Source organism: Halichoeres trimaculatus, unplaced genomic scaffold (assembly GCF_033239565.1).
Source record: "Halichoeres trimaculatus isolate MK-OKI-2021-1 unplaced genomic scaffold, fHalTri1.1 fHalTri1_scaffold_14, whole genome shotgun sequence".
In the NCBI taxonomy this organism is placed as follows: domain Eukaryota; kingdom Metazoa; phylum Chordata; class Actinopteri; order Labriformes; family Labridae; genus Halichoeres; species Halichoeres trimaculatus.
Genome location: NW_027437192.1, coordinates 21,144,294 through 21,288,472, shown reverse-complemented (window position 1 = coordinate 21,288,472; position 144,179 = coordinate 21,144,294). Strand labels below are relative to the sequence as shown.

The window sequence follows — 144,179 nt, the reverse complement described above, 5'->3', positions numbered from 1 at the left end:
TCATTCAGACATGATTCAAATGGAAACGAATTGACTGAATGCTATTAATGATAAACTTTTAGCATTAAACCAACTCTTGGCTTTACTCCTTTAGCTGCCACTAATGCTGCAGCTCCTTTTCCTGGGGTCCACATATAGGTATACAGTATAAACACCATACCAGTTCTACATAAAAAACAACAGGCAACAAAGTTTAAAATATAGAAAAAGTCCCTTCAAGGTTGCGTACCAACCTCTTGTCTACATTTAGGTATCCTTGGTTATCAAGTGGTTTGTATAAAACAACATTTCCCCATAGAACTACAAATTCATTGGATGCCAGCATTAAACCTATCTTTGGGGTTTTATATCCAAAGGTAATGTCACTGTAGGTCTAGAATTTGCTCTTTGCTATCAAACCAAACTGATTGAAGAACTTGATGGGTTGACTGAACTCTAGCATTGGGAAACAGCTTGCCTACATTAAGCAACAAACATTATGAATTACAAGCTGCCTGTTAGCATGTGCATTCAGCACATGACAGTTTTAGAGTGTTTGCTGGGAGTTGATAGAATACGCACAATTTTCTGACTGTTACAGCTAAACCATCCCACAGCTTGAGATTTATCAAGCAACACTATTAAGCAGTTGGTCAGTTGTTAAGTGTGGCATTAACTACAGCACAATGGTGTGCACAGAGGGAGGCGAAGGGGGAAGTTGCCCTGCCTTGTGACCCAGATGTTGAAAAATGAGCGCTAAAGTGTCCTATTGAGAGCCAGAATGTGCATCAAAGTGCAGTCTCGGAAGCCAAAATGCGTGCTAAAGGGCCAGCTTCTGGGCCAAAACGTGCACTGAAGTGCCCCACTGGCTGGCGAAACACACTAAACTGCTCCCTTACCTGGTTAAAATGCCTCTCTTGGGAGCTTAAAAGTGCTAAAGCACACTCTTGGGAGTCTTAAATGTGTTATAAGGTAAACTCAGAAAAATGCGAAGCTTAGAGCCCTTTTCAGTGGCGTGAACGCGTTGGATGTGCCTTTTCTTTTTGCCCCTGCCCTTTAAAAAGTCTGTGCATGCCACTGACCGCCCCTTAGAAAAACATGATGCTACCAATTCATTTGGCCAAAATGTACCCCTAGCTTAAAATTTATTCTGTATTATGTTATTGAACAACTTTTAAGGAAATGAATGCCACTGTTAAACATTCTCTTGCATATCAGTAGCATTTATCATTTTTCAAGCTAATTCTAAGGGGCTGTGGGGAGTTTGAAAGTGATCTTGAAAAAGTTTCCCATCTAGATATACGCCTAATTGTAATCCACACTTTAAAATGAGATTATCAGCGCCAATATAATGCTACTTCTAAGTTTTCCAATGGAAATGAGCAGGACTGGATCGATTTATGGCGCATCTAGGTCTCTATGACAACACCACGCTGGCTGACCAAGTTAAGCAGTGAGAAGAGACATCTGTTTTTTTTTTCTCTGTGAAAAGCGATTTCTGTGATTAATTTTGAAGTGATGGTGGACACTGGTCCCTGTGACACTGGTGAAAAAGGACAGAGGAGCAGAAGAAAGATAAATAAGAGAGTGATACAGCCCAAGATAAAGGCTCAAAAGGTTCAACTGTTTGTGATAATGTTCATTCCAACCCACAGTCAGTAGTTATTCTGCAGTGGTCTTTTCAAACTTGAGAGTCTATCAACAAAATGAAGAGTGAGGTTATGTTAGCTCTGATTGGTAGATGAATGACAGGACATAACCAGGATTTACTGATGTTACACATCACAGCACTGTGCCGTCAGTAGTGCTACATATGGACGGATACTAAACCACTGTACGAACTGACAGTTTGCTTGTTGTCACGTTAGCCTACAGATACGTCGTAGCATTGGGCTGCTAGTAGCGCTACATTTAGCTGGCTACTGACGTACGGAACAAACTCAGAAAGTGTATGTTGTCACGCTTCAAACAACAGCGCTATGTATCTACAATAATAAATACCTTACCTCGTGGAGGTAAAAAAGTCTTGAAAAAAGAAAATTTGTTCCAAAACAAACACACGCCTGGTCAAAAGCCACAGCTATACAGTGTGCGTAAGACTCTGAGCCAGAAGGTGGCAAGGCAGCCCAATTAAACAGATCCTCCTCATAGCATGTTTAACTGTTAGCTAGGATTGCACGGTATAAGTCAGAAAGCCAACAGGTAGGCTACTTTTATTTTTTAAGTATTCTGTCTTATTATCAAGACCCATTATCAAAGAGCTGTAGAAATGAATGACATATGTAAGATGTTAGGAAAACAGCTAGCCTACCTGAAAGTTCAACTAGTTCAGGTTAACTACAATGCTAGCTAGCTAGGAATTTATTCTGCCTGATGCTATCAGGCCCTGATGTTAGCTAATGGTAGATAAATACTACTGTTAGGTAACATCTTTCCACCAATTTACTTTACAGTCAGTAATAGTAACAGGTACAAACTAGCTAGCTACCTTTCATATATGTTTTCAAAGATAATGGCTCCCACATAAGCCGTCAGTTATGCTGAGTTTCTTTGAATATGTACCTGATGTCAATGTGGATTTCTTAATGTAGCACACCATGAAGTTTCTTTACAGTACAGTACAGTGACATGTCAGTGTACCTATGTTTAGCAGTGTTTAAGTAACCTAATGCTGAGTGTTACACCAAAGCAAAATGGTCATTGTTAGATATGTTGTATTGTACAATCTCATACAAGGGAACATAAAATTTTGGAGGACAAATCACACCCACAATTCTCATCGATCTTATTTACCACAGTCAACAAAAAACCCACTGCTCCACTGTGTGGCCAGCTGTAAAACAATAGCACATGTTTCAAAAGAGAGTTCAGTGACAGACAATCTCATAAAGAGGGACATAACATTCTCTCCTTCCCTCTTTTACTGTCTTTTCCTTTCATCACTCTCCCTCCAAGTCATCCAAAACACACACGCACGCACACACATATGCCTGGTAAGGCTGAGTGGGAGGCCTTGGCCCAGCCACAGTCAACTGGTCCCAGTCCCAACAAGGAAACAATTAATCATGTGTGAGCGGCTGTCTGAGTGTCTGCTCTCTGGACAACAACAACACTCAGCCATTTATCTCGCCTCAAGGCAGGACAGACGGCCAGCACACCACGCAGGCATGCACTTTGTCATCCTCTCTCTTTCTCTCTCACACACACAAATACACACACTCACAGATGTGGAAGGAGTGCAAAAATGAACACTCCCAAATTCTCTAAGATCTGCATGACAGTTTGCACTCACTCAAGGTGTAAATACACATGCGTGGAAAACACATTAATGCAAACACACGGACACTTTAAACTGCAGATGTGAACAAATTTGGCAATGCACATTCCCACACACACACACACACACACACACACACACACACACACACACACACACACACACACACACACACACACACACACACACACACACACACAGGTGCTTGCTGTTTTGTCATTCTAATCAGATAGATGTCAGCACTTCCTAATGGTCATGCTGACAAATACAGGAGCTACAAGTTGCTGCCTCACTTCAGATTTCCTACATCAAAGACGGGCTGAAACAACTCAACTTTCTTTCATAAGTCATTTGAGAGTGATGTTTGTTACTTTGGCTGCCTTTGATATTTCAAACTCTGTTTGCTGCTCATTACGTACAAACAGAAAAAAGGGACTGGCATATTTTTCTTGCACTCTTCTGAGATGATGGAGCAAAGTTGAGTTGACAGTCATTTCATTTCAGGAAATGTAGTCCTCTCTAATTTAACTCTTGGTCTTCTGACATGGCAGAGTAGGTTAGGAGTGAGGTAAAACAGGCGAGACTTAGTGGAATGAAAAAGGAAATTCGTCGTTGATTCCTTGTTGCTGCATCTGCCTCAGACAGGGGGTGGTTTGTGAGTGTTGGTGTGTGCTCACGTGTGGTTGAGTGTGTACTCACATAACCTGTTGGTTTCATAAAGTACCTATGTACGCTGGTGAATTGGTGTAGTCGCACGCGCATCTGTGTGTTTGTTAGTGCACGTCTACTTGGTAAAAGAAGAAAAAAAACCCTAAACCTCAAGTGGTGCAAACAAAGAGGCCGGTGTGTGTTTCAGGATGGGGCATCTGGATGGCATCAGGGGAGCCTGGCAGATTGGTGGTGACACAGGTTACTCCTAAAGGTCCCTGGTGAGAAACACATTGGTGTAGTCTGCAAAATCAGTTTTGAAGCCCAGCTGCATAAAAGGAGTCATGAGTGAATCTGCATTCAATTTTTATTTTTATAGCGCCAGCACTCTTATATTACACCACCTAGCTCTGGTTGGAGATTGATTGCACTGAGATTGGTCTACCTGTGCAGGTAGAACAAAAGACTTCAATACAAGACAATTTAAGATATGTTTGCCATCATACATACAAACGATCATTACTGTGATTTGTTCAACAAAAAGCAGTCATCAGTGCTATTCATGAAATTATTTTCAGCGGCAGATTACGCCATGTGCATTGAATTGAAAGAATCATATTTTATGCACCAATATGATACCAAACAAGCATATTATCTCAATGTGATGGTAAACATTTTGTCGCTGGGAATTTATGCAGACACAAATTTTAATTGACAGGATTTTGACCTCATATCAATCGCAAAAGTATACGTCCTGGAGTTATCTTTGGCCTTGACCACACATAGCCGGGTATTTTAAAAAATGAATATCCCCACCTCATACATTTTTAAACATACTTTTATCCATATGCACAGGGCAAATCTGCCGGTGAAGCGAGGTGAAGCCCCGTTTTTCAGCTGTGATGTTTGAGAACCAAAAAGTTTGTCCACATGAAACCACGACACCAGAGTTTTCCAAAATCTTCACTTTGGCCGGGGTTTTCAGAAATCATTGTTTTCAGTGGCGTAGATCTGCGGTTTTGAGTGGACGACAGGCCTAGACGTGTAAAAATATTTGTCAAATACCCAACTACTTGTGGACATGGCCTTAGATAGCATGAAAATTATAAAAAGAAGGAAAAAGCCTGACTCAAACAAAACCACCTAAGGCCTCATATGAAGTCTTGCTATTAACACATTGAATCTCGAGTCTTTGATAATTTTTTTTAAATAGATGGAAAATGTTTTATGAAGTGATTTTTCCTTCTTTTTTTTAAACAAATCCATCCAATTTTTCAGTCAACAATCCAAGATAACTATCCTTCAGTTGTTTGCTGTTTAGTTTGACGTTTGATCCCTTCGCCTTTCTCCCATGAAAGATTTCTGTCTTTGAGTGACCACAAAAGCCTGGGTGAGGGTGTCCTCTTTAGATCCAAACTCTCTTCTGTGCTCTTAAATAATACACTTTGCAGACAACATGATCAATTGAGTCATTTTTGAGCTATTTTTGCTTCTCTACAATATTTGTCCAAAAATGCAAGCCTCATAAAAACGATTTGTTATGCCAACGGCTATGCTGTCATCAGGCTTTCATTGGTTTTCTTATTGTTCAGATGACGTAAACCATGACCAGAGTGACAGCTTGAGGGATGAATCCACGTGTATAAAATAAATCCTTCTAAAACACATAATCATGTTGCATTCTTTAACCCTTTTTGCTAGCTTGAACTTTAATTAAGTAATTTAGACAAATGTGACCATCACTCTTCTTCTCTCTGTCCAGGTGGCAGCTTGACAGGAAGGGGAACAGGAAAAGACTTAAAGATTTGCCGCTGCTCCCATTCTCCTTCAAAGACAAATGCTTCTCTGATCATTTCCCACAATTCTCCTTGCACGGAGGCCTCTGTGATAAGTGGTTATGAGAAAGTGCAGGAATCTGACAGATAACTGCCTCAACCAGGGAAAAAGAAGGAAAAAAAGAGGTAAGCCTCCTCTTTTTTTGTCCCCACCACGTTCTCTCGCCTTCTTTCCCTCCAGCCTGGTCGCTCTGCGTTTGCGGGAAGCATCTGGGTTCATTTATCCCCAAAACCAGGCAGGCTGCAGGACCTCTGTGCCCTCTCAGGTTGCAGGGTCTGAGCGTGCTTCGGTGTGGGTCCTTGTTGTGGAAGAGAGGCTCGAGCCCGCCTGCTAGCCTGTCTGGACCATCTCAAAGTTCCCATCCACCTCTTTCAATGCTTTGCTTGGCCCCCCGGCCCAGCCCAGATGCCCTGAAGCATGGTTAGTGTTGTGCTTCATCTGAGCTGAAAGATGTTAAACAGATTCATCCAGAAGCTACAGTGAAGACAGGCCGCCTTGAGGTATAGAGGAGTTTCACAGCACCTGGAAAAGAGGGACAGGTTTGCAGCGGATGCTCAGCCGGTGCTTCACATAAATGAGTGTGGATAGAAGAGGGGTAAAAATGTCTTCCAGATACCCATAGTTTACTTACATGAATACAACTTTTGCAAATTATACACTACTCCTAACACCAAACACATTTATCTTAAAAGGAATCACAAAACAATTTCATTCCATATCTCAGCTTTCCACCTTCCCAACATTCATGTGAGAGCTTTTCACACATTTTGTTTTTTCAAAAGATGGTAAATAATGTGAAATGATTCAAGTCACGGTTTACGTGTTACTCATTCCTCATCCAAATCAGACAGAAGTTAAGTCCCACAGACATATGCTTTTTTTTTTCTTTTAACCTATATACTTTTTCATCAGTACAGATGATAATCAAGAGCCCTTATTTCACAAGGATCTCTGCTACAGTAAAATATGCATGTGCTGTCAGTCACCCCGTTAGGTTTTGATAATGTTAACTCACATCCCTCACATATTTATGGATGCACACGTCAACATTTGCATAATGAGACAAGCGGATGTACACTGCATCCGCAATGTGTGCGCAGGAAATGCGCTACCATGTCTCAGGGCTGCAGGTGGAAATGACTGAGAGGTCCATTCAGCTTAACTGTTTGGTGTAATCCGCAGTTTGCTCTGTGCCAAACGTCAGTCCAGGTTATCAGGCTGCACGGCTGAATGGAAGCAGAGTAAGTCTGTCTGGTTACTTAAAGTCATTGAGAAGTTATTCCAACACCCAGTTATTATGGTGTAAACAAAGGCCGGCCTGTCACACGCTATTACAGATATGGTGTTTACAAGAATGCCACTTTAATGCACTGCATGTTTTGTATGATGATTAAGGATAGTGTTTGACAACCGGCTGATTGGAGGAATGGAAGTAGATTATAGGAGGCAGTTTTTTGTTGTTGTTTGTTCAATGGACTTCAGAGACCATGCAAACAGAGTGAATCTCATTATTCTGTTAGGGGGCTCCCTATATGAGTGATAAAGAAAGGACCTCACAGTTTCTGTATATTGGCAGATATGTTTTCAATAAGGAAAAGGAGACAAAAAAGCAGCATGAAATATGGAAAGAGCATTTGATTTGATTTGATTTGATTTATTAAGGATCCCCATTAGCTGGTGCCGTAGCAACCAGCTAGTCTTCTTGGGGTCCACATGAAAATAAACATACAATGATTATACAGTTTTAGATGCAAAATGAATACAAATCACATCATACAATGTGCAACGAATAAAACACATACATTTGAAAAAACAATAACAGCATTAAAGATGACGGAAACATACAGTAAATTACAGTGTTAAGTAAACCTTAAGAGTTCTTTTAAAAGATGATTTGCTAAGAATACAGAGGGTTTGGGGCAGGTTATTCCACAAAGTCAGTGATCTAAAATGAAAGATCTCATTAATGCATTGTTTTTGTTTTTTGTGTGGTAGTAGTAGTAAGCAGTTCTTATTTTAAGATTTGATTCTTTTTGAACTATTTACAAAGGCTTCTTTGTGGTTTCAAGACATTTTTGAGTTAGATAAAATTCCAACTTTGGCAAAAGCAAAGTTTTCATTTGTTAATACTCAATATGTTTTCAGCTTTGAATTTTTTTTTAATTCTGTGAAAAAGGGCAAATATTTTGGTTCTTACCTCAAACATACTTAATTATAGGGATCAGTGAAGTGGTTAAAATTGTGTAAGAATATAGCCAGGTTTGTTCACGTAATTGGAAATCTAGTGTTAGAATTTGCTCACATGGTAAATATATATCAAACCAACTCCCTAATTAATCTAATCCCAATCTATCCATCCATTGATATGAGCAATAAGGTCATAAGAAAGCACACTTAACTTGCTGCTGGAAGGTGACTCTTCATCATGAAATTCATGAAAACAGCTTAGCAACTATATGTTATTGCAAACTTATCATTGGCACTAATTCCAAAGCTTACATCATTTATATATATCAAGATAATGGCAGAGTGCCGCTCCACCTGCTCACCCTGCTGCTATTCTAATTCACACCTTTCCACATTTTCCCCCTCATTACCCAATTTCCAACTAAATTCTTTAAAATATGGACACAAAATACTTAAGATGATTTTACAGCTTAATGAATTATTTGTGTAAATAGTTTTTAATATTTATCTCTGATTTCACAGCTAGCAGAGCTTCAACAGTAACGCATTCTCACTGCCCACTTGTGGGATAAGCAAACCTAAAGTGAACGTTAAATGTTAGTCAGTCCCATACAAGGAGCAGATTTAAACACAAATGATTTAAACATCTCAACTTTTAACGCTGTTGTTATTATCACTGCCTCTAAAGTTACTTTGAAGTACTCAGCAGCTCAGAGATGCTACACCAGAAACCAAACTTGACCTGTGTCTTCATATTATTTGACAGACAGATTGAGAATGCTAACAGAAACCAGTGTTTTATCAGGCAGACGAATGTGACAGGGTTTTCCAGCAGCTTGATCAGAAATGAGGGGTGTTTGTACCTGGAGTTACTTTAGTTGTTGAGAGTTGATCACAGCTGTTATGTGGCGGCAAGTATTTAACACAGCAGCTTTACGGGTAAAACAGCTAAGAAATAAGATGTTATGATTCCTTACAAGGATTAGCTGGTTTCTAAAAATGCATTGGACAGTGCTTTATTGTGAAATGTCCAAAAGTTAAGGTTTTAAGATTACACTGGGCTGGGACTATAGAGGATTGTTACATAATACTTCAGGCATATGAAAGATTTATTAGATTTGACTCTAACTGAACTCCAGACTTTATTTGTCAATTGGTTTGTATGTTAAAATGAACTGCTTCCTTATAAACATGCCCATGGGGTTGCTACTGTAATTTATGAAATAGGACATTCAGAACAACTGTCTCAGTCAGATCCACGCTCGTTCAAGCCAAGAAAACCCTGTTTTGGCAGCAAGTGAACAATGTAGTCCCCGGTTATTTCTCAATTTTAACTCTTTTTGGCTTTTTGTCTACAAACCACTCATTTAAAAAATGACACTAGGAATAGTGAAAGTGACTGAAAAATGGTTTTCTTGAGTTGTGAAAAACAGGACAAAGCCAGTGCCAGACAAGCAGCGTCTTTTTTCAGGTCAAAAATGTCTTACAAATTTGAATCTCATTACCATGTCATGAATACATCTTTGGGAATCCATTAGGCATTTCCTGCCTAAAATTACAATAAGAATTCAGATTCAAGCAAAAAAGAAAAGAAAGAGTCGGGGAAGAGAATAAAGCCTCAGCTAGAACATTACTGTACAGCTATTTTAGCTCTTTCAGTCCACTTAGGACGACCCAGAGAAAAAGAGAAAAGGATGTGAGTGACTGACAGATGATAGCAATAAAAGTAAGAACAAACTGGCCATTTTACTGCGGTAGGGCCATTTGAGAAGGGATTATTAACTTGTCAGCATTTCAAACTAAGACACAACTTTTCCTCCTACAAAACACATCCCCATGTCTCTGTTACTTTTATTAGAAAGTCTTTAAACCTTTGACCCCTGAGGGCCTCAGTTATTGGCTGTTAATAGCGACATGCTGGTCAGTGGGGCGACCCTAAGTGCCCTATTAATCATTTGTTTAGAGCTCAGGCTGGCGTGGAGCTGTGTTAAGTGTGGGTTAAAAATAGTAGGGAGCAGATTGAGACAGCCGTCCGCCACTCATCGCTCAAGCTGTCAGGACGCGTGGGCCCTTGGGGACATGGGTAGGAGACCCCTCAAGCCACTGAGGTTCAAAGGTTGGAAGGTTTATCATTATTACCCTCTTATTCTGGGGTGATTGAAGTCATTCTTGTTGGTTTCCTAAAATAGAGCTTAAAAAGGTGTCATAAAAAAAGAAAAATCACTTCACTGAAGGTAAAATTTAAAGACTTTTCTCTCATAAACAGTCAAGAGTTTCGTGTCAAAAGCTGCTAGATGCTGTAGTTTACATGTCTCAAGCAAATTTTGCAGCTCATGAATAATACACGAGTAAAGCGAATGCTGCTGAATGCTTTCTACACCAAAATGCCACAAGTAAGTGAGTTGTTTGCTGGCAGATTGACAGTGATGGGAAATAAAATGTCATAGGATCAAATCATTAATCTTGTCAAATATTGTCATATGACAGGGGAAAATACAGGTGTGGAGATTGCATCGGCTGATAAAACATTACTTACAGCCATTTTTCCAATAAGTGATGGACTCGCTGCTGTCAATATTTGGAGGGGATGTGAGGTATGCCCTAGCGAAGGCCATTTTGCGAGGAGCAGAGAGCCTGCTGGGAAAAATACAGTGGTTCATGCTGGGTCTCCGGGAAGCTGAAAAGCCACCAGCAAAAAGCTATGAATTATTTTGAGCGCAAAATACATTTTCTTTGAAGACTGTCGGGCCATTAGAGCCCTTTTGCTCCCTTTTAAATTGTTTTTATGCTGTGAGTAATGTTAACCTTTGCTTTTGTAGTCATGAAATTCTCTCCGCACCTTTTTCCCTCCTGGCACAAAGCACAGATGGGCTGGAAAAAGCTGGAAATAAAGTATAGGAACCATTTACTGTGAGGAAAGAATAGCTCTAAGGAAGGAACTCAAGCTTTTATTCTGACAGTACAGATGGTGTGCATAAGAATAAAACCTCTGTGGGATAACCAGGTCCACTAATAAAGTTTGGACAGAATTTTGCAGCAAAACTATTAATAAAATGATATTATTACTGTATAGTTTAAGCTTTATTTTTCATGTAATAGTTGGAAACTTTTGTTCATGCTGTCATGGAGTCTATCCACATGGATGCTATATTGTTTCAAAACACTTTTATAGTAAAAGTATATAATGCCTGTAAAATGCAATTAAGCTGATGGTTTGATTCCACTTAAGTCTTTTTTCTTCTTTTGGTGATAAAAATATTTTAATGAGAAGAAATTACAAATTAAAAAAGGGCAATGAAAAAAAATGGTTGAAGTTTCTTCATTTTTTAAAAGAGCATATAATTCCTTGAACTTTGGTTGTGGTGACAAAAAAAAAGTTTTTGCAACATTCTTTCGAGGCTTGCTTGGTGCAATGTTCCTACTGGGACATGGTTCCTGAAAGCAATCTCACTGGCAGGTAACACACAAGCTTGCTTGATTTTCCCACACTTTCCCATGAATGATGAGATACTTTCTGCCTCTGGTTTTGTCTTTTAAACAATATTTTTGTCGCGTAAACAAATGGACATTGGAGGTATGAACTAAGTTGAGCATCATTTTCCATTAACAGGATTTTTTTTTTAAATTCTTATGATCAACCCAAGTTCAAAACGGTGTGACACTACTTTTTTGGTGGTTTGCAAATCCCTTAAACTCTGTAATTAACTGAAAAATTGTGCACTGACAACACAAAAAATGTTAAAGCGTATAAACCACAGTGTTTTGTAAAATGTTATTTTGTATTTAAGATTTGATAACAGGAACACCCTTGGGAAAAAGGAGGAGAAGCGACAAAACAGAAAAAACAACAACTTTTTCATGCTTGCACAGAGAAATCTTACAAGAAATCTGCTAAGAATCTTGAGATTTCATCATCTGTAACAAAAAGTAGTTTTGAAAAATTAAGACATTCCTGCTTTCTTTCGATGGGTCTGGAAAGCAGTTATAGATTGACATGAGTTGTGCCCCTCGGGGATCACATCATGAACACAGTCAAGACTCTGTAGTGGATGTCACTGCACATGCAAGAAACCTTAAAAGTTTGTGAACAAAAGTAGACACAAAATTGTGTGTAAATTGACTCAGCCTAAGTTTAAATATAAAAAAAAGCGCTTCATCGAATAACCTACACAGGCAAACACGAACCTATTGTTGACTTCAATGACTCTACTGACCGGTTGACATCTCGTTCCATATCACCGCGTGCACGTCGACTTTTCCCAACCGCTCGAGCGCGTGGTTATGCTTTCCGTTGAGACGTCATTCCACAGGAGGAAGTGGACGAGATTTGTCACAAATCATACCTGAGCTATCTCAGCATGGCTGCTAAGGTAAGCTAACAAGTGTAAAGTGAAAAGTGTGTGCTCTTACCTGCCAGCTGCAACCTGTCAGTGATGTATTCGGTCTCCGTTGGGTCAGTCCGCCTCCTCCTCTGTCCCGTTAGCTTCCCTCGGATTGTAGAAATATTCTTTGGTACTTTTGCTTTATTGCTTTGTAGTCGTAGTTTAGAGATATCAGCCACATGACACTTTGCTTATTTTTGTGTTGAGAAGCGTCTTTGTTATGTGTTCTTTATTTATCACACCTGCTCTGGCCTAATCTCTAGATATGATGCATAGGCTAATAAAACATTTCAAGCTAACACGAGACATATTTCCGGCTCCAGTCTTAAGCCGGTCACAACAAGCCTACTTAAAAATCTGTAACTTGACCGTTACTGCTATTTGAGTGTCCTGAATCTAATTATGTGTCAACACGGAGAAATTACCTGAAACTTTATTTGATTTGAGGTTGTGTTATATTGTCCTTTTCTCTTTGCCTGTGCTTCAGCTGACCAACTGTTATCTTCAGTACCTTGTTAATGATATGACTAATTTGTTATTGTATTAAGGTCCATTAGGCTCATATATGTTGTGATATTGTCTGTTATCATGCTTTTTCTTCTTAAGCGTTAAATAAAACTTTAACTTTTAGAGTTATCAACTTTTCTGCAGCATTTCTCAACTGATGTACGCTGCAAAGCGGTTCATTGGGTTCACATTGTGGGTATGAAAGCTTTATTCACAAAATGCTGCTTAATGTCTTGCAGGTATTCTTCCCAGGAGGCTGATCCCACTGAGTTTGAAAAGGTAGGAACTCGCCTATGTATTTTTTCATTTCTCTTTTGTGTGTGCCTTTTTATTTAAAAGAAAAGCCCCTCTGTTGTTATTCGATATATGTGCTACCTTTTCTTATCAAATTCCAAAGCTCAGCGTGCATCCTTGTTTCTATATCTGTTTTTCACTTTACAGTACTCTATTGTCAAGAAGAATGAAGAGTGCTTCATGTTGCCACAGGACTTTGTGAGTTGTTACTTTCCATAATCTCTCTCACACATACACACACCACATACACACGCAGCTAGCATAAGGCAACAAGCTTCTGACTGAAGTGCTGGATCAGACCAAAAGTGGTTCAGTGTTTTGAAGTATGACTTTTGAAATTGATGTTTCACATGACTGAAGAAGCTGAAAGGCTTTGAATTCTAGACAAGATGGGAGCTTATTGTCGTTATAATCCCCAAATATGATTCTTGATAAGAGGTATAACTATCTTTATCTTAAGCTTACCATATATTAGGCAAAATCTACTTACTTTAGTGTCCACGGGGATGCCAACAGGACACAGTGGCAAACCGGGCTTAAGCATGCTTTAACGTGCCTAGGCACTCCGGTTCGTTTGGCCAGTGTGACCTTGAGTGTGTCATATTTGAGCACTTCTCTGCCTTGACCATAGACTACAAAACATGGACGCAGTCTCCCCGATGTCACCCGTCTGTTTCTGAAATGGAAAATGAACTAAATCGGTTACCGTGGCCATGTTGGAAGTGGCAAGGCCTTCGCATACAGCTATAGGGCGCCTGTCAGTCACGGGGCGAGCTCGTGATCTTAATATCCTCTGAACTGCTGAGTTAGAAAAAAATTCACCCCCGAACAGTGTGTGCTGATGGTAGAATTAGCAATTCAAACAGGGGACGTTTTTAAACCAGGCTGTAAATATGTTCATTTTCTGCTTTGAAGATTTCTTTTTTTTTTGCTTGGTGTATGTGTGACTTCCAGCCTCAAGCGGACACTCGAGAAACAGCAGATTTTAGCACTTCTGCATTGTCTCATATTCTTAGACCAGAGGCTGCTGCTTGGCTTTGACATAGTTTAGAGAGGTGGGCTTCAGAGCGTTTCACTTCATGTACGGGCATTAGCACGCAGACATGAGGCATTATATATGATGTTTGATCGCTGCGACCTCTCCTCTCAACAATCATTCTACATAACAGTGGGATTTTAGAGGGTTGTGTCAGGCCAAAACAACTTGACATAAGCCAAAAGTCTCTAGAGTTGTAGCAGCATTCTGTGTGTTTGACTCTGATGAGATCAAGCTTCATGTTGACGTTATGGGCCATGCGTACACCTCAAGTCTGTGTGTCTGTGTGACCACACCCTTAAGGGTGGCGCAGTCACACAAGCCATTCAAACCATGCTGTACTCAAGCCCAATTGGCAGTCACCTAAACGCATCCTTGTGAACATTAGGTAGTGGAAGTGTAGGCAGTTTTCCATGCTGTACATAAACACATCCTGCAAGTTAATATTTAGAAACAAATATGTTAAATTGAAAAAAGTTTAGATTTTATCAGTAAACAAATTAACATTCATTACCACATAAAGATACCCTAAAGTACCGTAAACTGGTACCATTGAGTATTGATACTGATTGCTAGGTACCGGGCACAGTACTGTATCGTTTCAGATGTGAAAAGTACCCATCCCTAACTACATGTATGGTTATATTTGTGCAGGATTCTCAAACTCCTCAGCTCCTGGACCCAGAATAGTGGCACTGAAGACTAGCAACCCACCACCATTCCAAAACCAAACAAGATAAAAAAAGACCCCAAGATACTTAGTTCAGCTGATCTGTTGTTAATTATACTACCTATGTACACATATCATGTGGATTTGTTAGTTGATCTGCTGCTACTGATGCAGTCATCTGGGTTAGCCACTTTGGGCATGTTGTGGCAACAAACTATTTTCTGTTTGCATGTTTTCTTCAGCAGTCTTTCCAGCTGTGACCTAAGATCTGGAAGTAAACATAGTGTGCTACACCTTACAATATCTGAAGTGTTTATTTCTGCCCTTCTGACACATGGAATAGGTGGATTTAGACGAGAAAATAATTAAATAATAATAAATCTTTCCTTCAGTCTTCAAATCTTAATCCTTATTCATATCATATTTTGATGTGGGCCCAGATTTATGAAACTGCAGCATTAAAACTTTTACTGTAGAGGGTTAACTAACCACCATTGTATGAGGAGGGACATGTCAGTCACTGATTAGTGAAATGAACAGCTACAAATGTGTCTCATAAGGATTGACATCATTGCTGTTTGAAAATGTTTCTGGCTGAAGTTGCTTATCTGGCTGTAAAATTGCTGTGCTTCAAATTAGTCTCCTCTCATTAATATCACGCCAACTGCAAAGAAGTAAGCTGAAGAAAGACTCTTATTAAAGCCATCAGTACATTATTATGTATCCCTTTGATCCTGAGAGACTACCTTTCTAGTATTATTTTGCATTTTGTAAACAAACCTCTGACTGAATCCTTTGGTGGAAAAAAAACATGGAGGGATTTTCATATTTGAATTTCACTGCAGACATCAAACCACCAAAGGTCTCTTTCAGGTGTTTCCTTCTTTGTAGATATACCCCCAATTTCACACTTACTCCTCCCCCCATTCCCATCACCCCTGTTTTTTACATTAATATGTATGTATTTAATGATACATAATGATGGGTAATAAAATGTTAGGGTAAGTCAAAAAAGGAAAAAAAAACATATTGCCATGGTAACCACCTGGGCTTCTACAAAGAGCAAAGTGCACATGGCTGTGTAGTTTCATGTTATTACGTCTGCTTTAAGGTGCATGCGTGTCTGTGAGTGAGTGTGTGTGCGTGTGTGTGTGTGTGTGTGTGTGTGTGTAGAATGGTGAGATGGAGTACTAGGGGTTTTGGAATTGGAAAAGAGAGAGAAAAATCGCCTGCACACACACACACGCGCACACACACACACGCACATAGAAAAACACACACATGCACTGTAATTGCCCATGCTATTCAGGAGCACTCGGTTGCATTGTGCGGCTTTGGAGCAGGATAAATGGTGGCCGTGGCATCAGGGTAAATCTATTAGGAACCCATGGCCCAGGCTTTGTATCTAAACCTCATTTTGGCTCTGTGGAGGGGAATGGAAATGATACAGGGGCTAAAACTGGGGGGAAAACTCTGTCCAGACCTTAGTTTGGATGTTATTCATTTTTTTTTTTTACAGTTGACATCAGAACGGCCTTACGATGCGCATACTTTGTGATGCGTTATTTTCCTCCTGAACCTTTATACAGAAATGATTTGATGAGACAAAGACTCCAGATGATTATTCTGCAGACCTGCGTCTGCTGAACACAAAACAAATGAATGCTGAAAAATAGAGACGTGTCACCGCCAGCGCTGGCTTGAACATGAATGCATTGTTTTTCAAGCGTGTATCAGTGCGAACCTTATGAAAAGAACATCAAGCAAGGGAAAACAAACCACTTTAGAGGCTGTTTTTTTTTCAACCAGCCTCAACAATCTCATGCAAATCTGTTAGAGAACAATAAGTTTCACTGGGTATATGAGTGTAGTGTATTTGAAGCTTATGTGAATGCTGCTGTTTTTGCCAGGTAGGACTCCATTTCAACAAGATGAGACAGGGGTAATAGATTTAGCAGGGGGTCGGATGGCAGGCGGCGTGCTCGCTTACTTTTTCTGTCAGAGTGTATCTGTGTGAGAGAAATTTTACTTCGATGCCAGGATGTGTGCAAGTGAAAGTGATGTGTGTGTGTGTGTGTGTGTGTGTGTGTGTGTTTGTGGGGATGTAAACAGTGAAAATGCATTTGTCTGCCTCCCCCTCTGCGACTGTGTAAATCAGGGGATATAGTGACAGTCGTAACAATCTGTTATGTGGAAATCACTTTCTGCCTCTTATTCTGGCCGCTCTCAGTGAGACAGAGAGGCAGATGGATGGATAAAAAGAGAGAGGAAGAAAGAGAGACTTTGGAGGGTGGAGATGTCTCAATTTCCAGGATTCAAATGTTTTGTGTATGTTTGCACTGACATGCAGAACTACCAGACAGTTTGAAGAGGCTTCTCTTTCCTTTAACTTCTTTACGTCCTTTTCACTTTCTTTACATCTCTCTGCTCTAATCATCACTTTCTTTACTCCTTGCCTCTCTCATGAACCATAATGCACTCTGGGCTCCCTCCATGTGGCTCTTTACAACTCCCCACTACATTTCTGTCTCCCTAGTCCTTCTTCCCTCTGATATTTTTGTAGAAGCACCTTTTCAAGTGTGAAAAAATCCCACTTCCCCCTTAGCCTCTTAAGAAAAAGGAGAAAAAAAACTTTGTTAAGGGAGCGTGCTGGGAAAATAGCAGTCTGCCAGCTGCTGTGGGCATTCTGGACTTGGACTGGTGGGTGTCCACTCTGAGAAACCGAACAGATACTGGCAGCTAGCACTCACCTGGGTGTGTGTGTGTGCCTGTGTGTGCGCAAGCATGCTGTAAGTGGGTGGAAGGCTGTCAGTAACAATGCCAAGATGCCAAGGACAGGGGATTATTGAAGCCCCTCTAGGCCCCTTTCTCCCACTACTATCAATGAAGAAGAGCTGTCTCTCTATCAGCCCAGGCCTAACCTAAACCGTGTATTTATGTTACCTGTAAACAATGTTTCAAAGCCTGGTTTTTGGTTCAGGGAGTGTATTTAGACGCCCGCTGAGAGTAGACGGATATAAAAGCTGGGTGACAGAGATAAGATGAGAAAACAAACAAAGGCATAAATGTAGGCCTGTCACGATAACAAATTTTGCTAGACAATATTTTTCCAAAATATTATTGCCGATAAACGATATTGTTGTCAATATTATTTTGATTTCTTTTCAGTTTTTCATTGATGTAATTATGATAAATGGGATAATGAAGTGAGTACACCATATCAAAAGCAAGAAACTTTAATTTCTTAAGAGTATATAACTGTAATTAAAAGGTCAGGATCTTTTAAATAAAATAAATTAAACAAAAATATAATAAATTTAACAAACAAGAAAGAGAAAAAAAATACCATGAAAATGAAATGGACTCTTTTTTAGAAAAAAATACGTGTCAATGAAAATAAGTAATACTAATCAAAAACAATAAAACATAGACCCTGTCTCTAAAGAAAAAACAAAACTCAAAAAAAAACAAAACAACAATAAAAACTATAGCCTAAATAAAAGGGAGTTTATACAGTTCCTGAATTGTTTGTAACATGTACTTTTTCCCAGTCAATCCGTACTGTCTGTCAAACATTTTTAACATATCTGGCCTTCAACCGTATTGAAGGGCTGCATTTCTTTGGCAATGTAGCTGTCTTTGAGCGCCCACCATTTGGCGCTTTTATTTCTATTTACTTTGCAGACCAAAAGCCTCAGTAAGAGCGGATTGTCAAAGAACAAGGCTCCGCTGCACCTCCCCTTCTTCTTCTTCTTCTTCTTCTTCTTCGCCACTATTTTCAAACAAATGCGACATATCAGCTCGTTGGTGTTCATGAGCTCACACTTTTTTCATTCTGATAAAAAACAAAATATTCCCACACTGGGACTGTGGCAGGCGGCTTAAGAACCGTATCTTTGGTGCCATCACTCATATTAGCGTGTGTTTCCTCCTTACCCCTCAGGACGCTCGCTTCAGCTCTCTCCGTGTGTACTTGCGAGCAGCCCCGTCTTCACCCCAAAGATTGCATTTTTGACAGATGCTCACTCCGCTATAAATCCGCTAAATCCGCTATAGAAACAAACATGCATGCACGTGTCAGTTTATCGAGACTGGCAAACTTACCGAGGACGTTTTTATTTATCGTTCGGTTAATCGATTTACTGATTATCGTGACAGGCTGACATAAATATATATACATATAAATATATAAATATGTATATATGGTGGAGTTTTAACGCCAGACAGACGTATCACAGACGGTTTAAATTGTTTTGTATTGGCATCCTAGCAAAAACATCTTTCAGCTGTCATCTGTGGAAGCACACGCCAGAATCAAGTCTTTGTTTATGTCCTCTGTGTTACATCTCTCGTCTGATACATGTCACGGATATGTCTGTGCCTGTTTAAAGATTTAACAGAATCATGCAGAGTGAAGTAAGCACATGGTAAACTGAAGAGAGGCCATGCAACAGACACACATTAGCCCCGTCTCCAGAGTTCATCCCAGGCAGTGTACATGTAGCGGGCAGCCCTGGACACGTGCCATAACAGTTGATGGTTGGGAGATGCTGTCGGCTGATTTGATTATTGAGTCTACATCGCAAAAAATGGCTTCCCCCTCTTCCCAGGGTAATCATTTCGCAGCCGTCATGGCGCTGCTAATCAACCATCATAAGCTTCATCCCTGGCTATGGAGCTGTACGCGAAGACAGAGAATGTTTCTTCAGTGTGTGTGTGTGTGTGTGCGTGTTATGGAGATGCCCCCTGGATCTTGTCTGGATTCTAAACCGTCGTCCAATCCCTTCGTCATCAACAGCCCTCTCAGTTACACTAATATGCTGATTATCCATGTCTGGGGAAACACAGGCCGGACGGGCAGCGTGCATGTAAATTGATGCGTGTGAAAAAGAAGAAATCAGACTTTTTCCTTCAGCTCTCTGTGGGAACACTTGCACTATCTCCCTCTTAGTCTTTGCACTGCAGCTTGTACCCGCATAAACTCCTTCATTTACTTCTCTGAGGTATAATTTCACAGTGTACTGTACATCTGTCACAAAAGAACGATCATTATCGGAGAGTTTGATAATATTCCTGCAGCGCTAGTAGCAATAGTATTGGCTTTGTTTTTCACAGCGGATCTATGGTAGCAGCAGTGTGCTTTTGTGCCGCCTTCCAGCTCCTCCCAATCAGCAGGGCCATGCTTTTAAGAGCTAACTCCTTGGTTAATAAAACAATTTGTCTCTCCTTTGAAACAATGACAGCTCATTTGATGTGCTGCTGAGAAGAACTGTATGCTCACTTTTATTCCTTCTCAATATTTCTCTTACTTCCTCTTTTACACCCAGCAAACACTCACGTCTTTTCTTCAGTGGAAGTGTATTTCTGCAAAGGTAAAGGTATGTATTTCTGAGGTTCTTTCTCTACCAAAACCAAGTATCAATCTTTTCCGCGGAAGGATGAAGGAAAGAGGATTTTTGCCGACTCTATTCAAGAGACTTCAAAGCCAGTAATCCAAACATATGCTCTCACCTTTATCAGATATCTCCAGCATGCAACAAATTGAAGATTTCATTTCTTTTCTGCAATTTTGATAACCAGTAGTTTTGAAATGCAGCCTATCCGTCCACTTAGTTCGAGTCAGCTCTTTAGCTTTCTTTCTGCTCTTTTACATATAGAAAAGCACATAGGCACCCACGTGCAAACCTGACAGACCAAACAAACACCTCTAAATTTCAGCAGTGCCGTAATTAATTACAGAAAACAAGAAAATGCAATCATTGCACCCCTCCTCCCTCGTTCACCATACTCTTCCTTTGGAAATTGAAATAGGTTTAATAGATGGATGCTCAGGGACGTCTCATTAGCACTGACCCCTCCCGTAATTATCAGAGCCATTTGTGTAATTCATAATGGACCTGTGGCAACACTGAACCAGAGACTGAATAAAGGCTATAGACTGCGTGGTCCAGTTCTACACTGAAGAGCTCTCCCAGGGGGGTCTCTCAGCGGGCTCATACAATGGTGATGTTTATGTTTATGATGCATTTGAATGCCTCCATAAAATGTTTGGACAATAACATACTCGTAAAAACAGAAAGTGGTTTAACGACACAACTAATCTGCTTTGTATGCGTTCAACTCATAGCTTGTGTTTCACTCAGTTCCCATCATTTTAAGTCTTTCCCACCTTGGCATCTGCTCACCTTAAATGGCATATTGTGTTACGGTTATATTGAATAAAATTGTGTTTCCTCAATTGACTTCCAACTCCCTGCTCGCCTGTCTACTTGTTTAAAATGGCACACTTGAATATAAAACTTCATATTTGATTTTTTTTTCTGCTGGTGTAAAAACTGGCCCTCCTTAAACCAGCTGCCAGCTCAGACTGGGAACACACACTGAGCTTTTTAAAAATGTTTTATTTTCTCACTGTCACACTCGATGAGTTTATGACATTACATATGGAATAACAGACTCCTGGATAAAAGGCTGCTTGAGTTACGCCTTGTGCAGATTGATAGGTTGTCTGAGTGTGCCAGTTTGCCACTGTGCTGCGGTTCTTACAACAGACTTCGTAGTTTAATACAGTGTTAAAAGAGCTTGTTTTTAATAATTTATTATTTCATTTTCATTGAGGTGACTTTATTATGTATTATATGACTAAGTGAAATGAAAGACTGTGTTTCACATGTGTTGAAACATGAACACCACATTCATAAATCGACTGAACTGACAGCCCTAAACAGTTTGTTCATCAAACCTCTTTCTTTCTTTCTTCTTTCTCCTCTCAGGTTGATCTCCTTTCAGAAGTTTGTGGTGTTCCAGCATGTTTTGTGACCACCTACCCTCCTGCTCTTCACAACAGAGTGACCACCTATGGTGAGTAAGCCGTTCTGATTAGGGATGCACGATATCATCGGCACAATATCGGTATAGGCTGATAAAAGCTTAAAAACACGTTTATCGGTATCGGCAGATATGAAAATTTCTGCCGATATGCACAGCCGATAAGGTGCTATTCTGTTAGGATTATTATTATTTTCCATCTGAAAAATAAGCTCCTTAAATAAAATGTGGCACTTCATTTATTTGCACTGCAGAGCTCTGTGTCTGTCACCAGGTTGTTACAGTAGCTCTAAAATAATCAAATGCAACTTGGTTATGTTTAAAAATGCATCGTACATTTAAAGTTCATGTGATCTAAAGAAATTATTTTTCTGTATTTCAATACTGAATGTCTTGAGTTTGAAAAAATAATACATTTCTTATTTATGGTAAAATCAAATGTTTTTTTGTCTTGTTTTATGTGTGTTTCTTAAACAAATAAGACCGTCACAATAAGAGTAACATATAAATTCCAGTACAGGATAGACTTAGCTGTCTTTACAGTGAAAAAAACAAACAAACTTGTGATTATCGGTATCAGTATTGGCCAAAAGGGGTTTCGATATATCAGCATATCGGATATCGGCAAAAATCCAATATCGTGCATCCCTAGTTCTGATCTACATGGTTAGAGAAAGAAGTACAGTAGCCAGGTTAGCACACGTGTGCTCTGCTTCTTGCTGAACCATTAGCATACATCCAAAGGGTAGGCGCTGTAAAGTGCTTTACAGGAAACCTGGAATTATGTAGCTGTTGCAGAAAAGTACATACCTCAGAATACCACAGTCGCTCTGTTACTTAAAGTCATTTCACACTTACTTTTAAATGTTTATATACGTTTTCTTGACTCCTCTTTCATGCAGTTTTATCCTTTTGTATTTATTTGTAGGCCAGTTTCTTAAATTCATTTTATCCTTAGGAAAAACTAATTGCACCTACATTATGTACTTCTTATCTTATGTGTAGGTTTTATACATTAATTACCCTGATGTTATGATGCAACTTATCATAAAAGATCAAGCCCTAGCTCTGCTTTTTTCTCTACATCTGACATTTAAGAAGACCTGTTCAGCTGGTCCTTACAGGGAGCACACTCCTCTTAAATGCACCACTAAAGAAGTTTCCATACAAACTCCTCTTTTATTTATGTGACGCTCTGACCTCCGCTCACAAACAAAAATACTGCACAAAGACGATAAGGTTAGATTTGGAGGTGGAGAGCGCTGGTGGCGACTAAAAGATGGAGATGAAGATGTTACAGGGGGGTGGGTAGTTCTGTGTGTATGTATGTGTGTGCGTTTGAACATGATTGGCAGCTTTACCCTGATGCCTGGAAGCTCCGAGGTGAAAAGGGAAGACATTTGGACTCGTTGCTTATTTCACATTTGCCTAATTGATTTAAACAAGTCTAATGCCAGCCTTCTGTAGGTGTGCGAGGCGTTAGCACATTAGGCTTGATTTGAAATGCAGCGCACACATCCCGCTCGCAAACAGGGAAGAGTAAGTGAATTTCATTTTAATTGTTGCTGTCGACAGGGTGCAAGATCATTGCGGCTGATTATATATGCACATATGTAAATTTTCATATTTAAAAGGATCAATTAGAGTGACGTTGTCTTGGTGGCAATTAAAAGGTCTGCTGTTTTTCTGCTTCTCCCAAAGGTTAATGAATCACCCAATGCCTGCGAGTTATGAGACTCGCGTACAAGTGGAAAATTGCATGAAAAACATAACTCACATCATGCCATGCACAAACACTGACGGCGGTGTCTGCCACTTGCAACGGGTAAATGTTTCACCAAAAGCAAATAACTTGTGACTCAGATTATAGACTTGTCAAAGTAGCTTTATTGTGATGCATTACAGAATTCTCAGTTTTCTCCCCAGCTCCCTTTTTCTCTTCACCGGTCATTAGATTAAAGACCAGCGCTCAAAATAAAGAGCTTGCTTCTTTATTACCTTTTAAAAACATTAATAGCTGCAGCTCACATTGCATTAAAGGCCCGTTTGTTTTCACATGCAGTAAACTTCATGCACTCTGATTTCTTTTTAATTCATCTTTCTATAAATCCATTTTTTATTTGATAATAACCTGAGTAGTTTCTGTCGAGCACAGGCAGCGCAGTGCTCTGAGTTTTTAGCACTTAAAAAATAAATGCCTAATTTGTTGGAATGTCGAGTTCATAAAAATTGCAGCATAAAATGTCGCTGTGCGTCAGCCAAAAAGACACAAAAAAGAGAAAGAAGTAAAGAGGACTGAGTGTTGACAGGTCTATAAAAGCTGATAATATAAACGGCAGGCACTGCGGCGGCCTCTCCTTTAAAGAGTTAAAGGCTGTATATTTATTGCCTCATTAAAGTGTAGAAAAACAATGCACAAGCTGTCTTCCCTCAAAAGGTAATGCTGAAGTAAACATCACCTTTCTCTCCCTCCCTTTCTGTCTTTATAAAAAAAATTGCTTTTTTCCTCCTTTCCTTTCTGCACTCGTTCAGCGCGGCTTGTTTGGTAATAAGAAACAGGTCGCTCTATTGGTTTGTTTTTGTTTCTTTAGTAAGGCTGTAATTTAGGACTCATGTTCAGTGTCTCTCCACTCCACTGGCTGCAGAGGCTTAGAGGGTTCAGGCAGGGGAACGCCACTGAGAAGAAAAGGCTTTTCCCTCTGAATACAGAGCCTGCACAGCTCAAACACACTCTGCCATGTGTCATTCAAGACTGATTTAGTTTTGAGGAACTTAAGTCTCAATCAGAGCAGAATTGTGTTCTGCAGATTGACGTTGACATTTTGTCACAAACAGTCACAGACATTTTCTTTTCTACCCCAAATTTAAATAATTACTAATGCTAACCACAAGATAGAGAACACATGCTGTTTGTTAAGACCTGACTCACAGGACTTTGTGCCAACAGACTTTATATCTTTATTAAAAGACGGAAGAACTATTTGATAATTACTTGTTGAGAATAAGGGGTGAACCAAAACCACAATATGGAGAGGATTTTAATGGTGGTGATGGTTTTTTATTGTCGTAGTGTGAATGTAGACTCATTAGCTTTGAGTTTAAGTAATGTGTAAACTTTAAAATCATGACAGACTGATCATTACAAATGATTTAAAGACTACTATGTCACTTTAGCTGCATTTCTCACAGAGGTTTAAGTTGTTTATGAAATATGTGTCAGCTGTTGAATTGAGGTAAGGTATAACTTACAGTGGATGTTCAAATTTGGGTAAACAAGACTTTGGAAAGAAAGAAGTGTCCTGAGGAAGCGACAACTGGTCTAAAAATCTGAGGCAATGAGGAAGTGCTAAAATCTGCAGTTTGAGGAGTGTCCACTAGAGGCTGTCTCCAGAAGTACCAGAAACCACATACACACCAGTCTTAAAAAAAGCCATTTTCACAACCAGAATAAGCATTTTTACATCCTGGTTCAAATAATGTCTTCAGTCTGAATAACTAATTTTTCTGACGGCACATGCTGAAGGAGGGTGGATTATTTCTAACTCTGCAGTTCACCAGACATAAAAGAATGTGAGTTTTTTTCCAGCCAGAGGCCGATTGACAGGGGGGGCATCCTATAGCTGGTGGTGAGGAGGCTCAAAGCCCATTTCCAGTATGGCCCCTGCCTGGGCTTTGCTTAAAAACTCTGTTTCAGAAACAGCCGGGTGAGACTAGGTCCATTTATAACAGTCCATGGTCCTGAGACAGAAACTAGATTTTTTTTTTTTTTTTACCACTGAGTCAACAAGCAGGGGGAATGATAGGGGCTCGATTACAATTGTTGAGGTCCTTATTCAATTACCAACCGATTTTCAATTATCAACGATTTTTCGATTGTTGATGAGTATTACTTTGACTTTTGACTTTGTTTCTTGACAGTAAAGCCCTTTGAGATGAATCATCTTGTTTATAATGGTGTCCCATTCAAAGATACATAATACATATTAATTTTCCATTTGACAGTAACCCAAATTGTTGCACCATAAAACCCTGTCAGTTTCTGAATTAAGTCTCTTTTACTGAGAAACAACTTGAAGCACTTTCTCTGTAGTGTACCTGTTTCTTCAGAATTTTTTTTTTTTTCTGTACTTACTGATTATGAGTTTGATTTGACCTGTAGAACAAAAATGCAGCTGAACTGGCTTTGTTCCCGGATGTGTAATGCCGAGCACCTTAAAAACAGCTGAGCTGAAATAGCAAAACTTACAACCAGCTTAATTTGCTCATACACTGTAGAACACAGAAATAACCTAAACGCAACTCTGACGAGACAGTAAAAGACTAACAATTTAAATATCAGACTCTAGCACGTAGGGCTGGCCTGATATGCTATTCTCACGATTCAATTCTATAATGATTTAAATTGCAATTCTTCGATATTTAATTATATTATTTTAATTTTTCAATTTTAAGTTTGCTTTTTTAACACCAGACCATTTGAAAAGTTAAATGATGATGATAATGTCTACAGACCATATCAGGACCCATATTTTCCCATGAATACACATCACGTGACTGAGGGAGAAACATTTCACCCTCTGCAGGAGAAAAGTGGAAACTTTTTTCCAATTCAGTTAATAAACAAAGACTGCAATGAAGAAAAAAAAGCTTTTTTGACAAAGAATCCCGAATTTGATATTGTCATACAAAAACCCTGATATATTGATTTTTCGATTCTTTCTTCCTCCCCCAATAACACGACTGTCTCATGTCTTGTCAGTGAAATGTCTTTTCTGCCTCAAACTGGATCACAACTTCACCTGGCTTGAATCATTAAAACTAGAGTGGGTGGGGGCTGCTTTAAAATATGTAGTCTTTTGTGCTACACTGTAAATGTATGAAAACTGCTTTATAAAAGTTTGACTTGATTTTGATTCAATGTTTTTTTAACCAATCAGAATCAAGTATATCAGGTGCAACTTTTCATGTCACTGGTGTGCTTCCTTTTTTTTACATTTTTGTTGCTCATCTATACTTCTACTCCAATTATTTATTAGAGGAAAACTTTTCATCACTTTTCATTACTTTCACCGTAGGTTGAAGTCATCAAGCAGATTGAAATCCTTGTAAGAATAGAGGTTAGACCTCTTAACTCAGAGCAATAGAATGTAAAATAGAAAGCAAGTGTTTCAGGCAAGTTCACTTAAAAGGAGGAGTCTAATATGTTGTGTAATAGAAGGTGCCATGCTGACAAGGCTTGAACAGGAATGCTGTTTGCATTCAGAGATTTAGGGGAAAAAACACAGAATTTGACTTGAGCAGGTCTGAGTGTGAACACTGTGGGTCTGTCTGGGGAATTACGTGCTGTGACAACGTGTCTTAAAACTAAACTTTGTCACATGTTTCAATATTCTCTATACTTAAGCTTCTGTTAGATTTTAGTTCCTTTACTTTTAGCTACAAGCTAATTTAGAACAATTGTAGGCCCTGAGCAGGAGACAGTGACACTTCTGATAAAAACTTTTCTGTCCAATATAAAAGACAGTAACACATTGCATTGCCTAACCTCTATTCTCAAGTATTTTCACAGTGACACTAGTGACACAGCCACAAGCTAAAAGTATAAGATACAAATAACTACACAATAATGCAAAATTACTAAACAAAAAGAAAAAGTCTTACATGAATAAACTTGTCTTTTAACAACTTGAAACCAATACATTTTTTATCACGTTATAAAACTCCTGTGCATTTCGAAGTGAAGACTTAAAGCAGTCAAACATTTCACCGCCACATTTTCATATTGAGTTGTTGTATCTTGTTATTAAGCTGTCTGGAGGAACTTGTCATCATTCTGTCACAATTCAATGCAGCTTGTATTCCTTGTCTGTGTTACAGAGGATGTGAAGCAGGTCTTCAGCCAGACCACTATCCACCAACACATCCCTGTGAGTTCAGCTTCACGTTGGCAAGTGGAGCAACAAAAAGATCAGCTCCAGGAAGTTCACCCGGGTGTCTTTTGGTGAGTTGAGTTTGCTCACCTGCTCTCATTGCATCTTTCCCCCCTCATTCTTTTTGTTTATGTTTTTAATCTCCACCTTTCCACCTCTCTCCCATCGTTCAGTGACTGTGATAATCAGTAAATCTTGATCAATCCATAAATGTGCTCACACACTGGGCTGTCACATGTTGTGTACAAGCTACTCATAAAAACCCATCTTGTAACTTTAAAGGCAGATAACTTTGCCCAGGCAGATATGTGTGCTTGCAGAAATGCTCCTTTTTCTCTCAAACACATCCCACCATATTGAGCAGATTAGACATTAATGAAACACTGAGCTTTATATTCTGTATTTCTGCATTTGCTCTCCATTAGCAGCTAGCATTTCTTTGCTTCACCTAGTTCGACGCAGGTAGAGACGCAGTTCCACTGCCATAAATAGTATAGCTGGAATATTCCCGGTGTATTTGTGGTGTGTGAGCCATTTTCCAATATGATGTCTAGACTGAGCCCAGGCCTGAGCAGAGAGAGGTGGTGGTGTGAGGAGTGGAGGGGGAGAGAAAGGCGGACTGCGCTGTGCCAAGTTTGCATCCACACTCACCATGTATCTGAATGAGCTTTTTATATTACACTTAACTTAGACCAGATGGCCTACACACAGTGGGCAGCAGCGCATGGAGATTGGGACATTGTTATAAGTATGATCTTCCTTGTGTGTGTGTTTAAACACACGGTAGGATGAGTCTGTGTGTTTCTGTTTTGCCTCATCTGCTTTATCACACGTGTGAACCGAGGCGTGCACACTTTGTGCATCTGTGTTCATGCCTGCGTTTTTGTATCCGTGTGTTACTGTGTGAGAGTGTGTGGCGCTGTGGCGAGTGGACGCTGCACTTTTGCATTGACAGCGTGCCCAGTTCTCTCCCAGTCCGTCACTCAGTGGTTTCCAGCTCCTCACAGCAGCCGGCCAGCAGCCAGACGCACTCATTGCTCAATATGAAACTCACATTTCCTGCCCATGCTTGCTGTTTTTGATCATTTCTCGTAGCTTTTCATTCATGCCTAATAAATGACAGAAACAGGAGAACGTAGCGTTATTGCAGGATGCCTCTCTGCGTAGGTAAGAGTAAGGGATGTTCAACAGAGAGTCTATTCAGAGTGTTCTACATGCATGTCTGCATTTCATCTCTTATCACTTGCCTCACGTCCACTTATACTGATACAAAAATATGATAAATATTTTATCTGAACTCTTTTAATGCCTTTTTGGTTGTCACATTAAAGCAGAAATTAAAGTACCTAAGTACAAGTAAAATCCAGGTACTGGCAGCTGCTGCAATAAGAAATGACAGCGCAATTAGCAGAGATGCAACATTTCCTATACCAGCAATTACTGCACACTTTCTGGTTGCACTACTAACTAATGCTATTGTGAATTATCAACACAAAGCATTCGTAAATGTGCATCAGAAAAAAAACTCCACTTCAGAGCTATAAAAGTTTTTTCACGGAGTTGTGAAAACCACCTCACACTCTCACACACCATATCCTAAATATTTTTCAGTTGTTTTTATAATTCCCTCCCTCCCTGCTCCCTGCTCCCTCCGAGGAATGTTCCCATCCTTTATTTCCTCCTCTTCCTGCCGTACATGCATGTGTTTATTGTGTTTTTCTTTCTGCCATTGTAACCACGCCGCTGCCAGATGCTCACAAGATGGGATTATCGGGGAAAACGTTTGCACCGCATATTTCTCACAAGGGCTCTCTCTGGCCAATTACTGTCTTGATGGAAGCCAGAGATTCTCACCAATTACATGCATTTTTTCCCCGTCTCACGCGTGGACGCCGGCCAAGGCTCAGCTCGCACTGTCAGCGTGGTGTTGTCTCTGGCAGAGGCATTACTGATGTCCAGAGAAGTGGCACATAAATAATAAATCCTGGTGAGTTAAGGGGCTTGAATTACTGGGAGGAGACACTGCATTTACCAGTTTTTTTCAGAAGCATCCAAAAAAGGAATATTTGGCATTTCTGAGATTTTGAAAGTCGCAACTCGATGTTTGACTCTCCAAAAATCAAAGACAACCCTAGAAATCTCAGCGGAGAAGGCTGATATTTATTCCTCAAGTTTTGAGGAGATTGAGGGAAAGAATCACAACCTTTGAAAACAAACAGAGGTGGCTTGTCATGTTTTTTTTAATCTCTTCCAAGGGCATTTGCAGCGACAGCAAATGCCTCAGCACACCCTTTTTGGCTGCCCTAATGTCTCTTACTTTCCTCACTCCTCTCCAAAATAAAAACCATGCCCCTTTATTGCTCTTACAGTTGCAGTGAGTAAAGATTTTAAGAAGCTGAGACATTAAAGAGCTCCATCCACTGGACACTTTTGTTTTGTTGCTTTTTTCTGTTGGTCTTCGTGGCTGTTAAGATGGTCAGCTTGTCCAGAGAAACAGGATCTAATTTTTTTTTCTGCATTAACAGATGGACACAAACACGCACACGGATAAATCTAATCCTTCTGTTTTGCATATGCACAAACTCTTGCTTGCAAAATGCCATCTCTCCAGCTCACTCCCAGTTTATTTCACACCCAAGTGTTTTGACCTACTCGAAACCGACCAGAGAAGTGAGTCACGACACGCAGGATGCTGACACCAAAATATCTCACCTTATTTACTTTGAGTGTTTACGTGAGTCAATCTCTCCTAGTTTCCTTTCCTTTCCTTTCACTTGTACACTCCGCGGAGCCCCTGCTGTGCTCATAGGTGATACTGACACACGACTGCTACATTCCCTGTTTTTGCAAATCTGGCTCTTTTGTTGCAATGTCTATTCTTACTCCCCTCTGGTCTCCACTCAGCTTTGTGTAAATGTCACTCTTCCCCAGTCGTTTCTCTCGGGTGCCGCAAATTTAGAGTTCGATCAGTTATGCTGTCAGTGAAATATCACTCAAATTCAGCACAACAATAAGTCATAGCCTCATAGGGTTTTGTGTTGTGGTAATACCACTTTTTTGAGTTCCATTTATAACAATAACATCTGAAGCAATCAATTGAATAATGCGTGCATGTTCAAGATTTAATCAGCACATTTTGTGCAGCTTGAAAAAGAATGTCCAATCTTCTTGGACAAAATAATAACAGTTTACTTTGAACAAACTTATTTACTTGTTGCTCTAAAACTTCAAGTCAGTGTGTGCTGTGAGAAAAATATTTATTTCCCCAACATGCCTCTGCATTAGGAGTGTGATGTTGACACATCTCTGTTTGTTTCAATGGAGTCCAGCATTGGGACAATTATGGGATTTAGTTTTTAAAACCTTCATTTGGTTTTTACGTTAAAGTACACTGTAAAATGAAGAAACCTTTAAGGGTTATAATCAACTGCAACTACACTGCAAAACTAAGAAATTCTTTGGTTTATTGCTACTAAAGAAATCCCACAAACCTAATGTAGGCCACGGTCAGGCAAGAGGGTCCTGATCAATTATTTATGTCAGGATGACGCAAGTAAAAACAAAAACTGAATATCCAGTTATGAGTGAGATCTGGTGAATCTGGGAATTAACTGAAGTTTCTTGAGTTGATTTAATTAAAAACCACAACAGTTACATCTTGCTTATGTCATAGGCAGATTACTGCTTACAAGTAATGAAGGTTTTAAATTTTTGATCATGATTTCTAAAACTAAGATGCAAATTAACTGGTCTTATTAAGTCAATGTCCTTTGAATGATGTTTAGAGTTTTTTTATTTAGATAATCCAGGTTAGATTTCTACAGAGTAAAGTTATTTTAATGAGCATTAAAGCTGCTCGTTATTTACATTATTTGAAACCAATAACTTGGATCGCAATTGTCAGTTCAAGATATCAAATGTACTTTACAATTTTACTTTTTGCAGCTTATATTATCCAGATTTATTCTCCCTTATTTATTCGCTGAGGTTTTTTCTTACTTAATATGATGGAACCAAAATAAATCCAGAGTCACCATCCAGAATCTCAAGTTAGTTCACTTATTATTATAATTATTTTTTAGGACATATTGATTAATTGAATTCAACTGATAAAACCTTCTGAACACTTCATTTGCTGACAGTTCACACTCGATATGCATGAAGAAATTGCAATATAAAATCCTAAAAAGAGAAAAATGTCTTGGATATCTGCTAGATAAATGTGTTTTAGACTGGAAACTTGGAAACTCATTCATATACTTCACTCAGCAAGATTTTTTTTTTGACCAAAAGGCCGAGAAACCCTGCTGGAGGGTCAACAGCCAAACCAACTCACTTTTCACAAGCTGCACTCGCACTGATTGTTTCTGGGTTATTTTTGATCTAATATTTGCATCCTCCGCTCGAACCAAGTGTCTTCACGTTTGGTAGAGGAAGCCTCAAGGCTGCGGTTCGTTCACAGCGTCTCTGCAGACTTGTGGTTGCAGGTACTGATAATGGCCGCTAATTTCAAAGGCCTTGTGGGAACTGTCCCCACCGCAGCCTGCTGTTGTCCCTGCGGACCCATGTGTGTGTATGTGTGCGCAGGAAGAGACAAAGTGAGCAGTTGGGTGATTATCCATCTTGCCTGTGTGTTCATATGTGTGTGTATGTGTTTGTATGGTTCCCCCTCAAGTGGGTTTAATGGGGATATGGGGAGGGTGTGAAAAGCCCAAGCGACGCCTCGCAGTAGGCAAGCAGCCGAACGCTGGCTCCCCTGAAACTTAGAGGAGGGACCCTGCACCTCAGGGCCCTTCAAAGCGAGCCCTGTGTTTTATGCATATGTGTTAATATGAGCCAGTTTATGTGGATTTGTTTTTATGAAGGCAGCTTAAAGAGGTGTACGACCTACATATGTGTACAATAATATGCATTTACTGTATGATCTAACACCTAAAGCCTCTCTCTTCTCTTTACTTTCTCCCACAGGAGACGAAGCTGGAACATGTGCGGCAGGCTTTCATCCAGCAGGACCAAACCACACTGGCTCCATCTGAGCCGTGGACTTTAGGGACATTATGGTGGCTGTCCGGCTGCACGTGCTCTTTGTGGAGGAATGCTCTGTGGTGGTGGGATTTTTCAGTGGCTCTGTGTATTTTATTTGTTTTCTGATCAAAAAACACAAGCACACCTGGGAGATATGAGAGAGTATGTTTTTAAACCTCAGTGTTTTAGCTGTGATTTATTTCAGTGGTGAAGTTAAATGTATTTGAGTAATTTATTTGAGTTTTTTAGAATACCAAATGACAGTATTTAATATGACAGGTACATTGGAGTTCCAGCAGGATTTTACCCGAGAGGCTTGTGCTTATTAGCTTTGTGGCCGCGTTTGCTACATATTCAGCCAGCTAAAAGGCTAGCAACCAAACATTATTCTTTCTGCCATAAGAAAGTCAAAGGCAACACTATTTATTTCCATTTCTTCTCTTCCCTGGGTTTTCTTTTTTCTCCCACACCCCCACAACCAAACACCGTGGCTTTCTCCTTCCCTCCAGCTGTCCATCTCTCTTTACTCTTTCTGTCACCTCTCATCCCTCCTCTCCCTCTCTTCTTCCCTTCCCTTCGTTTTTCCCCTCCCTCTCTCTCAGCCACCCCTCTTCCCTCCCTCCCTCCTCCCCCCGTGTCTCTGTCTCTCTCCCAACGTGTCATTAAGTCTAACCTCTCTGGCAGTGTCAAAGCCGAGCAGGCCAGCTGAATGGGGGGAGATAGAGACAGAGATAGATGGAGACTGGAGCTTTACAGTCCATCATTTCTCTCCTTGTTTGTGTGTGAGCAGCTGTGCGCGTGTGCTCTATTTGTTTTGAACTCTGAGATGTTTGTCTTTTTGTGTGTGTCTTGTCTTTTTTTTTTTTTTATGTGTGTCAGTGTTTTTGTTGAGCGTGTGTGTGTGTCCATGCCTTGCCCCATTTCATAAACACCCTGTAGACTCTGTCATTTTCTCCGCTGTGTTTACCTCACCGACCAGACATCTTGGTGTGCTGTTAGTAAACTCTCACACATACACACATGCACACACACACACCTATGAAAAACCCCATAAACACCACAGACACATTAAAGGAGGTATTATGTCCGAACACATACAGCGAAACAACAACCTTTAATTCCCTCAGCATACGAACTTAATGACCAGCGCCACTCTTTTCACTCAGATACTCGCCTCGTTTTGCTTTCTGTGGGAGACTCTGTATCTGATGTGTTGGGAACGTCTATGCCTATAGGCTCATGGATATAAACAGACACAGAAGTGTCTCTCTTTTAGGGCAGTTTCACCAAAGCAAGAGCCTCCAGCTCTGTAGCAAACAGAGTGAGCTACATCCAGCCTTAGCTCGGTGTGTCTGTAAAGCAAACAGTGCCATCTAGTGAAAGGCAGCTTTAGGTTTTTACGGCTTTAACCCTCAAGTGAAAAACTGCAAAGCCTCCAGGCTCATCTGATATTCTGCCCTAAGCTAGAACAGGCAAACACACACACGTCATGCTCTCTCACACACGTTTCTTTTGCTGCTTCTTTAAGAGTGTGAGGGCATGATAGAAGTGTGCAGTCTGGAATGTCTTCAGCGTCCTATTTTTAATCTGTTACCTCTTTTTTTCTATTTTCTGTTCTTTTACCGCTTCCTCCACCTCATAAAGAAAGTTAATTAAAGTCCCAGAGAGTGTTGGTTATGTGATGGAAAAAAGTGGTGGTTGTAACAGGTTTATTTCTCCCTGTGGAGCGACAGGAAAGAGGAACGTTGATAATTAACCAGCAGTGCTTATCTCGACTTTTCTTTAAGTTTGATTTCTGAGCTTAGGCATAATCTCAGTTTCAATCTGCATCTCTGAAACTTTTATCCTGTGATTGTGTATGAGGTTATATTACCATATATCAACAGATGTGTTTCCATCTTTACCCAGGTTGTGGTTGGTGGCAAACATCACGGGTCAGCCTCTTGTATACTTGATCAGCTTTAACTCCCCTCTACAAGCTTCATGAAGCTGATGAGGAAGATCCACCGGTGAGATGTGAAAGTCGCTAAAGGTAACACAAACTTTAACAACACTGAAAAGATACATGAGTATAAATGCAGCCATATGCAGGTATGCTCCCTTTATTTTTGATGCAAAAGGATACACACACTAACAAAACAAATCTATGCATTCACCCAAGAGTTACATACATAAACATGAGAGATACATAAACTGGCACAGCCCTGATCATCATCTATTTACATCTGAGTGTTGAAGGGACGATGGAAACTGGCTTTTGTTTGTTTTTCTTCCTTCCCAGTGGCATTTAAATGGGCACGCTGGATCAGATCAAGGACACGTACTGCAAACCCACAATCCCTGATGGAGCCAGATTTGTCCATTAGACATTCTGGCTCTCATCTGGGGTTAGCTTTTATGTCTCGGGATGTTTTGTAATAACGAAAATGAGATTTCACAGTCTTGAGAAAAAATTGTCAAAACTGAGAAGAGCTTAATTCTTTAAAGCTGCAGCATGCACAGTATCAACACGCTGACACTGCTGATCCTCAGCACATTGGAGAGTTAATAACCTTTCCTGATTTCTTTTCCATCTTCAAAATAACTGTAGCTTATGGATTTTATCATCCAAGGTGATGAAACTCAGGTGGGTTTATCTGTTGACCCAAAACCTTTTTCTTTTTCAGATATTTTCTCCCTGTCTCCAAAAGCTCTTTAAATCATCGTCCATCTCCGTTGCTTACTCTTCAGCCGTCTCTCATTCCTTTCCTCGGCAGAGCAGGAGGTCTCATTAACTTTCCCTAACTCCCTTCTCCTGCTCACGTTGTCTAAAAGAACCATTACGACCTCTCTCCACACTGCCCAGGGCCACTGCTGTAGCCTCATGATGCTATCTGAAGCCTTATCAGGGGTGTGGACCGTAGCCGACCCAGACCAAGTGCCCATTCGCTCCCCAGGCTGTTCCCAGCATGGCTACACCGAGGCTGGGCTTGGCTTGGCCGATGGTGGCGTGTAGCCAGCCAGACCTCCACGGCCACCACCTACCCACCCACCAACCAACTCTCCACTCCCTGAGCCATTAAAACCTCCTCTGGGACTGCAAGAGCTCGGCTCTGTGTACTACTGGCTGGCCAACAAACACATACCACGCACACCCACATGTATCGAGTATGTGTGCGTTCTGTAACACACGATTTCAAACATTTCTCACATACGCACAAGCATTCAGAAACATTAACACAGCCAAGCATGCGCACATGCGTAATAATCCTGATTGATTCCGTATGTGCAACAAGGCCACTGTTTTGCCTTGGGGACGCCATTACAGTGCTTAACGCCTACACAAAAGAGAACACACAGGCGTGTGTGAGCATGTGTGGTGGTACGTGTGCAGGAGCCCGATACAGAACACAGCTTTTATTGAGACAGCAGTAGACACCACAAGGCGAATCATGAGTGTGCATGTTTGAAAACAGGTATAAATCAGAGGGAGTTGATGCAGCTTTAAAAAAAAAATATTACAAATGCTTTTTTCTTATATCACACCAAACTGAATATTGTCGAGCTTCGTTCATGAAGGGTCATGAATTCAGGTTTCTGCCAGTAGGATTTCTTGACCTTTCTGCCATGTCAAGGTGTTTCTTTTCTTCTTTTTTTTGTCAGCTGTATTTTTTTTGCCATGTTGGCGGTTTTGCCTGAGGACTTGGCAGTGTTAGCTGGCTGGTTCCTCGCTTTGGCTCAAACTGAACCATCTCAGTAAGTTCAGTTTAGTTTGAGGTAATGTTTTTTTACCTGCAGGTAAATTTGTGAATGAGCCAGCCTCTGTCCACCTACACAATGAACAGTGCAGACCAAAGAATGACTCTTGAAAATAGCAAGATAAAACAGGAAACAGAACAGGAAAAGAAAAAGAGGACAAAATTATATTGTAATAGAGTTGCAAAGGGGCAGAATATTTCCAGAAACTTTCCAGAAAGTAAAGCTGGGGAAATTTGGAAATATTCTGATTGTTTTATCAAAAATACATACCTTTATGTAGTCCTCAGGTAGTACTTTAATGAACTTGCTGTGGGCCTCATCTACAGTGCATGATAAAGTGTGGCCTCATTAGCCCTGTAGTCAGCAAAGTGCTGTAGTGTGGTCAGAAATAGCTAAGATATTCAAGTAAACTTGAATTAAATGTGGTTGTTTTTGCCAAAATTATACAACAATATACTACCCAACCTATCCTTAAGTTCCTCATTATGATATTCCGGTTTACTCCCAAAAATTTCTGTTTATTCCCGTAACTGACTTTCAGACTTTGAAAATTCACAGTATTTTGAAACCTTATATTGTACATAAAGGAAGTAAAAACCGTCCAACTATAAACCTGCTTTCTTCTGCTTATCCAGGAGTGGTTGTAGTTGTAGCAGGCTCAACAAGCTGGATGGATGTCTTTCCCATGAGCTATGTAAACCTGTATCCCTCCTTCAGGGATTTTGAGTAGTTCCCTTTGCCATCTCATTCTTTTGGACACTACCCAGATCTCATGACCAAAGCTGCAGGATGCAATGAAAAGGACAAATTGGTGAAGCTTCTGGCTCAGATCCCAAATCTTTACAGTGACACCAGTACAACACCCATATAATGCTGCGTTAACTCGTTTGTCACTCTCAGGGATCCATTTTTTAGGGCTTTTTGGGGTCCCAGCCCAAAGACGCCAACAGATGAAACATCTTCCACAGTAGCAGGGATGAGATTTTGAGGCCTCCATCCTTGAGACCCTCACGCTCCTGGCTGGGTTTTTAGATTCTTGTTTCTGAACATAAAAAACTAAGTGAGTTACCAGATACATCCTGGCATGGACGAGTACAACTAAGGAGATAAAAAGAAGAAAGAATGAGAATCTGATATCAATTCAAATGAGATGAATGAAAACAGTGCAAATAAGATCAAATATCTGCTAATAGTCAATAAATGGTAAAAGACTTGTTTTTTTTTATAACATCAGAGTTACTGCTGACCAGATGGAAGAAGCTGACAGCAGGTGTCTTTTACAGTGGAACCAGCCAACTTCTGTAACTTTCTGGATTACATCAAATCTAAGTTAAGCTGTGACTCGTAGGTCAGCCTACAGGACCGGATTCAGACCATTATTGTACTTCACAGACAGGCTGACACCGAACAGAGAGACATAATTGATTCAGTAAAAGCATGATGAAAAGCTGTCACCATGGTTTTATTGATGTGGACAGTTTTCTCAGGCAGAACAGGAGCTGGTGTCTGTTATTTTGTCCTCTGAGAAAGAATAAACCTGACTCTGTTGATCCCCTGACCTTTTATCTTTTGTCATAATTGGAAAAAAAAATGCAATTACTTGCAAACCTTAACATACCCATTGTTGCCCAGTTCAATTTGGCTGTCGTTTGCACGATGCTAATATGAGGCAAAAATAGTTTAACATGCTATAACATGACAACAGAAAATAGTTTGCATTTGAATATTCTTTATTTTTGAAGCACTGTTTGCAGATTCATTGTTTTGCCCTGCTTTCACCATTTATTCTTTCTATCCACTTGAATGCGTTTTATAATTGTTTTCATAAGTGCTGTATAAATAGCTATTACTCTTATAATACTTAAAGCAAGCCTACTTTAGGCTCTCATTAACAACAGAGCGCTAATTGCCTTAACAAAAGATGACAAGAAGAGTTTAATTTTTAATATCTGATAATCGTTCGTTTGAATGCTCTTACTTTAAGCTGTCAAGTGTCACTACTGTAACATCAGCAGCTCTTTCCAAATAGATTATCACATCCTCATTTTGACAGTCTCTGGCGTGATAAGAGGAGTATGGTTCACTCGTAGACAACAGATTTACTTTTGATGAGCTGTGTGAGGACAGGCCAGTCATGTTGGGCTCTGCATGTGCCGATGTAGGTGAGACCAACTCAGGGAAGCAGGTGATTATTTAATGTGTGTAGAGGTCACTCAAGTGTGTGTACAGGAAGACAAGTCATCTGCATTTTGAGTGTGTGTGTGAGAGAGAGCCAGAGAGAGCATGCCTCAGTGGTAAGCTGAGCCTCAGCGGGGTGAATGGCTCCAGTGTAGGACGACTTTGTCACAACCCCAGCCTGCTGCTCTTTGAATAAAGCAGGTCAAACAATGCTGACTCCTCCGCTGTAAGCCAGCCTACAGTCAACCTGTTCTTTATTCCTCCGACAATAGGCCTGGTCTTAAGTTACAGTATACTGAGGCTGACTCTAAAGAGCTCCTGAACCCACAGCTCTACATGAACATATTTCCCATTCTGTTTTCTTACAGTGAATTCAACATGCTTTGACACTTCTTACTTCTTACAACAGAGTCACAGAAGGTAACCAGCATGAGTGACAGACCTTTAGGGAAAAACCACCATAAAAAAGCTTAGCTTTGAAAAAACAGCTGCGTCCTACGGCGTCCTGGTTAATTTAATGTTCACATTCCTTTAAGCATGTATTACTCCATTACCAATTCCTACAAAGGAACATAATACATAAATGTTCCATATTTCCACCATCTTTTTTGTGTAAAGATTAAAAATCCCTGCTGAAAATCTTTTTAGTATGACATAAAATGACTGATGTATTATTTAAAAGATCTGTGACAATAAGTACACTAAGAAATGACCACGCAGAATAACACACTTCATAAGCAGAATATATTACTCTAAATGTTCTTGATTATTGTAAAAGTACAGTGTAGTTTACTGGGGGGGGGATAAAAAAATTAAAAAGAGCTGTAGGTCAGAGCTGTCAACATGGGCAAACTGCTCTTGTTTGTGACATCAGAAGTTTCCTTTATGCGTTTTATTCAGCTCAATACTCCATAGATTCAAACATTTTGGTATAATGGTCATGTGTAATGTGCCTCACATTAAACATGTATCATGCTAAGTTAAGAATTCAGCAGTCGATCTGCAGGAAGGTATTAAATCCTTAAAGGGGACATATCATGCTGATCCGTGATATAATACTTACATATAAAATAATAAAGTTGAAAACAAAACCTTTCACCCCCTGAATTTTCAAAATATGAGATATTGTATTTTTTCTGATATCCTAGAACGAGATTTGATGCCTCTGAAAATAGGTCATTGACATTTGGCTTTGAGATTTCGACCGACGTGACGACACGAGGATCCTTTCTTTTTATTGGAGTAATCTGATAAAGCAGCTCCTCCTCTGTGAAGTCAGTTAGTCACACAACCGCCACCGAGGGATACACCCACCAAGAGCCCAGTATAAATAAAGCTCCCTACTAGCTCTGGCTAACTTAACCGAGTGCTAACATAGTGACGAACTGACAGTAGAGGCGATCTTTAGACAACACTTTCAGCATGATGGATAAAACAGACAGAGAAAAGTGAAGGAGCAGGATGGAGCCCTGTTATAGAAATAGTTTATTGGTGAAGTCTGCCTATATTTCCACGTATAAACTACACATGTTACAGTACTGGTTTGACTCATCACACTGGAGCGTTCTGTAGTGATCTATGTTGAGGTGGATTTTCTTCCTCCTGAGCTGCAGAACCGTCCTGGTCTGACTCGGGTCCAATACAAAAGGACGTATCCTACACTCTGCCATTTTATTAGTGCTATCAATGCCTTACGGTGAAGTTTTGGCAAACAGCAAACTTGCTCAGTCTGCTCCATCCAGTATGGTGATTTTGTAAATACTGCCATGTTGCAAAAACCGCCCCCTGGCTCTACCCCCTCCGCCCCTCTGATAGAACTGACCAATCAGAGCACAAAGGGCTGTGACGTTGCGAGGTTACTGGAGGTCATTCTCGAAACAGAGCGTTTCAACGAGATCTTCAGAATGGCCTAAAATGAGGATATTGAGAACACTATTGTGGGGAAATGAAGGAACTAAATGACTTGTACTGAGGGCAGAAATGCTTTACAGGCATCCTAGTCTGGCATAGTGAAAAGGAGAAACAAGCATGATATGTCCCCTTTAATGATGGGGTGTAGTTTGCGACACAGTGTCAGGTCTTGATGCAGCTGAGATGACCTCTGTATCCCACTGATGCTGATTGATTTATATTTTACACATAACAATGATCATATCAAATGCACTTTGTAGTAATATATATATATATGTGTTTTATTTATACCTATAGCATGTGCTTTATTCAAATTTACTTTTTTGTCCCCACTCAATTTAGCATCTGCAAGAATCCAGAAACACACACAAACATTTATATATTGATATGTAATTGTAAATTAATACAGGTGGTAATGGGGTTAAGTAAAATTTGAGGTGATATTTAGGACAGGTTGATTTTTGCTTGGAATCACAGCTGTCCTTGTAGAGACACTCTAAAATCTCTGTCTGCCTCCTCTGCAGTGGGTCTAACATATTCCCAATGGGTTTTGGGATCCACCACGGCTGCTCCTCCTCACTCATAACTTTGACTGACGGGGTAAAGAGGCACAGCCAAGAGCACGTTTAGTTTTGTCACATCATGATTGCGTTGCTCTTAACTGATGATGTAGACATCTTGGCTGTACCTTGGACTGCATTGGCTCAGTTTGCAGCCAGCTCTGCTGCTGTTGTGATAATTGTTAGCATGTCCTCATTGGTTCCCCCGTGACTTAACAGTGCAGCTGATCTAGGTACAACATTTCTATCTGTGGCTTTGAGTGTTGGTTTGTAGAAAGGCTTGAGCTTTTATTCATAGCATTTGTGTACCAGTAGTAATGCACTTTGAACAGGCATATAAAAGCTAAAACATGCTAACATGTCAGTGTTAGAGGGAGACATTAATCTAATTGTAGTCCACAACAGCCCTTTAACACTTTCATATTGATCCTGCAACTGTGCAACATACGTGTCATTTCACATACAGGAGCACAGGAGCTGAACAGCCAGAGGTAGCTCCACATGCACCCACACGCAGACATGGTCCAGCCCGCTGTATCAGCCCACGCTGATCCCGTATCACCTCTTTATCACCTCTGTCACCGCTTCTGATGCCAGTGCAGTGATGGGGACGACCACAACGCCTTCTGTGACATTCACATTGAAAGGTGAATCATTACAGGAGTGTAATTTTACATACCACCTTTAATTGACAGTACGTAAAGGGCTTCTGATGATGTACTTTACCATGGAGGTCACCAGACCTTGAGCACGCTGTAGGAATTAACTTATAAAGGTGAAGAGAGCAAGGTTTGTGCTGCTGGAACATGTGCAACTTGGTTTACGTGGTCCATAACCTAGGCATGGAAATGGCTTTGAAGTGGATTTTTTTGTCCTTAATGGAAATGTCTTGGCTTAAGACTTCAGAAGTTACATTTTTATGTTTGTTGGAATCAAAACCATCAGAATAATGTTGCTCTTCTGTATACATTTGTTTATTAAGGCGACTCAGAGATTTGGCCCACCATTGACATCCTCCTCCAGCTGGCCGACCTATTCAAGCCCACTGGGTAGGAGCCACAAATTACCAAGCATTAAAAAAAACATACTAGCTAAAATGTGATACCTCCATTCCAATATGCAAAACTCACTTCTTTTTTATTTCAGCTGCTCTATGACCTCTGAGGAAATAATCATTAGTAATGTGGATGTGATGGTCTGTCAGGTTGAGGTATCAATCATCCATTCCACAGTGAGCAGGAAAACTGTAATCCTAGTTGTAATGCAGAAATTGCGTCTCACAACTGAATTCATACCTAGCCCATGTAATGTTTTCCTCTTCTTGCGCACCTTCAGCCCCGAGGTTCGTATCTGCGAGAGACGAGCTCTTTCTTTCTTCTCAGACTCCTCTGCCAAGGATTAAAGGAATGAGACAAGACCGAATCAGTGCCAGAAAACCCTCCTTCTGTCCAAAACAAGTCCAAATTCACATCTCTTATGAAACAAAACAGGCAGTTCCAGTCCCTGTGATCCGCGGCGTACAACAACTGTATTCGTCTCACATTCCCTCACTTCCTTTGCGTCTGCCTCCCGGCCCAACCAGCACGATCATAATTTCTAACCCCGGCCTGAGACACCACCTGATTATTATTTCTGGGCAATGGGATACTTTAATAGCTCTCTCTGCTCCCCTTGATTGGAGATGCAGGAGATAATAGCCCCAATATTCAGATGAGAGACATTGGAGGTGGTGTGTAACGGGGGGGTTGGTGCTCCCCTGTTCCCTCAGCCTGGGAAATTTGGTACCATCGTAGAGATGCAATGGAAAGAGAAAGGCGGTAGATTTACAGTCCAAAGGTTAAACATCTTTATTATACTTGGATGGAGGGATAAGGCAGAGGGAGTTCTTTTAGACTGGTTGTCTTACTCAGTTATACCAAAACATGTCTGGATTTTTGAGCACCACAATATTTTCACATGGAACGAAGGCAGAGTGTCGGTAAACACTGAGTAACTTCAGACGGACGGAGCTGCTTCCAGAGGCTGACGAAACATTATAATCCTTTGAGAGTTTTTGAACAGCTACTAGAAACCTCCCTTTCTCTCTGTCTCTCTCTGTCTCTCTCTGTCCGTCAGGCATGTTGGTTCAGCGGACGTTGAGACGATCACTCCTCTGGAACTCGGCCAAAGTCCAGAGACAGGTAGAGAATATGAAAACTTGTTGATATGTTTGGTTTCCTCCTCCGATCTGACATCTCTTTTTTCACCTCCATACATTCTCCCAGGCAAGATGTCATCATGTAGGTGACAAAGATTTATAACGAAAGATACTGATACCTCCTGTTCTCAGGTAATTAATCTGCCAAACCAAAGCATCGGATGATTTTGGATTTTGGCGTGAGTTAAACAGAGAAGTCATTGAGACATTTACACTAAAGTCTGCCAGAGGTCTCTAGCTCTGCACATTTTCAAAAGTTCATACTCAGGTTCAGACCAAATAGTGTCCAAGTAGCTTCCCAAACACAGGCTTAAATTTAAAGAGAGGTTCTCAAGAGAAAACACCACCAGACCTCTCCCTGACTTGTGGTTGACAGCGTAAGAAAAAATTCACACAAAGCTTACAAATCCAAGGTAATAAAGAGGAGCAGAGCCATCCTCAAAAGACCTGACGAAGCTCAAACATGCTTCAAGTTTCAAGTCATGTATGTGTGGAGATTTTGCAGCAGCTAACGAGAGCAATTTGTTTTCATGAGAGCGGAAGACGGAGGTATGGACAGCAGAAAAGATGAGCCGAGGGCTGTTTTCCTTCCCAGCTCTTTGGTCAGAGTTGTGTTGCCTGGTGGGTTCCAGCGCTACAGTAAAAGCTTGGCCAGGCCGTGCTGCAGCAGGCGGGGGCCAAAGGGGAGAAAGCAAAGGGGCCCAGCACTACACAGACGCCAGTCCCACCACAATGAGCCACTTTAGGCCCTTGTGGTTTGGCCTCGGGGGCTGGCCGCCAGCTCGCTGGAGCTCTCTCTCATCTCCTGCTACTTCTCTCTGTTTCTTTTTTTCCCTTCCTCTCTCTTTCTCAGTACCCCTCTCTCTCTGTCTCTCTTCCTCCCTTAAAGTTGTCTCTTTCTGTCTCTTTTACATATTTCTTTATGTGTTGAGTTGCTTCTTTCTTCCTCCAGCATCTTGATGGTATTTGTTTCTAAGTTTCAGCAGTCCTCAGACTGAAGAGACTGGTAGTAGAGAGGAAGGTTGTGTTTAAAGGAGACATTAGGGCAGTCAGAAACCCGTGGGGATGATGTAGAAGGGATTAGAGCTCACTCTGACAGGTGGATTTATTCTAGAGACCCCCATCCCCCTCACACACACTGCTTACTTACACCACTCCACCCCCAACTCCCCAGAGTCCAAAGGCTGGGGCTGGGCAGACCAGGTAAGGTAACGGGTACCTCAGGTGGACAGGGAGTGGGGCTTATATTTCTTTGTGGTTAACACGAGCTACTACGATCTTCAGCTTTCTACTCTGTGTGGTGATGATCACATGAGTTTACTCTGAATCTATTAGGTTACACCTTTATTAAAAAAAACTCCATAGATTCCTCATTGGGAGAATAAAATATAAATAAAACCTGCCAAAGTAGCTTATGACTGATGAATATATTTCTGATGTTTGTTGGCACATCTGAAGTGAAATTTGATGCTCTCTTATTTCTAAATTACTTTGAAGAGGCTGAAAATGTCTGTAATTGATTGAAGATATTAAGCAATTCTAACCAGTATCTTAAGTTGGACAAAGAAGGAAACAATCTTGACATTTGAATTTATTATTCAAAGAAATCCTGCATTTTTACACCAATGTGGTCAGGAATCATGACTGAAGCCTGGTTTATACTCTAGCGTGAGATTTATGCTGTAACCAGCGTACCTACGCACAGACCAGTGCATGAAGATGACATGCACCTCTTCACAAATGCAACCAACCACCTGTTGAGTTGACACAGACTGCAAGCCCTGTTGTAGGTCCACTGAGAGGTGTCGTGTTTCCCATCGTTACATTTTTGAAATCGTATCATCTCTGTCCTTGCGTGTAATAGTTGCTGTGTGATAAATAGTGACATCTATAAGCTACAATGTAACATTATATGCTCAAAATTTCTGTGAAAAAGTTAACAGAACCGTAGTGGGAACGCAAGAAGGCGATTTATTCATCATATAGACCACACTGCCCTCCTGAGTTTTGCTAGTGTATTGCGGACACTGATGCAGACGTATGCCGTCTCTGTGACGGCGTCAGCCCCTACGGCATAGCTACACCGTGGAGTTGACACACAACTATAAATCAGGCTTAAGAGCTAAGAGAGAGACGGCTTGTAAGTGTTACTTCCATAAGTCTGTTGTGATTTGCTCACTTTGAAGCAGCACTCTTCTGGCTTTTGTGAAGCGGTTGCTAACTGGCATCAGTCTGATCAGCAGCACCGCCATGCTTCCCTCGTAGACAGTTGAAACTCAGAGAACTTACATGGTATCATTACTCTGTGTGGTAAAAGTTGAGTGTTGCTTTTGACTCGTAAGCTGAGCTTACTGGGAGCTCTTTAGAGGGGAATGTGTCAGAAGCACACCTGCGCTGCACTTTCCATCACAATAGCAGCAGGAAGAAGCTGTGACGACACAGCACCATGGTTGTCCTGATCTGTTTCTCAGGCCTGGTGTCTTCATTGTTATTATCTCACAGTGTAAGCAGCTGTTGAGTAGCTCCAGCTCCGGCTCCATCCTGGACCAGGAGGCACTCGGCCTACAGGTTCACCCTTGGCTTAGTGGCAGGGGGTTACAGTCACACCCCATTGGTTCCCTGCATACTTTCACCCCACCGCCCATCCACCCCACCCGGCTGCTTTCGAGCCTACCTGGCCCCCGCCCTCTGCTGTCTTCATAAGAAAAGGGCAGGAGAGGGAGAACAATGGCCTCTCTATTGCTCTTTACGTTGCTTACAGGAACAACAATTGCTCCTCTCTTACTTTTTCTTGCTCAATCTCTCCCTCTCTACCTCTTCCTGATCTTCAGTCTCTCTCTATCCTGCCTCTCACCCTTCTCGTGCCATGGGAAAACCCTCCTGTGTGGATTCTTTTGTACCTGTGTGACTGATCAGAAGGAGGATGAGGGGTGGGGGGTAACGGGTGGTGCCCAGGTCTTGTGTTTGGCTTCAGACTCCCCGCTGTTTTCCTTCGCCTCCTCCTCCCCCTTTCTTCCTTCATTCCTCCCTTTTTCTCCTCCTCCTATCCCACGGGAGACAGCTTAATAAGGAGGTGTGGGTCTGCCATCCCTTCTTCTCTGTCTGTCTCTCTCTAATTAAGACTGTCGCCTTGGGTCGGTTCTTTTTGTTTGTGTCCGTCTGACAGGCTGAAGAATCTGTAACTCAAAACACCTCAAAGTCCATCTTAACATTCGCCCTGACAAACCTACTTCCCCGTCCTCCTTCAGCTTTTCCTCCTCTTCCTGTCATAGGGTCACATTAGAACAACTGAATAATGGTTGTGATTTTGTTAAACTGCCCAAGTGAATATGTGTAACAAATAAACAGGTAAACAAAAAAAAAGAATATTAAAAGCAGTAGAAAGGTTTTTGTAATAAACATTGGCTTTGTAACATGAGATCAACATCTGAATAAAAGTTTTCTTACTTTCTGTAGCTCCTGATGGATCTGGTGAAGACACACTTGGAGAAGCAGTAGCTCTCATATTGGTGAGCTGTTGAACATATCCAGCTTTGACGGCTTCAAGAAGGTGGTGTGCCGCATAAACCTCTTCTTAGGTAAGTGTGTACGAACACAAATATAACCTCTTCTGTATTAAATTTGTGTAACACGTCTGAAAATGCTTGGTAATTCATAAAAAGGGATGCAAAGTTTATTTCAAATCCTGCAATTATACATATCATGCAGCTTATGTCATTTTCAGGTCTTTTTTAGGTCTTAAAAAATGACTTAAACAACAGAGTTGTGACAGTTATGGTGGTTTCCATGGTTACATTTGAAAGCAGAGCACCAATGGACTGTAATAGAAATGAGCGCAGCCACCATGACATCACCAATTAGTTTTCTATACTTGCCACAATGCTGCAGGTTTTCAGGAAGGGGCCATATAAAGAGGAGAGGTCTTTGCTGAAGAGGAGTGATGTGATGACTTCATGAAGTATGTAAAAGTCGACCCTGTGATGTCACCCATTGATTTATGAAGAGATGTTTTGAGCAAGGGTCAACCTCAGATCTGGGAATATGAAGCACATAAGGACGTGCTAAAAACTGAAGTTCTGCTTGCTGCAGAAACACCAGAAACCACACACACACACCAAGCCATAAAAAAGCTGACACAGCAAAAATAAACATATTTACAGCTCGGTTGAGAAAAGAACTCCTGGGTTGAATGGCTCATTTCTCCATGGTCACACTGAATGGAGGATAATTTTTTTATAATTAGTTATTTATGAAGAAATCAAATTTGCAAAATTTGCCTATATAAGGGCATGGCTGACCCCCCTTGACTGACAGGTGGGCACACAGTAACTGTTTGCAAAGTGGCTAAAGGCCGGCCTGTTAGCTTCATACAAACTCAAAATGAAGCTTGGTTGACTTCAGCATCTTCAGTATTGCATCCCCGACCTTAGGGTTCAATCTCTGTTTCAGAAACGGATGGGTGATGTTAGGGCTGGACCAAGTCACGATTGATTGGACCTTCTTCCTCAATTTAATTTGTTGCATGATTATCCCACTCTCAACTCAGTTTGTTCTGTAAATATTTGTTTAATTTTAAAACAAGTGACTAAATTGTTCATGCAGAGCTGAACTATCCAGGGTTATTTGTTGAAGCAATGGGATTGAAAACACTCATCAGCTAGTATGGAAATGAATTGTGGGAAAAAAATCAAGTTTTCCTAAAAATAGGAAAAACAATTAAACTTGTATTTCTTGCAAGCAAAATGAATAATTTTAATGTCAATGCAGAAAATTACTTTCACTTTATGTAAAGAGATTATGACTTTTAATACTTCATTACTTTTTGGTGGACATCATTCTTATTGTAGCCGAAGTGTGTCCAAACAGCTGACACAGAATTCAGATAGCTATCATCACATTAACTATGATAGCAGTTTGTGTTATGCTCAGTCTGACCAACACTGATCCCAACATTGGCATCAATATATCAATATTTTAGATTGATTGTCACACCACTTCTGATAACAATATATATATATATATATATATATATATATATATATATATATATATATATATATATATATATATATATATATATATATATATATATATATATATATATATATATATATATATATATATATGAATGGATCGAAGAGCCGTACACTGGAAGGTAAAGAGCCACATGCGGCTTGTGAGCCACAGGTTGGCCACCCCTGGTCGTTTTGGTCAGACACTCTAACACCTCTGCCTTGAGTGATTTTTGGGAGGAACGTTCGCAGCGATCATATGTTGTGGTGTCCGCGTGCTTGTGCTGGTGCTCGTGCATGAAGTGAGCTGTGCTAAAGCCCACCTCTACAGTGTGTGCCAAAGCAGAGAAGTGAATCGTGCACAAGCACGGCGCACTTGCAGTCTGGCCAAACAAGCTTGACTTTAGGGTTGAGGGTTGCTTAAGCATGGTACAGTTTGCCAGTGTGACCGCGTCCTATGCTCTTAGTAAATGTACTGAGTGTGGTGCACTGGTTCAAAGTGCTATGTGGCTACTTCTTCTTTTTCTTCTGGTTTTCCTGCAGCCTTCACGCTTTGCGACACCTGTCTGCCTGTAATGTAATGACACAACTAGTAGTGTATTTTAGGGTGATAGTGTATGAGTAGAGAGAGAATTACACAAGGTGAAAAATCCAAATAATCAACACAGCAGTTTTGTGTCGCTTAGTAGCTCTAAATGTTGATTTTGATTATTTTTCGATTTATCACCCAGGTGACGTCATAGAGGCTATGTCTATAAATGAAGAAGTAAATGGTTTTAAAGCCTAATAATGCACCATGTTGAATGATGAGATGGGCTTCTACCTCACCTCTCGGTCAACACAGTCATGTCTCTAACTCTGTAAATGTACGTACGACTCCTTTACCTTTTGTATTACCTTATTGGATTCATTAGATACCCCAAATCATTGCTTAAATCAGTCTGTACACATGAGTAATATTGCTGTAAAATTTGGCAGTTTTATATGGGACTCAACAAGGACTCCTTGGCTCTTGCAGCCAGCCTCAAGTGGATGCTTAAGGAACTGCATTTTTTTGTTTTGCACCTCTTGTTAGCAGAACAAGTGACTTGCTCTCAGCGACTCCACAGGAAATTTCCTAAGCTGCTACACCAAGAATATAAAGAATACACCTGAGGCCAGTTTATTAGCAGGTGAATACCAGAGTTCACATCTGCTAGTTCCCACAGAGTTAAATTGTTATTCTGGTGGCTGTCTGGGGTTTTTGGTCAGACAAAAGAAGCTGAGACAGCAGGAGGAATTTAGAAACTGTTGATCAACACACTGTGTCACTGCAAAACTATCTGCTATTATCACTGCAGGGAAAGACTACAACAATCCTGACTCTTATGCAGTGGAATGATGAACACATCATACCTGCTAAACTTTAAAGGAAGAATATAAAAAAAGAGCTGCGATGAAAGAGAAGAAAAGAGACAGGAGTTGTGTGGATGATAAAAGAGACGTTAGAGGAGACAAGAGGAGAAGAAAAGTGTAGGGTGGACGGAGGGTGGTGTGCCTTCACCTCTCTGTTGACCTGTCTTCTTTGAAGTGATTACTGGCTGGCCGGGGACTTTCAGAGCAGGACAATGAACGTCACACGCAAGGCCACATACCTTTAAGCCTGTGTCACGATGTGCTGATGCTGCACGTCTAAACTTACACACTCACACACATATGCACGCACACAGACTGCGAGCAGACGCACAAGTATGTAGGCGTGCACACATGGACAGGCAGGCGACTTCGTGGGCAGACAGGTACGCACATACCAGGGCAAAACTAATGACTACCTGCCCTGTCTTCAGAAGCAGGGGTTAGGGTGTCTGTGTCGGCATTGTTGGGGTCAGATTGAAGAAGAATTGAAAAAAGGTCCCCTGGAACTGTGGCAAAGCTTTTTTTTAAAACCCCATGATTTTGATTGACAGCAGTGGGCTCCCAAGAGGAAACTTGAATGCTTGAATTTCTGTGGGAAACACAAAGGACGTCAAGAGTGAAATGGCTTCACAGAGGCAGAGACAGACAGCTCTGGCTCCAGGTAGCTGGCCAGACAGGTCTCCCTCCAGCCCCACTGTAGTTATGTAATATAAGTTGAAAGTGCTTCACTTTGAGCTTTTTGAGAAATCTGCTGAGAGAAACGTGGGACTGACTTCATAATACTGACACAGAGATTCTTAAAATTCTGATCATAAACTTCAAAAATAGAAACAGCATCTTTCTTTGTTAAGGAGTGACATTTCTGAAATACTTACGGTGTGTTTCTCTGTAGTTTCAGGAGTATTTTTGGTGCTTTGGAAGATTTTTTTTCAGCTTTGCTTTTGTTATGAGGTCCAGGCAGGCGCTTTCACCAACCTCTAAATTGAGTATATGATTATGTATGTGTGTTAGTGTGTATAACAAGGCCACACACACACTCAAACTCACAGTACATTATTAACTGTGTTTGTTAGTCTGAGGAGAAGTGTGTGTGTATATGTGTGTGTATGCGTGTGTGTGTGTTCTTCTTGCATTGGTTCTGGGTAGGGGGCCAAGTTTCATTGTGCTCTGTTGTGATTATTTTGTTTATTTTTATCCTGCTCTGGGCTGTAATTGAGGTCTGTGTAAACTTTTGGTCGGTTTGTTTTATACTCTGCCCTTTTTTCCTATTCTGGGAAGCAGTTTCCTTCCCTCTATCCTCTCTTTTACCCCGTCTTCCTCTCTCTTGTTGCTACTCTGATGTCCCCACACTCCACATCAATAGACTTCATTAGAGCCTGGGGGATCCTGCAGGGACGGACGCATGCAGTGGGAAGCCGCACATCATGTGGAGTGTGTGGAAGTGGTGCATGTATATGTATGTATGTTTCAGTGTGTGTGTGTGTGTGTGTGAGTGAGTGGGTAGGGGTACCACAGCACTCTTTTTTTCTAATCATCTCATCGTTTTCTAATGATAGGTCTTGTACCACAGCTACTGGGTGTGGCGTCTGAGACGACCATAAAGCTCACAGTAAGTCACTGCATTAGAGAGTGCACAGACACATACACGCACATTTACACAGACAGGAGATCTTAAAATGCTTCACAACTCTTGGATGGAGTTTTATATGAAGTAATACTACACACATAACTCAAAATTGGATGCACACACTGACCTACTTAAAAGTAATATTATTACATTGCTGTGTAAAATACTTGATACTGATTGGTCAGTACTAAAATGAATGTTGCAAGGGATGTAGCTCCAGTCGGAGACTCTGGAGGACTAAGTGTGATTAAATCTCATCTCCTTAAAGAATGATGTGTGACTTTAGCTTGTTAACAGTGGGGAAACCACGAGGGGATATAAAAATGCAAAAAAATGACAAAAAAGGTTAAAGACACAAAACTGTGCATTAAAGGTACCATGAGGAGGATCTGTTTTAATTGGACTGCCTCGCCACCTTCTGGCCTGGAGTCTCATGCACACTGTTGTAAAGATGTGACTTTTAACCAGGCGTGTGTTTGTTTTGGAACAAATTTTCTTTGTTCAAGTCAACTTTTTACTGGATGCAATGCTCTGAGGTAAGATATTAATCAGTACAGTTACACAGCGGTGTTGTTTCAAACATGACAACAAGCAAGCGTAAGTTTGTACCCTACATCAGTGGCTGGCTATATGTAGCGCTACTAGCAGCTGGTGCTACGACGTATCCATAGGCTAATGTGACAACAAGCAAACTGTCAGTTTGTACAGTAGTTGTGTTAGCCTTTAGCTCAGGCTGTATCATTCTCCCGTTAGCTTTTTCCTGCTCTTCTGTTCTTTTTCTGTCTGACAGTTAGGCTCCTGTGTCCACCATCACTACAAAATTAATCACAGAAATTGTTTTCGGCAGAAAAAAACACAGATCTCTCTGCTCACTCCTAAACTTCGTCAGCCAGCGTGGTGTTGTCATAGACTAAGACATGCAGTGAATCAATCCGGTCCTGGTCCTGGTTGACCTGATCAGGAAGCTAAGAAGTAGCTTTTTAAAATAAACTGTAACCTCTGATATTAGCTCTGATAATATCCTTTTAAAGTGAGGATTACGATCAGGCATATATCTAGAAGGGCGACTTTTTTAAAATCACTTTGAAACCCCTCACAGCCCCTTTAAACACATTTTATGGAATATTTTATAGTACAGTGAGGCAGAATACTTCAGCCAGATGCTGCAGCGATTCCTTGTTGTTTTTAGCTCATAGTAATTACTTTTTGTCCAAAAGGGACAAATTTGCTCACAAAAGCAGAAAACAATCAAAGACTGCCGATAGCTTAACAAAAACTGTCTGGTGTTGTTTCTTGCATTAAGAAATCATTCTTAATTTTCTGGAAATTGACAAGCAAATTTTTCTAACACTTTCTAAACCTAAGACTCTTTCTTACCTACCTGAAAAAAAAACAGGCTTTGTTTTTTGTCTTTGTGGAACTCAGTCAATTTTTTACTGGTCTTGTTAGATCAATATGATTTATATTGAGTCTGATAGGATGTTTTTACAACACTTGTTTAGATTTCAGTTTTTGCCTTGAAATGCTGGAAACAAACATAGCACTGTCCTAGTGGCAGCTCAAATCCTGGTTAGTGGGTTTGTGAGTCTGTAGTCAAGTGGTAAAAACTAATCTCATAAAGTTTTAAAAGACCTTAAAAAGTTTAACAAGTTCAAGCCGAAACTTTGTGTGAGTTAATAGTGAGGATAGACCTCTTTGCCAGAGATTATTTTATTGTTATATAATTTGATCCAGTAAAATAATGATGGGGTTATTGTATTGTAGTTTTTTCATCTGTATTGGCAGATCAGCAAGCAAGCACAGCTAAAAGGGGGAGGAGGAACCCAGTAGGAAGGAGAATCTTTGTTGATGTTGAGGCAATGTATTTTTTGTATTAACAAATCGATATGGAGCCAGATCAGTGTCAAAATCACAAACGCAAAATTTATGTGTCTACAAATGCATCCATAAATGCATAAACTGATCCACAAACATGTGAGATGTAAAATATTTATAAAATGATAATATAGCAATGTAATGTATAATTTTTAGACACACATCTTTCAAGTATTCTGTTAAACATTATTTTATAGTATGTATAAATGAATGGAATTTACACAGCTGTGATTGGCTGAAAAGGAGGGAGACATCTGATTGGCTGCAGACTTTCCCTGATGAAAAAATTGCATTTGTGGATTGAAGCACATCAGGGGAGTCCCTAAAACATCCACACACAAATGCAGCAAGGTTTAGAAATGACAAATGATTTATTTTTACATTTGGAGCTCAGAACGTAACCAACACCATTTTAGATTTTAGTATTACTGACATGCACTGACTTGCATGTATGCTAAGGGCCAGAAAAGAGTGAAGGAGGAATCAGTCAAAAGCAGAAGTGCAGACAGAATTATTTGAAAAAAACGTGACTTATCGTTAACTTATCATAACTTATAATTTTTTTCCATAAAGTCCAAACATGAAGCGCTCTTCACATTGCATGCTCTAGTGATGCTTTACAGCACACTGACAGTGTATACAGTCCTCTTTGTACAGCACACATCTTTTAACTATGTTTACCTGTGATGTGAGAGCCGCCTCTGACAGTCAAACACACACACACACCGAGCTGTTTGGAGGCCAGGATTCGATGTTTGTTGATGGAACGTGTAAAGATCACACATGAAAGAGCAAATGTGCATACTGTACATGCTCTCAGGAGTGTGTGCATGTGATTGACAGGACAGTATACAGGTGTACACAGACATAAACACACACACAGAACCACACACACATTTATGAGGAGGACAGGAAGATTGACAGCAGCTGCTACCTGAATCCCCCTCCATTCCCCCAGACCAGTCTGCTACCTGCTCCCCTCCCACCAGGGGTTTTGATCACTGAGCTGTCACAGTTGACCCCCAGTACACACACACACACACACACACACACACACACACACACTGAGTCCACCAGGGCCAGCAGCTTCAGCAAATGAAAGAGGGTCTTTCACTTGCCCTTCTTTTGATGCTGATCACTAAAGCAAAGTATTTCAGGATACACAAGTCATTATGGGTTTAGCTCCACTCAGGCACATTCAATTGACCTTATTAGTTCTGGGAATATGTTGAAGAAATGTTTCAGCTTGGTACATTTACTGCGTAAATTTAGCTTTCTATTTTAGACAGCGATTTGTTTTGTAACAGAGTCAAAAAATATCAAAAGAAGAAAAAAAATAAGCCCGGAAAGCAAAATTTACTGGGGACATTTTCTGCACTGTTCTGGGTGTAAAATGTAGTGTTTGTCTGTTTTGTGTGGCCCATATGGATTCAGGAGCTGAACTATAACTGATGCAAAGAGAGAGGCAGAGGGAGGAGGGGATAAATGTAGAAGAGAGGAGTGTGGACGGATGGATTTTTCCTCTTTTCCTCCATGAGCCGTCGTGACAGCTCCTTTCATCCTGGCTGAGGCCCTGGTGTTAGTGCTGGCACCGCACTCTGCCTGCCACTTTATCTTACACTCACACATAGTCTCACACACATACACACACATTCACACACAGTCGAACCCTCCTGAACCCTGTTCTAGTGAGGCTCCAGCCACAGCACATGAAATCTGTTTATATCATTTGGTAGCTGTGAAAGTGTCGGTTTGGACCACAGTGTCAGCCTCACTCTATAAAACAAAAGACAGAAACAGAGAAAGATACAGAGAACGGCGAGTAGAAGTGTCAAATGTTCACTTTTCAGTCCTCAACTTTTATCAAAAATATTATTCATCTTCCCTTTGGTGTTTTTATTCACTCATTATTTTGTTATCTGTCCTCATCCTTTACACTGTGTCCCTCTCCCTCCTCTTCCCACCTCCTGACCCGTGGCTCAGCACCATTAAGCTCCAGCACGGGTTGCCAGTTTCTAATGATTATTTGGTAAGAATGGCATGCTCCATTGGCTGAACTGGCTGGATGCTTATCTGGCTGGTACAGGCCTGCATTTGTGAACTTGAGTTAAACAAAAACCCTCTCAGGGTCACTGCAGAGAGGAGAAACAGGGTGGGACTCAGGGGCAAATTACAGTCAGATGCTTTATTTACACATGCACTGGGGTCTGATCAGTTTCCCGAAAATTTTCAGGGTGAGCTGAACCTGTGGACTTAAATGGGTGAATTTTCCGCTCTGACTTTCAGTACCAGCACCCGTAAAACTGCTGTAGAAAGTCGGGGGCTAGGCTGATACTGCTGTATCATGCAACTCTTGTGCCCCCAGTGCAGTTTTTAGGCTCGTAATGACACTGCTCCAAACTTTTTCTGCCTGCCAGCAAATCCTTTCCCTCACTTGATTTGTAGCCAAGCTGTAAAATTTATATAAAGACAAAAAACTGTTAAGCTCTTCTTCACCTGCCAGTTTGGACATGGCGTAAACATTACCTTGTCAGGCTTTGATGATCTTGAAAAAATATTTATATTTTTTTATTTTCAGATTTTTTGATATACTTGGCAATATGATAAATAAAGCAGCTCTCTAAACTACATGTATGCAGGGATGGGAAAACACTGTCTTGTCAACAGACATGCTTACATAATTGTTTACATGGGTGTCCATGAGTGTAGCAGTGTCATGTTCGTATTTAAATTTCACAGTCACACTGCACACTTGCTCTGCACTTAAAATGTCCCGATACAGATTTTTTGACTGACGATCCAATCCAATTTTTTCCATGATATGTTTTGTCAATATTTATCCGATACCTTTCTCTGATAAATCCTGTACTCTGTTCGTTGATTCTGTTGTGAATTGCGAATCATATCTGTTATATTAAAGTGAGTCCTGTTGGCACCTTGAGGAACACTCACTTTGCAAATGTTGCAGGATGCTGTTTTACTATCATTGCTTTGGCTAGGCGCCGCCCTGATGGCTATGGCTGCCTTTTGCAGCAGCTCTCTCTTCTTTGTACGTTTCTTGTAATTTTTTTTGTCTCTTTTTTGTAATCTTTGTATTTGGAGTGGATCATTACTTTGTATGGCTCATTTGTTGGTCATGGACACCAAACTTTTTGTGGCTTCAGCAATATTTTTTCTACTTTTCTCCTGTGTTTGTCTGGAGATCCTACATGTAACCATGGCTGCATTGTTTACATGTGAAATCAGCTGTTAGCAGCCTGTAGCATGTCAATGCTAACTGGTGTACACAAGCATAGTAATTAATATTCTCCAAAGTGTATTTCGGAATAATGTGGTTTTTGTACATTTTTTGTAGCCTTTCCAATTAACCTCATGTTTTCACTCCTTAAGGGAAGAAATTCTATAAACTGACTCCCCTGACAGACAGACAATGAAGTTTGATATTTGTTTGTATCTTTGTAGCTTCAGAATACTCTGTATTAGTAGAGAGAGAATTACAAGAAGGGAAAAATCTAAATAATCAACACAGCATTTTTAAGTGGGTTAGAAGCTGTAAACATTGGTTTTGACTATTTTTTGATTAATCAGCCAGCTCTAATGTATCGTGTCTCTTGAGACCCCTACACACCCCCATCCGATAGGGATATCATGCTTTGAAGAACGTGTGAATGAGCAACTTGGAAATTTTGTAAAATGTGTTTTCAGGCGAGCTTTTGGTCAAAATCTCTTAATTTTTGTTCATGCTCAGTGTTGAGGTAGCATGAATTACATGGTTGCTTTGAGTCTTTCTTTTTTAATCAGAGCTGAAGTGAGTTATAAAAACATTACCTGAAGGATCCAGCACACAAAGCTGAGTCTAAATGATTTTGATTCGTGAATAACAGCTGATGTTTTTAGTGAGTGCTAATCTCTTGTTGAGGAGCTGGTGTGTGTGTGTTTTTGTTCAGGGAGGTTCCTCAAACTTTCCTAAGCTCTTTCAGCAGCACACACACACACACACACACACACACACACACACACACACACACACACACACACACACACACACACACACACACACACACACACACACACACACACACACACACACTCATACACACTCATACACACTCACGCAGGCATAGCCAGGAGCTGCACTGCATGCATAAGGTGCTGACGTCCTGGGTTTCTAAGGATCACCTTGCCTTGTAATTACCTGGGAATCATGAGAGAGCCGCCGACGCTGTCACTCCATAATCACAACCCTCCACCCCTCTGCCTCCACCTCGACCTTCCCAAGCTCCTCTTGTTTTGACGACTCCTTTGTCTGCCGCTGTCTCACTGTCCTTCTCTCTCATTTGCTCATTCCTTTTATTCATCTCATTCTCACTATCTGTGTTTCATGAGCAAAGTTTTGGGAGTTATTTTCCACAACAAAGCGGCCCTGTGGGACGGGGGATCTCTGCCTCGTCCTTTCTTTCATCTCATGTTGTCACATCTAATTGTCAGCTCGTCTCTCTGAACAATGTTGTTGTTTACTCCTTTTGGGTAAACAACATCTCCATCTCCTCCATCTCCAGTCTCATTAGTATCCAATTGAGGCGGTGAAACGCTGCTAGGGGACTGGAGCCAATAGCCTCTTAATGTTCCTGCTATTAGCCAGCATGTAATCAACTGGGTTATTTCCATAAAACAAGTCATAAAGAGTTGAGCTGTGAGGTGTAGCAGCTTCTGAGCAGCAGCCCTCCTGCTATTCACTGCTTTTCCTTGAGTCTGTGTGATTTCAAGAGCGTCTGCACACACACCTTGAATGAGACTATTGTAATCTCTGTCTCTCCCTCCTCCTTAAGTTGAATTTTGGGATATTAAGTTAAAAAAAAGACTTGTTTCAGATCCCAGTTGATGCTTTCCGGTAAAGCAAGAGAGGACAAGCACAATCCATCATTCATAAGAAAGCCAGCGAAGGAGGGGGAGACAAGGAGGGAAACAACAACAAACAGACCAGGCCTATTTAAGACAGACTCAGAGCCATGGCAACCAATTGCTATCTAATTGCGACGTGCGTGTAGCTACAGTTACCATTGGCAACTGTAGGAAAGACGAGACAATACTGGAGAAGATGGGAGAGAGGAGGTCAGAGAACGACTGAGACAATACTGGAAAAAGGAGCTCAGAGGAAACTCAGGAACTTCAAATGGTGTAAACATTCTCAGGATGAAACACAGCGTTGGAAACACCGTCATGTTCCCTGGCTGGACACAGTTAACCATTTTTCTTGCCACACTCTCACCACGGTAGCGAGCTCTTAAACTTAAAAGAGCCCTGCCGACCTGAAAGGCACAGAAACCCGTCTGAACTCGCCGCGGCGTCTCTGCCCTCCCCTCACAAGTACAGGTTTGGAGATCGGTGTGAAGTGAAGTGAGAGGTTAGAGAGGAACAGAGAGCCAGAGTCCCCGCAGGCTCTGTGTGATGAAGACAAACAGCTGACAGACTCGGCTGCATCAGCTGGATTCCCGCTACTCTCCCCATCTCTCCTCCTCTCTTTCGTGTTTGTTTTGCAGCTGGTTGCTGAGGCAGTAACGGCGATGAGTTGCATCACTTTCTGCAAGTGTATACAATCAGGATAATCATGAAACATTTGATTTTGATTGTATTTTCACTTTTTTTTGTTTGTGTCTGCACTCTGTCTTCAGAAGGGCTTAGAAACAAACTCAGAATATCATGTAACGTCTGATGAAACGGTTTTATTTCCAGAGATTTTAACGTCAGGTATGTTAGCTGAGAAGGGCCAACGGCTGCAACGGCTAAAACGACATGCAAAACGATAAACGCCAATCTTATTCAAAAAAGCTGCACATTTAACAGTAAATGCAAACATCCAAAAGAAAATGCAACTGCTAAAACATGCTGTAAAGGAAACAAATGCTCTGCAAGTGAGGAAAACAGCTGCATTAACATCAAACTGGCAGCAAGCACCCAAACAAAACTTGAGTCAAAAACAAATGTAACCAGAAAACAAGTGCAAACTCTGAAATGCTGCAAGTTTAGCCTTAAACAGAAGTACCAGGCCTGTGGGGTCGCTCTGAGGATCAGCTCACAAGAGAGACAGACAGAGAAAGAGGTGCCACCTTAGCAACTTTGTTGCTTTATGTAAGGACTTTTCAGACCCATCTAGAGACTTAGAAAACAATCAGCAACAAATCTTTTCTGGAGTTTGGAGACACATGCTCGCCTGTCAGTCGCCTGCTCTGGCTGCAGGTGCGAGCAAGGAGGACTTGCTGTTCATTTGATGTTAATGCAGTGGTATTTCTTCTTGCAATGGGTTTGTTTCCTTTGCAGCTTGTTACTTCCGTTGCATTTTCTTTGGGTGATTGGGTTTCCTTTTGATTGTGCAGTGTTTCAGAGTATTATTGGCGTTGAACATTATGCATGTCGTTTCATCCGTTGCAGCGCGTTTGGCCCTTGTCGGCCACCGTACAAAGGGGCTTGTATAGATCAACCCATTACACTAAAACCATAAGCTGCAGCATTTCCAAAACAGATTGATCTATGAAGGAGCAGCTCAGGTTTTTCAGCAGCAAAAGGAGAAATGTCCATGGACCACTAGAGAATGATCAAAAGTAGGTGATAGAAAATGAACAATATGAGCAAAAATTTAGCGAAATGCTGCATCTTCAAGAACATGGGCTAATGTTATCATGTTGATTTATGTTCCTTTTTCCTTTCTTATGCTTAGATGTTTTATTTTAAAAAGAAGGATTGTAATGTCATGATTGACAGCTCTGTGGACAAACGTGGGTTTTCCAGCTTCCCAGCATTTTTCATGTTTTGTTGAGTCAGCATTCTTTGCCCCTCATCATCTGACAACAAGAGCTGATACATGCATCTGGGAAATGGGTGCTGTAGCCAGCAGTTACAAAAATAACTTAATAATAATGATAAAAATAATAATACATTTGATTTATGCGTCACTCAAGGTCGCCTTACAAACCCTGCAGAAGCTTTAGGTAAAAACAAAATCAGCTCCATAAAAACAACAGACAGCAGAAGTGAGGATGATGTGCTCAAACAGAAAAGGCAAATCAAAACAAATGAGTTTTAAGTTGTGATTTGAAGGTGAAGAGCAGAAGTGTCACAGATGATTTGCAGGAGAAAGTTCCAGAGATGAAGGGAAGCACGGCTACATGCTCGGGACCCCATGTGAAGAGCATGGAGGAGGAAGATCAGAGAGTCCTGGAGGGTGTGAAGGAGGTCAGAAAGGTACGGAGAGGAGAGGTTATGAAGAGCCTTGAAGGTGGCAAGAAGAATTTTGTAACTAATGTGGTGTTTGATGGATAACCAGTGCATTTGTTGAAGAACAGGGGCGATGTGATTTGTAGAGGGGTTTCTGGGGATGATCTGGGCTGCTGGCTCCAGGCTCTTTACTTTGGGGCAGGGACGGTGGAGGTGTCAGATGTTAATGAGAGATATTTGGGAGACTTGGCCAGAGTAGATTTGGAGCTAACAAGAAGAACTTCAGTGTTATTGCAACTGAGTTTAAGAAAGTTATGAGTGAACCAGGATTTAACTTCAGTGAGGCAGTCAGAGAGTGATGAAGGGGGAAGGAGGGAGTTGGACTTTGAGGATGGGTAAAGCTGGTTGTCATCTGAGTAACAATGAAAGTGAACTTCCAGTCAGTAGTTCGTTTTTTGTGTTGCATTGACATCTGCAACATGAACACTGTTATTTCTTGTTCTATAGCATCTCAAAGGACAGTGCAGAGTCTCAGCTCAACATTGGACACACATGTGCTTCACTCCAGCTTTTACAAGCAGCAAAAATAAATATGATGAAATGAAACGCTTACTGAAATGATTTACTCTTCAAAAGTTGCCAAAACTTTTGAACTACCTGATCTTGAACGGTTTGGTAGCCGCACTTACATGAGGATATCTGTGCGTCAAGATACGTCGTTGTCAGATTACCACTGATCTGCTTGGATTTTGATATGACAGATTGTGTTCTTCCTGTTTTTGCTCTCAACACAAGCAGCTTTTCCTGCTTTTACCAAAACCTACAGCAACATGATTTGTTTATATTGCTCAGTAAAAACCACACTAGGAATAGAAACCAGGAAACTTCCCATGCTGCCCCTGAAAATTTCTGTTTTCACTTGTTCAAACATGTCCCAAGTTTCTCTTGAAGGATGTGCAGGGCAGGCGATGAGTTTCAGGAGGCAAGAAGGAGACTAAGGGCCAACCCCAATTCTACCCCTCAGTCCTTTTTTTCTCACACGTCTAGTGAAGTAGTGTCCCAATTCTTTGTAAAATGAAGGGTAAGGGCCAGAACTAAGATAAACCAGGGCTTAGTTTGAAACCAAGGGATATGACAAACTTCCTGTGATTTCAATATTTTTTTTACTAGATATCCAACCTTATTAGCCATGTTTCATAAGACGAAGGGGGAGGGGAAAGAGTGACAATAAGGATCAACTCCAACACTTGATGACAGTTTTTGCATTCACATTAATGCCCTGTGCAAACAGAGTGAGGCGACTTCCTGTTATTGTCTTTTAAAATTTTGCCTCCTCTTCAACCTAAGTTGCTTTAGTCAAGTCTTCTCATGTTCACCTGGTCACATGATAAATGTCATCAGCCTTCCTTCCTTGCAGTGAATTTTATTCCCAGCTGTGTTCTCTTCCTGACTCTTCCTGACCTCTTGCAGAATTTTTTTTTTTTTCAGGTTGGAAAACTCAGAGGAAAGTCTGGGTGGAAATTTCTGCTGTTTGCACCCACACTTAAATATTTCAGGAAGTTTTCAGTCGTTAGGTGCATATGTGAGTATGCCATTACGGAAACAGACTTCTCTACACTCAGCTATGAAAAAAATCCTCTGGTCATATTTATCGTAAAGGACATTGAATCATTTCTATTGTACCGTCATCAGCCTCTGAATTTCACAGCAATCCATTATTTCTTAATTCTGTTATGACTAAATCATATGTGATTTTCCCATTAAGTACAGACCTACATCCTACCTTACCCCATATCAGCTATCATTTAAATCAACAATTCCATGTGGACCCCTGTTCAAGCAGAAGAAAAGGCACAGTTTATGCTAAAAGCTGTATTTAACCTTAATTGCCATAATTGGTATTTTTCAATGGCACAGGGCTAAAAATTACAGTGCTGTGTCTGAACATATTAGAGTCGTTGGATATTATGCGGCCAACACATTGTGAAGTAAGCGTGAAAGATTAGAGGCTAATGTAAAAATATTGTTGCATTTGTGTTAATTACAGAATATTTCCTCTTATTCTTATAAATATTATGATCGTGGAGGGGAGAGCCAAAGTGTCGTTTAATGCCTCTTTTAGACAGGAGACCTGTACGACCTGAATGAGCCACTCGAGGCTATCACTGATATTAGCATCTTAACATGCTTGACGAGGACATTAGCCCTCAGGGTGAAACGAAGCATGTCTAATTAAATTACATAAATAAGTGCTAACAGAGCTGGCAGGGGAGACTCTGCTCAGACTGTAAACACAATCAACTGGGAAAATGTCAGTCTCATACCTGTGGTTGTTTGAATTTGCAAGTAAGATGTTGAAACTTGTGTTGTCAAATTTTACAGTTGCTACTTTTTCCAACAGGATGCGTCTATCAGGCTCTTTTTTTTTTTTTTTACTGGGCTGTAGAATGTGAAGCCTCGTCTCGCCTCCGTCTACCTGCTCACTTTTATGACTCTGTTTAAGTGTCTCCATTCAGCAGTCTGTGAGAAAGCTGCACTGTGCTCAAACATCTTTGTCTCCTGGTTGATGCTCGGACAGGAGACAAAGTGTGTTGAGAAAGCAGTAGCACTCGCTGATGGTACCGGAGGAGCAGGAGGAGGAGGAGGAGGAGGAGGTGGGGAGGAGACGAGCTCCAGCCTGCAAGCCCCAGACGGGCTGGCTCCGGAGGGGCTGCACCCAGGCACAGAGCTGCCTTTGTCAGGGTAATTATCCTGACGCTCACCCTTTGCTGGAGGAGCTACCGGTCGGTTGGGCGGCTAACGCACTAGCGCCACCTTTCATCACTTGAGGGAAAGTTGTCAGTGCAGGAATCTGATGGGTTTTATCTTTGGACTTGAATTGTATTAAAATAAACAGGTTCAGAAGGGAACAAGCAAAAGCATGCATATTCCTGCTGAAGTTCTTAAAATGAAACTTGGTATTAAAGTCTTGGTCACACTCTGCCGTCACTCTGAAATGAAGGCTGCTGTCCCAGTCCCTGTGACGCTACCTGTCTGTCCTGCTTCGATAGAATCTCCCAGCTTTCAGCAGCTCCCGGGCCCCAGCCAGCGTGCAGGAGAGACGGGCAGACAAGAAGTGTGGGTGGAAAGAGGGAAAGAGATAGCCCAGGTATCTGTGAGCCCTCCCCCTCTCTCAGTCTCTTTGTGAGTGTGTGTGAGCAGGAACTTAAAGATTATCCCAAAGGAGTTTAATGAAGCCTATCGAAGTTAAGCAGCCCTGCTTGGCTCTTCAGCGGCTTCTGTTGACGGTACTTGAAGTATGAGTCAAGATGGCAGCTGGCCAACAGGTTTGAGCCTGGAGGGAGCTCAGTAGATCTGGTGATGTCATGTTGTTTACAGTGACAGAGGGGGAGTTCACTCCGTTCGATTTTCTGCATATCCTGACGCCTTTTTTTTCTGACATCTCGACTTTACCTGCTGCAAAAAACAGAACATTTGAAAACACGGGCACATGGTTCTTCTGACGTGTTACCATGAGGAGGATTTTGTGGCTGGTGGCAACATAAGCTGTTGCTTGAATATATGGTACATAGGAAATGAACAGACAGTTAATATTGGATGACTATAATTGGGTTACCATGCGTCTTCTTTTACTCAGACATATTGTCTATTTTGGTCGCAAAACTATGTCCAGAGAGGTTTTATCAAGTCTTTAAAATGTCCAGGTTCTGCTCAGCTTATTCTACAGACCCTAAGTATTTGTTATAAAAAGCTGAACTGTTACCACTGGCATTATTTGAATCATGACACAAAAGTCTCTTAGATCAAAACAAAAAATATGCTCTGGCTGCACTCACTGCAGAAAATACTGGAGCTTTCACTTTCACAAACGGACTGCCGTAACAGTACCCTCCTTTTTGTCGTGGTTGTGACATTGTGGGAAGCACTGTGTGCTGTCTGCAAAGCTCGTACCTATGAATCTCTGTTAACTTAAATGCCTCAAAAACTTATTTGAAAGCAGGGTCTACAGGATTTTCCTAAAAGACAGAACGTCAACTTTTACAGGAATAATCCTGCTCGATCATCGCCTATTGGCAATGTGTGTGTCAGTGTCTGTGTCTGCCTCAACGCCCTCCTCTGCCTGTATTTAATGTTTTGGTTGTATCAGGACATTTCTGGGCAGAGACTAGGCGTGGTAACCTCATCCCATCACAGGGCGCCCAGTGCGCAAGTGACTTTGTGTTTTGATAACAAGCAAGTGGAAGAAGCTTTCCTGAGCCACTACGATAGTGGACATAACACGGAGAAAGAAAAATACAACCAAAAAGAAACAAAACACCAAACAGATAAAGCTTTTTCCTGAACACACAAGTTGGCTTTCTGCTTATCAGGGTGAGTGTGTTCATGTAGCTTCATTCAGAGGCAGTGGGTGTGTGCTGCCGCTGGCACTGATCCAAGGAGGGGGAGCCCAATTTGAATGTTGTGTTTACTAACAAGTAACAACAATTTCTGCAGACCCTACCTTTAATCTTTAATTAAGAGTTGTGGCTTTATTTGTACTTTTGCGCACATCAGTATATTTTCAGCAAAGGGCTTCCTCTCTTTTTCTTTTTACTTACGTCTGATTTGAGGCGTTATTTATGTCTACATTAATGAAATTTTCACTCCAAATGTTCGTTAAATGTTTTAAATAACGGAATGATTCATGAAGCTGCTTTGTCATCTTTGAGTGTCTTTGGGTATTGTTGGGTCAGGGTTTTCAGAATATGGTCACCCTAAACTTTATCAACTGTTGGATGACTATCATTTTGCTTACTTCCTGTTTGTTATTGCATCATGATCCAGAATGATCTTGTTGTTACTACCTACTAAAGAATGGGGCTAACAGTAATCCATAAGTGACACATATAAAATGCTTAAAAACACCTGTAACCGTTAGAAAAAGGGATTTATTAGCAAAAAACTACAACACTACAACAAAATCTCTCAGGAGAGGCAGCTTGGCAGCAATCCCCAACTTGAAAGGGATTTTGTGGTGTGGGTTTGTTTGCGCACTTTAATTGTGTTTCATTAATAAATCCTTTTTTGTAAGTGTTAAAGGTGTTTTTAAGTATTTTTATATGGGTAATTTTTGGATTGTTGGTGATTTTTAGGTTGCATGTAACACTTATGATGAACTAATTGACTACAGCAGTTTTAAATGTGTAGATTAACAGACATTGATGTTTTGTTACCCTACAGGAAACAGAAACAGAAACCGTCGCTCAAATGTCAGACTGAAGTCTGGTCTGTGCCAGTCTAACACATCTTTTATTATTCGTCATCGTTTGCTGTGTCAATGGATTTCATGACAGCTCCAATCATTGCTCACTTAGTTTCCGGCACTAAATGTGTTTGAACTTTTAAATCTCATGTTTCATCACCAAGTTTAAAGACTGACTTTGTCTTTTAAGATATTTGAACATCCATAGGGAGCCAGTGGCTGAGGCGAGTGTTTAGCAGCAGTTCGTGTTAGAGTATCTTCTGTCAGGTCTAGGTTTGGACAAAGAGTAAGAGGCTTCAGAAAGTCTCACTCTGCTTTCTCCTCAGACCTGCAGTCACAGTAGCAGAGCTGAGAGTTTGGTTACCAGGCCTGCTCTGACCGCAGGCTCCATGTCGGTAGCTGCTCATTAGAGCGCTGCTCGCTGATTGGGGACTCAGATTTGGAGCTCTGCAGCAGGGGAGCGCCACACATGCCTGCCAACCACGCTGGTAGGGAAGGTTTTCAGTCCTCATGTACTGTACATGCACGCAAACACAGGAGGAAAAGCACTCAAACATGCTGGTGCATACTTTATGTATGTTCACCCTAGAAGAATGCGTACAGTCTCGTCTGAAGCCGAATCATAAAACTAAGAAAAGACGCCAAGCTGACTTCACATCATCTGATGACTTAACTCTCCTCTACTCGGAAACATGATCTATCCACAGCAGAGGTTTAATACTGGATTTATACCCCAAAGAAAACATTAATAACAGACCAGGTCTGTCCTGCCAGGCTCTAGGGCTTTAGAGAATTTGCATAAAAGACTTAATATTTGTTTTGAATCCTCAGAGATGTGTCAGCAGCTCTTCTCTTTTTGACGCAGAGGAGCAGGACAACATGGAAAAATCATAAATCCTGCCTCCCTGGTCCATTTTTTACTCTGCTTTCTCACCACAAGACTGGCAGCCTGGCCACAGACTCCGAGCCGAAACCAGCCTCATGATTTCTTTATTTTTCTCATTACTTGGACACTTTTATCATCCTCCTCTCACATATATTTATCAGCGGTTACAGCATTCTGGCAATTAGTGTTTTACAGTCAGCACAGGAAATTGAATTACGCGCTCAGTTTGCAAAGCATTATTTAGCCCAGCATTACGCGGCTGTGTGAAGAACACAGTGTTAGCCAGCTCGAACCTGCATTAATGCTGCGTGTGGGAAAGACCCCCAGCCCACCAGACCCCAAATCACACACACATTCACTGCTGTCTAGTGCATTACCCCAGCTTCTATTCTGCAACTTCTCATAATGTAAAAAAAAAAAATCACTTTTCTACCAGTACAATGTAGTAAACCTTTTTTTTTTTTTTTTTTTGCAATACATGCCTGTTGCTATGTAATGTGTTTATGCAAAGCACATCATTTACAGTCCAAATATATATTTTTTCAAACCTTTATGTTAACCTTCCAGTGTTTATCATTTACTGTACTGTACTGTACTGTCCTATCCTCTCCTCTCCTCTCCTCTCCTCGTTTCTTCTCCTCTCCTCTCATCTCCTCCTCTCCTCTCCTCTCCTCTCCTCTCCTCTCCTCTCCTCTCATCTCCTCATTTCCTCTCCTCTCCTCTCCTCTCCTCTCCTCTCCTCTCCTCTCCTCTCCTCTCCTCTCCTCTCCTCTCCTCTCCTCATTTCTTCTCCTCTCCTCTCCTCTCCTCTCCTCTCCTCTCCTCTCCTCTCCTCTCCTCTCCTCTCCTCTCCTCTCCTCTCCTCGTTTCTTCTCCTCTCCTCTCATCTCCTCCTCTCCTCTCCTCTCCTCTCCTCTCATCTCCTCATTTCCTCTCCTCTCCTCTCCTCTCCTCTCCTCTCCTCTCCTCTCATCTCCTCATTTCCTCTCCTCTCCTCTCCTCTCCTCTCCTCTCCTCTCCTCTCCTCTCCTCTCCTCTCCTCTCCTCTCCTCTCCTCTCCTCTCCTCTCCTCATTTCTTCTCCTCTCCTCTCCTCTCCTCTCCTCTCCTCTCCTCTCCTCTCCTCTCCTCTCCTCTCCTCTCCTCTCCTCTCCTCCTCTCCTCTCCTCTCCTCTCCTCTCCTCTCCTCTCCTCTCCTCTCCTCTCCTCTCCTCTCCTCTCCTCTCCTCTCCTCTCCACTCCTCTCCTCTCCTCTCCTCTCCTCTCCTCCTCTCTTCAGTGCAGGTGGTCAGTCTCCTCTGGGTGCCGGTCTGCTCCCTAACGCTGAGTTGATTAGGCTCACTGAATAGCTCGTTTGGCCGTTACAAAAACCAAGAAGTCAGAGTAAATGGTGGAGAGGGCAGTTGATGGTAATGACCGAGCCATCAATGATTGAGTCCATTCACGGCTGAAGTGGCTGGAGTGGGGGGCTCTGCAGTCACTCCCCTCCGTCACTTTCTGCCGGCACACAGGGCACAGTGTGCACTGCTCTCATTACCGTCCATTGTCTGGACCCTTTCAAACGGCTGTAAGAAGAGTGGCAGAGAGAGGAAAGGAAGGAAAAAAGAGAGAGATTAAATAATGGCCTTTGCTGGTGGTATGGATTGGCTGATGCTGAAGTGAGAGGAACTGGCTCCTTCTTGTGTTTAGTGTATGTATGTGGCAGAGTTTCAGCAAGATGGTTGAGATCCAAGATGACGCGTTCAGAAAGAGCGAACAAAGAGCGCTAAAACCTCTCTATCAGACGCAGGATTTCATCGGATCACTGATGGCTGCTTATTACAAATCATCTCATTTGTTCAGGGCTCATTTCAAACTTGTGCTTGGCCGTATTTAGAATCAAACACTCAGCTGAAAATGAAGCATCACAAAACTTAAACAGCCCTTGCATACTTCCTGACGGGCATGTATACAGCCTCTGCGACAGCAGGCTATAGGTGGCAGCAGTGACGGTCAGACCACCTACAGCGGTCTGTCTCTGGAAGAGTCTTTGAAAGAGGGACCAGAGGCTTTTTCAAAAAGGAGCTTGAGTGAAAGTTATCCTTTAGTGCTTGTGTTCAGATTTGAAGTCAGTGACCTTTGAACTCCTGCTCCACTGGTTTTATCGTCTTTGAAGGACAGTAAAGGGATGTAGCTATTCACAAGCTGTGATGGAGCAGTTTAATATTGAAGACTGGTAAATATTTAAGCCCATTTAAAGATTATATCACACAACTCTGTTCCATTAGAGTTCATTGAAATATATTATTCAATAAAAAGCAAAAACTCATGTATTAGTGTGCAAAGCAAGACATAACTAGGTGAAACACATGGTCACTTGGGTGAACAAATAAATGTCAAGTTATGTACCCATGTTTCTCAAAAAATATTAAAAAATCTGATATTGCTCAAAAAAGTTTCTGTAAATATGATTTTACATTGACGTCTAAGGCATACTGACCTGCTCAGTGCAACGAAACCCAAATTATAAGGTTTAGAAATTTAATATTTTAAATGTTTAGTTTTAGATATTTTATAACAAATAACTTATTTCATCAGCACACTTGCATAACTCCAAGGAAAGTGAATTATTTAATACTCAATATGCTATTGTGTTTACATTTGACAATTTAATTGGACTATTATTCTTTCTTTTGGTTAAAAATAGTAGAAATGTCATGTAAAGTACAATGACACCAACAGAAATGCTAACTTCACATCTAAACATCTAACATGTTGTTTAATAGGTTTAAAGCACATTTTTGATACAGCTCTTAGTTGTCTCTGCTACAACTTCGTTTAACATGAATTTTAGGCTGTAGATTTTACATGGCTTTGAAAAAAAAGAAAGAAAGAAAGAAAACACAACATTTTAATGTTTCCCTTTGAGGCTTTTTGGTTGTACAGTTACAAGACAGACTGAAAATAATCCTGCTCTTCAAGCTACAAAAGCAAACCACACAGCAACAGGTTTTTTCAGCAAACTACTGAAACAAGCTATGTTCATATTTAAATGGTAAATTCAAAGGGCATGGTGAATTTGGAGTGATATGATTGATGTCTAAACCTGTGAAACTTGTATCTTAGAAAAGATCACTTAAAAGATGAGAAAGTTTCTCAGATATCTATACGTGTTGATCTTGCAGCATACCTACGGTTAAATTTAGGCCCACAGTTTAGGAATTGATGCTATCATGAGTAACTGAATGAAACACTGGTGAACGGAGGTGCCCACTTGTTTACACCAGTGATTTGCTGGTTTTTGTGCCCATCTGTCCTCGTCTATCTTCATGAGAGGCCTTGTAGTTATGTAACTCATCAAGAGAGTCATTAATTAATGTGGTGAGTTTGTCACTGAGTCTTTATGCTATTTAATGAAGCACATGAAATATGTTTCGACTGGATGTGAAACATCAAATACATACGTGTATTTTTTTCCCCACATTTTTATTTGAAGGCAACACTACAGTTAGTTGACCCACTTGACAGGATTTATTTTAATAATGTCTTTTCTTCAACCAGAGAGAAGCCAGAATGCGAGGATTATTTTTAATCTTGAGAGTTTTGCAGCTCTCTAATCGGGGCAGGCAGCAGCTATTTGATTTGTACTTTCACTTTCACTGCTTCCTGGGTTGTAATGAGCTCATTTTCCTCCTCAGGTCGGCCCCCTCGCTGCAACATTTTTCCCTTTTTTAGTATTAAAAGGTGAAAAGTATGAGAGAAATGGTGGACCTCTCAAACTGACTTTCTTCAATAATTTTGAATGATGTTGCTCTTTCATGTATTTGCTGGATGGCTCATTAATTTTATGAGCAGATCTGATGATTTCATATGTGTTTTTTTTTTGAGAGGGGATTGCTTTTTTCTTTAAGTTGGAAGCACATTAAAAAGTTACCTCCTTCCATTTTCCTCCATAACTTGACTCTTACTGTGCCTCTGCCTTCCTCCTCCATCCTCCTGTGTGTGTGTGTGTGTGTGTGTGTGTGTGTGTGTGTCTCTCCAGCTCTCCTCACCACAGAAAGCCTCTTGGCTCCGAGCCCACCCCCAAGTCTCGGATCAGCCTGCCGGCGCCCAACCCCAACCACATCGGAGGCTTCAGGTTGGCTGTGGCCACGTTCGCTGGCATGGAGAGCAAGTTTGGACTCCATCTCCCACGCTACACTGTGGCAAGAGCAGCAGCAGCGGAGGAGAAGAAGGAAGGAGGAGGAGGAGGAGGAGAAGGCTGCCCCCTCCCACGAGAGCTCTTCATGAACCTCTGCAGGTTGGGGGTAAGTGAGGAAGAATTCCTGAATGTTTCCACCAAGTCACTGCTGGTAATGATTAAAGTTATTTAACTTTATTTTTATTTTTCTTTAACTATATCATTTACTCAGTTACCTTTTTGAACGGGTGAATGAATGATATCCAAATCTACATTGAGTTGTCATGTTTCTTAGTGTCTTCCTTTAACTGCCTTCCAGCAGATTCGTATGTCATCAGAACTTCAACAAGAGATATTTTTGTTCGCATTGATGCCTCACTGAGGTGATCATTGATTATTTCCACAATATGACCAGGAACTTACTGGACTGTTTTAAATTAACACAAAGTACCTGAGCCCTAATGAGGAGGTCTACACTCCTATTTGCCTGTCTTGGAAGACACCTGGTGCTCCAGGCCCAGCGCGGCTCTGAATCTCTAGCCAGACTCTTCTCCTCCGTCGTGCCCAAATGGTGGAATGAATTACCTAACTCAATATGATCTACAGAGTCTCTTTCTACTTTTAGGAGATATCTGAAGACTCATCTGTTCAGGGAACACTTAGGCACTTAACCTGAGCCTTCTCCTCTTTGTCCTTGGGGAATGAGTCAAAAGGTCTCAGACCCAGCTCTTAGTCAATATTTAGCACTGGTCGTTGAAAGTTGTAAAACTATTTTTTTGCAGCTATTAATAATGGTTTGTCATGGCTACATAATTCTTCATGGGAAATGAATAAAAAAATCTTCTTGAACTTAAAGGATAAGTTCTGTTTATACGGCTTTTACATTGTTTATAGAATGAAGTCGAACAAAATTCTCACCCAGAGCTAGTAGGGAGCATAGACAGCGCCGCTCCTAAAACTGCATTAATCGTCCAAAAACTTGTGTTTGTCATCAATATTCCATCATGGTCTGCTCCAGGTTAGTCCTCTGCTGCAGTCTGTGTCACTCCAGACAGCGCTGTGTGGCTGTACTGATGTCTGAACTCACAAAGACTTTGTTTACGCTTGCCCCAGTACAGCCACACAGCGCTGTCTGTCTTTTTTCTTACACTGGTGTTTTAAAGAATCTAAGGCCTGAACCACACGAATATGGATAATTTTTTGATCGGATATCTTTGTCCTCGTTTAAAAAAAAATCTCACTCCACACCACAGAAATATCTCTGTCCTTACGAAGAGGCCAAACTGAAAACAATCGCCTCTGAAGCCTGCAATGCCATGCCCGGCCGATAAGTGGCAGGTTAGCAAAATGTGAAAACCATAGAAGAAGAACATTATGAGCATGCGCAGTCAAGCACAGCGACTTGTTGCTAGGCGCTTGACGTCATCGCGTCAACACCAGCTCCGTTTAACACCGCTACACGGATCCACTCAACCGGATATTTTTTTATTTCTTCACTTTTTTATCCGTTTTTAAAAATCTCCGTTTATGTGGGTGAAATGGCGTGTTCGTGTGGCTGAGAGGCTCAATTGGACAGAAAAATGTGCGTTTAGGAATATATCTATATATGTGTGGTTCAGGCCTAAGTTCAGCCTCGACTGAAAGCATAGCTCAATTGACACGTGTTGAAAATGTGGTTGCTATCCAATTTCAAACTGCTTTTTGGTTTCAGCAGGTCATAGTCTGCCTTGGTGTTCAGTGCGAGCAAATTTCATCCTGAAGACGAAGTAGGTGACTATGATAAATAAGGCTGCTGGGCTTCACACAACAAACAAACACCACAGCAGCAGAGGGAAACAAGTCTCATTTCTGAAGCAGTGAGGAAACCTTCAATGTAACTGAATCTCTTTTCTGGATGTATACACTGATATTAATCCCTGCTGTGACTTCGAGCTGTGACCTTAACTGCTGCCTGAATGTAAATGTACTGTTTTAGCTCCTGTCTCTGTAACGCCCTGCGCTCCAGCCTTCCCTCTGATTGGCCAGCCCAAGAAGGCTTGTCAGGGGGGCTGAGCTATGGGCAGACCTTTGTGTTTGAGGCCCGCCCCTCAATTAGTCACAAACCAGTTAGGAAATCTTGTGATGACTTCATCATTTTGGCAAATGTCATTAAGATCTAAAGATCTTGTGATATTTTTTTCTCTGAACAGGGCATTTTAGGCAGTTCGCAGACAAATTGAGGGACTTCTATGATGTTTGACACCAGTACACGTTTTAAATGCACAAGCAGCTTTATTACTTAATGTTTAAAATCTGGGAAAGCTTAATACCCCTCCTTTAATGTTTGCAGATGAGTAAGTATGTCAGGGTGGGTTAAGAGTAAAGACAAACTTCATGTGGGACAGTGGTTTCATTTTGAACACTGTGTGGAAGAAAAGCGCCACAACTGTTGATGAGCTCTCCTTTAATAGTAAACACAGCAGGTTTGACAGTGAGCACTCTGCAGTACAATATGTCTCTTGATAATTTTTACTGTTCATTTATGGTAAACAACCATTGCTCAATTCAAAACAACAAAATGCAAAGTGCCAAGCCTTGAGCCAGTTTTTGACACCCTCACACATCAACACGCACAGCAGCCACGTAGGAAAACATCACCGTTACAACCAACTCTCATGTTTATGCATCTGTAATACTTCAGGAATGTGTCGCATGCAGGCATGGTTATACAGAGAAAAGAAGCACAACATAAAGTGACCATGACAGTTTGTAAACAATATATGACTAGTCTATGGACCCTGCTTTAATTTCACAGTAGTGCAAAGCATCGTTACAGTACACAGAACTTTATAAGGCTATAAGACTGCCACTCTGTAGATACTGCAGGCTCACAGATCGCAAGCAACACATCATTTTGAGTCAATTAACAAATAAATAACATCAGACAGAAAGATCAACAGATTACCCGTTAACAGACAGTCAATGCAGAAATACAATAAAAGCTGGGCCATGTTTGACCCAACGTTAACTGCACATAAAAGTGAGGAAACCAAACCAAACGGAGTGATAGTCTCATGCTACAGTGACACCGATAACAGCACACCAGGCGTCTGATTCTCTCTGCTTTGGTTTGGATTCCTGCTCTATGAAGCCAGCTCCATAGGCCCCTCCTCCTCGCCGTCTGCGCGGTTTGCTCGGATCTCCATTAAGGTACGAGCGAAGCGCCCCCAGTCATCTGTGTGAGCCACTGACAGCTGTGAGGAACATCAGAAAAGAAACATGGCGTTATCAGGTGAATGTATGACATGGATTTGGATTTCTCTTACAGTTACTGTCTGTCACTGTTTAATTTTTCTTCAAGACTAGTTTATTTACTTTTTTCTGAAGCCAATTTTTAGTGATTTGAAGAAAAAAGAATCAGGTCAAAACTTTAGCTTCAAGTTATACTACTCTCATGTAAATCACAATCAAGAAATCAGTGTGGGATTTAAATGCTTATTTATGGAATGAATCACAACTCATACTATTAAATTCAAAATTATTACATCATTGGTCAAATACCCTAAATCTAAACCAAAATATTATGAGACAGAACAGCAAAATTAATCAAATAAAGTCTATATTAGAGCTTGTTAAATTAAAAAGTCAAGAATTTTAGGTTACACGCAAAATGTCTCAAAGATTCAATTTATCTTTTCATTATGCTTTTTTTCTCAACAGTAATGAATTACAGTATTATCACAAAACATATTTTTCTTATTTTCTTAGATCATAAGTAAAATAATGAAAAATTAAAACAAGATTTCATTGAAATATCAATATTTATATGATTCCTCAAAGATACCTTGAGGAGGATCTGTTTTAATTGGGCTGCTCTGCCACCTTCTGGCACGGAGTTTCATGCACACTGTCGTAAAGACGTGACTTTTAACCAGGCGCATGTTTGTTTTGGAACAAATTTCCTTTATTCAAGACAACTTTTACCTGCATACAACACAACCAGGTAAGGTATTTATCAGTAAAGTTATGTAGTGCTGTTGTTTGAAATGTGACAACAAGCAAACATTGTAAGCTTGTACAGTACGTCAGTAGCCAGCTATATGTAGCGCCACTAGCAGCCTGGTGCCACAACGTAAACAAAGGCTAACAAGACAACAAGCAAACTGTATGTTTGTACAGTAATTTACAGGGTTTATGCTGAAATACTGAGGTTAAATTCAATAACTTTTTAAGACTTTTTAAAAAACCTTTCAGAAGACCTTATCCTGACTTTGAGCTGTTGTCAGCAACCAATCTTTGAAAGTTTTAGTTTTAACATAAATGAGGTAAGCTGAGAAGGAATGAAGCTTGAAAGAATAAATGAAACTAAAGACGGGTTAATTGACATCCCCATTCCCACAACAAGTAACAGCAGTTATTTAAGGCCAACTTGAAGAAAAAAAACAAGAATTTTATTTTATCATTGTCAAAATTTGGGACATGTGCTTGAGATTGTGTTATTTCCTTTCTATCAGCATTACATACTGAGTTTGTTGTCACATTAGTCTACGGATATGTTGGGCTGCTAGCGCTAGGTACAGCCCGCGCCTCACAAAATTACAACTTAGCTTGCTGTCAGGTTTCAAACAGCAGCACTATGTAACTGTATTGATAAATACCTTATTTCATCGCAATGTATCCAGTTAAGAGGTGATTTGATCAAAGAAAATTTGTTCCAAAACAACTGAGATCAGGGAAAACTTTCTCTAAAATCTAAATCGTACGGATCCAAGATCCCAGATCGTCAAAAGTCTGAGACATTTTCTCAGGAGGCTTGAGAAACTTTTATGATCTAGAGTGAAATATTTTGAGATGCTAAAGCTTTTTCTAGATCCTCACGCTGGTCTGTGATGAGTGTGGCAAGCAGAATGATCGTCCAATCACCAGGTGTGGTTATTTTTGAAGGTTCAACCCCTGAAAACATTTTTCCAACCAGATGGACTATTTCTGTGGCGGTTATATGGAACTGTCTGTCTGGCGTGTCAGGTTAGTTTGAACAGTCCCAAGGAAAAAAATAAATATTCATCGATACATTTGGAGTTGTAGCTTGAATACTAATAAAATTTAATTCCACATAACATCACGATTAAGACTTTTTAATACTGTTTAAGGGCCTTGATTTTCCAACAACTGATTTATCAGCTTTTAATACTTTTTAAGACCCCGCGGACACCCTGATTTAGTAGCTGTCCATATGTAGCTCTACTCACAGCCCGGTGCTGTTGGAAATGTGTAATCCTTAATATGACCTGCCAGCACTCATTCACCAAGCAGAGGTAACGTAACCTCAGTCTTCACTTTATTGACAGACTCCTCACAGCCTCTTTAAGATGATCACTTTATGAAGCAGCCACTTTCTGCTTAGCAGGAAAGAAAGTACAGCTGATGGAGATAATGTTTGTTTTGCTGTTTTTTGGTTCTAAAAATGTAAATATTTATTTAATGATGAGAACTTGGAGTTGAAGGAAAATTGAAAAAGGCTTTTAGAGTAACTACTGTTCATCTTCTGGGGAAAATTAATTTGTGACTAAATGTCATTAAAATGTATTTGACACTACCGAACATGATATCATCTCACGTCCCAGGTTAACCAAACTCATTCACATTCATCCTCAGGGATGATGACCATCGTCTTTAAATTTCATAACAATCCATAGAAAATTTGCAGAAATATTTTGGACTTGCCACACAGCTAACAGAGCTAAACATGATCATGAGCTTATACCAACATTAAAGAGTTAATACAGGAAGTCACTGAGCGCTGTTCCTCTTTAAGTGTCGACCTTGAGTCGTTCTCTGTGGGAGTCTGAATGAGTGGGACAGAAGCCGCGGTCGCCACCCAAGCTGTCTGCAACCGCTTTGCACGGTCAGGCTGTAATTAAACAGGAACCAGGAGGAGGGAAGCAGCCATTTTGAACACCCCCTCCTCAAACCCCCCACAGAGCTGTGCTGGCCACAGCAGGGTGCTCAGCCAGAGGATCCTGTGTCTACGCTGCTCTGAGTGACGCAGAGTGAGCAGCTTTTCAATGAGAAGCAAGAGAAGCTCAAGTGTCAGAGAAACATGGTCAGATTTTGTATCTTGGTGCTTTTAAAGCAGCGGGTCCTTGAGATTTGCCTCTCAGAGCAGTGCTGAATCCCCTACCTCAAAACACTCCTGTTTTACTTTTAGATTTCTGGAGCAACTCTAATAACAGACGAGTTGAGCTGATAGATAACATAAAATGTGTTTGTAGCCGGTAAAATGACACTGAAACTAAAGCTTGTCTCGGCTTCCTGTAGCTGTTGAAGGGGCTTATTATTCACATGCTGTTCCTCCTTTTAGCAATGTGGGGGAAGTTCTCGAGAAGCAAACTACCACACACACATGTCCTCAGGGTCGTAAAACCTTCAACCTCGCTCACTTTTATTGATGACTCTTCTTTACCATCAACCCTGCACAGAGGCCACCAGCTCAGCCAAGCCTCCCTCCAACCAACCACAAGACAAAAAGATGCTAAAATTAGCCGCGCGGCTAGGCTAACGTGCCCTCACATGGGGATCCTAACCAGAGCCTTCTGAGCATGAGAGAACATACGAGGAGCAGGCAGGGTGGTTCGCCGCTTTGTGGTGACGGCAGAGTCATGTGGAGGATATTTTGCAGCGACGTGAGGAGGGAGGGGCAAAAATCAAACACATACATTCATGGAGATGCTGACAGTTGGGTAAACATACAGAGCTGAAAGACCTGAAATGATCGGTTGTGGTGAATGTGGAGGTTTTACTGTGAAGGAAATACACTTCTTTATGGAACATGTCTTCACCAAAGTCAGCTGAGAAAAAAAAAATCATAAAACATTAAAGAGGAAGCATCCATATGTCCTGACACCATGATTCAGTGTCAGCTACATACATTCACCCTCTTTGAGAAATTTAATTATGACTGATCAGGGAACACCTGCTTTCTGCACTGAAATCTTTTAATCTACTGTTGTATGACTCAATAAGAGGAGTGAAAAAAATCCTGGTCATTGTTGTTCACTCATACTTTGGCACCACTGGAGTAATTACATCTTGATTGTCTAAAAACGAAACCCACAAGAAGCCCCAGCTGCAGGGCTCACAGCACTCACAGAGGATCCAGCATTGATGCACTCACCAGTTCTTTTTAATTAAACCACATCAAGCTGCCAAATATTAACATGATACAAGGTAATATTAATGAAAATGTCAAAGTTATTACTCTTTAATGAGGAAAACAATACCTGGACGGCTGAAGCTGAAGGCAAGTTAGATTCAAGACTTTTTTAAGACATTTTAAATTAAACTTAAGACCAACTTCACAATGAAAACAAATGGAAAAAAACACCACATCAATTACACAGGGTAAGGTACAACTAATAAAGTCCCAGCTGCAACCACATCAGTGTTAGTTGGTTCCACTACCGTGATTATGTGATGTTACCATGAGACTCACTTGGTAAATTACTTTAAAAAAAATGAATGTTGGCATTTATTTTGAGATTTGGGACTATATACAATCTTGCTGATACGTGTTAACCTATTTTTAAGATTTTTAAAGATTAATTTAAGACATTTTGAGGCCATTTAAGGTCTTGTTTTTAGGTTCATGTATTCAATTCCTTTTAAGACTAATAAAGGATCTGCTAAACCCTGATTGCCTGGAAAGGCAAGTGTTCACTCTGCCTGTATTTTAGAGCAGTGGTCCCCAACCCCCGGGCCGTGGACTGGTACCGGTCCGTGGGTCAATTGGTGCCAGGCCGCACATAAAAAATACTCAGCTTACATTATTTCAGTTTAATATATCATATGATTCTGAATGATGTTTTATTTAGAAAAATGACTGGATTCTCTCTGCCATACCTGCCTATGACTCATTCTTGACGCCAAACCCCCCCAAGCTAGCAAAATGGACAAAAACAAACATCAAAAAAGGTAAAGGCAAAAAAGGTTGGGGACCGCTGTTTAAGAGTACCAAAATATAGTGAGTGTAGAGTTTTATTAGAGCATAATAATTTGTGTTTTAATCTCTACCTCTCCAGTATCGTAGATCCAGACTCGGCCTTCTGAGTCGCCCACCGCCACCTCCTTCCCTCCTGATGACCAGCGGACTCTGTTGAGCGCTGAGGCTCCTTCAATGGTCACACTGGCTGTTGGCACCTGGAGGAAAAAAAATTGAAGATGCTTTTCATATAAATCACAAACACATCATATGACTGGAAACCTAACAACCAGTTTAAAATCCAAACCTCCTCCCATTTCCAACCTAAACATTCTTCATTAAAATTAATACTACTCATCATGTCCTTTAAATTCATGTTTCTTGTAATTCATCATCTCTAATTACACTGAAAGCTCTTGTGGTTTGTATTAGAAACAACATTCATCATATTAGTCCAACTGTAAAAGCAGACCTTCCTCCTGACACTGCTGAAGTTGGTAAACGTAGCTGTCACATTAATAACTTCTCATTATAAAGTGGACTCACACCACGCCTCCGCTGTAGCACAACTTGATCCATGTTTGCTGCTGTGGCTAAAGCTCTCTTTAGTAACCAGCAGTGCTGGTGTTGAACCTTTTAAAAACCTAAAACCATCTGCAGTGTTTCCATAAACTGTTCCTGACAAGTGGCGGGCGAGTCTGACACATGTCACCAGTGGAGACAGAGGCCTTGGCATCATGTCGCCTCACACACCGAGCTGCTGTGTATTTAAAGCAGCGCTAACCACAGACTGACTGCCATTAGCCTGCTAGCTTCCCCCGCTCCGCCCCACTGGATCTGAACTGAGCGCTTTAGATTGGCTGTGTATGCGTGTGTGCGTGTGTGTGCGCGTACTGGAAATGAGAACCAGGCTGCACTGCTCCGTTAGTGTCGTTATGACTGTGTGTTTTTAATATGACAGCAACAATGGAAGTCTGTTGCTATTAGCCTTCGTGTGTATGAGTGAATGTGTGTTGCATGTGTTTGGTACATCCGTTTGTGTGTGTGTGTGTGTTTCTGTCAGAGCAAATGTTCCTCATAAAGCACATTGTTAGTCCAGTTAGGCCGTCGATAATGAACTCTTCCTCTGTCGCTGAAAAGGCTGCTGTTGAGGGAATCATGGGAAACTGGTCATCTGTGCTGCAGAGGGAGGAGGCTGCTGATGGGATCGACGGCGAGGGAGAAAGATGTGGTTAAAGCGAGATGACGCGAAGAGACACGATGACTGAGATGAAACTCAGAAGTCAGGGAGATGAAATGTGAATTCTATGAGGACAGGCCTGGGAGAAAATGAGAGAAGAAGACGAGTGAAAGAGCATTATGGGAAAAAGAGAAGAGCATCTGACGCGGACTGATATTAAGGTTGAAGGCACTGAGCGTGTTGTCTCCATGGAAACCAAGTGAGCAGGAGAATGAAGGATCCTTTTATCCATACTTTTACCTGAGTGATCAAAGGTTTGAAACCCACAATCAAAGTTGTAAAAAAAGTATGATGTTCAGAACCAGACTCTAGACTGCATCTTTTTTTTCCTTCCTCTGAAGAAAAAGTCACAGTCTTAGTAAAATAATACTTTGCAAACCAAAACAACAGAGAGCTCTGAAGTTTGAACTCATGAAACTTCAGACTGTGGTGTTAGAGAGCTTAAGACTGTTTGTTAGATTTATTTTAAACCTTTCAGCAAAACCAGACAAGCTCTTTCCACCTGTTCCCTGTCATTATGTAAAGCTAAGCTAAGCTAACTCTCCTGAAGGTAATCTTTTTTTTACCTCTGCAATCAGATGAAAGCTAACATACAGTGTGTTTACATGTAGTCAGTAACCCTTTCATATTCGGAATACTAGCAATAACGCGGTTGCGCAAGGGCCACATAAACACCAATAACCCCTTTCAAAAACGCATAACATTGACCTTAACCGGAATAATGACTGCATGTAAACGTAGCCATAGATTGGTGCATTGGCTGCACAAACAATGGACGACATGATGACTCCTCAAAAGTGAAGCCAAAATATTTAAAGTTCTCCCTGATGACTGGCTGGTTTATGCCTAACAAACCTCAGTTTGTCAACAGTTACTGATTGTCCGGATCATGTTGATTTTATGGGAAGTTGTAATTTCTTAACAGAGGCTGACGTATTGATTGACAGCTGTTAAGAAACGCAGCACCTGAGATTTCCTCGTCGAAGGTAAAGGAAAGAGGGAGAAATATCAACACTAACACACAAGTCATTGAACTTTTCACGACTGAGTTTCTGTTCAAAACCAAAACCAAAACTTTTTTGCCGTGAAGAGTATCAACCTGAGGAGTCTTCGATGTTGTATTACTGAGTAAAATGTGCACTTTGATTAGCTGTGGGATCATGACATCAATCCCAAAACTCCACCAGTAGAATCACTTGGCTCCAAATTATGTCAACAGTAAAATGTGCTGTTTTCCCCTGCAGTGAAATATTTGACCTCATTATTTACAGGAGCAGGAGATGTAGGTGTGTCATCCACTGTGAATGCAGCCTGTGGTGGGAACCATCTTTCTATCAAGCCTGCAGCAAGATAGCTAATATTGATTGATAGTTATATTTACAGTGAAAGCCAGGGTCATCTTTTACAGGAATAATCCAGCTCAATCATCTTCTATGGGCCTTTATATATGTGTCAGTGTCTGTGTCTGCCTCAACCCCCTCCTTAGTCCGTACGATGATGTTTTGGTTGTATCATGTTGTTTCTGGGAGGAGAGTAAGCGAGGTTACACCAGCTAGTCACAAGTGACTGTGTATTGATCGTGAGTGGAACAATCTAATCAGAGCAGCTATGTTAGTGGGCGTAGTGTGCCAAACGCCAAACATATAAAGCTTTTTCCTAAGTCAGGTGCATGGCTCTCAAGTCTCTCACATAGAAACACAATGGTACAGGTTGGTGCTGGGCTAGGGAGTGTGTTTACGTAGTCACAGGTGGAGGCAATGGGTGTGTGCTGGTGCTGGCACTGAGCCATGGAGGAGGAGCCCAGTTCGAATGTTGTGTTCACTAACGAGTAACAAAAAATCCCGTAGTGTATAGTGTATTTTATGCCCTTACATTTCATTAGATATTTCTGACCACATGTGTTGATAAAATATAGATTCATCTCCCCTCAGTGGCCTTAGCTGCCCCCTTCCTGAGAATGAATCTCTCCCCACAGCACTGAGAAATGTTCTCACTGGGTTATTTTATTTTCATCATGAGCTCTGGACTGTGGACTGAGGTCTCCTGCACATGTGTGCTCTTCACTGATGGGACGGTGTGGGAGGCAGATGAGAGGAGGTGGCGGGGTCCTGAGGCCGCCTGAACGTTGGACAGAGGTTGCAGGAATGTTAGCGGGACGTCTGGGTGGGGAGATGTCACCAAGCGTGATTTAGAGCAAGAACTGCGGGAAACGCCCACGGGGGAATCTTGCACTTTGTGTGCATGTTTGTGTTGCTGTATGGAGGGATGTGGAGGGGCTGGCGGTGGGAGGGAAAAGTCTCGGGTGTTTGGTTGTGCGGTTCAGGGCCAAGACCCAACAACAGGCCCTGAGGACAGCACACATGCACGTCAACGCACAAAAAGATGACACAGAAACACGCCCACTGTGACCTATTTTCAGGCACGCACATACCTCTGTGTCGTTGTTGAGGTTCCACAGGTCTAAGCGGCCCATACCATCCACGGCAGCGAAGATCGCTGGATGCACAGGCGACCACATGACGTCATACACATAGTCTGCGTTGTCCTCGAATGAGTACAGAGGCTTGTTGTGCTGACAGAGAAAAAAGAAGAGATCCATCACTAAGAAAAACTGCAGAAGAAAAGACAGAGTTGGGGATTAGAGCAGATGAGGGTCTAGAGATTGGAAGAAAAGAGAGAAAGAGAGGGAAGGAAGGAAGGAATGGAGAGAGGGAGTGAGCAGGCTTCAGACAGAGCGGCGCTGCCTCAGCCTTGGGGCCTGTCTGGGTGCAGAGCCTAATTAAAAAGCCTCGCACATTCACACAGAGCCATAAAACCGCTGGGAGAGATGAAAGGGAGGGCCCCTGCACAAGGTGTACTGTAACCTCAACACAACAGCTGTCTGAGAGACAGAGACACAGAGAGGGATGGGAAGAGATGGAGACGGGAGGAGGAGGAGGAGGGGTGGACAATGGATGAAGAGGAAGTGGCGCTGGAAACAGAATGTGCCCATTTTTGAAGATTTCTGGACCCTGGAGTATAAAACATAATCTAACTGAGTATTTTATTTTAAATTATTTTTTTTATGAGCAGGTGTAGAAAATACCTTAAAAGTAAAATTTTTAAATGTTTCACACTTAAAAATAAATTTGCGACTGCTCTATCTATTTTGGCTCAGCTGAATCAGATGAGCAGCCTCCGATGTTTTCAAATGAAGCCGTTCAGGAGATAACAAATATTGCAGTTCAGCGAGCGTCCATGTGAGGCTCCAACAGCCAAACCTTGTTTGAGCCGGTATCAAACTGTACATTTTTTAAACAAAATTTGCGAATAAAGAATTGTAACAACCAAGGGGCAACATCCGATTTAGGAAAATGAAGCCAATGAGGAAGTGCTGAAAGTTGCTGTTCATTAAGAATCCACATGAGGCTGGCAGCAGGAACCACGTACACTCCGAGACCCCCCAAAACCCCAGACTTTTACGGCATGAATAAGCATATTTACAGCCTGGGTCAAAAAACAGCTTGGGTCTGAATCACTGATTTCGCTACTGGCAATTTTTTCTTAACTCAGCAGTTTAGAAGATATTAAGATCATCTGATTGTCTAACCAGTGACACAGCTCAGCTCATGTGACTGATGGGCGCCCTGTAGCTGTTTGAAAGGAAACTCAAATCTGGCGTCACATCCAATATGGCCGTGTCCGCCGATGGGCTTCATTTCCGGGTATCAGGAACAGATGGGTGATGTCACGGAGACTACGTCCATGTTTCATACAGTTTATGGTAACTACTGTCAAAAGACAGAATTGTTATAAAACTCGAGTTTCATTGTCGAGTTTAGCTAAACATGAGTTTAAGGCATTTTCAACAGAACACCAGTCATCTTCTGTAGGGATGTACGATATTATCGGCACAATATCGGTATCGGCTGATAAAAGCTTAAAAACACGTTAATCGGTATCGGCAGATATGAAAATTTCTGCCGATATGCACAGCCGATAAGGTGCTATTCAGTTAGGATTATTATTATTTTCCATCTGAAAAATAAGCTCCTTAAATAAAATGTAGCACTTCATTTATTTGCACTGCAGAACTCTGTGTCTGTCACCAGGTTGTTACAGTAGCTCTAAAATAATCAAATGCAACTTGTTTATGTTTAAAAATGCATTGTACATTTAAAGTTCATGTGATCTTAAGAAATTATTTTTCTGTATTTCAATACTGAGTGTCTTAAGTTTGAAAAAATAATACATTTCTTATTTATGGTAAAATCAAATGTTTTTTGTCTTGTTTTATGTGTGTTTCTTAAACAAATAAGACCGTCACAATAAGAGTAACATATAAATTCCAGTACAGGATAGACTTAGCTTTCTTTACAGTGAAAAAAACAAACAAACTTGTGATTATCGGTATCGGTATCGGCCAAAAGGGGTTTCAATATATCGGCATATCAGATATCGGCAAAAATCCAATATCGTGCATCGCTAATCTTCTGTACCGAAATGTGGATGTTACTGAATCTGACTCTTTTTTTTTTTAACAATCTGTTTACAAAAGCATCTTTGGCATTTTTCCATTCTCTTCCTGATTAAAGACCAAAACATGACTAAAAACAAGTTATATCAGAGATATCGGAGCTTACATAGGTTGTTAAAGTTACTGACATCTCAGTCCTGGAAAACAACCTTGACAGTAGGTTAAAAAAGTAATGCAGCTTTTGGTTTTAGGTGAAGGACTGAAGTTATGGGAGAAAACATGATCTGTAAAAGCCTGGCAAAGGAACAAAACTTATTCACACACTGTCAGATAAATGCAGCCTGTGCTCCCACAGACACCATGATTGTATGTGTGTGCATGGCATGTTGTGTGGATCTCCTGCACGGCACACAGCGTACAGAGAAGGTGAGAGTTCACTGACTCGTTTTGCTGCATCTGGAGGCTAAAGGCTGCTGCAATTAAAGACGGGGGATGAACGGAAGAAGTGTGGGAAAATTGTTTAATAAAATATGAGTGTGTGTGTGTGTGTGTGTGTGTGTGTGTGTGTGTGTGTGTGTGTGTGTGTGTGTGTGTGTGTGTGTGTGTGTGTTTCAGAGCTGCTGTGAGGATTCCACAGGCTTACAAACTGCATTCCTGACAGGTAGAGTGGGAGGGGAGGAGGAGAGGAGACAGGTTGGCTGGAGCAGCAAATAAAGGAATGCAGTCCTCTCTTTCTCTCTCTTCTACCTTCTCTCATTCCTTCTCTTTCTCTCCATCACCTTTACTCTCACACCACGGTTGTTTTGAGGGCTGTGAGACCTGCAGACAGATAGCGAGGCACACATACACACACAAACACAAACAGTCAAACCAATTTCAAGCCTCGATTGAACCTGTTTTCCAGCCTGCGGGTGACAGCAGAGGTCGTTTAACTCCATCTCACAGGTTCAGCGTTCGATCAGCTGAGTGATTCCTGTTTATCCTCCCTTGCTCTCCCTCCTTCTCGTCCTCTTCTTGCTTCCATCCTGTTTCATAACTCTAACACTCATTCTCCAGCTTTTGAGTTTTCCTAAAAAACGTCATATTTTTGTGTTAATCTGACCTCCTAGACAACAATCTGAAGCAATATGAGACTCTGCTTTATGGAATAAATTCTTGATGTATTTCAGACGAAAGGAACAAACCCTGCCTTTGTCTACCCACTTTTTAAAATGCAAAGTATTGTTTTACTGTAGTCTGTCCATAATCTACCCGTCCTAAATAAGGTAATTTTGGTGAATAATCTGCAGCAACAAGTCTTAAAAGTAATCTTAAAATGAGGCTTAATCCTTGTGGCGCCACGTGTAGAGAAACTGCTTGTCATTATCTGTCCTGTGCTGAGGTGCTGGTTTGAACTGGTGAGGCGTCACTTTAAAACAGGTAACATCACAGGAGAGCATCACTTCATTCAGCTAAAGCAGATTGGAAATAAAAGTATATCAGAAGTACATTTACCCCTTTCATATCATTTAGAAATTCACTGATGAATAAAGCAATATTTTCATCTAAATTATAAACAAATCCTCCTCATCATTTTTATATATGTGGCTATTTGAACTCCTCATAGCTCATCTTTTTACAGTTTCTGAGGGAGTTCTTGGTAGAAAACACCCAGCAGACCGAAAAAAAGGCCTGACAAATAAAGTTTATCTGCAGGGGACTCATAATTCAATCCCTTGGTATTCAAAAAGAAACGAGTAAGTGTATGTAAATATAACTGTAAGTAAAAGATATATGATCAGACGGAGCACAAAGACAACAACACTCAAGAAACAAAAGACCCTGACCCATTTGACACATCCTACTTTATCTTAAAAATATTGGCATTGTATATCATTTCATGTCTGGAATAGTTTAGGATTTATATAAAGTGCAACCACACATTCTTCTCTGTGACATGCAATGAATATAACTACATGTATCAAATTGGGCCCATAGTATGATCCTCATTTGTGGTGAGCTCTAGGATACTCTTTTATTTTAGGTGATATCACACAGTTACAGAGTGCCCCCCCAGTGGGCAAGAAAGGCCGTATATTTCTACATGCTAATAGGGAATTAACAGACTCTGCTACCAACTGTTTGACTAAGCTGTTGTTAAAGTAGAAAGACATAGGAGACATCTAGAAGTATTCTATCCAAGACAAACTTTTGAGAAGAAAATTGTGGATTACTGCTTTTGGATGCTCTGCTCTCTGTAGAAGGGGATCAAAATAATGGCAACCATTACTTTAAGGCAAACCGAAGTAAACAATAAGTATTTTAGCTTGAAAAGGTTCATACTGTCTTCTTAGTTTTATACTGTTTGAAAGGGTTCTTTTTGAAAGACAGAGAGGTTTGTTTACCTGTTTTACTAGTTTCAACCCTCTTCCGGGGTCTTCGTCAGAAGCGTCACATGATGGTGAAGTGTCGTGTCATGGGCTGCTTTTATGGATTTACCAGTCATGCCCTACTGACTGGCACCTTCTCCAGGACCGCGCCCCAGGTGTGGGATAGGGTGTAAACAGCCACAGCCACACTACCATACATCAGGGGGGTCACAGAACGCATACAGAGGACCATGAGGAAACACAACATCAACACGCCAGTCAAACCACACACCAAACTCAGACAACTCATCGTCAGACCCAAGGACACCATTCACCAGGACAAAAAATGTGACGTCATATACCAAATCCCATGCCTATCATGCAATAAAACATACGTGGGGGAGACAGGGGGACCATTCAGTACACGTAAGAAGGAGCATCAAAAGGAGTGTGAGAAGGAGACAGCCAACAGACAAACAAGAACAATAAAAGAACAGGCACTCCAGGAAAATCTTAAATCAGCCGTATCAGACCACTGCAAAAGAGAAAACCACATCATGAACTGGGACAATGCCAGGGTCATCCGTGCTGAAAGTAACAAATTCCATAGGTGGATCAGAGAAGCCATCGAGATAAGGAAGCGCGCATCAACATCTATGAACCGGGACGACGGAGCGTACACCCTATCCCACACCTGGGACGCGGTCCTGGAGAAAGTGCCAGTCAGTAGGGGGCGCAAGCTTCCCTGCTGACTGGTAAATCCATAAAAGCAGCCTATGACACGTCACTTCACCATCACGTGATGCTTCTGACGAATACCCCGGAAGAGGGTTGAAACTAGTAAAGCAGGTAAACAAACCTCTCTGTCTTTCAAAAAGAACCCTTTCAAACAGAATAAGTATTTTAATTAATGTGTGTTCAGTCAGCTTATCTTTTCATGGTACTCCTTTGGACATGGTAACTAACAACTCTAGCTGTAGCTTGTTGACATCATCAAGAAACTAGCTAACAGTAGCAAGGTGAATAAATTTGTATCACCCATTTTTGCTCTGATGACGGAGAATTTCTTACCCTTTACCTCTCAAACAGCAACATTATGACACAGCTGGGATTGAAAATATACTCAGGTATTTGAATCTTCAGAGACCTTCACCCTGGAGCTTGCCCACATACATGTAAACATCCCGGCCCTGAAGTTCTGGAAAGATTTCATTTGACTAGTGTACTTATTGCCTCTCAGGCTTAATGCAAGTCATGTGACTAATACCTGTGAATAATGAAATCCAAATTTTACCTTTACAGACTTTTTGATCTGAGGAAATGTCAAATGAATCCATATAAATTCATTAAAGGGATAGTTCAGTTTTATTGAAGTGGGGTTGTATGAGCTCCATGTGACCACTAAGGACATTAGACATAGTGGAAAGTTGTCTCCTCTGCTTCAGTAAGACACAAACTTTAATCGATGGTGACGAGGAAATAGGAGCTAACAGGGAGAGACTGTACCAAATTCAAAGGCTATTTTCTCTGCCTACAAGAACTAAAATCAAAAAGTAATACCACAGTTTAAGAGTACGCTACATAAAATATTTTTAAGTGCATCAAGTCTTCTGAAATATAAACATTTATCCAGACCTAACTAACTGGTCATGTATCCTTCCGCACAGCGCTAGTGCGCTCCGTCCCCCCTCCTTCTTTCAGCTGTAGGGAATGTAAACAAGCTATGCTTTGGGCGCCGGTTGTAGCCTCGTGTAAGTTTGATCAAGTATCGTAATTCTTTTGTTTGTACTCTAAGGATTGTGAGGCAGCGTAGGAAATTCAAAATGAGTGACTATGACAGCGACGATGAAGTTCCATTCACTTTGGAACCAAAAGGATACCTGTATGAACCGGAGCACACAGAGCTGCTACAGATGGAGTCTGAAAGGAATACAGAGGAAACATCCGCGGACACTGGACATCAAGATGCTGAGTGTTACTGCTGCCACGACTGTTGTTGTTGTTGTTGTTGTTGTTGCTGTTACAGGACACTCCAGAATTCAGAAGAGCAGGGAGAGTGTCTGTAACCAAGCTCCACTCGTGACAGCAGTAACACTCAGCATCTTGATGTCCAGTGTCCGTGGATGTTACTCTGTATTCCTTTCAGTCAGAATCTCACATTAAACCTCTCAGCTCTTGAACTTGGATGGAGATCCAAACCATCTCCAACTATTTTATTTCCCCTGGTTGTTCCACCTCTGTCACAAACACACTCCTAGCTTCATGGTTTCATGGCAGATTTAAAAACAAAGCTCTGAAACTACACAAACATTGTCTTTGAATAGAGAATTCTAATTGGTTGATTCATACTGATCATAAAAGCACAACTTAGTCGTTAACTAAAAATCCAGATGTAATCTGGTCTAATCTATAAACAGTCATCTGAGCTGGCTGTGATGGCCCAAAATAAGTCCCAGTTGACTGATTACTCTTCATCTATTCACCAAACAGATCTTTGATTTTGGATGAAGGGCATGAGATTATTGAAGTCACTCAATTGTAGAATCACTCTATCACAAAGTTCTAACTCTCTGACTTCAAATGTTTTTTTTACCAACCACAATATTTGCACCGCTGAGTACAAAAACAGCAGACTTCTGTACGACAACTTTTGACCATGCAAGTGTGTGGTGTGGTTGCCTGAGTGTGGAGTGAATTCACAGGGAGTGTGTGTGTGTGTGTGTGTGTGTGTGTGTGTGTGTGTGTGTGTGTGTGTGTGTGTGTGTGTGAGAGAGAGAAACAGTTGCGTTGGAGGCAAACCTCAAGGGAACTTAAAGTAAGCAAATGCAGCTTGCTTAAGGTACACACGAGGTGTGAATTCACACACACATCCAAACACACTCAGGTATCCTGCATGCCCACACACAAATATGGGTTGAGTAAGAGACAGACACATTCCTGCGGTGCCCCTCAAAGGAAAAGGGAATTCCCAAATCCTGAAAAATAACATGCTTGTCTGATGAAAGTCCACAGAAATGTGTTTTAATACGTGTCACGGGAGTCCTCACACAAGACTTAGGGACTAGCTGCATGCACACACGAGCTAAAAGTCATCAGACTGTTTTACAGCCTGTAGCAGCCAAGCATGAACTCTGTAACCAGATCCTGAATAAATCTCAAGTATTATGCAATATGCATTATGTATTTTCCTCATATTGAAAAGGTCTCTGTTTGATTTCTGGCTGTGTTTGCTTTTCAACACCTTGCTCATGTTGAGTTCTCTGTCCTCAAACTTCAGCATCACCTCCTTTTATTTGAACAGACTGTACTGCTGCTTCTGCAAAATGCAATCCGTTACACCTCATCACCATTTTCATCTTCTATTTCAACTCTACTCAAGGAATCTCACAAATATCTTATAATCCTGTTTTATCTGACGTTGGTACCTCAGTATAAATTCACCGCACCGCCCTGCAAAAGTTGCTTTTAATGAATAAGCCAACTTTTCTTTTCTCCAACGCCCACAAAGGCAGAAAAAGCCTCTGTTTGCTTTTTCACCGCCACTGAAATGCTGCCAAATGGAATTCATCACATCGGTTTGAAAGGAGAACAAAAGCCTGGAGTGGACGAGGTCACTTTAAAACCAGCGAGGAGGAGGAGGAGGGCTCGCCTTCAGAGTGTGTCTGAGTGAGTGAGTGAGGCGAACGTAGTGGGATGCGTGTGGTTTAAGACTTGATGAAGAGCTGCCATTACAAGGAGTTGATCTGATTGAACTCTTTCTGTTTCCCAATCACCGTATCTCCACCTCGTCACTGATTGTTCTTTGTTTTTGATTTTTAGGTAAAGGGCAGTCATTCCCTGAGCTTTGACTGACAGGTGACATCCAGCTGTCTTTAGCATTATTACCTGTATCTCTGTACATGATTAGTACATGTTAGGAGTGGTAGCACACAGTAAACCTGTCAGCTAAGTGTGTCCCTTTGCCACTCCATCACTTTACCCCACACCTAGCAACACAACTGCATCCCTGCCCCTCCTCTCTCCCTCTCACATTCACACACACACAGAAACACAAGTATGAGAAAAGAAACCAAATTCCCAAGACGTTCATCTACAGCGCTCACTTGCTGCCGGCTCTCTCGCACTCATTTTCTCTCTTTCTCCAATCCCTGAAGGTCCACAATCAGCCCCCCACACACCTCCTCCCTCCTTAAATCTATACCTTGGTGCTCCAGAGTTTGACAGTCCAGTCGAAGGAGGAGGTGATGAAGAGGTGGGAAAAGTCCACAGTGCCCACGGCGCTATGGCAGCTGATGCCGGTCACAGGTCCCTGGTGGCCCTCGAACATCTCACAGATACCGGCCTTACTGTGGGGGCGAGACATGGGTGGGACACACATATCAGCTGGACACTCTTTCAGTCATCTAAACGTGTTTAAATACAAAGCAGCCAAGTGGTTTGCACCTTACCGGGGATGCCAAAAGTAAATTTACAGCACAGCAAGGGAGCCTTGTTTAAAAGTGAAACAATCAACTCGGCAAATTGAGAGGAAATAATCAACCTAATTTTTAAAACAACTTGAATTCTGAGAAGCGCTACTTATTTTGAAGGCATAGGTAAAATAAAACCTGCCTGACTAAATATGAATATTTTGCAGATTTTGCACAACTTTAGAATCAAGTGGGGATGGGTGCTGAACTAGGTCCTTTTATAGGTACTTGCAGAATTCTGTAGTACCGAGTACCTATTTACATTAAATCAAATGGTTCTATGTTCAGGTCCCTAAATGCATCCTTGTGATTGTGAGGGAATGAAAGAGTAGGCGATTTTCCATGCTGGATATGAACACAACATTGCGAGTCTATATATTGAGAAATAAATATGGTAAAGATTTTATTATCAAAAAAAATGTTTATTACCACATAAATACAAACAAAAGTACTGAAAATTGGACTGTTCAGTACTGATACCATCTCCCAGGTACTGGGCATCAGTACTGTAGTGCTTCAAATGTGAAAGTCATCCCTAACCACGAGTGATCAATCACAGTATTCTCTGTAGTGTTTTGTTTACATGTACATGAGTCCACTTACCTGCCGTGTCTGGATGCTGTGTACACTGTGCCTTCCTCACTGCCCACCACATAGTTGTTAACGTCTCCAGTGGGGAAAGCCATGCCCGTCACCGCCACCGGTTTGGATTTATTGTACACCAGCTCCATGGTTTCCTAAACACACATTCACACACACGCACACAAAGTGAAGCTTTAATGTGAGCTATTGTACATTTGTTGTCCCAGAGATACGGACACTTTGTACCAACATGTCGACACCAGTGTGTGTCAGGTGTAAAGTGCTGTTTGTGATGAGTGTGTTTGTACCTGTGGCTGTGAAAGCATGTCCAGACTCCAGGAGCACATCCTGCCATCTGTGGACACAGTGATCAGGTTGTTGGCGTTCTGGGTGCCGACCACGTTCACACAGTACACTGGATGCTACACACGCAAAGAGACAAAGCCATGAGTGGATGAGATCAGTGGAGATATTAACTTTCATAAGTCTACAAATTACAAAGCTTAAAGTTTTCTTTGCACATTTGTCATCTTCTCTCCATCATGAACACAGAGCTGTGACAGCAGAAACTTCCATTATTCAGCATTCTTTTATAGAAATGAGCTGTTAACATGGTCTGGGGACTTTATTGAAATTTTGCCCTTAAAACATGACATCATGGGATCCTTTATGTACCACCAGCTCGCAGACGGCTCGCAGAGCAGCATGTAGTCGTACATGCACTGCTGTGCAAACCCACAGCAGTGTGTAAAGCATTATGTCACTACTGGGTAGTAATTGATTTGTGTATCCGCCAGCACAAAGAATCTATTCAGTAATCAGCAGCATGCTCGCTGGCTGGCTGGGGAGGATGAGAACGACGGCTTCATTATTAGAGTTTAAACTTGCAGCATGGATGGCATGTAGACGTGTGTGAGTGTGTGTGTGTGTGTGTGTGTGTGTGTGTGTGTGTGTGTGTGTGTGTGTGTGTGTGTGTGTGTGTGTCTGCTGTGGCCCCCTGGTCTGAGGATATTACTGAGTACAGTACATCAGTAAGTAATTACTGGAGGGTGTGTGAGCTCACTGATGTGTCTGAACAGAGCTGTCCAGGATCTGAGCGCACAGGTCAAGAGCGTGTGTGTCCTAAAGCTGCTTGTCATGCATTGTTGGAATAACATTTTAACATCAATATGAAAAATGTGTGAATAGTTTTTCCACAAGCACAGCAAAGATGAATTTAACCAAAAGCTATTTTCTTGTAGTAACACAACTTTTTGTTTGTCATTACAGTTTTTCTCAGTTGTTTACACATAAATTCTGGTATAGAGTGACCATAGCATGTAACCCCTGCACCAATAACCCCCTGAACCAATTCTGCTAAAGCACAATTTCTGCTTCACACTTAAACTGCAGGTCTGAAACACGCTGTTTTCAAAACATTACACACAGTTCTCTTCTTTTGGCAAAATTTTCATGTAGAAAATGTTTTGTTTTTACAATGAACACACTGTCATTAAAAAGACAAAAGTTAATTGATTATGGACGCAGGTTATTTGCGACATAATTATTTTTTTCTATTTATTCATATGTTTTACTGCAACTATACACAGTCAACTCTTCTTTTGTTTTGTGTGTAGACTACTATATGTGCAACTTTATGCTGATTAAGATGTACACTACATACATTGATTTTGTGGGGAAAATAAAATATATATTTTTTACAGTATATTTGTGTGTTCTGAGTATAAAAACTTGTTTGTAAAATATTTTACAACACACATATTTCTGTGCTGTATGTAGTGAGTGTAACACTGAACATAAAAAAGGCCTAAGTCATTGTGATGAATGGAGAAGAAGTGTTTTCCATTCGTCATAGTGTTTTACATTGAGCACATCAGTATTCAACTGGTTCAGTAAACGTCCATTCATTTGGTGGTTTGTGTGTTTAAAAAAGGAAACACCATTTTGAGAAGTATTAACTTTGTTGTGTACAGTTGCATTTTGCAGGAGAATTAATCGGTTTTGCCTATATGTGTGTGTGTGTGTTTTAATTTGTGTGTAGAGTTCTAAGAGTTATGAGACATGGTTTCAGAAAATCTGTGTAAACAATCAAGGAAAACAGTTATTTATGCATATTTGTATTTTTGTTACTTAAGAAATAGATTATGTGTTGTGTGTAAAAAAGTGTAAATCTGCAAAATTTCCCAGGATCCTAAGGAATAAAAAACATTATATAATCAACATTTTCTATAATCAACACTGTGGACAAATTTAGAAGCCTTTCTTAGAGTTATAAATCACAGAATTTGAACATATTTGAACATAATAAGGGCTAGAATGAGCAAGTAAGTATTATTGTTAAAAGCTTGTCTGAACTTTAAAAATGATTTTTAAATCATGGACACATTTTTGGGATTGTTGTGTATAATTTTTGTGTCCTTTTAAGTTAATAATTTCTGCAACTGCAACTTTATCACCAAGTGTTTTAAACTCAGTTGTACTAAAATTGTGTGTCTGACAGAGAGACAGGCTTACAGTGTGTGCAGCAGCAGAAAGAGGAGTCCTCTGGACGGGGGTTCGACGGTGACTGCGGTTGTCCCACAAGACGATCTGTCCGGAGTAAGTGCCCCCCACAACCAGGTTGGGATGAAACCTGGCAAAGCCCACAGACACTACAGGAGACTGAGAGAAAGGGGAGAAAAGAGAGGAAAGGAGGATTCACCACATTTTATTCAGGTGTGAAGTGATTTTATGAGAGAATTTCTTAAAGTGATATATCACTGTGAACCAATACAGCAAGAACAGAATCAAAAAGCTTGTTCTGATGAAATGTGGAGATAAAATGCCAGACAGTGAGAAAAGAGCAAAAACAAAGAAAGATGTGAAGCGAAAAACGGTAACGCTAGACCGAGCGTGAGTGGGAACGAGTGATCAAGGCGGCGTGATGGGTGGCAGACATGAGGAGATAGACGGGAAGAGGGGAGATGATGAGTTTGGTTACGTGAGGGTCCGCTGAGGAGAGGAGAGAGGGGTGACGCTGAGGCGGAGACTAGACAAAGAGGGGAATTGTAGTCCTCTTTTTACCAGCCGTTTCACATTACAGCATCAAAACCCCAGCAGCCACTGGAGCGCTCACTGTAGCCTCCATCATGACAAGCGCACCCTTGAACTCCCTCCCTCCACAATGCTGTGTTTATTGAGTTTTGGTTCCTCCTCAGTGCTCATCCCATATGGGCTTCTGCGTGCAGCGGCTAGCCTTCCCTGACACCAGGCCACTGAAGCATCTGTGCAGCGGAGTTATGAGAGACTGCTGCAGAAGGGTAGGTGGTGTTTCAAAAATGTACCCATCCATCTATTCACCAAGTGAGGCAGCAAAACCAGGCTGAGAGGAATAATAAATTACAGGCATGACAGGGCCAAGAGAGCATTGAACAAGAAGCTCATAGACATGCATCACAATTAAAAACAGCCAAACTGTAAAAACAGTCAGGGTGGGTTTCGCAAAAGCAGCGTTGCCCAATATACTCGTAGATTTTGTTGGAGGAACAGTTGGTGACAGTTTTAGAGTTCCTGAAAACAGTACATTAGGTATGACTCTGTTTTGAGGCGGAGAAAGTCTTTTTGTGTAAGAATCCTCCAAACTGTACAGGAGAGGATAAAATGTTAGAAGATATAACACTTTATAAATCATACACACACAGTCAAACAACACAAGTACTGTGTTTTACCTCTCCAGACAATGTCTCAGACTCCAGGGCTGGTTTTTAGGACTCATGACTTGGACTCAAGCTCTGATGACTAAAGCTATGACCCGGACTCAAGAGACAGAGAGGACTCAGACTTATTGATAAAGACTGTTTTACTGTTTTGTTTTTTGCAAACGTAAAATAACATGTGTGGTCATCTGTATGTACGCTCAGCAGTCGTTTCTGATTTTCCAGCAAATGCCAGCAAGAGCAGTGCAACATGTGCAATAAAAGAGCCACTGATGGTTCAGTTCAGTAAACACATGTATTAATACACGTTACACCTAAATAAGAGACAAAAAATTTTCATCATTTTAAAACTAGTCTTAAATACACACACTCTTAAACACTAACGTGTCAAATTGTAAAGTGGTTATGAGAATTTAGGAAGCAGCTAATACTCCTCGCCTCTACTACAGGTGGTCAATTCTTTCTAAATTCATTCTTTGTATTTGGAGTGGATCAATACTTTGTATGGCTCATTTGTTGGTCATGGACATCAAACTGTTTTTGTTTTCAGTGATATTTTTACTACTTTTCTCCTGTGTTTGTCTGGAGATCCTACATGTAACATGGCTGCATTGTTTACATGTGAACTCAGCTGTTAGCAGCCTGTAGCATGTCAATGCTAACTGGTGTAAGGCCTGATGTCTTCCCACAAGGTGAGGAGAAGGAGGTGAGGACGACGTGCTGGTTCTCAGGTGTGCGCTAAGAAGTGACGACATGGACCTGTCCTTCCATCCATCGTTATTGAGAACGTAAGATTTATCTCCAATAAGATGGAGGAGCTAGCTGTGCTAACCCAGCAACAGAGGGAATACCAGAAGGCAGAGTAGCATCATGCTATTCACATAATGGAGCTAACATCTGACACCAACGCCACATTGGAGGAGCTTCACCTGCTGTGAGCAGACAGGATCCAGGAGACAGAGACTGAACAGACTTCTGAAGAAGCTCAGTCCTGGACCCTGTGGAGGTGGAGGCTGAACTGGAGAATGATGGACAAGCTGTCGTCATCTATTTCTTATGGATCTTTTTGCACTTTCTATACACTTTGTTACTTTTGTTGTCTTGATTGCAGCTGTGACTTCAATTTCATCGTAAATGAAAATAAAGTTCTATTTCTATTCTATTCTATTCTATTCTATTCTATTCTATTCTATTCTATAGTGTGGTGTTTGCCACCATTCTTCCATGTTTCTGTTACAGTTTATCGACCAGTATGTGCAAGCTCTTAAGTCAAACTGATATCTTTAATGCTGTTAGTAAATAGTGTTGTTATCCATAAATTTTAAAATGCACTGTTTTACAAAAGAGCAGGAAAAAATGAGATGCATGACTACGCTATGACTTCTAATTAAGGCTATTTACTCTGATTCCTGAACAGAAAAAAAAATGTTTTGGTGGTTGAATGTTAGTCTTGACTTATGTCTGACTTCTCAGAGAATTCCAGTTCAGTTCAGTTCATTTTAGTTTAGTTTAGTAAAGTTCAGACAACTTTATTTATTCCAGTGTGCTGTCTCAAATTTGGGAATAAAAGTGTGAACTCATGTTCAGACTAAAGAGAACTCACTGAGAAACAAAGAGTTCAAATCAAAGCGCTCCATGATGCTGGATGGTTTTCTCCTTTTTATGACAGGCAGTCTAAAGAAATGAATAAGCATTTTAATCAATAAAAGAACCACTATGAACAATACACTACACTGTTGTGCTCAAATCAATTCAATATGATCGATGTAAACCAGTAAAAGGAAGAGGTTACTTTAACCAACTGGCTTTCGTATTTCTCGTGACTAGAAAGGTTTTTAGTGTGAAGCACCTAACTCAAAACTCCCAGCTCACATTAAAAAGATACTAAAAGGCAAATATTTGTGACAGGAAACACTTTGTGATCAGTCTTTCTCGGTTTTGTTTCTTTAGAGTAGTTGTAGTCTCAAGTTACTCCAGATGACCAGACTCAAAACAATAAAGAAAATAAACAATCTGTAACTGCCTAATAAACCACTGAGCAAAATTACACAAGTTTTAGTTTAGTTTGATATGCTTTAGTGATTTCACAGATTATTACTAACTTAAAGAAAAAGAAAATAAACACCTTTTTTACCTCTTTGATATTGACACATACATGAACAGGTCAGCCCTCAGTTAGACCACTTCTATTCTCACAAAGCTTTGGGATGACCTCTAAACTCTGTGGTTTTCTGAGGAGCTGATGTTTGAGATCTGTTTCCTGTTCATCAGACTCCACAATATCCTGGCTTCTGTAATCTTTGTACTCAAACACAGACATCAACTAAGTAGGATAACAGTATGAATGTATGTGTCTTCCAGGAAGTGGGGGAACTAAATGATGCTGAGCAGCTGAACAAGTAATGGATGCAGAGGTTTAACACCTGGAAGAGTGTGTAGGAGCCAACAGTTCATTGATCTGTTCCTGTCTATATCAAATAACTGTTTGATATTTAGGGAAATTTGCCTGATGCTTTGCTTGTAGAATAAGGGCCCGTTTACCACTGTTTTCAGGGTGAAACACAAAAGTAATGTTGCTTTTCGGCCTTGCGTTAACGTGGAAACTGTGTTCTCGCTGTTCTCTAGCTGAAAACACAAACTTTTGAAAACAGTCTACAGAGTGGAATTTTTCTGAAATGCTGCCGACACTGTTGCCATGTAGACAGTATGCTGGCATTTTCAGTGGAAATGTTGACGTCAAGCTCTGTGTCGCACATGGCAATACAACAGACTAGCTGTACTGTTGTAACGATTGTCGTGGTCTACTGTGTTGTGCTTGTGCTGCTTCATCTGCTGAATCTGCTGACTGTCTTTCAACAAAATGTACTTCTGTTGCTCCACTTCTACACTTATGCTGCGTTTTATTTGTACCCGGAAGTTGGAATTTTCAAGTTCCGAGTGGGAACGCAAAGCTAGAATGCCCCCCCCAAGGTCGGAATTTCTGACTTGTAGGTCGGATCCATAGACTGTATATAGAGTGGACAGCATGGCTCTGCCATTTATCATTGTGCTGTTTTGAAGCCAAAATTCCTCCGTCACAGGCACAGCCATTGTAGCAGTTTGCTGCCAGAGTCTGTGCAGTAGAGACTGTGAGGGATTCTGGGAGAATCTGAGTGGAGCTGGGTGACAAAAATAATAATAATTTTTTTTCTTTCAAAAGTCTAATCACTTCTTGACTCTAACTCCCGACATGTTTTACAATCCCCCCCAAAAATGAACAGCAGCTGTCAATCATTGTTAAACGTTACATGAAGACTCGTTTTTAACCTCGTATGAAAATGAAACTTATCAGAAAAAAAGAGGACCTGAGTACAAATGGAACGCAGCATTACCATTCGCCATTACACCAGATGATCAGCCAAACTCTGCTTCGGTGGAGATCTACCAAAAGCAGCTTCTGGACAAGGCAGTTATAGCGCCACCTACAGGCCTGGCATGCTTACTACAGCATTTTCAGTCCCTCAGCATTTCCGTGTAAACGCATTTTTATAACTGCATTTAAGCGTTTTAAGATGAAATGTTGTCGTGTAAACAGGGCCTCAAGCAAGAGGTTAAAACTACTTTATCAAATGTGATTTTTTTTTAAACTGTGCTACACATTTGTTCTTTCCCCTGTTTCACATCTTATTGCTAAGCTATGGCTAATGGCCTCTTTCTTTCAACTTATGGTGAGGAAGCAGATCATTTTCACTTTACTTATTCGTTTTTGAGTACTCTTCACTTTGTGGGACTGTATGTCCAGAAAGACAGGCTGATATAAAAGTGCTATTTAGGTAGAGGGTTAACATGCAAAAATGGTCTGCAAACATTCTTGGGTGGCTGTAAAAATGTCTGGGCAGCCATCACCTATGCCAGGTATTATCTATGTGAGGGAAACTGTTGTATTTAATCTCAAACAGACGCCTCACCAGTGTTTCCAATCAATCTTTTACCATTAACACCATCAAAATTAGGCTCACAAATCCACAAGCGTACAACAAACACAAACTAAAAAAAAAACCCTCTTTCCTCCCCTCTTCTCTTGTCATCCTCACAGCAGTTATCTCTCAAAGTAAACATCTCTACCCCACATGTGTTATGACAAAGAGAAGCTAAATCAAATCAAGAGCCGCCTCTATTTGCTCCACATGTTAGTTTAACTCCTAAGCCCTATCAGTGTCCCCATCTAAAGAGGACAAATCCTGACTAAACTCTGAATAGCCTCTTTGAGAAACCACAGGTTATGCCATCATCCTCCTAATGTACTGCCAGGCTTAGTCAAAGAGCTACTGAAAATTAGCACGACTTTGTCCCGATGGTGCACTCTGAGGCGCCTGCCAGCAGCAGCAGCAGCAGCAGCTTGGATTTAACATGAAAGCGTTTCTCCATAAATGCTTTTAATCAAACGTCACTCCGGCACATATGTTTTGGAGTTATTCACCTCTTAAACATACTGTATGTCATTAAGTGCTGAAATAAAAATCAATTTGCCCTGCATTATAAGGAAGTTTATGACTTAAACTCAAAGGGAATTGCTTGACACTCCAAAGCAGATTTTGAAATGTGGATGTCATGTTTAAATTAATGACTGAGATTAGAGCTGAATTATGGAGCGCCTGATTATGTTCAGGCTGTATTTCTTTAGTCTTTCTGTCGACTTTATTCATTCATGAGCCTCTACCATCAAAACCAAAATACTGCTTCTGCATGTGTTACAGGAAATTTATTTCAGGCTGTGTAGTTGACTATGTTCACATGACTGTGGAACATATTTATTGTGTAAAGCTTCAACTCTGAATCAAAGAAAAAGTTGGAGCACTGCTGTATTAGAGTTATTCAAGCAGATTGATTACACTCTCATGTCTGTACTGTAAATCAGCTTCAGCTGTCAGCAGCAAACTAACTTAGATCACTGCTGAATCTGTTCACAGCTGCGGTGGGCTTTTTCTGTCCAGCAGCGAGGCGAAGTCCAGGAATTTAGTGTACCAAATTTTCTAAAATATATTGGGAATATTCAGACATGTTTGGTTCATAACAGTGTGGAATTTCACAAGTTGCCTTGTTCCCAATGGGTTTGTGGTCTCAAGGCTGGTTATTAACCTTTGTCAGTGCTACATGATATTGATTTTATTACCTATGGTCTAATTGAGAGTCTGATTGGAAACAGAGTATAATTACTTATTTTTAATCAGGCCCACCAAAGGTAACCTCTAAGATGCTAAGTACAAAACTATAAGCCCCTTCCACCATTTGTAGCTATCTAATATCTTAACAGGCGCTTTGAAAAAGTCCAGTTTCTCTCAAGTGTCTCTGTAAATCTCATCTGGTCTGGCATTTTCTAAAAACAAGAATGGAGATACAGCAATGCCACTCTCTCCACTCTCTTCCATATAATTAACTTCTCGCTAAAGATAATCTAGATCAAGACATGAAAAATGGCAACTCCAAAGTTTGAAAAAGAGACTTTCACAAACCAATAAGTGCAAACAAGCACTGACAACTTGTGCTGGCTATGTATTGTGAGCCAGAGTCTGCATTGTATGGACTGGTTAGTTAAGCAGCTTAATCGGCGTCCCATCTTTGAAGCTAACACACGTTTAACTAACTGATAAAACTGAGAGAGCTGGCACGGACAAAAGTGAAAAAGCTTCTCGGTTCAGTTTGAAGTAGAAACGTATAGAAATGGAAAGTTCAGTGAGTCTTACAGTAACATTAATTGCATCTCTTTTACTCTGGTAACCAGGTGAACATGACAGCAGGAGCTGTTTTATGCCTCTATTTAAATCATGGCATCAGGTTACTAAACAAAAATACACGTCACAATTTGAGTATTTGGACTATTATCAATATGTCTAGAGCTAACTTTAATGACAGAAACCATGTGTGAGTAAAAGTTATTGAACATTCATTTAGGGTCCGTCAACACAGCTCTTTTCTCAAAGGTATTGAAACTGCATTTTATGACCTCTGGAGGGAAATTTTTCTTGGACGCAGTTTCAGTGGAAACGCTGATGTGCTGCTCCGCTTTGCACATTTGTCTTTTATCGTGGCGACTTACATTGCCATGCGTGAACCAAACAACAACAAACAGGAACTACCGTATTGTGTTACTGCTGCTGAATCTGCCGACTGCCTTTCAACAAAATGTAAATCTGCTGCTGCACTTCTGAGATCAGCAAAGACACATTCAATATATACCCCAGACAATCAGCCCACCTCTACTTTGGTGAAGGGTGACCAAAAGACTCTTCAGTTATATCGTCAACTACAGGCCTGGCTTGCATACTACAGTGTTTCCAGCCTCTCAGTGTTTCCATATAGAGGAATTTTTTTTCCGCTGCATTTTTTTTTGTTTTCCGGTGAAACGTTGTGTTAACGGGGCCTTAGCCCTAATTCGCACATAAAGCCTGAGTGCCGGGTTTTTGGGCATTCACCAATTCGTACTGGCCACGTCTCTGGAGCGCCATTGCAGGGCAGCACCAATGGCAGCTGGATACCCGAGATCACGTGAGAACCACATGAGAACCACATGTTCCTGCAGGAATCCCACCCATGACAACGTACTTGCATGGTAATTAATTAGCATGTTAAATTCACCTAGCCCTCCCAAAACTTCAGCACCTTCAGTCCATGCCTTCTCCTTTCTGCTGGTGTCCTTATAGAAAGAATGTGCTGTATCATATAAAATTATAAATTTTTCACCTGCAAGATTAATTTTTCTTCCTACAAAACCTTGCATTTCCTCTGGATCTGACCTGCTGATGACTTCTGTCCATGTGTCAGTGATGTAGTTTTGATAAACAAGGATGACATTTACGATCAAGGGCCAGAACATGGTGCTTTATTTTGAAATGACCGGATACTCTGATCGTTTTTGTGTCTGATTTCCTGTTTGGTACAATCTGCTCTATGGGGATTGACGCATTTCTACAGCGACTGAAAAAATAGACTCGCAGCGAAATAACCACGCTCAGCTGTTGGTGATCCCGGCACAAGTGGACTGCAACGCAATGATTGACTAGAGTGGTTTTGAAGTGTGGCGTAGTGTACAGCGTTCCTGCTTTATGTGTAAATGGGGGGTTAGCCCATGTCCCATCTGTTAACATGGAGGAGGCAGACCCCATAATCTCCACTGCTGCTCGTTAGAGATGGGAACTCAAAATGTTTGTGTTAAAGTTTACCTACACTTCTCTTACATCATCCATTGTTGTTTTGTCTTTTACCAAGCTGGACTAGCCTGTAGCTTTAAACATAGACTTAAGAGTGTGTGAAGTCTCAGAATTTAAGTTTGGTATCAATCAAAGTTGAACTTTGTCTGTTAATCTGATGCTACCCTCCTCCCATCCTGTGCAGACTCTCTCTGTTTCAGATTCATAAGTCTGAACATACCAGTCATACAAGCGCCACATCTGTCTAAATAACACCTCAACAATACTCGTGCCGACAATATTCCCGTGATGATTGCATCTCCGTATCAGGACTGAGACTGGATACTGAGCCTGACATTTCATTTCCAAACTCAGACCCGCTCTGTGGATGGTTCTCATCTCACATGCAGAGCGGGTCAGACACCTGCCAAGTCATCTCCTGCCAGCCCAGACGGAGAGGATGTGGGGAGTGACAGCTCCCGGAAGAAAAAGCAGCGGAGAGAGTCGCTCTGGTATATTGGGCATGAAATAAATTGTGGAAGTTTTGGAGGGAGACTGTCTCCAAGTCAGAACACAGGGTTCCATTTCTCTTCTAACCCAAGGTGTGTGTGTGTGTGTGTGTGTGTGTGTGTCTGTGTGTGTGGGTGAAAGAGTGAGTGAGGGAGAAACTCACATAAAGTATTATCTACTATATCTCACAGAGGCTCAAAAGGCTAAGTGCTTCTGGCAGCCCTTATTATATTAATGGGAAGTGTTCTGTAGAGGATAATACACACATGGTAGGCTGTGATGAAAGATGGCACCCAGCGAGGGATTAGAGAGGTTTGGAGGACTGACAGAGAGAGAAAGGGAGCATGAGGGAGGCGAACACTCCCTCCTTTGTTGCCTTCTCCTTTCTCTAGCTCTTTCCTCGGGCAACAAACTGTTGCTTGAGTCGGCTTGGGAAGTCCGAATTAGAGAGCATGGTATAGTGAGAAGAAAAAGGGGGGCACAGCAGACTGAATATCTTCCCCAGTAGATCTGTGCTCCATCTATCCTCCCCTCCTCCCCCTCCTCCCCCTCCTCGCTCACCGCACTCATCTGTTTTCCACTCTGCCTTATCAGGACCAGATGAATCTGACTGTCTTCCATTGCATCCCTGCTTCTCAATCTCCCCCCACTCCCTCCCGACCACCTTTCTCCTCCCTTTCTCCCCCTGGCTTTGCTCGTTTATGACACCCCACGGATTTTGTCACTCTGTGGTTGCTGGCAAGGAGGAAGAAATACCGAGCTGAGTCTCCATTTCACCAGGCAAAGAATGAGGGTTTGAGGGAGTGAAGGCATGAGGAGGAACACAAACAGGCCTTTCTCTGCCTTCTAGACTCCTTTTCCTTTATTTTCCATATCTTGTTTGTTTGCTTGGCTCATATATTCACTTTTATCTGGTTTGTGGCTTTATTATTGGGTTTGTGTTGTGAATTCTTGTTGCCCCAACCATACAATGCTCTATTGTTTCTTACCCTGAGATAGAAACTTAAGATATAGTCAATATAAGTTCCTCCTTAGGTCCATTTTTCAAACAAATTTATATCTGTCATATATCATCAGATTCTTATCCACAGTTATGAAACAGAAGAGGTAACAGAATATTAAAAGGAGATTTAAACAAAATGAAATGTTGGGCTGAATCAGGCCTAGAGTTGCAGCGTCCATAACACAATGGTATATAGGTTACAACTAACTTCACATGTGCTTATTTGCTGAGACAACTCATGGTCACTACACCAGAAGGCAAATGTAAGAAGTAGCTCAGCACCACTTGATGTATGTTAAAAATAGACAATAGACAATAAGCTTGCCAAGCTAAAGCTAATGACATTATCTGCGGTCATCAACACAATGTGAAATATCCTGACAGAGACTTTGAGTCGTGTGTCTTAAATTAGGACAAAATCCTCCCAAAGCTATAGAAAAGAAGACACAACCACTATGAGTGAGAGCTGGGTTACAATAAAGGCAGAGAAGTAAACTTGCACCTGCATATCAGGGTCATAATCAACTTGTTTTGGTTTGCGCACTAGTGAGAGTTAATTGTGTGATGATATAGTTGTAGTATCAATATTAATTCTTAAGCAAGGGCAATTGAAGGTGTTCACTCTGTTAACAATAGCAACAATCAGTAAACCAATTTGACACAATTCTCCATCAGCCTCTGTGATCCAGAGCTTTGCTGTGTTACATAAATTGTGCTGTTTTCTGATTATAATATCTTTATCCTGTTCAGTTTGTGAAAATTTATGTTTTGGTTTCAGTGACGAGGAAGTTGGTGGTTTCATCTCAAGTTAAAGATGCCATGAGGAGGATCTGTTTTAATTGGACTGCCTCTCCACCTTCTGGCCTGGAGTCTTTCCCACACTGTCGTAAACTACTTTTAGCAAGGTGTGTGTTTGTTTTGGGACAAATTTTCTTTGTTTAAGACAACTTTTTACTGGTGGTAAGATATTTATCAGTGCAGATATGTAGCGCTGTTGCTTGAAACGTGACATCAAGCAAACGTAGGTTTGTATCGTATGTTGGTAGCCGGCTAAATGTAGCGCTACTAGCAGCCTGGTGCTACGTAGCTGTAGGCTAACGTGACAACAAGCAAACGGTCAGTAGCTGTCTATCCGAGTTCTCTGACAGCCCAATCCTGTGAGACATACCTGTAATGTGTAACGTTAGTGAATCCTGGTTGTGTCCTGCCAGTCATCTACCAAGCAGAGCTAATGTAACCTCACTCTTCATTTTATTGATAGACTCTCAAGTTTGAACAGACCACTGCAGAATAACTGCTGACTGTGTGTTGGAATAGACATTATCACAAACAGATCAGTCTGTATTTTAGCCTTTAGCCTGGGCTGTATCCATCTCCTGTTTAGCTTTCTTTTGCTCTTCTGTCCTTTTCTGTCTGACAGTTTGGCTCCAGTGTCCGCCATCACTACAAAATTAATCACAAAATAAATCGTTTTCACCAGAGTAAAACACAGATCTCTCTTCTCACAACTCAACTTCATCAGCCGGCGTTGGCGTGGTGTTGTCATAGAGACTTAGATCAATCCGGCCCTGCTTGCCCCGATTGGGAAGTTATAAAGAAGCAACAAAGTTTCAGAATAACCTGTATTTTTGTTAATAATCTCATTTTAAAGTGTGGATTATGACCGGGCATATATCTAGAACGGACACTTTTTTTAAGACCACTTTCAAACTCCCCACAGCCCCTTTAAAATTCATGGCTTGTATTCAAAACAAGATTGAACTCAGATAGGAAACAGTCCACCATATTTTACAGTTTGCTGCTACAAACCTGACAGTGTTATGTTAAAGAATGACTATGTTACCTGATGACTTTCAGCTAAATACTGTGTCATGTGTTCTTTATGTAAGACATTGTCATGAAAGAACTAAACGAGGAGGCTTTAACCATGTAAACCAATGGTCTGACATGTTAAGCTAAAAGTCTCAAATCAAAAGGTCATGAGTAACAGAAACACGGGTTGGTGGTTGGAGTTTTCAAACCGTTTTGATTGCACCTGTCTGTTTTTCAGAGCCGTAATACTTGTCTTGTATTTTGTCACCTGAAAGATCAACTAGCTTCAAATCTCATTAGATATTATCTGTAAGAACCACCTCTGATCAGACAGTAAAGCTAAGTTCAAACACTAACCTTCTCCTGCAGTGGGGGTTATAATTTAGGTTAATTTGTTGTAAATTTCACATTTTGGTCATGACATGTCAATTTTTATTTTCAGGGTTCTTTAAAAAATGCTTCATACCAAGTTCATGCTCAGAAACAGACTCTTACTCAGTGAGGCAAACAAGTAGGCAGACATGAACCTGCATGACCCTCCTTACCGCAGAGTCTCTGTGATTGGCTCCTCACTCCTCTAACCCTGATTGGTTTGATTGATTTGCTGTAACAGAAAAGCTCTACAGCGCTGTTCTCTCTACGACTCTCCTACCTCCTCTTCCCTCCCTCCCTTCTCTTCTCTCCTCGCCTGCTCTTCTTACTCAAACTTTCTGGAAGCACCAAAGGCCTTGGGACCAAAGCAAGGCAGCAAGATATTAATAAAAATATGACTGAGTCCAATGGGATATGACAGTAGCGGCGGGGGTTGTTACAGGGAGGCGTGTGGTTTGAGGGGTTAAGCAGAGGTTTCAAGTCAAACAGGCTCTTTAATGTGGTGTGACTTTGCCCACTTGAGAGGCTGGTGTGAAGTTACAAGATTGGACCCAACTGGGATGGGGTGATGATAGGTCCAACTGCCAGAACGGGCGTGATGAGACGAGGCACGCTCAACTTGGTACGAGAATCCACAGCAGCGGCAGCACCAGCCACTTCCTTTGAGACACGCTGATAGATCACACACTTCCTCCACGATATCAGATCCTCCGTGTGTCACTGATCAGTGGCTCCAAAGAGGAGCCAAGAGACTGCCTCAAACAGGTAGAAGAAACCTCTATAGTTCACCAACACCCTGTTAGTCCTCAGAAACACTTTGCACAGACACAAAAAGCACTCTCAATTAAGGCTGCAACTAATGACGATATTTTTGATGTTGACTACTCTATTGATTGTTTTTTCAACTAGTTGATTCATCATGATTATTATGTGTACATACCTAGCTTGGACTTGGTTGTACCTCAGTGGCTAAAGAGTGCACACCTGTAAAATTCAGCCTGTGTAACTCAACCCATGGGGATGCATGTTGGTCTCATTTCTCTTTTCTTTTATTGTCAAACAGATGATTCAGCAAATGACATACTAAATAATATGACAGAAAATAGTGTTCGACTAACAAGAAAAAATAATGGTGTTCCACAAAATTAATGTTTAACACCAACATGATAAGTTAATTAATTATTGTTAGTTGTCTAAAACAGGAAGTGGTCAATAACTGGATATAAAAAATCTCTTGGTTGTTAACCCTCCAGACCCCTTGAACAGTGAAGTCAGTTTGTATTGTTTACACTTTAGTTAAAGTAAGTTTACACTGTGGACTAACTGGGTTAAATACGTCAAATCCATTCAGACAGATTCTGTGGAGGTGACAATCTAAGGATTTTGTGGCCCTATATGACCTTAACTAGCTCTTCTGTGGTTGTGGTTTCGTTCTCCTTTCTCTCTCTCAAGACTATTTTATGCTGTATACTTGGTTGGTTCTGCACTTTTTCTCTCTCCCTTGTTACACTTAGTTCCCTATATTCAAATAAGGAAAGAAAAGACTGAATGGCAGAGGAAACTATTACTTTTCTACGTATATGATTTGTCCTCAAGTGTGCCTATCAGAGTTGAAAAATAAAGAATTAAAGAGAGAAAGACAAGAGAGAAATGCAAAAAAAGAATCACATATAACTTTGAAAAGTAAGTATTTGTATATTGGGAGGTTTAAAGAGACAGTGTGCAGTTGTTGTTATACCAGTGCAGTGTGTGAGCTTAAATGAGCCCCATCAGATAAACATCCTGACTTTTAAAAAGTTACAGGAGTTTTGACTCTAGTTTGTGACACAAATCCTAAAAAACTGTCTACAACGGAGAGCGAAGAAGAAGCAAGTAAACTTTTATTTATCTAAATCACGTTATCAAGTACTAAACGTCAAGAGCTGTCAGGCTGTCCAAGCCAGAGATGCAGAGCCCTCGTCAGCGCACAGTCAGGGCTACAGAGATTTTCCTCATCAAGCTAAAGGTACAGATCAGCATTTACTGCCTGGTATTTAATTTCACCTTATGACGACAACACCACAAATAATTATACGATGCGTCAAATATTAAAATCCCACTTCAATAAATTTTTAATCGACATCATGAATCATATTGACCAATTGTTGCAGCTTTGTTGTGATAAACTAAAACCTTAACAAGTTCAGAATAAAACAAAATATCAGTAACTGATAAAGAAGGGGGCAGAAATGAAAATATTTTTAATTCAGGCTGCAAATACTTGAAATACTTTAAAAGATCCAGAAAAAAATAGTGCCAAAATAAGAAACAAGTGCTGGTAAATTAGAGCTGAATGAATGAAGAAAGCTCTGAAAAGGTAAAAAAAAAAAAGGTGGACCACATAATGCAGCGCTGCCACATTTGTTTATTCCTCGAGGGAACGATATCTGTCAAACCAGGACCTGTCAGACTATATTGCGTGTGAATGCAATATTACAACACTGCTGCATATTGCCAAAAAATGTTGGCGCACAATTCCCAGACTGTGCTTGCTTAACGTCACACGGTGAAAATCCTCCCAGAATCAAACCAACACCAGCTTTTCAGTTTCTACCTTCCTGTACACCACGGTCAGGGCTACAGATCCTGTCACACAACTGTAGAGAGAAATTACTGGAAAGTCAGGGGTGTAAACAGGACGTTCTTTTTTGCTTCTAAATTTACCTCTTTAAAGTTGACACACCTATTCTCACTGGAAAAAAACAAGAGATTATTCTAAATGGATTTAACTTTCTTGTTTTGTAAAAAAAATGCATTTAATCACATTTCATTAGAGATGAAATAGTTAAAAATAACAGTTGATGCTCTGCAGACACTATTTAAACTGCACACAGTGAGAGGAGAAATATAGAAGTCTGACCTGACCAAAACCCCATCTGAAATCTGAAGCCTTCCATAAGCCAGTGCCTTATACAATAAAGCTCCTGCTGAAGCAGACCTCAACCACAAACCCCAACCCTCCAATACCAACTGAGCTCTGTCATTCTTTTGTATCCTTCACACACACACATACATAGCACTGTTTTACTCATAAAACACACATTAACAAGAGTATACACCCAGCTACTATTTAGCCAGCTTCCTATAATATAAAAGTTTGTGCAAAGAGGTTTAGGTAAACAGAACAACAGCTACCTGCAGCAGTAAGAGCTAATCCTTGGTGTGTGTGTGTGTGTGTGTGTGTGTGTGTGTGTGTGTGTGTGTTGCACGAGCACAGTCAGTAATGGTTAGGGATGAATGAATCAGGCACATACAGGTTGTCTTTCTGTTTCTCCAGCTGAAAACGGGAGGTGGGGAGTGACAGGAGAATGTAAAGCAAGTGAGGGGGAAGAGGCACCCAGCCCTGTGGTTTGGAGGGTTAAACGGCAGAACATGCTTGCACATTAAAAGCCATCTGATCCACGCGACTGAGTGTGTAGAAGGCCATGCTGTGAAAAGAAGAAGAAAACGGTCTCTCTCCTCTCATCCTGAAATCCTTTTATCTGAATCCAACAGTGACAGAAAAAAGTCATGGCTGATTCAAAAGGATTTCAACCCTCATGTGTCTCTTTCCACTCTACACTCATCCTATCCCTCCAGTCTGTAAATGAGTGATGCGTTTCTTAGCCTCCACTCATCTGCGCCGTGCTTTATCTTTCTTTCTCTGCTGTTCTGTCATTCATTTTTATTTCCCTCCTCTCATGAGAGGACCCTGGCACTGCCCCAGGCCACACTGACGAACACAGAGAGGTTAGGGGGGTTAGGAAAGTACGGGCACTTTGGGGGGTTTCTGTTCACTCTCAGCGTCTCTTCTATCTCTTCTCCATCTGATTTCACTTCATCTGATGCACGTCGTTCCAGTAAACACTCTGCATGTGAACGAACACACTGAAAAAGTCGTCAAAACAATTGCAATGCTTTGATAGGCTGCATAAAAATATCTCTTTATCAACACAAACAGGCGTCAGACTTGAATTCAGTTTACTTCTGTTTTTAACACTGTCTGGTGCTCACCACCTTCTCTGACAGACGGAGCATTTTATCAGCTGCTTACACAAATGTCTCTCTTCCCAAATGACCTAAACTCAACAATAATTCTCAGATCAGCATGCTCAGAAGCCACACTGTTAATAAAGTCAGATGTACTGTACATATTTCCTCAGAGAGTCACATGAAAAAACTACTAAATCCTAGAGCTACAAGATGCATAGCTTCAATCTATCTGTAAAACCACACGGGTTTCAATGGCAGCATAAATTATGGCGAGTGAAAGAATAGAGAGCTTTAAAAATCCATTATGGTGTTAGACTTGTGTGGCAAGTTTCATATCAAAATATTTGCACGCTGCAGGGATCTGTCTTTAAGAAACAGATTTTATAAAAAAAATTTCAGAGTAGTTTGAGATGTGGATTAATGTCTTGAAGTTCATTCTGATATGATTTAAGATATGAATACCGTTACAGGTGTGTTGCCACATGTGGAGTGATGTTTGTCAAAGATTTAGACTCCCTGCACTTCTGACTTTGACGCAGCATCAAAGTGGGTGGGCTGACACACATGTGGCAGCGTCGGATTAGGAAGTGGTAGGCCACATCATATTACTACCAAGACGTTTCTGTATGGCCTCGCCTGTCTCCAGGGAGCAGTGAAGCCCTCACACCCAATCCTTCCATCCCTGCTCTCCTCTCCCTCCTACCCTCAGCCGTTTTCTCAGTGTCATTTTTGATTAGCATCACAGCCATTGGTAGATTTCTTTCCCACTAAAACGTAAGATTCTCGCATTTGAATCGACCCACAGTGGCAGAGCTCAGCTTTAATCCAATCTGAAGGGTCAAGTGAATGCATGTGGAGCTGCCTTTCATTCCCCGAACGTTGACTCTTTTTTTTCTGCCCCAAGGGTGTCATTGTTATTATAGCGTAGAAAAGAGGAACAAGCGGAATACAGATGGTTACACCTACATTTGGGTATGACAGATACAGGAGACTATTTATGCGTTGCGTTCTGAGATGCAAATTGTTTCATCAAGGAAATCTTTCAGCATGGAAGTCGTGCCTAAATTTATACTTGCAAGTAATAAGACCAACAAAAAGAGGCAAATCTAGAAACACTGATTCTAAAATCTCCCTTAAAGAGAAACTAAAGCCCCGTTTCTACCAAGCGGCTCAGTTCAGGCATTTCCACCGACTAATCCTGGGACAAGCCGTCCCACTTTTTGGCACCCTTCTGTTGGGGTGCCAGACTAAACCAATCCCATCTTGGAAAGTGGAGCCACAACACTGCAGACCATTGATTGGTGGAAAGAATCGTCACATGCATTTCTCATGGTGGCGCACAGTCTCCTCTAAAACAAAGCTTGGTTGCACTTTGTATCAAAGAGCCACATGGAAGTCACAAAGAGGACAAAATGCTGCATGTCTTCCAATGTTGCTCTTTGTTTACTGTGTCACGTTTTTCTTCTTCGTTGGATTGTATTAGCGGGGTACACTGTGTCGTGCTGCTATAGCATCACGCTATCATGTAACTGATGTGGCTGTCAGCACCCAGCGTAGATGCAGCCTACCACTAGGTGGCACAGTTGGCTGTGGAAACGCAAACAGGACCAGGCTTAACCGAGCCAACCCGTACCAAACTGGACTGCTCTAAACCAGTTTGGTGGAAACAGGGCTTAACACCAGAATCTAGAGCTTTGGGAATACATGTGATGCTTTACACGTACCTGACAGTGGAAGATGTACTCTGGAGTCGCCTTCTTAAATTTGATGTTCCATACAAGAGCAACACCATCTGGTTCATGTGGAGCATCTTCATTATTGTTGTAGGAGGCCACCAGCAACTCAGGATACTGAGCAAGAAAGAGGAGGAGGAGGGAGAAAGAAAAAACAACACACAATAACAATTGTTTGAAAAGCAGTTTATAATTGTTTATGAAAAAAAGTGTCAGACTTTAGTCTTGAGAGTAAAAAAAGAAGAGCGTCGTTTTTATGCTTTGAGTTTTAACTGTGATGGAAAGGCCTACCTGAGGGGACCAGTCCAGGCAGGTGATCACACGATGTTTTGACCAGTGTTCATCATAGAAGAGTCTGCTGAAGGAGAGGCTGGAGCCGCTACCAGAGTCTCTGCCAGATGACAGTGGAGAAAGAGGTCAGTTGTAACTTTCTGAAGGGATTTTAAGACGACAGATTGGGCCGAACACAACAAAAGGTACCTGCAAACCTGAAAAACTAGCTGCCATAAAAAAATATAGTCTGCAAAGGTCATCCGTAATCACTGAAAAGGAGCTTTAAACCGGCTTTCTGTGTCTATCATAGATTTCAGTGTGTTGGGAAAAGGTGTATCATATTGTATTTTATCGTGATATATCATGTCATATCATATTGTGTCATATTGTATCATTTTATATCAGAGCTTTTTGACTTCATAGATTTGTAAAAAGAGGTGTTAACAGCTTACAATCCCTGATTTCGTCAAGATGCACTTCCCTTTACGTATTTCAAAATTAGGAATTATATAACATATGGTTACAAAATAAAAATCAGCCCAAAAATTAAACTGAGGGAGCAGCTGTGGTGAAAATTAAGTGAAAGTAGTCTTAAAAAATGACTCCCTAATAATAAATTTTCAAATCCTCCCTACCAAAAATGTGTCATTCAGTGTTCTTTGGTGAAAATCAGCACTTGAAGGAAGATGAATCAAGACAACAGTCGGCCATCCATGTTTTGGAGGTGTGTTTGCCAGTCAGTCTTCAACAGCGGCCATCAAATGATTCAGCATCATGAATCATGTTGAAGGAATTTGGTGAGAAAGCTTTTTGTCAGGTCATTCACCCTGTTGAGTCAGTGAGTTCTGCCAACATGTTGCCTGTGGTCAAAGTGGATCTTGGGCAGATCGTTGGCCACTTTCATAAGCTGTCTCACCACGGTTTGCAAACCTTCAGTTGTAGTCAGACTAATGTTTGAGTGTTGATTACATTAATGCATACTTCATGGAAAGTAACCGAACAGGGGAGCAGTGCTAAGGGCCTTGGTCTGTTTGAAACGTAACCTCTGACTGACCACAGGCTCCTCTGTGGCTGCAGTCGTCAGAGTTGAGGTGAGCTAGTTAAAGTAGAATTGTTCTACAACAACATGTTGATAACCTTAATTTGTAGGCTTTACTTCTGATAGCAAGACATTTATAAGACCTCCAGAGACCTGAGCTTTTTCTCATTTTTCCTCTTAGAAGGTAGTTTTTTAAAGTTAATGTCATCCTGATAGGGGCAAAGAGAGGTGTTTTAGGTAGTGCCGTCATGCGATTAAAGAAATTAATCTAATTAATTACAGGATTTATAATTGATTAATCTTATTACTCACATCTTAATCTCATATCTGCTTAAGGTCCCCAAATAAAGAATCTGAATTCTGGGACATTACAAAATTGTAGTGCATGACTAATCAAATGAATACACCAAGAAGATAAGATTTGTAAATAATGATACGTCAGGCTGGAGCAGCTGATATGAAAATTCTTTTTACATAAGCTACAAATAACTGATTTTGTTGACAGTCCTGTCTTCTTTTTTTTGTAAATAAACTTGCTGCTCAAAGGCCCTAGCAAAATTTTGCCAGCTTCACTCACAATCGTCATCTCCATTCCTGTTGTCACCTCTGCTTTGTTTGGTTTGATTAGTGGGGCATGGAGTGACATGACGTGCCACTGCAATGGACGGGTCCTTCTTCTGGCCAATATTAAAATGTTCTTTGGATGAGAGATCAGCATGGATATGAGGAGAAGATGAGAGATGACAGAGACACAGAGAGTCGCTGCAAGTCAGAAAAGTTCAGGCAGCTCAGGCTCCAAAAGAGGATGTGTCGCAGTAGCTAAGAAAATCATGAGAAAAGACGAAGGAGATCATGGAGAGGATCAAACAATGGAGCACCAGAGATGAATGGGATCATAAAAATTATGTTTTGTCTTTTTTTGGATCAAAAACAGGAAGAGAGACATAAAAGAAGAAAGTCCACTCTTCCTAGGTAGTTTTGGTGTTTACGTCATAGAAAACAATATTATTTGGGTCTTGAAAGATCGTTCAAGATGCTCTGGAAATAGCTGGCAGCCAATCAGTTAATCTTGCATTTTTTATAATGCATTAATTTGTGGTGTAATTAATTAATCTAATTAACACGCTAAAGTGACAGTCCCCGGTTTATGTTAAATACATTAAGTAGCTAAAATTTAAAGAAAACCTCCTGATGAGAATTGTTGTTTTCACATTCGATACAAACAAAGTTTGTCAAACAAAGAAACTCTAGCCATAAAGACTTTGTACTTGTTTGCTTTGTCTTTGGACCCTGACTTTGCAGAGTTGGCTGAAACCTTGTTTTTACTCTGATTCATGTGTTGTTGTTTCTTTGCACGGATTGTTGTGAGGAAAATGTTTTAGGAAATGCGATGTCCTCTTTTACAATCCAGGGTCATAGGAGGTTAAAATATGGGGATTGTTGGTTCACTTAAGTTTTTAAACCCCAGAGTGTGACATCAACAGGAAGACATGTATTTTGAAGAACAAAGGAGCCCCTAGAGTGACACAGTGGGCATGAGTCAGTACATTTCTTGGAGGCATTCAAGTAAACACTCACATGTGCTCTCACATCCAAACCCAGACTTCATCATCCATCCCTCCCTCCCTCCTCCCTGCTCACCCCTCTTTGTCCTCCAGGTCTCTCCCGCTGTAGTCGAAGAAGATGTTGCTGTCTTCGGCCAAAGCTCTCTCCATCACCCTGATGCTGCAGTCAAAAAAGCTCTGAAACTCAGAGGAGTGTAGGATCTGCTGCCTTTCCTCCTCTGTAAGCTCCCGCAGCACAGGAAACAAGCCTGATGGAGGGGACAGGAACGTACACTGACCACAGGGCATTTGTTTCCAGTGTTAAGAGTCAGAAAACAGTCAAAACAACACTGAGCTGAATTCAAGGTGAGTTTTCTTCCTCAAAATACAATAAAAAAGTGGGATTTTACTTTATTCTTATTCAGTTTGGTTATCAAAAACTCTAAAATCAGCTCCTAAAAGGACAAAAAGTTTGACTGTCAGCCAGTACGACAACATTTTTGTTAATTTTGCTTCCTGCAATAGATGTGGTTTCCCAAATAAAGGCACTAACCTCTTTGGAGTTTGACTTAAACAGATATGCTGCTGGATTTTACCCACGCAACTCCATTGTTTCTACCTTAGCAAAAAAAAATCTGAGGAGTACATGAGCAATAATGTTCACATCATCTATATCAGAACCAGAACCACATCCAGAACATAATAAACTACGAACAGTCCCTAATGCACCTTTTTAATAAAGCCTACAGTAAGAACTTCATAAACAAGACAAAAACAAAGGCCTCTGAGCGGCTGACTTCTCTTTGAAGGTAATGGCTGCACAGCACGTCGTCCGTTTTTTGAAGTCACTGTCCCCAAGCACACATGCAGTTTTACCCACACAGGCACGCACAGACACACATATACCGACCTTTCCCCTGCCTCTTGACTTTGATCCCCCCACATCCCTTTGTGTTTGTTACGAGTTGTCAGAAATGACCCAGTGAATCGAGTGGCAGAGATCAAAGGCCAGACCTTCTAATAGGCCGAGATGGAGAGGAGACGGATGACTGTGTGTTTATGAGTGTGTGTGTGTGTGTGTGTGTGTGTGCATACATCTGTCGATGTGCGTGTTTGAGTCACACTCAGTGCAGCCAGGAGTGTGCGTCAGAATATGAACATATCCATCCATCTGTGTTTCTGTCATGTGCTCTGTTTTTACCCGCCCAAGAACTTCAGTCCATGTTTAACTACATGAACCCTCCACACACACACACACACACACACACTCACACAGGCACACACACACACTTCTTCAGCCCCCTTCACTTTGAAGTGTGGTCAGAGGGTCGAGTGACAGGTTTTTAATCAGGCCTGACCCTCACATGCCATGGAGCTGATACGCTGGGCCTGTCTTAGCCCCCGCCATAACCTGACCCCACCCTTCTATCTGATACACCCACAGACTGGAAGAGGGTGTCACACAATAGTGACAGGGTTTCGTGACACTTTGACTAACAACATGTGAGAGAAAGGAGTCAAAGGGAGTCAGTGTTTAGAGCTTTGGTCCAACTTCGACATAAAATATTTCACTGAGTTGAAAAAAAACTTAAAAGTAACATTTTGTGGGAAAAAATGATACTGATTTCTGGGAAGTTTTAAAAACTTGAAGCGCATGTTTTAATCCTTTTTCATAATCCATCCATACCTTCTTTCGTAACCCTGTTTTCATCTTCATCCTGCTGCTCAGACTCGGGGCCTGGTTTCACCTCCATCATCTCCTCATCTTCCTCCTCTTCCTCTACTGAGAGAGTTAAAAAAAAAGAAAAGAAAAGAAAAGAAAAGAGAAGGAGAGCAGTCATGTTAATCAACAGCTGTTCCAATTTTCTCTGACCTCCCGCTGTGTGCTGCCTCCCCCCACTTCTTAGCAAAATAATCACTCCCAGACGAGCACCGGTACACCTGACTAACTGACATTTGGTCCGAATGGGTTTCATTTACACACACACACGCACTTGTGCTTGTGTTCTCTTAAGAAAAACACAACACTGTGGAGTGAACACGCTGCAGAGTTTTCCAAACAGTTGCACACATGTATCAAATATTCAAAAAAAGATGGAGATGTAGCATGAGTTCACATGGTGAACATGTGTGGATACTGCACACACACACACACACACACACACACACAGACAGCAGGAAATGTCAGTTATGCACACGCTCCTTTTTTTTCACCTTTGACCCCAAGTAAAAAGATCCACTGGTGTGTGTGTGTGTGTGTGTGTGCAAAAGGGGATTCCCTCAGCGTTCTCTCCAATCAGTCTCTGCAATTAGGCTTAACTCTGCAGGATTTATTGAAGTGTGTCTAGTGTGTGTTGTTTTGGGAGGAGGTGGGGTTCGAGTATGAAGGGTTACTGTCAACATAGGCACCTGCTTGTCAGCTACTGCACCCCCCAACTAAAGGGCCCCACACCCTTCAGGGTATGTGTTGGTAACCCTCACCAACCTCTCCTCCTCTTCTCTGCACCCCTCCCTCCAAAAACAGATGCTGGGAGTCAGAGTGGAGGTGGGGAGGCAGAGGGGGGGGTTGTCGGGGAACTCTCAGAAGACCTCTTAACACCCTGACACCGTGACCAGACACCTGTGGTCTGCCAACACACACGCTACACACACATACAATCTGTCTTTTTCTCTTTCTCGAGTACACACACCCGGGGCCCTCGCCTGCAGTGCCAGGGGTGGCGAGGGGTTAACTGGCGCAGGGTCAAGCTGACAACAGTCGCTCAGTCCGGTGGGAGGAAGTGACTACATCACACCCTCGGACGTGTCACGGTCTCTCTCACACACACATGTTGGAGTGTGTTTAACTCAGCTGGAGGATGGCCTGGAGCACTGTTAAAACCACTTGCTCAAGGGCCACTCTTACAGCATATATCACTCGCCTAAGCCTTTGATGAACTCACTGCTGCTTTTAGAAAGCTCCAAACACAGCTGTAATTGGAAGAAAAACTTTGTGATTTTGTTGTTATTGTAACATATTTTTTCTGGACTTGTTCCACTCGTTATCAAATGCTCTGGTACATCCTTTCCTCAAGCTGCGTGTTTTCTTTTCTTTCTTTCTTTCTTCCAAGCTGAAGCCTTTTGATATATGACTTTAATTTTCATACCGTGTGTATATAATAAATGACCTAGCTAAATCAAATACATGCCGGTGAGGCTCTGGCCAAGTCGGTGGTTAACAGACAGCTGTAGTGATCCAAACACCAGTGACCCACCAGTATGGAGCAGACCAGAGAGGAATCAGACGGGCAGACTGCCAGACGAGCTCCATGTCTGAGCTGCCAAAAGAGATGAGCAGTGAAAGGAGTCAAAAAAAGTCTTTGTCTCATCCTCCATGATTTATTCATCTCCTATCTGTTTCTGTGTTATCCATAAGTCGCTTGTGCGCTCCAAAAACTGTTATTACGTATCTGCAAAGGTGTCATGACGCATGATGGTGAATTTTTCTCGCTAACCAGTATCAGAGAGATAAATTACAAGCAACTTTTTTCTTTTCTGTTCTATTTTCTTGACCTTACGTGACTGGTCCGGTGGTTGGAATGTGTGGCAATGGGGATGGGAGGAGCGTTAGCAGAGAGGAGAGAGACCACATTGAGGAGCGGTCAAACTGTCAACCCCGGGGACCACAGAACTCTGGAGCAAGGCAGCGTGATTCATGGCTTATGGGTTACCTCACTGAGGGGAGACGGTCCAATTCCCGTACGAAGATACTGCTGATGTTGTTGCCAGCGGCCATGCATCAACTTGTTGTGTCAAAGTGCTGCACCAAAAATATCTTGGATATTTCCTTTGAATGGAAATTTTTAAAGATAAGTTTTTGTGTGAGAAAAATAAGTCAAAAGCTGTGTTTCTGCAGAAAGTAAGACATGTAGGGTAAAGTGATACTATAGTGCTTTATGTGAAATGTGAATGCAAACGCACAGAGGCTCTACAGTGTCTCCTGTTGAGCTGCAAAAGAAGCAGGGAAGAGAAATCAAACAAGCCAATCTTCCACCATGTGAGAGTGTCTTCCTGCTCTCCTGTAAGTCTCCGCACACTTTCCTGTTTCCACCTCATTCTAGTCACGGGATGCTTTCTTTTCCACCTGCCGCTTAATACCGCTCCTCGCTGCAGGACAACAGGTTAACTGGTATCCTCCCCCTCTCCCCAGATGGGGGTCCACCTTGATGAAACTCCGGTTGGGGGCTCCTGTTTTGGACGGCTACACACCCAGAGTAATGATATCCTCGGTAGCCCGGAGCAGCCACATCTGGCTGCCTCAATCTTCCCCTGGCTGCTTACTCATGCTGACCGGGCCCAGTCAATTCAGCACAGCCCAGCAGGTATGTAGTCACACACATTCACAGCACACAAGTACACATGTGCGCACACAGGCACAGAAAGAAAAGTGTCAACCTGTTGTTAATGCATATGCACGCACACATACACAAACACAGACGTGTACGCACAAACTGAACCTGTGAAATTGTGTGGAAGTAAAACATATTACACTCAGCAAACAAGAATGGAAATCACAGAACGGCCTTGCATTGCCTTTCATGTGCTCGGTTAGGCTCTTCACAAGCATTATGCTCAACACTAGCTGATTGTACAGTCAGTTTAGGCTTCAACAATAATTCAGTGTTATCTCAGTTTAAACACATTTTCAAGAGCATGTATTAGAATCCTTTATAGCCTTTATCGTCACACAGTGTATGAAGAAATTAGAGAGCTGTTGTTTCAGAGTGTATGGTTAAGATGTGATGTGCAGAATGTGTGTGAATCAGTAAATGTGTGAGTTTTAGGTGTCTCTGGCAAAAGAAAAACAGTCAGAGTCTGTTCGTCTTGGCTTTGATACACCTGTAGCGCCTGCTGGAGGGCAGCAGGTCAGACAGATGGAAACCAAGGTGTGAGCTGTCCTTGATAATGTGCTGTATCCTGCTGATTAATGTGATTTTATTAATGCTTGATTTAGCAGATGAAGTAAATGGACTGTGTTTATGTTGTAGGTTGTATTAAATTTACACATATATAGCACTACAGTTTGAGGCACAGCATTTTATTCTTCAGTAGCCTGGAGGGTCTTAAAATCAAGGTGCTGATGGTATTTGTGGACAACCTACTTTACCTCTGAGTCACTACTCTTACTGTATCAGTCACACAGTTTTTTTCTGTCAGTATCATTTTTTCACACGTACACTGCCGTTTTTGGGCGCGACCAAATTCATAATGAATGCGTTTCTGGAGCCCAGCCCATAGCAGCTTAATACGCAAGATCAGAAGAACCACATGTTCCTGACAATGCGCTCGCATAGTAATTAATTGGTATGTGAAACTCACCTGGCCCTCCCAAAACTTCAGCGATTAAGTCTTTCTCCTTTCTACTGGTGTCCTTCTAGAAACAATGTGTTGTGCAATGTAGAAAAATAAAGTTGTTAACCTCCAAGATTAATTTTTTCTCATCGATAATGTCGAATTTCTTCTGGATCAAACTTGCTAATGACTTCTGGCCATGTTCCAGTAACGTAGTTTTACAAGGATGAGATTTACAATCAGGAGCCAAAACATTGCTTTTCTTTTGAAAGGACCGGATACTTTTATCATTGTTGTGTCTGTTTCACTCTTTGGTACGAGCTGCTCTGCAAAGATTGACGCATTTGTGCAGTATGTTTGCTCACACTGTACATGTAAATTAGGGGTTATGTAGTCACAGCCACTTGGTTTTCATATTACCTGACTTGAAAATGATTCCATCAGTACCTCTTTAGCAGCTATGCAAAAATTAAAATTTTCATTTGAGGGAGAATCAAATGATCTGCTCTAGACTTGTCCTGTGTGACAGGTATAAAACTCTGGCAGGTTGAGCTAAAAGCCACTTGCTACTGTAAAGCAGTTTGGTCAACTTCGCTGTTGTTTAAATGTGCTCTATAGAAAGAGCTAGATGGATAAGTCGCTCTCATAAAGGATCAAGGCGGCTGTTTTTGACATGAAACATGCTAAAACTTTTCAAAGCTGTGATCAGTGAACCGAACATTAGTTCACTCTCACTGCATGTAAAATTCACAGCATGGCTGTGTAACACCTTACACCATCATCTACACTCTGTTTGAAAACAGGTCATCAACTAAAACACTTAAGAAACTTTCGGATTTACAAATTTGTGCAGCATCAGCAGAAGGAGCACTGGCAACAGTAGATTCTCAGGATCTATCAACACTGGTCTGTGTTTACGGACGGGTACCTTTCACATTTGAAATGAAATGGTACCTGGCAATCGGTACCGGTACTCAACAGTACCAATTTTCTGTACTTTTTTTGTATGTGGTAAAAAATATCAATCTGTTTAATAATAAAGTACTTTTTTGTTCAATTTAACATATTCATTCTTTAATATATAACCTTGCAATGCTGTGTTCATGTCCATCATGGACAATTGTCTTCTCTTCCACTCCCTCACAGTCACAAGGATGTATTTAGGTACCTAAACATGGTACCGTTTGATTTTATCTGAATCAGTACCTTTGACAAAAGTCCGTCAGTACCTATAAAAGTACCTAATTCGGTACACATCCCTATCTGTGTTGATTAATTGTTTCGATTGGTCAACCTCATGTTGGAGCCAAACTAAAGTAAATTTAGGACAAAAAATTGTCTATGAATTTGGGTTACATTCATCAATTTTCTTATTTTTGAATTGATTTAACACTGTCTACAAGTATTGTGTGTGCGTGAGTGTGTGCATGACATGTGCTCCTCCTTAACCTTTGACTCTGAGAGCACTGAAAGTTACCCTTTAAAGGGCCTAAAAGACAGAGACATAGTTTTTGGCTCCATATCAGATCACTTTGTTGAACCGTTGTATTATTAGTTTTTTGTTTGTTTTTTTCTTTTTCGTGAGGTAAATGTGAACTGGAGTTTGTTGCACATATATTTCTTTCAGTGGTTACATCTCTCTGTGCCTGCTTTATGAGAAGCGTAAGCCAGTTACTCTTAAACCAACCTCATGTGTCTTAATAACTAAAGATTGGACTAGCCTCAACACACTATAATGATGGTGATTAGCTCTGAACATCAATTAGGACACCAAAGACAATATGATCATACATAATGGCAAATTGATCAGTCTTGCTCACCCTGTCGGAGCTCTAAATTGCAAAACCACTCCCCAACTTAACGTGATTGCTGACAAGTCTGATTAATTAGAAGGTGAGTTCTGACACTGTTCAGATGATATCATAACCACAAACTAACAAAAGGGTGAGAGATGATTTCTGGGGATGTTTTGGAAATCACACTGACAATGATTGATTGATTGATTGATTGATTGATGACAGAAATGATTTGCGATAAAATCACTTGCTCTCAGAAATAATACAACAGGTTACTCTTATCCCTCTGATACAGAGAGACAGGTTGGTCATGTGTTACATCAAAGGCAAGGACTGAGGCAAATAAACACACTGTTATCCTGTTATCCTGTATTCTGTGCATGAGGCTCTCGTTAGCAAGCCTTAGCATCGTAATTGCTTTTATGGACTTAGCGTGAAGTGAAATAGTTCAGGTGAGAGTAATGGGCTGATCTGTTTGTGAAATAAGGAAAACATAGTCTTAATGAAGGCTGCTACACCGCTGAGAGTTTCATTAGCTTAAACATGTTGTATTACTTCACAGTAGGCGGCTACTATCAGGCATGTGGAGAGAGGAGTTTTAGAGGATACTGAAAGAAAATAAAAGATGTACACACTGTCCTCTGCCCCCTACAGAGAGTACGTACAGCACAAAGGCGTTGTGTGTCACAGCCATAATGTGCTAGCATGTGTTCTGTTGGGTAAGGATCAAAGTGTCTGCTAATCTTTTATTCTCCACTCAATTCACAGTAAGTGCTGGTGTGCTTTGGGTGATAAATGTGTTAGTGCATGCTCGAAGCTACTGGCATGGCTATCAAGAGCAGCGTGTGTGTGTGTGTGTCTGTGTGTATGCTTTGAGTGTATGAGAAGGGGTTAGACCAGGCCCTGCATTTGTCATCCTCTACATTAGAGCTGCAGACTTATCATAGCAGCATGGAGGTGACTGTGAAACTGAGTCACACGCTATCAAAGTTGACAGAATTCATAATTTAGGGGGATTTCTATTGTATCAATCACAAAGAAAGTGAGAAACTGATATGAGAGCGAAGAGGCGGCGGAAACAGGGAGCGGGGCACAAAAGAGAAATCTAACAGGATTTCAGGGGATCCCACGCACTGGGAATAACCCTACGATACACACACTCTTATGGACGCACACACACTCACACATACGCAGACGGGGATTGCAGGGGTTCGGGAAGGTTGGCTGCTGAGCAGACCACAACACAAGCACTATGCAGAGGAGAAGGAGGAGGCCGACATGACTTGAAAGGCTCCTCTAATGTGGCCCTGGCACGACACACACACACACGCACTCACACACACCCATAAATATGCATCAAATGAATCGAGAACAACTCTCCTTTCTAGAAAAGACATCACACACAACAAGCTCACACTATAACCACTTTACCTTCCCATATTTTACAATTGACCTGAGGCATCAGGGGAATTTTTTTGACTTTTATCTATTCCACCTCCAGCAATACTGTGTTTCTAATCCAAGAGCCAAAAAGAGATTTATGTGACAGTGATGATTTTATACTACTGTTATCATGATACAGCTGAAAAATAAAGTGAAGCAGTTCTCAGATAAATAAAATGTGATCAGACTGACGTGCAGGATATTCATCTTACCACAAACGAGATTATTTTTGGATCAAAGTGAGAACGTTCAAAAACACAGGTGTACCCAGAATCATCCAGTAGGTTTTTATATTACATTATAAGGGAAGCTTGCACTGGATTTTTTGTCGATATCCAATATGCTGATATTGTATGACTCATTCAGCTAATTATCAATACCGATCTCTCTCACTAGGGATGCACGAAATTATCGGCACAATATCGGTATCGGCTGATAAAAGCTTAAAAACACGTTTATCAGTAACGGCAGATGTGAAAATTTCTGCCGATAAGGTGCTATTCAGTTAGGATTATTATTATTTTCCATCTGAAAAATAAGCTCCTTAAATAAAATGTAGCACTTCCTTTATTTGCACTGCAGAGCTCTGTGTCTGTCACCAGGTTGTTACAGTAGCTCTAAAATAATCAAATGCAACTTGGTTATGTTTAAAAATGCATTGTGCATTTAAAGTTCATGTGATCTAATTATTTTTCTGTATTTCAATACTGAATGTCTTGAGTTTGAAAAAATAATACATTTCTTATTTATGGTAAAATCAAATGTTTTTTGTCTTGTTTAATGTGTGTTTCTTAAACAAATAAGACCGTCACAATAAGAGTAACATATAAATTCCAGTACAGGATAGACTTAGCTTTCTTTACAGTGAAAAAACAAACAGACTTGTGATATTTGGTATCGGTATCGGTATCGGTATCGGTATCGGCAAAAAGGGGTTTCGATATATCGATATATCGGCATATCGGATATCGGCAAAAATCCAATACCGTGCATCCCTATCTCTCACATACCTAATTACAAAGATCATCAACTTTCCCCTGTATTGAAAGTAGCATACAGTATTATGGTGCAAACTCTTATCACATTTGTCATGTATCATTTATTTCTTGTGCAAAATAAGAAAAACACTTAATACTTGAAACTGTGTATTTGTTTATGAGAATAGGTACATCCTACTTAAAACTTTGATGATGCTCTCCCAAAGACAATCACAACCAAGGCAAATTTGGCCAGTTTCAAAATTGGCATATCTAGTAAACATAACCTCTGTTCACATTCAAATATGAGAAATGCAACTGTCCAGCAATTACACCTAAATAAATAAAATGGTTAACACTTTGACAGTAAATGTGCCTAAATGAGTCAGCTATATGTGCCTTACAGACTGCTGCTTAAACTCAAATATAACTTAAAACAGGAGCCAATCACATGACTGCTCAATCTGCACTGTGCGAACAAAATCACAAAAAGTTCAAAAACTATAAACACCTTATGTCCCTGATCAGAACTTAAATACGTAGGTAGGCTTTTTCTACACTGTACAATTCTATGGGCTACAAACACTGTAGCATGGCACAAAGCTTAGGCATTTAATCAAGTGTGCCGTGGCACAAATTTTATCTGTGGATATCAGCACAGATGTAGATACTGATCCAGTTCTGTCTCTTTTAAGTCCTGTGAGGTTTTAACGCCATTTAGTTGAACTTTCCCTTTTTCTTTTACTTATTAAAACTCTTTTTATTTTCCCAGGCTGGGTACACATGTAGAGACATCTCCATGAACTCTCTCTGCATCCTGAAGCAGATTGCTGGGTTCTTCCTAAAAGACAAAAAAAACCCTGTCTCTGAAAAGAAGGGAGAACTGCCACACGTTTCAGGGATTGTGTCGGCCAGGCCGGACAGTAAATTGATGGGTGAGAGCCAGCCGCGCAGTAAAGTCGAACAGATCTTCTGCTGGGAGGTGAGAGGGCAGCCCAACCTGCTGGAGAACTGATCCCACTGATGTGTTAGATGGTCGAGACAAAAAAGACAGACTGAAGAGAAAAATGAACTCAGCGTGTGAGTCCACAGTTGCAATTTCTTCTACTTCTAAAATCTCAGTTAAAAGTTGAGTAACTTTATGTAAAACTATTCTAGAAAGTGGGGTGATATAAAATTGTTGGGATCTAGCAGTTCACCTACTGAGGTGGAATAAAACATCATTAATTTAGCACATTATCATCTTGACAATTCTCATATCAAGATCAACATTTTCCCTCATCATTTTATCAGATATTATTTTTATCATCAAGTGATTGTCTTGAGATGTAACAGTTATCCAAGAACACCTGTATATATTGCTTTGACATTACTGTGATGTTATTGTGACAGTGGTTCATGTATTATGAACAGAGATGTGCATGAGGTTGACCAAACTTCTAAATGTTTTCAATCTTTAAAGTTTGCCCTATCTTTAACACTCAGTTAAAGCAATTATTGATATTCTTCATATTAAAGGCCCAAAATGCCAATTACTCTGATGTGTCTAGAGTGGCCAGGGCTTTGGTTTCTGGTGACTTCATCATGTCATAATGCTCTACTATCTGGATGTAAACAAACACAGATGACAGATGTGTCTGGCTAAATTTATGACCACTTGACCTGCAAGGAGAAATGAAGGCAAGGGTTGCAAGCTCTACTCTTGTCAGCCACCATCAGCACACTATTTATTATCATTTACCTGCATAATTTGTGACATTGTATAGCACTGTTAAAAACACAGAGCTCAATCTTGACAGTTTTCTGATGTTTTCTCACTCTCTCCTTATTCCAAGTCACGGTCAGTTTTGTTGTTGCATAAAATAAGACACTTTGGAGCACCTTTAATTATAAGTTACCATTCTATTTCCACCAAAGCCTCTGACTATATTTTATTAATTCCTCTCTTTTTATTTACCAAACTCTGCACTTTGATAAAAGAACACTGTTTAATTTCATTACCATTCATTAAGTCATGAGGAGGTAAAAGTACTTTCCCCATTTTTATGCATTAGCAGCAGGAGATAATGCCAAACAACTGAAACCAAAACCTGCAGGATTATATGATTAATCCATCTCCTCACAACCCTCCCCTACACTTATTCAGCACTGTGTGTGTGTGTGTGTGTGTGTGTGTGTGTGTGATCAAGTCTTTGTACACACACGTCTACACCATACTGTATGCACACATGCATGCCCATACATAATCACCCCTGGTTAATACAGCCCATGCAGATCTTTAAAGGTCTAAGGTCAACTCTGCCGTGTGCTTTGGATGCCGTCTGTATGAATTCCCCTCTCATCCATTTCTCTCTTTGACCCCCACCCTTCCCTCCCTCCCCCCTTGGTCTCACTCTCCCCCCTCTCTTTTGAGCACTGCCACCCAGGCTTGGCCCTGACCCAGACCCACATCTTTAAACTGAGCCATCATGCCACGCCACGCCATGCTCTGAGCCCGGCCACAAGGCCCTGATTAAAAACCATGACTTCAAACTTTCCAAGCTGTCAAAAACCCAGTCAGAGAGGGACAGACGGAGAGGGAGACAGAGAGAAGGACAGACAGACAGAAAGAAAATACATAAAATCATCCACTAACTTTTCAATGCGTCATCTAAGCTTGGATTTGTGTCACTCAGGAATAGGAGTGTGTCCGTCTCTGAGTATCTGAGAGTGTGTGTGGCTCAGATGGTGATCAGAAGTCTGTGTTTACCTCTTGGACAGCGATGGTGTTTCATTAAGTTCTAATGAGGAATGGATGGATGGATGGACGGGGGAAGAACACTGAGTAAACATTGATGCTTGGGGGTAAATCCTTTTGGATTGAGCTAAAATAAACAAAAGATGGCACAACACCTCAGCAAACCTATAAAACAAACACTCAAACCTGTGTACAGCTCAGTGTCTTAAACAATCAGAGTGCAGTTTCACTTTAAATTTACACTTTAAATTCTCACATTTTAAATTAAACTTAAAGAGACTGGTTTGTTTGTTCCATTAGTGTAATCTGATTCTTATTTGTTTAAAAATATGTGTTTTTTGGTGGTTTGACTTTGAGGAAGGGCTAAAGTTTATGTGCCAAGAGTGCTCCCTGCTGGAGAGTTTGAGAACAGCAGGCAACAAAAACCCATCAATGTATCAACTTTAAAAAGCTGTCAAAATATAAACTTTAATCATGTTGTAGAAATTCAACTTAAATTTTGCTAAAGCAACAAAAATATTTTAAAAAGTCATTTAAAAAACAATTGGAAAGACTTTCCTCACTTGAAAATTGTAGCAGGGGTTTATATTTTTGATTGTGTTCATTGATCTCTTTTTCAAAGTTGTTTTGTGAAAAGGTGCAGGAATTTATAACATAGGAGAATAAGGTGAAAGAGGCACAAACATTACACTGTAACAAGTGAAGTGAAACAGAGCAGTGGGCTGCAGGCTAACTGTGGCAATGAACCGCTACCCTCTCAAATGAAAATCCCTGGAGGACTGAAGAGATCTTAGAGAACAAGTGAGACCACCCAGGCAAACATCCAAGACTTACTGTTGTTTTACGCACGAACAAAAACAAGGAGGGGTAAGGGTGGAGCACATGTGTCACAAAGTCAAGTTCAACATAATTTGAGTGAAAAAGGAGAAAGAAGAAAAAGAAGTTGAGAAGAGAAAAATGGGGTACACATGAAACTGTAATCCTACCCATCTCAAGCACTTGTCAAGTGGCAAATATTATTCTGGATGATGGCCGTTTTGCAAAAGACGGTGAAAGAGAGAAAGCACAGGGGGAGAGATGAAGAAGGGGTTCATGTACCTTATACGGTGGTCACGGGGAAAATTGCAATCATCTGCAACTTCTTTGGACTTGCACTGTGATAGATAACTTTCTGATATTGAGAGTTTTTGAAAGATTTGACTGTCACAGACATTTTGGAAACCGCTTGGGACCCTGCATCAAGTTGGGGAGTGAAATAGGAGTGAGGTCTGCAGCCTTCTGAAGGCGAAGACGAGAAAAACAAAACTCCAGATTTGTTTTATGAAGAGAGAAAACTGAGAAGTGTTGGCTGATAATGCGTGTCTACAGGGCGAAGATGAAGAAGATCATAGAGAGTTAACTAATAATGATTTGAAGTAGAAGTCTAGGCTGTATAATATGTGTGAAAGTGACGAATACTTGGTTTAAATGTAAACTTAGAAGCCTCAACCTCAAGGAGATCACTGTTATAAATGTTCAAAAGTCATGAAATTAAGAGAACAAGTAAACAACAAAACATTGTGTTTGGGGTCCTCTGGGTACACTCACTCTGGATATTCTCTATTTGCCTTGAATTTGGCCTTTAAAGACACACACACAGACACAAACACACACACACTCTGGTCAGTTCAGTCAGTTGTACCCGCCTGCCTGAAACAACAACACTGTATGAGACAAGCACTTCCATATGTGGCTGCATGCACACATACATACACACACATCCACACAGAGAGAAACACATGAGAACTGAAATGTGCAAAACACACACTCATGCAACCACACTCCTCCTTCCAGGACCTTGAATGCTGCCCACAAACCCCCAAGTCATCTCATTTTTCTCATAGACAGGGAGTGTGTTACGTTGACTGTTTTTATTTGAATGCATCGTTTCTTTACAGGATTGTAGGAACTACCGGAGACAGACACACGAGAAACTGGCTGAGGGGACTGGGGACCTCAGTCTCAGGAGTTGTGAGTTTTTGGTTAAAGCCTCAGTCCACTGTGAAGCACAGTAATACTTTCCCTCCTGACAATGACTTTTATTAACCCACCGGTAAGAAAATATGGTGAGTGAGCTGCACACATTGCTCAATATTTTACTGTATTAACTGTAACTCTTGACTAAAGTAACCTTTTTCAAACTGTCACCAACATCACTCTCCAAACCATGACACACATATTAAAATTCCTCAACAGCTTATGAATACTGATCTCAAACTTTATGATCTCGTAAGGTCGGGGCTAGGAAAACATTTTCATGCTAACGCCAGTACAATATCTCAGTTATGCTAGCAATAAAAAAAAAAAATCGTCTGACATCGTGTCTCTTCGTCCTGGCAGACTAGCTGCGTTTTTTTTATATCTGGCACGCAGTGCACGAGGACTGATACACTAAGCGGCGAGCGCCTCATAGCCAGCTGTGGCTCTGCAGCGGAGGTAGCGCCGTTTTACGCCACAATGAGAACTAGAGCCTTATTAAGCGGTGTTTTTGTGTGAAAGTAACGCGCTGAAAATTCTCTAAATAAAGCGTGAATGCAGACCGATATCAGATTTTTTCGGTGGGAGTCTGTTTATATGTGTTTTTGGTCAAGTAAAAAATGGCCCCGTCTGAGTGCAGAGGAAACCGGCCGAGGAGCAGGGAGGGGGTGTTTGGTGCGAGCACTCTGGGCTTCTGCTGCACAAAAACACTGCTGTAGGGGTAATTTCTGCCCTAAACCTTGTGATAGGACCCAACTTGTTCCATCCCGGAGTATCACTTTAATATACAGTAGTTGATACATATTAGCCTGTTCAGGACATGTTAAATCTTAACGGCTTGAAAAAAATTTAACTGACTAACTGGACTAATATGCTGCCAGAGGTCAGGCTCATTTTATAAACTTTGAGATTGGTTTATAACTGCTCGATTATAGGATTATTTAGAGCTCCCAACTGAAGCAAGTTTGTGAGTGGTCGCTTTACTGGTGTGTGTGTGTGTATTTGCTTCTCTGTGTGTTCCTGCTTGCATGTGTGTTTATAATTTCCATGTATGTCAGTCTGCATTCATATAGCTACATGTGTGAATGTCTGGGTATGTGTTATATGTAAGTATACTCACACAAATGTGTGTTTCTCAGATTAGCACTTGGATGCAGGTTTTCTTGCGCAATTACAGGCCATTACCAGTCCACCACATGTCAAAAGAAAGCCACTTATTGCTGTAAATATACTTACGGAGTGCATTACTGACCAACTATACACTCAAGTTGTACAGATCTTGAAAACTAATGGGCCAGAAAATACAAGAGGGGGGAGAGACATGCAGAATGAGGAGGCGGGGGAGAAGAACACACAGACTTTTTCTTACAGATGCTCAGACATCAACACGTTCTCTTGACCTTGTGAACTTTAAACGCCTAAAACAAGGGTTTTTCCAAAGTTGCAACATCAAAATGTTCACAAACACATGAAGTTGAAGCTGGAGGGCTTGTGGTTCAACAAGAACAATTACTGCTGTAATACCATAACTACTGTAACACTGGCCTCTGCTGCTTCTCCTCTGTTTGTTTCTCTTTGTTTCCCCCCTCCTTCGTCCCATTGTTTATTCTGACCAAAGGTTTCTCCTTACTGTCTAATTCACGTCTTGTTGCCTTATACCTTTATTTCCACTCATTTTTCATTGGCTTGTTTTCCACTGTGGGTGGATCCTTTTAGTCTTCACCCAAGGAATTACTACATGGGATTGGTGATGACATTGAGAGAGCTAACATTGAGATTCTTTAAGTTCAAAAATTTTCTGTCAGAGTGCTGATGTTTATGGCCAAGAGGAGAGGAAAGTAGAAAAGGCTGCCCACAAGTGTTTTCATTTAACACATTCATGGCAACAATGTTAAGTTTGATCAAGTTTAAACCTTACCTTAAAACAAAAAACAAACAAAAAAAAACAAACAGAAGTGTAAAACCCTTCCATCCCTCAGGAGTGAGGCTGTTCTGCAAAAGCGTAGTGTTCACCACTAGGTCATTCGAATGTCCATCCTAACACAAGAATTAAACATGTTTAAAGACTGATTCAAAACATAGTCCAGGATTTAGCTCATTTCTTTGATTACACAGTTGTGATTTTTGTTCTAACACATCCATTGTAGCTGTTGGCTTGACACCAACCTCAGCTCTGCCTCTTTTTCCCGTCTTAAGGTTGATCTAAAGTCAGGCTGACTCAGCATTTCTAACATGGTGACCTCAATCTTTGGGGTTTTAAAATGTCTAGTCTGCAGAAACCAATGAGTGATGTCACAGAGACTATGTTAATGTTTTACACAGCCCATGGTTTAAATAAAACAGAGCTTCATTTGTATGACCTAAAACTCTGATGAACACGTCACTTTCACCGAGCTGGAGGGATTCACTGTTTTCAAGATTTTTTCTTTTCCTGCAAATCAGGAGGTAAACCTAGATCAGTTTTAATAAATACCAATTTAGTCAACTTGAACAGGTTTTTGGAGATCTTTGTAACCAGTGATTGTTTGGAGCAGCTGATTTACTGGAAACAGATTATTTGAATAGTTTCACACCCCCTATACAGACATGAGAACATCAATATCCATTTAATGCTTGTGCAAAGTTAATGTTGGTCAGTTGGATATGGAGATGATCTACCGGTAAATTCCAGTTTACTCTAGGAACATTGCACATAACCTAATATGTTAGTTTTTTTCTTGGGGTTCTTCCCAGAAATCTATAGAAGTTTGTGTTTTTCTCCAGTTCTGAATCTCACAGTGGCGCACCAGTTTTGGTTGCAACTGATAAATGTGTTTTTTTCATTTCATTTGGAAGACTTCATGTCAAATTATTAAAGTTTTTTGTTCTTTATTTGCAAAAATGAACAGCTTTTAGATGCCCTACAACCATTTTCTGGTGGTTTTAGCACATTGTAACAAGGGGTTTGTAAATACAAAAGCAAAATATGTTTTGAGATTAAATAATGTTTACTATAATATTCCTGAATAAAGACTCATCCCTTGTAAATATTACATTATAAATAATAAGTGCTAAAAGCATTAACCAACAAAACTCAAACTAAATTTTAATTTTTATTTGTTAAATTCTGTTTGGTAAGTAAAAACTTCTTATCTAACTAAAAGCAACTTGTCCCTCTAAAGAAGCTGTCAACACAGTTAGACACAAGATAGAGGCATGAAACACTACAACTACTTAACACACACTCAGTTTGACCTCAGTGGGTTAGGTTACTATCACACAACACATTAGACCCTACTTAATTTCACTGCTATGTTGTCAGACAAAGCCTCCATCCCTAGCAACAAGCATGTCCATTCATACTCATTAAGATAGCAGTAAATAGCTGGAGCCAACCGTGACTGGGGCTAATCCGATTGCCTGACACAATGAACACTCAGCACAGACAGATCAGTGAGCAGCCAGTGGGAAGAGGAACACACATAGACAGCTACACATCACAATTATAGACGGGCAATTGGTCACGGAAATGAAAAGCCATATCATTAACTAGTTTAAATGAGAGTCACACACACACACACACACACACACACACACACACACACACACACACTCCATGGAAGTTTCCAAACACAAACTCCTGTGTGGGAGACAAACACTCATAAAGACGGATCAAATCCAATTTGATAAAGCTGAGTCCATCACACGCCCTCCTATAAAGTACACTCTCGTCACACACACACATAAAGCCCGCCACCCTGGCATAGGGGCGTTTACAAGAACTTCAGAGGTCAGAAGTTCATGAGGACAAGAAGGCCGTGAGAGAATTCCTGAATCATTTATCATCGTTGGAAAGTCATCACTCTGTGAATGCACTTCTCTTTTCTTCCACTCACTTGATGACGACATTTATGGGGAACACTAAAAGTCTTGTAATACAAATCATATCAGTGATTCAAAAGCATCAATAAGAAGCATATGATCTCAAAAATCATTGATTCTTGACAGGACACAGAAAAGAATGAAAAAAAAGAGAAAAACCAAATCTCTGAGAATTACTCTTCCCAGTTTGACAAGTACAAAATTAAACTATCAACCAGTAGATTTTCAATCAACAACCATTATGGTAAGTTCCCAAAAATGCAAACCTGATTTTATATTGTTGGAGTTAATTTTGGCACTCTGTAAAATCTTAAAATTTAACAATAACAAATGAGAAAAAAAGCCATGTGCATTTCTAAACTTTGCAAAAAAAAACTAAGAGAATTTGTGATTGGTCGATTACTTCTTTGTTGTAATAATGCCTCTTAGTGATTGATCTTTCACTTTTCAAAGGCCTTTTAAACCGAGCCACATGTCAAAGGAACATGCATTTGTGGGATGAGCTGCAGAGCTAAGTTTGTGGGTTACGCCCGTTAAAAATGTATCAAGTCTTCTTTGCCAGTGCCAAAAGAGCTCATTCTGCTGTTGCTACTGAGTCTGGTTTAAGCTTCTGGTACCCACCACTGCTGCTAATCAGGTGCAAATCAGGAACCTGTGAGCAAAGGGCCCTGCTACAGTGGACAGTAGGTATGAGCTCCAAAAATCAGCATGTCATGTTAGACTAATCTGGACAGGACCTATGCGAAAGGGCAACTTTAAGCTGGTGTTCCATAAAAAGCAACACGTTGCAGTATTATTTAGCGTGTGATGGTGTATGGAGGCATCTTCCTCACTGGAGAAACAAAGCTTGTTGTTATTGCAATCTCAATGCAGAGATATTGAGATGTGATTCAGTGGCAATCTCGTATCTCCACAGTCTGAGATCGCCCTCTATCCTCCTGGATGGCAATGCTCCTGCCCATAGGCTGCCTCAGCATCATGCACTTTGTATGTGTTCCAGTGACATTTAAGAAAAGAGGTAATACTTCAAAACACCAAATCTAAAAGCTCGTAATGCAAAAACTATCAGTGTCAAGATCAGCAACCCTTCTAACTTAACATTCTGGTATCATTGTCAGATCAGATTTTCATAAAAGGTGCACCTACAGCGTTTAATATTTGCAGGTAGGGTCTGCAGGATTTTCCTGAAGAATAAAACGTCAACCTTTATAAACCTGAATAATCCTGCTCAATCGTCTCCTACTGGCCTCTATACATGTGTGTCTGTGTCTGCCTCAAACCCCTCCTCTGCCTGTATGTTGATGTTTTGGTTGTTTTGGGTGTTTGGGTTGTTTCCTGGGCAGACAGTAAGCATGGTTACATCAGCCAATCACAGCGTGCCGCGTAAGTGACTTTGTTTGTTGTAGACGTAGCAGGGAGAAAGAAAAACACAACCAAAGTGAAACAAAACGCCAAACAGATGAAGCTTTTTCTTAAACGAGAGTGAAGCTTGGCTCAACTTTCACTCACTTTTTGGCACGAAGAGCGATGCCTGTTGGCTTTCTACTCATCAGGTATGTGTCAGATACCTGTGATTAGCTTGTGCTAACATGCCAAGTCAGGTGCCCGGCTCTTGAGTCTTACTCATGTAGAAACAGGATGCTATGATGCTACAGGTGGTTGCTGGGCTAGTGAGTGTGTTCACATAGCTTCCATCAGTGGCAGTGGGTGTGTGCTGCCACTGGCACTGATGCAAGGAGGAGCCAAGTTTGAATGTTGTGTTTACTAACAAGTTACGAAAGTTCCTGAAGACCCTACCTTTAAAAGTATTCACCAAAGAAAAAAACTTAATATTTTAAGCAAACACTTCACCTTTGGCCTGAACAGTGATAACAAAGACTAAAAATCCAAGTTAGGGCTGTAATAATCAAGTGCACGACCTGCTGCTGCAAGCTGGAAATGAGCTGTGTGTTGTTTGCATGTGACTTTCAGCAATCAACAAAAGAAACAAGGCCTGAACAAACATACAGGCAGGGGAGCAGGCAGGTGCTACTATCAGCCTCTTTTCCCTCTTTCCAGAAACACACAACCTTTGTGGAAGCCTGCAAAGGAAAAGGTCTCCTGAGGCCAAGGTCAGCTCCCAGCAGACCACCACAGCTCTGCTCTGGCTCCCAGATGTTCTCTCTTATGCATACATGCACGGACACACTCAACATGGACACACAGAGACACACACACAAGGTGAGACCTCAGGAATAAGCTTAAAATCACCAACATGGAGCAAAACTACGGGTGACATCCAGTTACACTGTTGGTACTTCTTTGTATGTAAACAGGTTAGGTGATCTGGAAAAAGTAGCTACTACATGTTTCTTTGTTTGGGTCTCTGTTAGTTTTGTTTACCCATTTTTCTTGTAGAGTTTCCAACAGCTTTATTGTTTGTTTGTATTTTCAGTGTTTTGTTGCCCAATTCAGGTCTTTATGTTCACATGTGTCTGTATGTCCTCCAGCACACATATGTGAGCCAGGGCCTGTGCACTTGTTGACTAAATGATCTATTTCTGGGTCTGTCACGGAAACAGAGGACGGGAGGAGGGTGGATGAGGAGGGCTGCTTGGATGCTAATCAAGATAGACGTGTGTGTGTGTGTGTGTGTGTGTGTGTGTGTGTGTGTGTGTGTGTGTGGTTGCTGGTGGTGGAGGGGGGCAGAGGAATCCACACCAGACCATCTATTATAATGACAGGAAGCAGGAAGTACAACCCCTTCACAGTCACATGGCTGCCAGCTGTCTTGGCAACTACCAGGGGGAAGATAGAGAGGATGATAGGGAGCATGTGCGAGTGTGTGTGCTTATGTATATACACATGTTGGACTTGTCAGGCGCGATGGAGAACATGTAGGTGGAGCACTATTCGTAGGTGCATTCCTCCACGTGAAGATGACATTTCTGCATCTGCCCGAGCATCAGGAGGCTTTGAGTATAATAGAGAAAAGCAGCTGAAACTGTCAACAACCTAAATCTCTTTCCTCTTCCTCCTCAGACAGAAAAATAATCAACTATTTATGCCTTTACATCACAAACACCAGTCTGAGGCCAAACCCAGAGCAGGCTCACTTCAGCTTTTAACATATGGATGTGTTTAGCCTCTGTTGCTTGATGTACACATGTGCACACCCACTTGAAGAGACACATGTACGCACATACAAACTCGCATGCATACAAAAGAGCACGCATTTTCTCATGAAACCTTCCCAGACAAAACACCATGAAACTATAGTGTAATTTATTTTAACAATACCATTTCTAGAGGTTAAATGTGATTAAAAAAAACACACAGATAAGAGAAATTAAAGAGCAACACAAATATACATCCAAAATGTTCATCACTGTGTGTGAATGCATGCCAGATACACACAGTGAGGTTGTAACATTCATAAGGAATGATGTCAGGTGACTTTCATCTGTCAGACTACATATCGCTCCACGTTTTCAGGCTGTGTCCCGGCTAACTGTAAGAGTATCAAATTCAACCGCACAACAAGAACAATCATCGCAACTTGAAACCTTCTGCTAGCTCTTGTGACCTCTGGTAGCCTACAGACCCCAAACGAGAGCATAAATCTTACACTATAGATGATTATGTCTGTCAGGCATACACACACAACAACTCACCTTCAGACAGGTGGGCGGTGAGCGGTGTCTGTGTCTCTTTGCTGTAGGAGACCACCTCTTTGGGAAGGAAGTCTACTTGTGTGATCTTTGAGGCCCCCAGTCTCTGCATCCTGCGACTGAGTAACAAAGAAAAGATGTTGGTCTTTAAACTTAACCTGTCCCAGAAAGCATCATGATTTTACAGTTCTTTTATCACTGGTACCAAATATCTCTAGCAAAAGTTTTCTCAGCATTCAGATGATCAAACCTCCAGATTGGTTTACCCTTCATGTGAACTCTAAACAAGACTTTAATGATAAGTGACATGCATGCCAAATAAGGTAGTTAGCAGTTTCATTTGAAGAAGAGGAGGAAGAGGTACCCGAGCTCTGAATCAGCCTGCAGCTGCAGCACAGAGGGGTCTGTGTCCCACTGCAGCGTCCTGATGTCGCCAACAGGGGGGGCAAGAGAGGATGTGCAAGTTTACAAGCAGACACATCATAACAAACACTTGCACACATGTATCAATGGCGCACAAACACACTTTAAAGCATGTATGCGCACACTCCCAAACCCACAACCCCACTTATCTGGAGAACAGCTTTACACGGAAATTCCCATCGAATTTAGTGCAGGGCACTGTTAACGGAAAAATGTTTAGATAAGTGGATATGGCGTGGGAGGGCTATACATTAGGGAGACATTATATTTCATTATCCTTCAGTGTACAGGATTTATTTAAAGATCTCTGCTCATCTCTTGTAATAGATCCCTGGTCTTCTGCCAGGAATCAACAAGTTCGAACAAATACCTTTACATTTATGGACAAGAAATGTATCATTGTTGTGGGTATGAGGGTCAAAATAATTGCTCTCAGTGGGAAAACTATTTGACTTGATGACTTTTGCAGAAACAATTCTTCTGATGTTTCAATCACTATGTAAACCTCATATATCATTAAGACTGGCACCTACATACTCAGGCATCCTTGATTTGTTATGTAACATGATTTCTTTTGATGTTTCATAAGCAAACGTGGCCAATGATACATGAAAACATGAGCAATGTATACAGCAATATGACTTTTTTTTCACATTCACAACAACAACATAGATCATCTATGTACAGTACATATTCACATGTTGACAGCACATGAAAATCAAATAAAAATGACTTCATAAAGATTTATTTTTGCTGAGCATACAGTACATGACAATGGTCTTGCCATGCATGATAAATGAGTCAAACCATGATGAAGTTTTTGCTGTGTTGTTTGTCCGCAGCTTTCATCAGGGGAGTAAAAGCTCACAGCAAAATAAATCAGCGACTGAAAACTAGTTTTAGCGCAACGTGGTTGAAATCTACCTGCTGTGAAAGTACCGCTACACTTTTTGATGATACCTTTTAGGGCCACTGAGCACGCCCATTAGAGCTTCAGCTTGTGCCACGCAGCGCCAGGTGAGAGTGGCAAGGTATTTCTTAAGCCTGACAGACTGGCTGTTTTACAGTAACAGCGATGACACTTTAAGCAGCAGATTGTCAACTCTGTGAAGGCTGAAATGACTTCTGTGGCTCAACTCATGCGAGCAGAAATCTTTGGAGGTGGTGTTAAAGGGAGACAGTGGGGCATCAGACAGGAAGTCACCAGAGGAGGGAGAGAAAGACGGAGGGACACTGCGCTGTTCTGATCTTGTAAATCGTGATGGCAAAACATTGCTAAGACGACTGTCAACACTGTGGGTGCCTCTCTGAGTAAATCCAGCTAAAGAAGGGTGGGGGTTGAGGGGGTCCTGGGTTTGACGGGAAAATGCTTACCTTGAGGTCTGTACTTGGGACTTGTTTTTAGAGAAACCTGACCTAAGAAGGGACACACACATACACAGCCATAGATGGAGAAGCTCAAAATGGCATGCTGTGATCCAGGGTGGATTTGAGGGGGAAATAAAAAGGTTATCCCAGGTACACGGCAAAACTCAGCAGTTTGTTTAAGCCAATTTCTAAAAGTTCTCATGGAGAAAGTCTAATATAGGAGCACTGAGGTCTGCTGCTAACTTCACTCACTCAATCCTCATCCCCAAGTCCACCCCGGGCCATAGCAGATCAACACAGCACTGATGACCCCAGAGGGCGTCACTCACACTCCACCTCTACAGACAGCTGCCATCAGGAAGCAAATGGAAAGCGATTGATGACCACTCTCCTCTTAACTGTGGCTTTAAATCACCACAGCAGCCATATGCAGAACTAAAAGTGTTTTACATAGCAGGAGCATGCATGACACATGAGCTGGTAAGCACTATTGCCCTCACAGCAAACGTATGGTTTAATGTATGCTTAAGTGTCCCCTCAAGCTGCTTTAATCTTTATCAAACTCTCTTTATTTACAAATGACAACTTCCTGTACAATTTGACTAAAGCTGAGACTCACCTCAAACTCTGTCTCTCAGGACTAGATATAAGAGTTGCACAGTGGTCATCAAAACACAGTAATACAGAATGGTATGACAACTGACAAGTATGACATACAAAACCCTAACAGGGCGCCACAGCCTCACCGTTAGTGACACTCATCCTTACCTAAACCTGTTGTGCCATTGACGGGGAAAGAGACAGAATCAAAGTCAAAAGAATTCAAAAAAATCCCCTGAAGCAGCTTCAACTGCTGTGAAGTTTCTTTAACATGAGCACCTGGCATTTCCTGTCGTTTTACACATATAGGGTAAAGTTCACCAAAGTTTGATTACTTCAAGTTTAAAATTTAAACATGTTTCTTTATTGAAATAGGAACAACAATAATGTATTCTGGAGAGACTCTGAAAATGAACATGAGGACAGAGTCCAATATTTGTAGGTACCTGCTCGCTGCTCCTCCATCAGCTGAATCCTGGCTCCCCGTCTCACTGGGTGTGCTCACAGATTTGGAGGGGGACACAGGAGTCGGTACTGGAAAATAAAAATAACATGGACTTTAAGCTGCTGTGAGAAACTTACAGTGTTTATAAGTTTGTATGTACTCTAAGATCAATGATGCACATTGTATTGTCTTTCCTGTACTTTTCAGGTGTTTTATCTGACAAAAATGTTCATTTTGCTTTCTTTGACTGCCAAATATTAGGGATGCACGATATTGGATTTTTGCGGATATCCGATATGCCAATATATCGAACCCCTTTTGGCCAATACCGATACCGATACCGATACCGATACCGATACCGATACCGATAATCACAAGTTTGTTCGTTTTTTTCACTGTAAAGAAAGCTAAGTCTATCCTGTACTGGAATTTATATGTTACTCTTATTGTGACGGTCTTATTTGTTTAAGAAACACACATAAAACAAGACAAAAAACATTTGATTTTACCATAAATAAGAAATGTATTATTTTTTCAAACTCAAGACATTCAGTATTGAAATACAGAAAAATAATTTCTTTAGATCACATGAACTTTAAATGTACAATGCATTTTTAAACATAACCAAGTTGCATTTGATTATTTTAGAGCTACTGTAACAACCTGGTGACAGACACAGAGCTCTGCAGTGCAAATAAATGAAGTGCTACATTTTATTTAAGGAGCTTATTTTTCAGATGGAAAATAATAATAATCCTAACTGAATGGCACCTTATCGGCTGTGCATACCAGCAGAAATTTTCATATCTGCTGACACCGATAAACGTGTTTTTAAGCTTTGATCAGCCGATACCGATATTGTGCAGATAATATCGTGCATCCCTACCAAATATGTTAATCATCATTGATATTTGCTGTTTCTTCAATGTGCTTGGGATCTTAACCCCTCTCAACAGCTTGAGGTATCAAACATTTCTCTTCGTGACTCCTAAAGAAGCAGAGAATAGACTGCTAAAATAAGGAAGGAAATAAAGAAGGAAAGCATGTGAAGGACGAGTGATTAAACAAATGACACAAAACAAACTTCTAGAAAGTGGAGGAAAGGCATCAAGAGCATTTTTATATTTCCCGTTGTTTTATAAATTCAGCGGCTTTATTTGTAGGTACACCATGAATAAACATGAGCTGATAAAAGCGACCTAATTTCCAGGTGATGAAAGTGTAGTTACGGTGTCAGACCACTAGAGATCAGTGCTTATAACAGCTTAAAAGAGTTGGTAGACACCCATGGGACACAACTTGCAGACATGTGCAGGAGTAATAAAAAAGACATTCTTCAGCTGTCAGGCTTTTCTAAAAACAAGTGGGCTGGAGCTCAGATCAAAGTCTAGCATGAATACTATTCATGTTCAGTATCAGATTTAATACTTAGCAGAGTAGATAAAGAAAATAAAAAGGCGCTTCAACAAAAAAGCCTGAGAACAACAAAGTTGTGAAAGAGTTGGATTCAGTTTAACCAGAACAGACATACAATATGACCTTAAGGTGAAATGTCTGTCTCATCTGTTGAAAGTATAAAAATACTCAGTGAGACAAAAATACTGTTCTTGATAAAAGGAAAAGAATACTATGCTTTGAAGTTTTTTGAAATGCTGAATTTCAATGTGTCCATAATGCGATTATTTAGTTTTTAGGTAAGCAGCACTGGAGCAAAATTTACATATTTCATCATAACTTTATTTGCTATGTCTGCTGTTTGGTAAATGTTAAACCATTAAAAGATGAAACGGGTTTCTTGCAGCAATGAATCATGTTTGGTACCAATGTTAAAAAATCAAGGTTAGCTTTCGAGGAGGTTTTGTTATTAATGACTTCATCATCAACAACAAAATTGCAAGAGGAAAAAACTAATAGGATTTGTTGCATAGGGTATGAGTATTTTGTACCTAGTGGAGGTTCTGGTGAGATGCCAATACTCTGTAGCAGGGCCTCGGTCTCCCTGCGCTTGCGGTCTAAGTCAGAATCTTCTGGGGTCATCTCTCTCTTCTGCTGGCTCTCTGACTGCTCAGGATGCAAAGAGAAGTGACGGCTTATCTATCATGTGCTTAAAAAGACATTTTGACATCCAACGAGCAAGCACGTATTGATCAAAAGTCCATCACAAACCTTTCAGGACACAAATAGATGACTGTATTCACATATGGACTCACACAACCTCATCCTTTTTTGTGTCACGTCCTGACAAAAAGCAATCAAACACACAGACAGTACACACCAGAGTGCAGAACAGTATGAGTGCCATGTTGTGTGAAGTTACTCACTTTCTTCCTTACCTCTTTCTTCTTCCTCTCCTCCTCCTTTCTCTTTTTTTCCTCCCTAATCTGGGCGAGGCGCTGCTTCTTGCGCTCCAGCTCTGCTTTTAGGTCGCTTTTGTCTGACATGGTGTCCTATGGGGCTGAGGATAGAGCAGGAATGAGCTTACACTGTAATAATATACTCTGGTTTCACTGTTACATGATACAGTATAGAGAATAAAGTAGGTGTTCGTCCTATGAGCATTGGTGGGCCTCAAAACCCTACTGGGTGTAGCTTTTATTAATTTATAGATCTTAACTTTCAGGTTAAGAAATTATTAAGATTTAATGTTGACTGCCATCAATGCTGTCATACTCAACTGGGGCAGATTCATGTGACAGCTGTACCCAGTTCTGAAGAACTAGTTCAGTATTTGGAGGCTATTTTTTGCCAGGTACTTAAACTTTGGAGTCATCAATCCACTGAAATGTTTTAACTGAATGTGAAAATATTATAAAGCTCAAAGACTACAATTCAGGTAAGAGTCCCATTATATTAGAGGGGAAGGGGTTGTTAGGCCCTTGAATTAGGCTAACTGACAATTCAGGTATAGGGTATCTATTTATAGCCGTACTTTTTTGCTGAGTGTTAGGCCACCGTCACTTTCTGAGACAATGTATATGAAAAGATGTCACTTAACCCCAGACGTCTGACTGATAATGAGGGCTATTATCTCTTATAATAAAATAATAATAATGAATTGGCACCAGAAGAATGCAAGTAAAACTGAGGCATACATACACTGTCGAAAAAATGAACACCTTGAAAGCGATTTATGTTAGCAGGCAAAAGGCAATCACTGCTAGCTAATCACAGATTTGCCTGCATTTATACGTACGTCAAAAGGCCTGGCAGCGAATGCAGCTGCAAAATTTGACATATGAAGCTGATGTTTTAGCAGAGATAAGAGTACAATGTACTGTTTACATCCACTCGTACCTTGTCCACTTGAACTGATAATGTGTCACACGGCAAAGATGCTGTCTCACTGCTGCACCCCGACACAAAAAAAATCAACACATCCTCAGGCTAACATCAAATCGAAACGAGGTCCTCTTCAACCCAACGAGCAGGTCGTTTGAACCATACAGTGGGGCGTTCAATGACGCTGGTTAAAACAGAGCATTTCTGCGGTTTAAAATACCAAATAATGCACAGAACAGGTGCACTGCACGCCGATACATCCCTAGGAGGAGCAGATGATGTAGGGAAAGAGAGGAAATCCCACCTCCTTTGACACGCACTGTCATCGTCTCATGGCTTTTGTAACGTCGCCATCTTGTGGCCGTTATGAACACGCCAGCCTTGTGCTGATGTGGAGATGATACTTTTACTGAAGTCTGTCTTTTTTCAATATTCAGTCAAAACCAAATCCCAAATATCGTTTCGAATATACAGTTCAAGGCATAATGTAGAGAAGCTTGAAAATAACTGTTGGAATTGCATAAACCTGTGGATACTACAGTTTCATTTTCCTTCAGAAGAATAATTTTCTAGTTGGCTTGAAGACTCCAAAATTACCAAGACTGTGGGCAAAGCATAGTGCAGGGCTTCATGTATCTATACGCTTGATGATGAAAGCTTGTGTAATGTGATATATGACACCAAGTAGACAGACTAAAGTTAATGTAAAAGAAAAAGTTCTGACTAAATTCTGACTATCAAATGACGGGAAGTGCTGCTTTGGTGAATATCAGCAAGTAGAGATTTGATAGTACCAACTATGCTGCAGGCAGTGTACTAAAGAATAACAGGTGCTGACATACAGTATGAGGGTGAAACCTTGGGTTTAATACGGCATTGATTTATCCTTTCTAAAAGCACTATTTGATAGTTAAAAAAAGAAGGAAAGAAAACAACAACAGCAGCAGCAGCAGCAGCACCACCACCACCACCACCACCAATACCAACAACAACAACAACCCCTTTGAAATTTAACTGAAAATGATCAATGTTAAATGTGCACACTTTTTAGTACCCTTCAGTGGCAGACTTTTATATGGTTTAATTCAAGGTTACCTACAAGTGCACATTCTAAATACTTTAGTGTGCACTTTTAAGTACCACACTTACATTTAAATCTTTATACTGCATACAAAACCATGCTATTGTAAAAGTTTTCTCGTAAGTGCACATTAAGTTGTACACTTAATGCGTATTCTATCGACACACTATTACATGCAATTGTCATTAAAAGTAGCCTATTACAGTACATTACAGTACAGTAGTACAAGTAGATCTGCAGTGCCTTTTGGGTCATAGAAATGGTAAATATATATATATATATATATATATATATATATATATATATATATATATATATATATATATATATATATATATATATATATATATATATATATATTGATGTTTCTTC

At 41.0% G+C, this 144,179-nt stretch overlaps 1 protein-coding gene and 1 long non-coding RNA gene across 5 annotated transcripts; one reads left to right on the top strand and one right to left on the bottom strand.

Annotated features, from left to right (window-relative positions):
• The first annotated feature begins 12,224 nt into the window (after positions 1–12,224).
• LOC141803573 (uncharacterized) lies at positions 12,225–27,586 on the top strand. Its single transcript, XR_012599576.1, has 5 exons — positions 12,225–12,297; positions 13,056–13,095; positions 13,258–13,308; positions 21,590–21,677; positions 27,522–27,586. It is a non-coding gene; the product is annotated as an uncharacterized LOC141803573 (long non-coding RNA).
• Positions 27,587–72,917: 45,331 nt separating this feature from the next.
• dync1i1a (dynein cytoplasmic 1 intermediate chain 1a) lies at positions 72,918–143,028 on the bottom strand. 4 transcript variants are annotated; one of them, XM_074686461.1, is made up of 18 exons: positions 142,742–143,028; positions 141,769–141,902; positions 141,394–141,508; positions 139,449–139,536; positions 138,409–138,450; positions 136,976–137,035; positions 136,615–136,730; positions 116,488–116,583; positions 114,898–115,069; positions 112,236–112,335; positions 111,936–112,061; positions 94,157–94,303; positions 91,951–92,064; positions 91,664–91,797; positions 90,793–90,937; positions 82,219–82,359; positions 78,640–78,765; positions 72,918–73,823 (listed from the first exon to the last, which is right to left on the bottom strand). In XM_074686461.1, exons 2-18 carry the CDS (start codon positions 141,886–141,888, stop codon positions 73,713–73,715), a joined length of 1,953 nt encoding a protein of 650 aa, XP_074542562.1. In that variant the 5' UTR covers positions 141,889–141,902; positions 142,742–143,028; the 3' UTR covers positions 72,918–73,712. The 4 variants fall into 4 exon arrangements, with proteins under 4 accessions (XP_074542562.1, XP_074542564.1, XP_074542565.1 ...); XM_074686463.1 differs by having other exon boundaries at positions 141,781–141,902; XM_074686464.1 differs by lacking the exon at positions 138,409–138,450 and having other exon boundaries at positions 72,919–73,823.
• Positions 143,029–144,179: the final 1,151 nt, after the last annotated feature.

Bases quoted from the DNA above. Each gene is read 5' to 3' on its own strand.
- dync1i1a (XM_074686461.1), bottom strand. From the start codon at position 141,888: ATGTCAGACAAAAGCGACCTAAAAGCAGAGCTGGAGCGCAAGAAGCAG. The intron at 141,509-141,768 runs GTGAGTAACTTC...CATCCTGAGCAG, and splicing joins AGAAAGAGGTAAGGAAGAAA to TCAGAGAGCCAGCAGAAGAG. The intron at 82,360-90,792 runs GTATAGATTTAA...TTTCTCTGTCAG, and splicing joins TCAAACTCTGGAGCACCAAG to CACAACAAGCCTCTGTACTC.